This window comes from Gopherus evgoodei, chromosome 5 (genome assembly GCF_007399415.2).
Source record: "Gopherus evgoodei ecotype Sinaloan lineage chromosome 5, rGopEvg1_v1.p, whole genome shotgun sequence".
In the NCBI taxonomy this organism is placed as follows: Eukaryota; Metazoa; Chordata; order Testudines; family Testudinidae; genus Gopherus; species Gopherus evgoodei.
In genome coordinates, this window is record NC_044326.1 from 2,585,048 (window position 1) to 2,689,484 (window position 104,437).

Consider the following 104,437-nt stretch of genomic DNA (forward strand, 5'->3'; position numbering starts at 1 on the left):
AAGAAAGGCAGCCTGGTACCAGCTCAGGAATCACAGAGGACCAGGACCATGAGGGATCCACCCCCACACACAGTGTCTGATCCCATCTGGGGGGGCGACCGACCCGAACCCTACAGTCTTTTCCTGACTGTTTGGCAACCTGCGTCAGGCTTGTCCTGCTGAGAGTCTCCTTGAATTGAATTGGAAAGGCAGGAAAGGGCAAAATGTATCCCTCCATCTATCCCCACCCTCCCACCCCCGTCTGTTTCTCCCTTTGGACGGGGTGACCCGTTTCCCTGCACCCCCCATATGCTGGGTGCTGGCACTAGCTGCAGCATTTTGGTCAGGGTGGAGCGACCATGTTTGGCCTCATTCTGACCCCCCTGGCTGGGGACTCTTTGACATTTTCACATCTTTTTTCAGACAGTTTTTGAATCACAGAATCAGTGGAACTCAGGGAAAGTGTCGCTCTCGAAGGATCCGTATTTTTTTGATAAACAAAAAAAGTTTTGCTGAAAATTCCCCAGCCAGCTCCAGTGAAGAGGAATTACCCAGTCCTTGAACCATGAAGCCAGGCTCGGTAAGTGCTGCGATCATGCCTGTGTATTATCGATCCTCAGGCTTCTCCAGCCAAGCATAAAATCTGCTCCTGGCAGAGCCCCTCGCTCCTCCTGCCAGCCAGCACATGAAGCAGCTACCTGACTGCTCCAAAGGAACATGCCTACATTCGACACCCTGTGTTAGAGATCCCTGGCAAAAACGCAGCCCAAAGCGGAGAGACCCCAGGCCTGCTCATCAAGGATGGTAGGAATGGGAGAGACTCAGCTGCTCCTATCTTCCCCACCACTGGCTAATCGCTCTCGCTGAGACTTTACATTCCCCCGGCTACTCCCACAATTGGTCTCTGGTGCTGGCTGCAAACTGATCTCATCACACCAGTGATTTATTAACTTATCTGCACGTGAGGGGGAAGCCAGCCCTGTGCCCCACGTCCTCCCTGCTCTGCCAGGCAGAGAATTGTTCTCTGCCTTCCTCTGTCTATTTCTGCCACGCATTGTGCCATCCTTTGCTAAATAAAGGCTGCCCCTGGCTTCACCCCAGCCCACAGCCCCAGGTCACAACACGTGGAGCCACGGGACATCTTCCCATGTGGAGGGAGGGGAAATCAGCGCCCCAAGGTGGGAGGGGGCTGCAGTGTGCAAAGCGATGAGGCAGTACAGATTTGTCTTTTCACGGGAGGAGGGAGGGAGTGCTTTGTGTGTGTGTGTATATAAGTGCACTGATGTCTTGGCAACCCAGTGCTAATGCACGTTGGCACTTCCCTCTCTGACTCAAAAGTCACTGGGCTGACCCCGGCACCGGTGCTCAGTGATCATACGCTGAACCCCGGCGCCAATGCCCCTGTGCTCCATCCGGGGGCCAGTGTGAGCCTCATGCCCGTGGGGCCGCTTGTGGGCATTAGCAAGTGCAACAAAAAGAAAAGCGAACAGGGCTGTGCTCTGTGTGTGTGTGTGTGTGTGTGTGTGTGTGTGTGTGTGTGTGTGTGTGAGAGAGAGTAAACTCCAGAGGTCACTTTGGGGCTGCATTGCACACACTCGCACAAACGTGTGCCTATTCACACACGTGTAATCGCATTCTCACACAAGTATGCATTCACCTGTGCATGCCCCCCCACACACATATGCATGCTCACAAAATCTACTCACGCACACGCATTCACAAAAGATGCATATCCACACCTGTTCACATGCTTACTGGCCCAAACACATGTGATCATGTGCACACAAGCACATACAAATATACACACTCACGTGTGCCATCTAAGACACACACAAATATACACACACACTCAGACACATGCTGGGTGAGACACACATACAGTACACACATATATAGCTGGTATCTCTCACACACACTCCTGTATGTGTTATTAACAGAGGTCTCCTGTCTTGCCAGGGCTGGGTCCTTTTCTCCCAACGGTCACACAAAACTCAACCCTGCCAGGGCACCCCTGAGAGCAGATCTTTCATCTCAGTATTGAGCCAATGAAATTCGCTCCTTTTCTCTGCAGTAAGGCTGGTACTAGCAGCACAGACCCCACCCCCCGTGTTAGTTGTCACTCTCACAACATTTCCTACAGTCCTGTTGGCCTCAGGATCAGGCCTTTTGGAGGAAGTTGTGGGGTGTATTTAATCACTCTCTGCTTTTGACTATCATTTTGCCGTTAACTCCTCCCTCTTCTTCTCTCAGTGTGGGAACTAAGCAAACGTACTCACAGGTGTGTGAAACGGATCCCATGGCCCAGCGGGGAGGAATGGCGAAATCTGTGGATTGTTGTGAGCGATTGCAAAGTCTAGGAGGTCCCCCACAACAAGGCATCCACAATTCACAGCGCGCATTGACCCTAATTATTTACACAAGTGCTGGCGAGGAGCCAGCTTCAGCTCCCCCAAGGGCAATTGTGTGCTTCCCAGCTAACACACACTCACAGAAAAAAAAGTGTGTATCTAACACAGCGCCCAGCAAACACGTCTCCTCTCTCTCTCTCACACACACACACACACACAGAACTCACATCAACATATCCAACACGCACCGACCAACCAACATGTGCAGCCGACCTGACATGCACACACACCAACAGCAAACATGCGCATCATATCTAACATACATGCATCGTAACACCCACCCCCACAAATCTGTGCTCTGGATCTCACACAACATACGCCAGGGGCAGGGAAATTTTTTGGCCTGAGGGCTGCATCAGGTTTAATGAATTGTATGGAGGGACAATTAGGGGAGGGGGTCATGGCCCAGCCCCCACTTTCTATCTCCCCCCCTCCCCCTGCCCCATCCAACCCCCCTATTCCCTGATGGCCTCTCTGTAACCCCTGCCCACCCCCTTCCTAACTGCCCCCCACACCCCTGCCTCCATTCAACCTCCTGTTTCCTGCCCCCCCCCCGCCAACCACCATCCATACCCTTGTCCACCACCCTGAACTCCCCCCGCTCCCTTAAGCACCAGGGGCTGGTGGTGCTACAGCCAGGCCATACTGCCACCACCACACAGCACAGAGCACCAGGTCAGGCCAGGCTCTGCAGCCCCACAGCATCGTACCTGCAACAGAGCAAGCGAGCTTAGGCCGCAAGGGAGGGGCTGGCCTCCCAGGCCAGGCAGGATGGTGTCCGCAGTTTGCCCATCTCTGCCATACACACATACCAAGAGCAAGGGAGGCTGTGATTGTGGGCAAAGCTCTGGGCTAGGACTCACAGAGCTACAATTCATAGAATATCAGGGCTGGAAGGGACCTCAGGAGGGGTCTAGTCCCACCCCCTGCTCAAAGCAGGGCCAATCCCCAGACAGATTTTACCCCAGTTCCCTAAATGGCCCCCTCAAGGATTGAACTCACAACCCTGGATTTAGCAGGCCAGTGCTCAAACCACTGAGCTATCCTGACTCCCTTTCCTTCTGCTGACTCCCTGGCTGACCGTGGCTGGCCCGTCTCCCTGTGCTCAGCTCCCGGTCAGCAGGGGCAGGATGATAATAATTCATCCCAGGGGACATGGTGGATTCTCTATCATTGGGGTCTCTAACCCCAGGCTGGCATCTCTTTCTGAAAAACCCACGCTGATTAAAGCCCCGGTTCTGGGCTTGAGGCAGGAAACCCGGGGCAAAGGTCTCTGGGCGCCATCCAGGAGCTCAGAGTGGCTGATTTAACTGCTAGAAGAGGAGTTAAACTGACTGAACTAACCTCGTTATCTCCTGCCTGCATATTTACACCTGCCTCTGGAAATTTCCACGCTATGCATCCGATGAAGTGGGTATTCACCCACGAAAGCTCATATTCCAGTACGTCTGTTAGTCTATACGGTGCCACAGGCCTCCTCACACTGAGTATATCTTACTCCTCGAGGAATCAATCAGTGGGACTCTGAGGAGCCAGGAGAGGGTGGCATGACAGGACCCTTCATCAGTAATTGTCCTTACACAAAACACAGAGGCAGCTTTGGCCCCTGCCCCAACGAGCTTAAATAAGGCCTCCCCCCCCCCCAAAAGCTAACCAGCTCACCCCAGGCCAGGCCCCTCACTCACTAGGGCACTGGAGCAGACATCGGTTAGCCAGTGAGAGGCTCTGGGAATCGCCCCAATCCAGACAGGCCCCCAGAATGATGCTAGCATCTCGGGTTTCCCAGGGCCACATCGCCTCGTGTCACTGACAGCTGGGACACGCTTGGCCACGGGGCCGATACGAAGTGCAGCCACAGCACCACACAACCAGATTGCTTAAGAAAGTCTGGGTGTTGGAGGCTAACGAGGGACACTCCACAGCCAAGGTTTCCTTCTGCCTCACCCACTCCTTCCGACAGCACTGAGGGGTCCAGCCAGGGCCCCCCTGGAGATCTGCAATATGCAGGACCCCCACACGCAGCGCTTCCTCTGGATCTGATGCCTCTACAGCCCTCAGGCTGGATTCACTGGTGGGCTGCACCACCTGGTAGGCTCAAGGCAGCAAGGGCCAGTTTGCAGAGCAGCAGGTATCTGGCCCTCACGCCCGTCATTGTAGCAAGCTAGATTATCCCCAGTTCAGCACCTGCAGCCACAGCCTCCCTTACGTCATCACTGAAAACAGGCCTGGGTTACAATAAACAGCCCTAGATCGGGGCTTTGCTACAAACCTGGGTGCGAGTGGGCCTGGCCAGGAAACAGACGTCCCAGCCCAGGAAAAAATCCGCATTTTGGTAAAAGAAATTTCACCTTGACAGGACGAACTATCCAACATGCCACATTTTGCACCAGAAACTTTCCACTCGGGACAAACCGAAAAGCAACTTCATAGCTCCCTGCCCACGGCCCTTGTCAATTTCACGTGCTGCCAGTTCCTGCTGCCAGACAGGCAGAAAGCCAAGGACAAACCTTCTGCAGCGCTGGAGCTGGGGGAGAATCGGAGTGGAGTATCTCCAGCTCCAGATATGGGGGTGGACTGGGAGGCAGAGAGGCAAGGCACTGGGTCTCAGCAGCCCCCAGGGAAAGGTGTGTCCGGTGAAACTGACAAGATCCTGCCAGGCAGGCAGCTGGGGAGCTATCCTTTCGGTTTTCCTTTCCAGAAAAATCCAGAATTTGGGGCAAAACTGTCATTTTCTCCAGGGAAATGTCCATTTTGCAAAAGGCGTTTTTCACTGGAAAATCACTGCGCTGAAAAATTCCCAAGCAGTTCTGGAGAGGAGGCTGCACATCGATGCACCAGCACAAGGGCAGTGCAGAGGAATAGTCTCCTTGGGTTCCTCCCTCTGGTCCAGGGGAGATGTAGTTTGTGGTTGCTTCACAGCAGCAAACAAATGACTTCGCCAAGGCCCTGTCAATTCCCTACCCCTTTTCACTCACTCACCTGCTCCAAGGAGGGGAGTCACAAACAAGCAGTAACCGCTTAGCAATCTGTGCCCAGAACCCAGGTCAAAGTAGCCCAAACAGGAGCATTTGGAAGCAGGGGAGGGGAGTTTCTTCACCTCCTTATGCCCCACTGCAGGGGTGCAGTTGAAGGAACAGTCAAACCCTTAAAGGGAAAGAGCTAAAAATAATTTTAAAACCAGGAAATACATGCAAGACTTAGATGTGTTCAGACACATGGATGTGGCAAAGTTAAAATCTGAAAATCTGCAGCTAGCAAGGGCTAAATACTAGAACTGGTTGGCATGTTGACAGAAAGCTTTGTGCTACAAAATGGCCTTCCCTCCACCCCATGCCCAATATGATTTTTTCTGCAAAAAATATTCTCAATGTTAGGAACATTTTCCATTCTTTGCAAAACAATTTAATCAACCTTTTAATCAAAACCATTATTGAAATTTCTACTTTGCTGAAAAGTGAAAAGGAAAAAGTTCCACATAGGGTTTGGAAGGTTGATAAAATAGTTCAATGAAAAAGTTGCAAAACATTTTTGCAAATTACGAATGAAACAAACAGTTTGACGTTTTGTAGCGGCACATTTTTTGACCACTGCGGCTAAGTACGAAGAAGAAGCAAGACCGTTAAAAATTATTTTTAAAGACTCCACAGAGGCTGAAGGGCTAAATATGTAAGAAGAAGATGGCGAGGTTAAACATATTTGAAATGCGATTCGGATAAATAGAATAGTAAACAAGAAAAATGAAAGAGGCTAAAATTAAAAGTGTCGTCAGAAAATGGAAATGTTAATTAGAAACAAAAACAGGAAGAAGTCAAATATTTTTTAAAATAGAGAAATAAAGGCAAGGTTTACATTTGGGTTCCAAAGGGGGGTTCCAAAGAGGATGGATCTAGACTGTTCTCAGTGGTGGCAGATGACAGAATAAGGAGTAATGGTCTCACATTGCAGTGGGGGAGGTCTAGGTTGGATATTAGGAAACACTGTTTCACTAGGAGGATGGTGAAGCAATGGAATGGGTTCCCTAGGGAGGTGGTGGAATCTCCATCCTTACAAGTTTTTAAGGTCAGGCTTGACAAAGCCCTGGCGGGGATGATTTAGTTGGGGTTGATCCTGCTTTGAGCAGGGGGTTAGGCTAGATACCTCCTGACGTCTCTTCCAACACCAATCTTCTATGATTTTATGATAATTATCTGGCCAACAAATAGGGTAGAGTTACACATAAAAAGTAATAATAATGGAGTCCTGGTCTTGCACACATGCATATGAGTAAGGGACTTACATCTCCAAACATTCATGACCATGCAAAACTTTAAGCATGTGACTAGCCCTGTTGACTTGCAGGAAGAGTGAGCCAGGAGATGTATTTTGACCCTGTAAAAAAAAAAGTTGATGAGGAAAATAAAACCTTGTTTTAGTTGAAATTCTTCTTCTAAAGTGTTCAGGTTTTCATCAAAAATCCCCACACTTTTTCAGGGGAGAGCTGGTCATTGGTTTTAGGGGAGTTGTTTTCTCAACAGAGCCCTGACAAATTTAATCGAAGTCAGGCATTTCCTGTAGGAATGTCTGTTTTGACAAAAGTGTAAAGGTTCATCAAGCAGTTCTATATGCCAACATGTGTGCGTCTGTAGGGGCAGGGCTGAGTTCACACACCTGGTGTGTCTATTCCGCAATCACGGGGTGTGATTCCAGCTTGCACAGACATCCCAGAGCTCCTCATGTACATCAGCCACGAAGCTGCGTCAGTACTTATTTCCGCACGGCCTGTCCGAGCCCACCTGGAGCCTTGGGTAATTAATCAGGTGGCTAGCCTGCCCTGAAGCCCAAAGTGTCCTAGCTTCACTGCGGCGACTGGTCCCTGAGCTAGCTCGGGATGTCTGCAGGAGCTTCACTCACAGGCCGTGATCGCAGCATAGACGAATCCATGGTGAGTAGCCCCGTTGCAGTCAATGGGACCAATGCATGAGCAGGAGGCTTAGCGCGATCCAGTTTTAGCCTGCATGCTGTATCCTGTTTCCCCCTCCCGGCGTCTATTCTGGACTTTCCGGGCCCCAGCCCTGCAATCAGATGCCTGTGCAGAGCCCGTCTCTCGTTAGAACTCACCTCTGCCGTGTTGTCGACAAAACACTAGGCGGTGGGTCAGCCACTGGTGCGCCTGTCTCACTGCTACCTTCTGTTGTCCCGACAACGCGTTCCATCCATCCATTATCTTTTGTCTCCTGGTTAGACTGTGAGCTCTCTGGGGCAGGGACTGGTTTTGGTTGCCTGTGGGTGCAAGCTTAGTACAATGGAGCCCCAATCCCCGGTGGATTGGGGGGTTTGGGAGCTATTGCTGTGCAAACAGCATGACTCCAGCTCTGCCTGTAGGCAAGAGATGTGCTGAGCAGACAGGGCATCAGTGTGCCCATGTCTAAAATAGGGATAATGGGGCTGATGTACCTTTGGACGGTGCTTTGAGATCCTCCAGAAAACGCAATAGGATAGTGGCAAGGTGGGTTTTTATCCTGATGACGCCCCATGATTATGCATGGCTGATATGGAATCTGAATCCCTGGGATAGGCAGTTTTCCCATCCTCATCAGGTCGTTTGCAGGAGTGAATATTTTGCGAGGGGGCTGCTAATTGGCTCTGTCTTTGGGTATGCAGTGTAGTTACAGCTGTGTCAGTCCCAGGATATAAGAGAGACAAGGTGGGGGAGGAAATATTTTTTATTGGACCAACTTCTGGTGGTGAGAGAGATGAGCTTTGGAGCCACACAGAGCTCCTCCTCGGGTCTGGGACAGGTCCCAACGTCCCGGTTAAATGCAAGGTGGGACAGATGGTTGGGTATAAGTGGTTAGTACATGTTGTAAGGAACAACAATTTGTAACTCACTAACTCCCTCTTCTTGTCCTCTGACTGCCGAGGTGTTAACAGGCCTCTCTCCCTTGAACAGTCCCTTAAAATATGTGCTCACCACATATGCTAACCCATCTGTCCCGCCTTGCATTTTGCTGTGACACGCTGAGTACCAGCCCCAGAGCGGAAGAAGAGCTGTGTGCGGCTCGAAAGCTCGCCTCTCTCACCAGTAGATGTTGGTCCAGTAAAAGATATTCCCTCGCCCCGCCCCCCTTGCCTCTCTTTCGTTGGGTGACAGTTTCCAACCAAAGGCAGTAAATCCCACGGAAGGTCGGCCCACACCCACCCAGGCATCCCTCTGGCTCCAGGGAATGTCACCCGTGATGTTTCCTAGGCTTCCCTTTGGGGTGATGACAGGCATCTCCCCGACATTTCCTAGGACACAGCCCTTCTGGAGACTGGTCCTAGGACTCGGGGTGCAACTGGCCAGCTGCACCTCTTAGAAAGTCTGCACTTTTCCATGGGGACAAAGGAGTCCCCGTAAAGGAACAAAATACTCCACTGGGGGCCAGGCTCCCTGCAGCTTCTTGCACAGATGGAGGAAACAATTCACCAGGCTCCTGCTGTGATGCTGAAGCCCAAAATTTAGTCTCTGAGCCCACAGCAGCTCTTTAACTCCTTCCTGCCTGGTGGTGGGCTCTGCCCCACCACACGGCACTTTTCCACTCAGCATGCTGCACTCAGTCCCATGGGAGACACTGGATTTTTCATGGTGGTTCTGTTCTCTCTCTCTCTGTGAAGGGGATCGATTTTGTGCTGGTGTCAGGCGCCATCTTGACAGCTCTGAGGCGGCCGGCCTTGATTTTCCACAGCATGGGGCAGCACCAGCGCAAGCCCAATGGCCTGAGCCCTGGCCTAGAGGGACTAACACTAGCTACCAAATAGAAGTTCAGCCTTGGTGGCCCATTCACGCCTTGGCCTCTCTGCTGCCCCTGCCAGTGAAAGGGCCAATCAATGCCAGTTGTGAAGGTGGTTTCCGGTGATGTGGACACACGTGCTGATGTCCTGGCTCCACTGCAGTCAATGGTAAAACCCCCATGGCCCGGAGGAATTGGACTGGTAGCCACGTAACTCAGAAGAACATAAGAGCAGCCAGACTGGGTCAGACCCATGGTCCATTAGCCCAATATCCTGTCTGCCAACAGTGGCTGGTGCGAGATTCTTCAGAGGGAATGAACAGAACAGGACAATCATCGAGTGATCCATCCCCTTGTCATCCAGTTCCAGTTTCTGGCATTAGGAGGTTTAGGGACACCCAGAGCATGGCGTTGCATCCCTGACCACCTTGGCTAATAGCCATTGATGGATCGATCCTCTATGAGCTTATCTAGGTTGTTTTTTTTTATCCCAGTTATTCTTTTGGCCTTCACAACCTCCCCTGGCAATGAATTCCACAGGTTGACTGTGCACTGTGTGAAGAAATATTTTTTTTTAATAAACTTTCTGCCTATTAATGTCATTGGGTGACCTCTGGTTCTTGTGTTATGGAAGGGGTAAATAACACTTCCTTGTTCTCCACACCAGTCATGATTTTATACACCCCTAGCATATCCCCCTTAGTCATCTCTTCTCTAAGCTGAACAGTCCCAGTCTTTGTATGGAAGCTGGGCCAGATCCTGCATCATTTTTGTTGCCCTTCTCTGAACCTTTTCCAACTCTAATACATCTTTTTGAGACAAGGTGACCAGATCTGCACACAGTATTCAAGATGTGGACGTAGTGTCGATTTATACAGTGGCATTATGGTATTTTCGGTCTCATTATGTATTCTCTCCTAATGTCTCCTATCATTCTGTTTGCTTTTTTGACTGCCATTGCACACTGAGCAGATGTTTTCAGAGAACTATCCACGAAGATGCCAAGCTCTCTCTCGAGTGCTAACAACTAAATTAGACCCCGTCATTTTGTATGTGTAGTTGGGATTATGTTTTCATTTCACATATAAGGAAATTCTCAACTCCTTGTAAATATATTGCTCTAGCTGAATCAGCGTCTTTCCATCCACTGGGCCAAACACTGTTCTCACGTACACCAGGAGTAAATCTAGAGTCACTCCAGTGGAATTAATGGAATTATCAGCAGTTGAGGCTGGAAAGTGGCCCCCAGATGATTCACCTCACTCATACCAAGCAAATTCTTCAGGAATGCACCAAACACATGGTCTGAAATCCTGGCCCTGCTGAAGCCAGTAGTAGCAAAACTCCCCTTGGCTTCTGTGGCACCAGACTTCACCCTATAGGTGTGAAGAATAGTTTGATCATAAGTGTTCGACTCTAGTAATCCACTTTTCTTCATCCCCAAATAAGGTGTTGGCAGGGCAGTTCAGTGGGTTGGGCACTAGCCTGAGCGTTTAGAGATCTGGGTTCTAATCCTGTCTCTACTACTTATCTACTGCCTAAGTCACTTGGCCTCTACTTCTCCATTCATGACCTAGGGAGAATAACAAAAGCACCTTTGTAAGTGAGATTGTCTGCTCCTGCATTCAGACAGGCAGGGTCCCAATCTAGACAGATGGAAAGGATGATGTGTGACTGTCATTACTGAAGCTGAGTGAAGGATTCCCAATGAATTATTCATTCAAACACAGCACAGATTTTATGCTACCACCACAGATATACTCAAAAGCAGTTGAATGTGCAGACAAATTTTGCCTGATGAATTGAACACATGCTGGTCTCTGAGAGTGTCCATTGACTGGTCACCTAGTCAATGGTGCTGGTTCTCTGCCTGACTGAAGGACATCAGATCTTCATGGCTATTCTTATGTATCCTGTTAATCTATTATTGCACCAAGAAAGTCAGTGGGAGTTTTGCATTTGGGGCCAGGGGTATGTGCATGACCGAAAGAGCGTTTCAGAAAGGACAGGTGAGTGCTCCCGATAAAGATCTCATTCATTCCTGTGTCTTCAAGGAGATTTTGCTTTCTGTCAGTCTTCTTGAGAAGAAACCTTTGCTCACTCAAATATTTACCAATAAAAGAGGGTTCAAATACTGAAGAAGAAAATCAGCAGGATTTAGACACAAAAACCTGACCAAAACTTCCATCTTGGCTGTACTGGCCCAAGTCAATCCATCCATCCATCCAGCTATCCATCATTTTCTATCCATCTATCCAATCAATCAATCAACCTTCCATCCAACCATCCATCATTTTCTATCCATCCATCCAATCAACCAACCATGCATTGTTTCATATCAAGCCAGTCAGCCAACCTTCCATCCATTTCTATTGCTTTGTATCCACCCATCCATTGATTTCTGTCCATACTTGCATCTATCCAACCAACCAACCGACCTCCCATCCATCCAGGCACTTACCACCAAGAACAGGCTTAGGGTTTGTTTACGTTTTTCTAACTGATTCTGTGAGAATGAGGATGCTATTGTGGAAAAGCCTTGAGTCGAGAGGTGGGATGGCTCTGATCCTTAGACTTGATCTTCCTCCTGAAAAGCCTGAGCTGCAAAGAACTGTCTCACTGACCTCTGAGCTGAGATGGCTGCTCAGGGCTGCCGGCTGTTGCCCTGAAGTCACTGAAGTAGCTAGAATGAGATTGTAAGCACCCACCCCGTCCTATGGCAGGGAGTCTCCTAGAAGAGAGAGGCATTTCTCTGGGGGCCCTCCCAGTGAGTGGCAGTTTAAATAAACAAATCCACCAGTAACCTCCTCTCTCATTGCACCAAATGATTGCCTGACAGGAGGGCTAAATCCAGCGAGGATGCAACGGCATGGACGTCAGGGGTGAATTTGATCAATCACATGAGTGAGGCACCTTCTGTGCAACTTCACAAAATGGGAAAGGTTCTGTCTAAGCAGCACCCTGTCTGTCTTGTGTTACAACACAGGCTCGCTGTCTCAGGAAGCCAGTGAAGGAGGCAGAGAATGGTTGCACTCAATTTTGCAGTGACAGAGCAGTCTGGCGGCAGCGCTCTGGATGCTCAGTATGGTAGATCTGAGACAATGGTAGAAAAGGGAATTGAAACTGTGCTGAGAAGTGAATAAGGATTTCAGCAGGGGCAGGGTGATGGGGAATTTCATGGGGGAGGTGGTGGGGGAGGTGTGGATGAGGTAGCAGGAAACTGAAAGTTCAGAAGCCAAGAATGGCTCCAAGATTGCTGTCTTTGCAAATCAAATCAGAGAGGCAGGGAGGCTGGAAAACAGGGGATCAGAGAGCAAGTAAAGTGAGCTTCAGTGGGTCAGAGTAGATGGAAAGAGGCCAGAGGGAGAGTCAAAGGAGTCACTGAGCTGGCTGTCACCCACGTGACTACAGGAAGGAAGATACATGGAGAAGAAGAGAAGGCCAGGGTTGGAGCTCTGAGGCATTCATACCAGGAAAGACAAGGGGAAGATAAAAACTTTCCATCAAGAACAGACCTAGGAGTATATTTCACTATTTCAAGCTATGAGAATGTTCTCTGCAGCTCCTGCCACTTGGAACAGACTGTAAAAAGCAACGGAGAGTCCCTGTGGCACCTTTAAGACTAGCAGATGTATTGGAGCATGAGTTTTCGTGGGTGACGAAGTGGGTATTCGTCTGATGAAGTGGGTATTCACCCACAAAAGCTCATGCTCCAATACATCTGTTAGTCTTAAAGGTGCCACAGGACTCTCTTGCTTTTTGCAGATCCAGACTAACACGGCTCCCCCTCTGATACTTGGAACAGACTGACTCTCTTGTTCATTTCAAATCTCCGCTGAAAGCACATTTTCCCTGCTCTTGATTTCTCTTCCCCTCTGCTGGTATTTCGGTCCACAAAGGGAGCTGAGATACAGTGAATGAAGCTATAAAAAGAAAGCGGTACTGGGTTGTAGCCCTTGTTAAGCTCTTTTCATGTGGGCCCAGCCCCTCCAGGCTCTGGACAGCTGTTCTTCTTTCCCATTGGAAACACAGGTAGGAGGATGCCTGCCGATGAAAGGGAAGCTTGAGAGAGGATTTAAACAAACATTTCATGCACCATGAGTTTCCCATGTCTTTGGAATAAAGCTGCAGCCTTTCATTCCTTGCCCAGAGGCAGTGGCACATTCTAGGACATTGCTTCTCCATCGCAGGAGTCTCTCTGCCCACATGAATTGCCTCTGTTATCCCAAATTACCTTTTATGCCTGTTTAGCTTTGCTGATTCATGGAGCACCTAGTGGTTAGAGCAGGGCACTGAAAGTCAGGAATCCTGGGTTCCAGTTCCAGCCCTGCCATTTACCTAGTCTGGATCTCTGTGCAGAGGTCTATGCCCCGTGCACCATGTATGCCAAGTATGGTTTAAAGACTGTGTGCTGGCCCTCTGTGAACTCAGGCACGTCTGTAACCTTGTGGGATGTCAGTTTACCCCTCCTGCCAATGAGGTTATAAGTGTCTTGGACTTCACTGCTCCTTTCAGCAGCACACCAGGGTACTAGAGTGATAGTAGGAAGTTCCTTCTTCAAAAGACAGGTCCCCTATTACTTGAGCTTGTGGAGAACCACCCCTGGCAGTACAGCACCTATGACACACAGTTAAGACATTCTCGGCCATCCAGCATTGGGCAGTGTTAACATGCAGCCCAGCCAGTTCATTACAATATTTACCTACCTCGCTGGGATGTTATTATACACGAGCTTAGGCCCTGATTTAGAAGAGCATTTAAGCATGTGCTTAAGTCTCAGTGAGTCCACGTGCCGTGAGCACAGGTTTAAGTGCTGTCCTAAATAGGGATGCTGGTTGCTGTCATGAATCAGGGACTCTGTTTGCCAAGTGCTTGGAGAGCCTCAGCTGGCAGCTACTGCAGCAACACAAAATCTCTTGACGCCTGGATTTTCATGGGCAGTGGGGGAGATGGATCAGGAAGTCCCAAGCACAGCTTTGCATTTTCGGATTTTCTAAGCACCAAAGAGAACAAAGCAAAATACCAAGACTAGAAAGGGGGTTGCTGCGGGGGGCAGGGGGGATATCAACAGAGAAATCAGCACCATAGAGTGAGTTTAATTGGTTTGGTGGGTGAAAACAAAACCCCTGTTTGCTCAGGAGGTTCAAGGCAAGGCACTTTACCTCGCAGGGCACCAAATCGGTAACGAAGTGATGGGGAAATCAAAGGCAAGTGTGAACTTCTCCAGAACAACAGCACATTTCCATCGAAAGGTCTCCCCCGCCAATAACTCCCCCCTCCCTGATTCAGCCCAACGAGGCCGAAAAGTTTTTCTCTGCATCTCATTGGGGACTTGGCTTCTAGCATTCGCACTTCTGGAGAACCCAAGTGTGAATAATGTGGCAATTCCATCAGAGAAAGGCAAACATGGCCATGCTTTCCCTTTCCCTCTCTCTCTTGCTCGCTCTCTCTCTCCCCTCCCCTCCCCTCCCCTCCCCCCCTTTCCATTCAAGATCTTTATGTATTTGACGGATTTTTTTCCTCTTCTTCTTCTTGCTGAATTCCCTCCCCGCTCTCAAGTGAAGCCCAGTGCTGGGATTTCAGGAAATGTTAAATGCTGCAAGTCAGAGGTAGCAGGTTGTGCTCTGGCCCAGGGGCAGTTCATAGGGTTACTACAATAGGAAGAGAGAATAGCAGAATGAGGGGTAGCGCAGGATTTTGCCTTATGCAAACATGTGTGTGTACACATGTGTGTACACGTGCGTGTATACGTGGGTGTACGTGTGTGTATTTGCGCATCCGTGCGTCCTCTACCGGCTGGAATCAGAACTTCACAACTGTGCATCAGGGGGTCTGCACAGTCACCCGAGAGGGGACCGGATTGATTTTGGAGCAGGAGGGTCTAACTCCTACCCGAGCTGTTTCTGTAAAGTTCCTAGTGGCTTTGGAGAACAACATTGCAACAACCGTGATGTGCTAAAAGACCACGGATTTGTTACGTTACTTAGGAGCCCAAAATGGCCCAAGCTTTGAATCCAGAGTCAAACTTCCCCACCATTTGGGGTCCTTTGTGTCTGGGGTTCTGGCTTGGGTCCGGTTCTAAAAGCAAATCAAATTAACCATCAAATGTGTCTCTGAAGCCTGCTATGGTCCTTAACATGCAAAGATAACAATCCCCAAAGCCAATAAAACACCCCGTGTACCACACAGCACATCTGTCACACATACCAGCACACACACCATATACCACACAGCACATCCATTACACGTACCAGCACACACAGCATACACACACACACACCATGTACCACACAACACATCCAACATGCGCATGCATGCACGCATACCTACCAGCACACACACACCCCATGTACCACATAGCACATCCATTACAAGTACCACCACACACAGCATACACACACACACACCATGTACCACACAACACATCCAACATGCGCACGCATGCACGCATATCTACCAGCACACACGCACCACACACCACATCCAATACACACACACACACACACACCACATCCAACACACATCCACACATACCACACATACCACCACACACACACATCCAGCACACACACACCACACGTACCCCCGCACACACACCACAGCCAGCACACACACACCACACATACCACCACACACCCACTACATCCAGCACATACACACCACACGAACCACCACAAACCACAGCCAGCACACACACACAGGTATGAGATACCACATACCAAATCCCCCATGTATCACACACCAAATCCAGTGTGTGTTCACACACCCCATGTACCACCCCATCCAGCACACACACAAACTCAAAAAGAACTAGATAAATTCATGGAGGACAGGTCCATCAATGGCTATTAGCCAGGATGGACAGGAATGGTGTTCCTAGCCTCTGTTTGCCAGAAGCTGGGAATGGGCGAAAGGGGATGGATCACTTGGTGATTCCCTGTTTTGTTCACTCCCTCTGGGGCACCTGGCACTGGCCACTGCTGGCAGACAGGACACTGGGCTAGATGGACCTTTGGTCTGACCCAGTCTGGCTGTTCTAATGTCCTTATGTTCTTAAACACATGCAGTTTCTCTCGTACACATCCCGTACCCCACCCTCCTTATGTACCACGCACACACACACATACTGTGAGTGCGCTCACCAACAAACCCAGCCCCCATGGTCACATCAACCCACACGTGCACCCAAACACAGGGGCACCTGCTGCTCATACACCCTCCACGTATGTTCACATGTGGGCACCCCCCATGCACACAAGCAACTCACCATCAACTTGGCCGAGGCCAAGAGCAAACTTTTGTGGACGTCCCAGGAAATGTGCAGAGCGCGGCCGGGGCTGCAATTCCTTATGCATCCCTGCTCTAACATGGCCTGACAGGCCAGTTCATTTGGTACCTCACACATAAGTGATCTGAACTGCCTGCTATTTTAGTTGATGATAATTTGCTCTGTGTTTGGCTACGGTTCACAGTCCGGTCAGCCTTGCCTGATACTATATTCCCGTTTGTTCCAGTAAAGGTTTTCCTGTCAGCTCCTCTTAAGCTCGATGTGCTTTCTGAACTGTGAATGCACCGCAGTCTGGGACCGGCACAAGTGAGCTTGCTGCCTTTTGCCAGGTCTGCACTTGCCAGCACTAGGATGTGGAAGGGAGGACCAGAAGGGAAGGGGGAATACTCCATCTCTGAGCGGGGGAAGGGAAAGCATCCGTGGAAAGGAAGCAATGCAATGGAGAGATTCTGTCCTAGCCGGGTGATCCTGATCTCAGTGCACTGGTGTAAATCCAGAGTCACACACCGCCACGCAGATCCATACGTGCCCAGTAAAATCAACACCAGCACCATGGTTTCCCGTCCCAGCGTACCTCTGTTCACCCCAAACTGGTCGTGAAATGAGACTTCTTTGGCAGGCCCATCGCATTCGAAGGAGCAAGGATCTCCCAAGACATGAAGCTCTAAATAACATCCCAAGCTTTTCACTCAAAGCCAGAAACCCTTGCGGGCTCGTGGAAGATGAGTGGTGAGCCTGGCAGAAGGACGATAGCATCCCGAACAAACGCCACCCCTAGGACCCAGCGGAAGAGGCCAGTGGTTTTCACTCCCATGGGAAATGTAGCCCCACTTTGAACCACAGCCACACGCCACACAGCAGATACCAGTGGGGACCAAGGCCCAGTCCTAGACATGGAGGAGGAAATGGACTTCGCGCTTGGGAACACCTCGCCAACCAGCGTCCCAAATGATCCCGTCCTGATGGTATCTCTGCCGTCTTCTCCGCTCTACTGGAAGCAGCCAAATGGATCATCAGCCTAGACTTGGGTAACTAAGGTTGTTTGTAAGCCACATGAAAGAAGAAGACCACTGCAGTTACTCCAGATTGACACCAGTTCCCCATCTGACCCTAAATCTTTCTAGGTCTGGGTTACAGGAAATCTCCATGTTTGATTGTTTCAATGAACTGACTACCCAAAGGGCAGAGTGGAGTAACATTATTGAGCAGGCAGAGTACATTTTAGAGAGGAAGCGACTAGACCAAGGTTACACCGAGTTAGTGGCAAAGATGAGGAGAGAACTGGAGGAAGCCTGGCTGTCAGTTCTCTGCCCTAACCCACTAGACCCCTGCTTCCCTTCCACAGCCAGGAATAAACCCAGCCACGCAGTCTCCTCTGCGCTAATCACTATCCCCCAAGCTTTACTTTAGAGCTGGGACCAGAACCCAGGCAGGAGTCCTAAGTCCCAGTTTTCTGCTTTGACCACTAGGTATTACTCCCCTTCCAGAGCCAGGAACAGAACCCATGAGTGCTAACCGAGAGTTCCCACTTCCAGTCCACCGCATCATACTCCTGCTGCATCATTTACTTTAAAAATACCCTTTCCTTGTTCCACTGTAGCCTTCTCCATCCTCAGGCTGCCACACCTGCATAGTGCCCCAGAATGCATACTCTGGTGGTGTCACTACCCAGAACCCCTGCTGGAGTGTAGCGCTGGGCCAGGCAAACTTCCCTCCCTGGGGCAGGGCTTTGCTGTGTGGAGTTCATCCCCTCCGATTCCAAGGAGGAGAGAATAATTGCTTTAGAAAATCAGGCACAGCCCAGCCAGGTAGCCCCCAAACACCCTGCCTCAGCTGGCTCCACCAGGCTGGCTTGGGGATGCAATAGGGGGTGGCATCCAGAGAGCGAGGCTGCGCTGTGTGCCTGCGGGAGAAGGAACCTGATTACAGCGGAAGTCAGTGACCCTGCAAAACCACCCTCACCCCTGCTGCTTGGGGCTTCTCCCCCCGCGGTTAGCCCCTGAAGCCACCTCGGAAAGGAGAGCGTTCAGACGCTGCACAGATTGAGCCATGCAGGTGGATCACAAGTTCCGTTCCCACCCAGCCCCGCACCCCACTGCAGCATGGTGCGCTGGGCGCAGCTAATGCAGGGCGGGTGAGATGCAGCCCCCGCTGTCTCCCTGGCTCCTCTGGAAGGACACAATTCCCAGAATCCCAGTGCCATTAAGAAGCCGAGCCATGGTGCTAAGGCCTCTGGGATCTTTTAGCACAGCTTGAATGAGAGGGGCAGGCCACTGCAAGGCCGGGACCCTGGTGGCTCCAACGCTGGCCTTGAGCTGGGGCAGCAGGGATTTCGAGGGGAGAGGTGCCTGGCTGAACAGATCACATCTCGCTGCGCTTAGCCTTTAGTCTTCTCCTGGTGTTAAAAATAGAAATCAGCTTTTAGAACATTACTTAGCAGCCTGGACTTGCTAGATTCCCAGCATGCTCCTGGTGAGACTATAGAGCGATAACCCCAAACTTGAGAGCAACAGCCCAGATAGAGCTCGATCCTCCATACTCACCCACAACCTGGGCTAAATGGCACTCTCCATTAGCTGCTGACAGTATAGGGTCCATGACACACAGGAAAGCAGTTTGGCTTCCATCCTGCAGAGGTCATTACAGTTGTCTAGCAGGTATATTTAAAATGACATCAGGCTCCATGGGGCTGTTAGTATCATGCTCGCCTGAGCCTGTAGGTTGTCCTGATGCAAGCCCACTCTGCCCCTCTGCTTGGCTTTGAAAACATTCAGCTGCCATCTGGAGTAGGTGCATGTTAAAGGCCCCATGGCACTTCCTGTAAAGAGCAGGGGCTAACTCTGCCCTCTAGGTGCTACACTGTGGGGCTGAGAATTAAGATCTTGTCTACACACAGAGAGTCGAACTGTTCCTACAAATGGTGTGAAGATAAACTGGTGCTGGCCCCTGTGCGGATGCTCTATGTTCGGCCTGAGTGTGGATTCTTTCCGTTTAGCTGAATTAGGATCCAGGGCTGACTAAGCAGAAATCAGAGCATCCACCCAGGCAAGTCCACTGGTTTAACTAAGCCGGGTGGGTCAGGCATGTATGTAGACAAGGCCTGGGAGTTTGGGGCTCAACACCCAACTCTGCCACTGGCTCACTGCATAACCTCGGGCAAGTCACTGAACCGGGATGTGCCTCAGTTTCCCTGTCTGGGAAACTGAAATTAATCTGCCCAAGGCTTGGCTAATTAAGGGCTTGCTTGTTACTGGAGCGTCCACACTGCGTGAGGGGCAGCATGCAGCACACCAGGGAGGCATGCTGGCCCTGAAGCCGGTTAGGGAGGGGAGAGTGGCTCTGAAGTATCCCCACAAGTTCAGAATCTGCTATTGGTCCCTTCTGCAGTAGCCGAGCGCCGCTGACCTATGCATTGGGATGGGGAGGGGGGAGAGTCACGGCTCTGCCCACTTCCAGCTGCTGCACATACACCCCCTCCCTCCACCGCCAGCATTCAGACCCGCTCCATTGCTGGCTTCCTCTCAGCTCAGTGCCTCCTGGGCATGTCCCTGATTAGCTCTGCGCCACTGTGAGCTTTAGTACACCCCCGCTCCGCCTCTCCTTTATCGTCACTGATATTATCACCCTTTTTCTTGTTGGGTTCGTTTTTCCCTACCCCTGGGTCATTAGCTTCCATTTCGCCAACACCGGGCTGCACAAACCACTTATCTGCCCATGTTCCCTGTTCATTCGGTTGTCGCTGTCAGCCCTGCTGCCGTCTCCTGTGCGTCGACTGCCCCCTAGTTTTCCACATGATGTCGAGAATGATTGTTTTGGGCCAAGCCGGCTGCATCGTGCCCAGGGCCCGCCCCCACCCCATGCACGCACAGCAGAGTGCTGGCTGGGTCAGAGGCCCACAGGGAGATCTCGGAGGTGGGTCGTGTGGGCTGCTGCTGGGGGAGACCAGCCAGTGGATCTAAACAGCCTCACCACCCAAACACGCACGCCATAAATTCCATTGCTGGGCAACGACAGACCTAGCACGCCACCGATTCAGAGTCGCTGACCTCAAAGCCAGAAGGGACCATCAGGATTGTCCATTCTGACCTCCTGCATTGCGCAAGTCAAAGGAGCCAACCAGTGATTCCTGTCTCAAGTCCATACCTGGTGGGTGAGCCAGAGCTGGTAGATGATACTTTTCTAAGGAAATCCAATGTTGATTTGATGATGGAGGAGACTCCACCACAGACCACGGTAAATTGTTGTACTGGTGAATTATCCTCACTGTTAAAAATGAACTTTTTTCCTAGCCTGACTGTGTCTCGTTTCAGCATCCAGCCATTGGATCTTCTTCTGCCTTTTGCTAAATTAAAGAGTCTTCTTCAGCTAAATATCGTCTTCCCATGCAGGTATTTATAGACAGCAAGCAAGTCACCCCTTAACCTTCTCTTGGGTAAGCTAAAGAGATTGGCTCTGTAGTCTCTCACTGTAAAGCAGGTTTTCCAGGTCTCAGATCATTCCTGGAGCCCTTTGCTGAATCCCTTCCAATTTTTCAACACCTCTCCACCCCCATGTGCTCTGCAAATTCCTCCAATCTCTTGTCATTGCAGCAACACTCCTGAGACCAAGCAGAAGTTTCACAGCAGCAGGGCAAGAACTCAGATCCTCCTGTTTTAAAAGTCACTTGCATCAAAGTAGAATCACCATGGTTAATTAGCTGTATAAGGCTCATGATACACAGCTGAGCCTTTTCTGAGTCCATCCATTAGAGGGCAGTGGTATAGGGTTACAGAATGAGGCATTCTCTTCTGTGAATGATGTGTTCAAAGATCATCGCCACATAGATTTCGGATCAGGGAGGGAGTCATTCCGCCTTCTAGACAGCTGTCAGGAGAAGGACAATAAAATCAGGCATCTCAGCACCAAAAAGACGTATAGGGCTTGGAGAGAAGGTGGGCAGATGCCGGAGGGATGGAGGGTGAAATGACCCTCTTTTCACTCCCTTTGCAGAGGTGTAGATGAGAAGACGAGGCTGAAGACAGCAAGTGAGTCCCATGGGTCAAACACTGGATCCAAGCCTCCCTGAACTAAGAGTCAGTTGGGATGCTGGGAAGGCGGGAGCCTGTCTCTAAGGGTACATCCACCCTGCAGCTGGGAGGTGTAATCTCCAGCTAGGGTAGATGCACACACACAAGCTCTGCTTGAGCAGGTGCACTGAAAATAACAAGTGTGTGGTTGCAGCGGCAGTGGTACAGGTGGCTCGGGCTAGCTATCCAAGTCCAACCCCATCCGAGATCCTAGCTACGTACTTAGGGGGCTGCTGCTATTTTTAGCACACCAGCTTGAGCAGAGCTAGCGTGTGTCTGTCATGTGAGCTGGGAATGACCCCTTCCGGGTGCAGTGTAGATGTCCCCTCAATGGAGCTGGGCAAAGGAAAATGCAGGAGGAAGATCAGAACGTGTTGGTATATAGAATATGTAAGGGAAGCCATTGGGACATTTCACACTGGATTGGACAGAGCCCTGGACAATGCGCTGTGGGGAAAACCCTGGCCCCTCAAGAGCAAACTAGGTCTGTGGTATGAAGATCTGTTCTAGTTCTCATGTCTGCGAAAGGCCCTAGGGAGCAGGAATCTTTCCCAACCCACTCAGACACGCTCCACTCCCTGCGTTGAGTCCAGACTCATCTCCTTGCCTGGGCTTTCATTAATACAGAAATTAACAATGAGACAATATAAAGGCCAGTTCAGGTCTGATCTCCAAACAGGGCTGCTCCTAAGGGCTCCTCCTTCAAGGCTGCTCAGCCCACACCCTAGATCCTGTTTCCCTAGACAGCCCCTTCTATCTCCCTTATATTCAGGAGAGGTAACAAGTCACCTGCTTCAATGAGAGTAGAACTCCTTAGCTCTTTCTCCACAGGATCAGCACCTGCTAAGGTAACCCACTGGTCAGCGTGTGTTACACGTCCCCCTCTGTGCCTGATCTCAAGGAGATGCAAGTCTGTTACAGAGCCCAGCTACAACATCTGGCTCTTTAGCTCAACTCATAGAGATTGATGCTTTTAGATCTGGGGATCCTTGGTGTCAGCCCTCACACAACCCAACTCTGCCAACCTGGTACCTCCCTGTACCTAGAGACTCTCCTATCTACAAAGACAGGGAGCTGCTCCTGTCGGAGGGGCTGGCAGAGTGGTCATGGCCAGAGCTCTTGATCCCCACAGGTTTCCCAGAGCTGAGTCCCTTAGATTCCCTCCAGATTCCTCAGGGAGATCTGACCCGCTGGACCACGTCAAGATTAGCACTGGGTGTCTCCGTCACCGTTCAGCTCAGCCCCGCGCTGTGAGGTCAGCACCCAACAGACTGAGCTGGACGCCAGATTAGTTCTGCTTGACCCCAGATTAGGTTTGGGTTTGTTTTTTGGAAACTGGAAAGCAAAGGATTGTGAGCAGCTTAAAAACACTCACGCTCTGTGGGCCAAATTCTATCTTCAGCTGCACCTGATTTACACCCACGTCACGCCATCGTTTTGGTTGGGAATGACTCTACATCTGCATCGGAGTGACTGAGAGTGAAATCTGGCCCCATGTGTGCACAGTGCAACCCACCTGCCTGCAGGGAGCTCTCTCTTTAAGGGATCTCTTTGGAGGGGGTTGGAATGGGGTGTGTCTGGGTCACTGGTTTTGTTTGTTTGTTTGTTTTTTAAATAGTGGGGGTTTTTTATTACAATGGATGGTACAAAATTCAGTTTAGTCAGAGACCAAATCCCAGATTCCTCAGGTTCATCTTTCTTCTCCTCAGCAGGGGCAGCACCCCCAGAAGGCGCAGCACCCCCAGAAGGCGCAGCAGCGGCTGGAGCACCACCAGCTCCTACATTACAGATCAGGCTTCCAGTGTCAGTGTCAGCCAGAGCCTTTGCGAACAGGCCCGGCCAGAAAGGTTCAACATTTACTCCAGCTGCTTTAATAAGTGCATTAATTTTGTCCTCCATGACGGTGATTTCGTCGTCGTGCAGGATGAGCTAGGCAGATGCACTATTAGCACTCCACACCCAGACGTCTCCGGATTTTGGAATAGGGTGTGAAGAATTTGGGCCTGGAGGGTACATAGTCAGGGCAGCCGCTTTACAAAAGGCCGGGAGAAGCTGAGCCCGGGAGCGGAAAGCTGCCTGCTTTGTCTTGACTCTGGAGCATGTTGTGGCAGGGTTGCGTTTTTTTTGTTTTAAATCTATTTACTTAACTGAGCGTAAGCTGTCCAGAAGAGTATCCCTGATGAGGCCACGGCACGCCTGGAGCTTTGTGACTTTGTCCTCACTCACAACCATTTCAGATTTGGGGACAACTTATATCTTCAAGTCAGCAGCACTGCTATGGGTCCCCGTGTGGCCCCACAGTAGGCCAACATTTTTATGGCTGACTTAGCACAACGCTTCCTCAGCTCTCATCCCCTAATGCCCTTCCTCTACTTGCGCTACATTGATGACATCATGATCATGGGAAGGAGGCCACTGAAGAATTCCACCTGGATTTCAAATATTTCCACCCCACTAACAATCTCAGCCTGGACCAGTCCACACAAGAGATCAACTTCCTGGATGCTACAGTGCTAGTAAGCGATGGTCACATAAATACCACCCTACACTGGAAACCTACTGACCGATACTTACTTACATGCCTCCAGCTTCCATCCAGGACACACCACACGATCCATTGTCTACAGCCAAGCCTTAAGATACAACTGCATTTGCTCCAACCCCTCAAACAGAGACAAACACCTACAAGGTGGGGGAGGGATAGCTCAGTGGTTTGAGCATTGGCCTGCTAAACCCAGGGTTATGAGCTCAATCCTTGAGGGGGCCATTTAGGGATTGGGAGCAATAATCTGTCTGGGGATTGGTCCTGCTTTGAGCAGGGGGTTGGACTAGATACCTCCTAAGGTCCCTTCCAACCCTGATAGTCTATGATTAAGATCTTTATCAAATATTCTTAAAACTACAATACCCACCTGGAGAAGTAAGGAAACAGAGCAAGACAAGTACCCAGAAGTTACCTACTACAGGACAGGCCCAACAAGGAAAATAACAGAACACCACTGGCCATTACATACAGCCCCCAGCTAAAACCTCTCCAGCACATCATCAACGATCTACAAACAGTCCTGGAAAATGATCCCACACTCTCACATACCTTGGGAGGCAGGCCAGTCCTTGCTTACAGACAGTACCTCAACCTGAAGCAGCTACACACCACAGAAACACCAACCCAGGAACCAATCCCTGTAATAAACCTCGTTGCCTACTCTGTCCCCATATCTACTCTAGCAACACCATCAGAGGACCCAGCCACACCAGCAAGGGCTCATCTACTAATGCGATATGTGCCAGCAATGCCCTTCTGCCATGTACATTGGACAAACTGGATAGTCTCTACGTAAAAGAATAAATGGACACAAATTGGACATCAGAACTGGTAACATACAAAAGCCAGTAGGAGAACACTTCAATCTCCCTGGACATTCTATAACAGATTTAAAAGTAGCCATTCTTGAACCAAAAAAAACCCTTCAGAAACAGACTTCAAAGAGAAACTGCAGAACTAAAATTCATTAGCAATTTAACACCATTAATTTGGGCTTGAATAGGGACTGGGAGTGGCTGGCTCATTACAAAAGCAGCTTTGCCTCTCCTGGAATTGACACCTCCTCATCTGTTATTGGGAGTGGACCACATCCACCCTGATCGAATTGGCCCTGTCAATACTGGTTCTCCACTGGTGAGATAACTCCCTTCTCTTCATGTGTTAGTATAATAATGCCTGTATCTGTAATTTTCACTCCATGCATCTGAAGAAGTGGGGTTTTCACCCATGAAAGTTTATGCCCAAATAAATCTGAGAGTCTTTAAGGTACCACCGGACTCCTCGTTGTTTTTGTGGATACAGACTAACACGGCTACCCTCTGATACTTAACTGAGTGGCTGGTTAATTGGTTAGCTGACTGGCCAGCAGAGTGATGTCAGCAGAGAATTCCAGCTGAAAATTTCTACAAGTGGAGAGAAGATGTTGCTTTTGACCATATCAATTTGGTGATCAAAGACTCTGAGATTCAGGTGAACTCAACCTAAGTTCTTGGGAACTCCTGAGTTTCTTCTCACTGCCCTTCTGTGGGGACTGGCCTGATAAGATTTAATCTGTCTTCTTTCTTTATGTTTAACTGTGAAGATAATGTTTACTTTATAAGCCACAGACTCGTTATGTTGTAAAAATTAAGTTGTGGTTATTAGTACTATTATTTCTTGTGTTTTTCTCATAAGATTTTATAAAGTTGGTATTTAAGAATTCAGTTCATTCCTTTTGGTTTTTGGAACCTGAACATGGGGAAGTTGCCCCTGCGCGATCCTTGCTGCAAATCCTCAGTGACTGAATCCTGGGTGTCCGGTCTAGGGGAGTTGGGTTTTTAGGCACAGAAGACGGGCAATGATGTAAACTCTAGCCCACCACAGGTTACAGTAGTACTGAGCCATTCAACTCTCAGATAATGCTCATTCTAACTACTTGTTCCTATCGTTTCCACCCCCACCTGCCCTCAAAGGAAGAATACAGGTAAAGCTACAGGACTGTTGACAGAGATGGTGTCCCTAGCCTCTGTTTGCCAGAAGCTGGGAATGGGCGACAGGGGGTGGATCACTTGATGATTCCCTGCTCTGTTCATTCCCTCTAGGGCACCTGGCATTGGCCACTGTCGGCAGACAGGACACTGGGCTGGATGGGCCTTTGGTCTGACTGAGTGTGGCCGTTCTTCTGTTGACAGACTTTTGTCCTCGTATAAGTAAGCACAATTCCTACTCAAATCAGTGGTGGGTTTGTGCATGAAGCTAAGGCACCATAACATTTCCAGCCCTGGTCCCTGGGAATATTTAGTCCCCTCTGTGGTTCAGTACAACCTGACACACAGCACACCGCGGTCTGAATTCTAGCAGAAGGAAAATGTGCATGTAGTCTCAGTGAGTGAAGCCCCAGAGTGATAAGCTGGATTGGTGGCTAAAATGAAGGGTTAGACAACAGGACTCCTGGGTTCTATTTCTGGCCCTGCCTCAGTTTCCCCTCTCTAAAACGAGGACAATAATACTTACTCATCTCCCAAGGGTGAGCATTGAGGTTTGATTCACTATAGTCTGCAAAGTGCCTTGCATGGAAGGTGCTAGGGCTGGATAACTAGTGTGAGCCCCTAGAGGTTGCCTTTAACAAACGTGAAAGCAGACAATTCTGGGGCGGAGACAAGCAACCTGTGGTTGCTGGTGGTACCATAAAGCGGAGATTATTTACAGCATCTCCAAAGAGCCCTCAGCATGTAACCATCTGACCTAAATGGATTCCCACGTGTGGTTTTTAGGATCATTCAGTACATTAATAACGCATAAATCCCTGGCTGCAATAGCATTTAACATGCATCTTTTCAGAAACTTTACTCTCAGACAGAAGGAGAAAATCACACACACACACACACACAGCTAAACACCCACACACAGCGCACAAAGAATGCCAAAGCAAATCTCCTGTCTGCATGAGCAATTGCGTTGCACAAAACAAAGCAACATGTAAGAGCAGGTTAGACAAACACCTGTCAGGGATGGTCTAGTTAATCCTTAGTCCTGCCAGGAGGGCAGGGGCGGGACTAGGTGACCTCTCGAGGTCCCTTCCAGCCCTGTGATTCTGTGATCTCTCTCTTCAGTGGGCTACTCCACTCTCAGGGGGCTGGTAAATTAAACACACCACACTGAACTATTGGTATCTACTCCTGACATCCCAGAGTGAAAGAAAGAATCATAGAAGTGTAGGACTGGAAGGGACCTCAAGGGGTCATCTAGTCCAGTCCCCTGCACTCAAGGCAGGACTAAGGATTATCTAGACCAGTGGTTCTCAACCTATTTCCCATTGTGGGCCGCATATGCAGCTCTCTGTGTGTTATGTGGGCTGAATCCACACAATATATATTTACTACTGTATGGCCCTGAGGATGTCACATGGCCTGCAGCTGTGTGCTGATTGGGCTGCAAGTGGCTTGCAGGCCGTGGCTTGAGAACCACTGACCTAAACCAATCCTAAAAGGTGTTTGTCCAACCTGCTCTTAAAAATCCCCAGTGATGGAGATTCCACAACCTCCCTGGGCAATTTATTCCAGTGCTTAACCACTCTGACAGTTAGGAAGTTTTTCCTAATGTCCAACCTAAACCTTCCTTGCTGCAATTTAAGCCCATTGCTTCTTGTCCTGTCCTCAGAGGTTAAGGAGAACAATTTATCACCCTCCTCCTTGTAACAACCTTTTATTTACTTGAAAACAGTTATCATGTCCCCTCTCAGTCTTCTCTTCTCCAGACTAATCAAACCCAATTTTTTCAATCTTCCCTCATAGCTCATGTTTTCTAGACCTTTCACCATTTTTGTTGCTCTTCTCTGGACTTTCTCCAATTTGTCCACATCCTTCCTGAAATGTGGCGCCCAGAACTGGACACAATACTCCAGTTGAGGCCTTATCAGTGAGGGCTTGTCTACATCAGAAAGTTGCAGCGCTGGTGAGGGAGTTACAGCGCTGCAACTTTGAAGGTGTACACATCTGCAGGGCATCACCAGCGCTGCAACTCCCTGTTTGCAGCGCTGGCCGTACTCCCGTTTTGTCTCGGGTGTAGAGGATCCAGCGCTGGTGATCCAGCGCTGGTAATCCAATGTAAACACTTACCAGCGCTTTTCTTGACCTCCGTGGAAGGAGGAAGCCTCTGGTAATCAAGCTGGTCTCCTTCCCCAGCTTGCTCTCGCGTTCCCGGAACCCCGAGCAAGCAGGTCTCCTTCCCTGCGGTTTGCAGGGGGGTTCGGGAACGCGAGAGCAAACCGGGAAAGGAGACCAGCTTCGCCGCGGTTTGCTCTCCCGTTCCCCGAGCAAGCAGGTCTCCTTCCCTGCGGTTTGCAGGGTGGCTCCGGGAACGCGAGAGCAAACCGCGGCGAAGGGGGTCTCCTTTTCCGGTTTGCTCTCTAGTTCCCGGAGCCCCGAGCAAGCAGGTCTCCTTCCCTGCGGTTTGCTGGGTGGCTCCGGGAACGCGAGAGCAAACCGGGAAAGGAGACCAGCTGCGCGCGGTTTGCTCTCCCGTTCCCCGAGCAAGCAGGTCTCCTTCCCTGCGGTTTGCAGGGTGGTTCGGGGAACGCGAGAGCACACCGCGGCGAAGCGGGTCTCCTTTCCCGGTTTGCTCTCTCGTTCCCGGAACCCCGAGCAAGCAGGTCTACTTCCCTGCGGTTTGCAGGGGCTCCGGGAATGCGAGAGCAAACCGCAGCGAAGCTGGTCTCCTTCCCCGGTTTGCTCTCTAGTTCCCGGAGCCCCGAGCAAGCAGGTCTCCTTCCCTGCGGTTTGCAGGGGGTTCGGGAACGCGAGAGCAAACCGCGGCGAAGCTGGTCTCCTTTCCCGGTTTGCTCTCGCGTTCCCGGAACCCCCCTTGAAGCCGCCCAACAGCGCTGCAGCGTGGCCACATCTAACACCACTTGCAGCGCTGGTTGCTGTAAGTGTGGCCACTCTGCAGCGCTGGCCCTATACAGCTGTACTAATACAGCTGTAACAACCAGCGCTGCAAAATTTTAGATGTAGACATGGCCTGATGAACAGAGTGGAATAGTTACTACTCATGTCTTGCTTACAACACTCCTGCTAATACAGCCCAGAATGATGTTCACTTTTTCTGCAACACGGTTACACTGTTGACTCACATTTAGCTTGTGATCCACTATGACCCCCCAGATCCCGTTCTGCAGTGCCCCTTCCTAGGCAGTCATTTCCATTTGTATGTGTGCAACTGATTGTTCCTGCATAAGTGGAGGACTTTGCATTTGTCCTGCGGGTGTGAAGGGAGGTCAGACGCAGGGCTCTGAGTGCACGTTGTCAAATCCAGCTCAGACACTCAGAGCCCTGTGGCAAAACAGTCCTGTCCCTTTAAAGATGACCAGCTAATGGAGGGAAGGGAATTGGGCTTGCGCTCTTCTTTTGCTTCTTTCTGGTGGATAAAGAGTGGCTGAGTGGGTTGTCGGTCTCTTTAAGAAGCTGTTTCAAAGCAGGGTAGATCAGGGCATAGGCAGCGAGTTATATTACCACGTGGTGCCTGGGCACCAGCAATATTCAGAGCCCAGGAGCCTAGCTCACCCCTACTCTCACCCTGAGCCCCTCCCACACCCCAAACCCCTCATCTGCAGTCACACCTCACAGCCCTCACCCCACACCCCCTCCCTCCGCACCCCTCCCATCCCCAAACTCCTTCCCAGAGCCTGCACCCTGCACCCTAATCCTCTACCCCAGCCTAGGGCCTGCACCCCAGACCTTCTCCCCCATCCAAACTCCCTCCCAGAGCCTTGGGCAGATGAGGGATGGAGTTTGGGGGGGGGGGGAGTTTGGGCAGGGGCGGGTTCTGGGCACCACCAAAATTTCTAAAACCTGCCACCCCGGATCAGAGTGCACAAGGGAACAGGTAGCGCGTAGTAGCAGGGCCCATACAGACACTTATGCATAGCGGGCTAGCTAGTGCAGGGTAGATTTAAACCCCAGCCCGTCGCAAACTAAATATTTGCATAGACAAGCCCTTGGAAATATTGGGGATATCAAGTCAGGGCTTCCCTGGTTTTGCTGGAAGTCTCACGTGTGGACTGGCTGATCTCTCACATGTGAGTTGGAGGGGCCAGGGGGTTCTGATCTTTCACACAGACAGTTTTTCTCCCAGCTGTTTATTCAGCATTTGAATTAAATAGCTGCTAACAAGGAAACTGGCAGTGTAAGTCACAAACCTTTCTCCTTTTGCTTTTGCCAGGTTTCCCTCTGTCCACGGACAGCAGGACAGGACAAACAAGGCAATGCTGAATTTCAAATGTAAAACCCAAGGAGAAAAGCAGCCTTACGGGCCCCATCTTTGTGCATCAGGAAGAAGCAAAGAAAGGGACAGACACATTTTCCTCCCTTTGCAGGTCACCTTAAAGGTCCACGCAGAAAGATACAAGGCTTGCTTCAGCCATCATCCAAAGGAACAGAAACCCAGAAGCTCCTTGGCCAACCCAGCCATCTGCTCCAGATCCATTCTTAAAGGATCACGTCCCTCGGCCCTCCAGGAAACAACTGCCTGAGGCTTATGAGTCTCCCCTCCCTCAGCATGCCTGGGGGGGGTCACCTCAGTGACTAATCCCTCTTAACTCCTAGTTTAGCTATCCAAGAGAGGGGCTTTAATTCCACTCCTGCCATCACGTGGTCCCCTGCCCCATAAAAGAATGTAACTAGGCACGTTTAAACCCTGCTCATACTGCTGGATAGTTTAACCTGACCCACTGTACTAGATGGGAGTGAAGTCTGGGGCCCGCGGGCCGTGACGAATGGGACACACCTCTAGGAAGACCCCTGCCCTGTGGATGTGCAGAGCTGGGACCTGTCTCTCTGCTGATTCGCTGTAGCAAAGGGAAGGATCCATGTCCAGTACCAACTCAGTCAGAGTGAAACTCGCTCTCCCTACACCACAAAGCACCGACGGATCTGATCAATACACACTCCGCTGCTACGCAGCATCGTTGCCAGTTCCCAACGACCTCAGCAGGCCAAGCCCTGATAGAAACCATGCAGCACTCAAGGCGCTAGTAGGTGCCATATGCAACCCGCTAGGAAGAGCAGGCCCAGTGGTAAAGCTTGCAAAACCCGGAATCTCACCAGAATGAAGCAGAATCTCTTACTTGGAACCAGGGGCCTGGTAAACTGCAACTAGCGACTGTGGGCAGCAAGTCGAGCCAGAAATGGCTGTGTGATCAACATGACTTAGAAGATGAGAGAGATTTTTTACTCTCGTGTTACAAAATGCCAAGAAGTTTACCCAGGATCTTAGCATCGCCACCCAGAAATACTGAACAAAAAGGGAACAGGGCCCTTCTTGTTCCATGTTTGTACAGCACCGAGCACAGTGGGGTGCGGGCCCCAGGAGCGGCCCCAGGATTTTTGCAATCCTAGGCGGCAGCGCTCCTCCTCTGAACATTTGGCAGCGGGGGGTCCTTCTGCTCCGCGTCTTGGGGCACTTCGGCGGTGCGTCCCGGAGCAAGTGAAGGACCAACCGCCAAATTTCCGCCGAAGATCCGGAGCGGAAGGATCCCCCTCTGCTGAATTTCCACCAAGGGCGGGGAATGCCATCCCGCAAATCCTGCCGCCTTGGGTGACTGCCTAGGGTCACCTAGTGGAAGCGCTGGCCCTGGTGGGCCAATGACCAGGGTGCCAAGGTGCTATCACAATACAAATACACTGGACCCTCGCTAGAAAGCAGGATTTGGGATCCATGCGCGGTACCACGTTAATGCAGGGATCGCGTTAAAATAAATTGCAATTAAAGTAATTACATTTGGGAGCCACCACCACGTTATGTGCGAATTTGCGCTATATAGACGTGCGTTCTAGCGAGGGCCCGTTGTATATAATAATAAAAGAAGAAAAACTGGGCTTGTGTCTTTAAGAAAAAAGAGCCGCCACTAACAGCCTTCCTCAATGGCTCTGGGCAATAGAAACTTGCTGCATTAGCCTGCAGACAAAGGATATAAATGCCGTTTGAACAGGCTGGGACAGCAAACGATGTGACTGGTCCGCATGGAGGATAACAGCCTACTACTGCTCACGTGATAGACGTTGGGACTATGGCGATGATGGTCCTGGGTTTTACTCTGCTGACAGCGCAGGGTTGGGGTGGTAACAACACGCTGCTGTAAAACCTGTCCTTAGACACACAGTTAACTTGGGCACCAGCAGGACAGCCCTGGTTATGCTGCTAATCATCTGCACTTTTATACCGTGCTTCTCATTGGTAGATCTCAAAGGACGGTTGTATCATGATCCCTGTTTCACAGAAGGGGAAACTGAGGCACAAAGTGACTAAGTGCCTTGCCCAAGGCCCCCCAGCAAACCAAGTGGGTGGATGTCGAACAAGAGAGGAGGGAATGGCCCATCTATCCAGACAGCTCTCTTTGAAATCCCCTTCTTCTTCTCTCCCCTACAAAGAAGAGGATGGGGAAGGCCAGTAATACCCTGCGATATCAGCTCCTTTGCAGCTCTGGCCATTCAGGGCAGCCTGACCCAATCCCTCTGCTGTCACAGCTCCAGCTGCTTATACATCTCAGCTGACCACTTCCCTTACCCATGATCCTGCGCTCTCCAGCCCGAAGCCCCCCGCCTCGCAGTTGTTATTTAACCCTTGGAGGGCCATGGAGGGATAACATCTCTCTGGAGACATAACGGCATTTCCATCCAGATACAGGCCTTATACTCTGCTCTGCTCAAACCCCACTGGGTCCTGCTTTGTGCTTCGCTGGGAGAAAAGCAGGCTAGGTTTATTAACTCATTTTCAAGTTTGGCCTCGGGCAGACTGGCAAACAGTCAAGTTAAATAGGCCGGGCTGGCTCCTCCGCCTGTGAGTTAATGGAATGAAGCGCTAATTACCATCCTGCTAGGCTGGGAGCCAGGCCTTGGGCCAGCCTCTGCCACCTGGCCCACTTTGCTTAGCGATTGTTTCCTGTCTTTGTGCCGCAAGAGGAAAAGGATCCACTCGAGCCTGGACGGAGTGGCGCTGAGGCCCAGCCCAGAGCAGGGCTCTGGTCACACTCAGGCTCCCAACATAGGGCCGGTGTTTTGAAGGACTCACCTTCCGTACTGCCCTCAGATTGTCACAGCAGCCCAGGGAGGGCGGCGGGGGTGTGTGCATTGCTCCAGGGCAGCAAAAAGCACTTGCTCCCTCCCGCGCCCAGCTGGAGTGTTGTGCCCCCTCCTGCGGGGCACTGGCTGGCCATGGGGACCTCCAGGGTACGTCCACACGGTGTTGTAAACCCAGGTCTGTGGGATCCAGGCTTGTGGCCTGGGCATTTGCGAGCGTCCACGCTGCACTGTAAGGGTGGGTTTGCTCTCGTTGGACCCAGGTCTCACAGCCACGCTGCCCAGTGCATACCTGACTCGGGTCTGCAGCTTGAACTGTGCCCACAGTGCAGAACGGCAGGGCCTGGACCCCACCTGCAGCAGGCTCTGACATCCCTCCACCCCTCCTGGGGAAGGGGAGCTTGGGCTCAAACCTGAGTCGGAGCCCAGGTTTAGTGTGCAGTGTGCACATACCCCAGGCCTGAGGAATGGAGCCCCATGCTATGGGAAAGCACCAGAACCCAGCAGCTTGCAGCCCAGCACAAGCCATGGCTCTGCACCAGCTTCCCAGGCAATACAGAGTCTGGATCAAGGTCTCTTTTTGTCCACAGTGCCTATACAGCCCTCTGACTATAACATCTGAGCACTTGCAGTCTTTAATGCTCACACCCCCCTGGGAGGCAGGGCAGGGCTACCGTACCCATTGTACAGATGGGGAAGAGAGGCACAGAGAGACTAAGTATCAGGGGGTAGCCATGTTAGTCTGGATCCACAAAAACAACAAGGAGCCCGGTGGCACCTTAAATAAATTTGTTAGTCTTTAAGGTGCCACCAGACTCCTTGTTACAGAGAGACTAAGTGATTTGCCCAAGGTCACCCAGGGAGTCTGTGGCAGAGCAGGGAATTCAACCTGCACCTTCAGGGCCCCAGGCTAGCACTCTAACCCCTGGGACCTCCTTCTCCTCACAGAGGTGGAAGGCTCTGTCTCCCATTGCCAATCCCCTGCACCACCTGACCTGCAGGGAAAACTGGTTTTGAACATGGCAGTACCACGCAGGTTACTGGGAAGGGGTCTTGCAGGTGAGACTGATACATTCATAGGTTCCAAGGCCAGGCGGGACCATTGTGATCAAACAGTCTGACCTCCTGTATAACTCAGGCCAGAGACCTGCCCCACAATAATCCCTAGAGCTGAGCTTTTCGGAAAACATCCCATCTTGATTTGACAATTGCTGGTGATGGCGAAGCCACCATGACCCTGGGTAAATTGTTCCAGTGATTAATTACCCTCATTGTTAAAAATGTATGTCTTATTCCCAGTCTGAATTTGTCTAGCCTCAACATCCAGCCTTTGGATCGTGTTCAACCTTTGTCTGTTAGGCTGAAGAGCCTATTATTGTTCCCAGTTTAGGTCCCTACAGACTGTAATCGAGACTCTCCATAACCTTCTCTTTGTTTAGTTAAACAGATGGAGCTCCTTGAGGCTGTCACTGTAAGGCAGTTTTCTGATCCTTCAGTCATTCTTGTGGCTCTTCTCTGAACTCTCTCCAATTTATCCACATTCTTCTTGAGTTATGGCCACCAGAACTGGACGCAGCATTCCAGCAGCGATCGCACCAGTGCCAAATACAGAAATAAAACAACCTCTCTACTCCTACCTGAGACTCCCCTATTTATGCATCCAAGGATCGCATTAGCCCTTTTGGCCCCAGCGTCTCAAGGGGAGCTCATGTTCAGCTGATTATCCAATAGGATGCCAAAATCTTTTTCAGAGTCCCAGGATAGAGTCCCCCATGCCGTAAGCATGGCCTACGTGCTTTGTTCCCAGATGTAGACAATTAGACAAACATGTATCCTTTGCTTGTGTGCAGTTTACCAAGCAATCCAGATCGTTCTGTCAGTGACCTGTCGTCTTTGTTATTTCCCCCTCCCTCAATTTTTGTGCCATCCACAAACTGCATTTGTGATGATTTTAGGGTTTTCTCCAGGGCGTTGATAAAAAAGTTCAAAAGCATAAGGCCAAGTATCAATCCCGGCAGGACCCAACTAGAAACATCTTTTTACAATAACATTTTGTGGCCTATGTCACCAGCTTTTAATCCATTTAATGTGTGCCATGTTCATTTTATATCATTCTAGTTTTTTAATAACTTTTTTAAGTTGGGATCAAATGAAATGCCTTACAGAGGTCTAAGTATATTATGTCAACACTGTTACCTTTATCAGCCAAACCTGCAATTTCATCTAAAAAGGATTAGTTTGACGGGATTTTCCATAAGCCCACGTTGATTGGCATTAATTATATTACCCTCTTTTAATTCTTTATAATCCAGTCCTCTATCAGCTGCTCCATTATCCTGCGCAGGATCAATGTCAGACTGGCAAGCCTATAATTCTCTGGGTCATCCCATTTCCCCTTTTTAAATACTGGCACAAGCAGAGGCGGCTCTAGACATTTTGCCGCCCCAAGCACGGTGGCATGCAACGGGGGGGTGCTCTGCTGGTCACCGGTCCTGCGGCTCCAGTGGATCTCCTGCAGGCGTGCCTGCGGAGGGTCCACTGGTCCAGCGGCTCCACGGAAGCTGCGCGACCAGCAGACCTTCTGCAGGCACGCCTGCGGGAGGTCCACCAGAGCCGCAGGACCAGTGGACCCTCCGCAGGCATGCCGCTGAAGGCTGCCTGTCTGCCGCCCTCCCGGTGACCGGTAGAGTGCCCCCTGCGGCATGCCACCCCAAGCACGCGCTTGGCATGCTGGGGCCTGGAGCCGCCCCTCGGCACAAGGGTAGCTTTCATCCAGCCTTCTGGAACTTTCCCAGTGCTCCAAGATGTATTGAAAATCAACATTACCGGTCCAGCAAGGTCCTCAGCCAGCTCTATTGAAACTCTTGGATCCAAGTTATTTGGACATGGTGATTTTAAAATGTGTAATTTTAGTAGCTGCTATTTAACATCCTTCTGAGATACTACTGGCATGGAAAGAGTGTTATCACATTATATGACAACATCATCTGGTTTCTTTGCAAATACAGAACAGAAATATTTATTGAACACTTCTGCATTATTATTGGTAACTCTTACTATTTCCACCTAGTATGGTCCTGTCAGGTCCCAAGGACCAGTCTGCATTGAACAGCCATTAGAGATCCCAGGGCACTTTCTGCAGGTTTAAGGTTTTGTTCCCATATGCCCTTCTCCCCACACTGTCACACATTCCACGCAGTGCTAATTGCCTTCTGCCCTTCCCCTCCCCAGAGGTGACTGCATCTCACTGGGGCTGCAGCTGTCTAATTTGTGGAGAATATGTGTAAATCCTGGTGTGTGACCCTGGGCATATCACAGCCCCGCTCTGTGCCTCTGTTTCCACAGCTGTAGAAGGGGGACAGTAACCTTGCTCTCCTTTGAAAAGCTCTTTGAGATTGACCAATGAAGAGGTAGGTGGTGTTATTAATTATTATCATTAAAAGACCCTTCATTAACTCTTTCTATTAATGATTAATACAATGCGGCCATGTGCAGTATTCAAGATAGCCTGAATTCCATGGACCAAGCCCTGCTCTGAACAGAAAAAAAAAAACAACAACCACTGAACCGCCCTACAATAATTTCAATTACACATGCACAGATCACTTTTTAATGAACCGCATCCTGGGAAGTTTAGTCACAGCAAGGAATCCATTTCCCCCTGCCAGCACGGATTTGTTAATTGCCTCCCTCCTGCAAAGTGACTCCATGGTGCTAATCCCCCCTGTCGCTGCTCCAAGCCTTCCAGTCTCCCTTTCTAACCACCCTTTCCCCCTCCCTCGGAGCAAAAAGCTCCCTATCTGAGTTCCTTGGGAAAGAAAGAGGAGCTGTTCCTGCAGCACGCCGCGGTTAAGTGTGAGCGCCCGGCGTTGCTACGAATGAAATGCAACCAGGGCTTGGGCGCTGCATGAGGCATTGGAGGAAGCTCAGAGAAGAGCAACAGGAACGTTCCAGGGACTGACTTCCAAGGAAAAACGAGGTGGCAGCCCCACTCTAATACAAGAACTAGGGGTCACCAAATGAAATTAATGGGCAGCAGGTTTAAAACAAATAAAAGGAAGTTCTTCTTCACCCAGCGCACAGTCAGCTTGTGGAACTCCTTGCCTAAGGAGGTTGTGAAGGCCAGGACTGTAACAGGGTTTAAAAGAGAACTGGATAAATTCATGGTGGTTAAGTCCATTAATGGCTATTAGCCAGGATGGGTAAGGAATGGTGTCCTTAGCCTCTGTTTGTCAGAGGATGGAGACAGATGGCAGAAGAGAGATCACTTGATCATTGCCTGTTAGGTTCACTCCCTCTGGGGCACCTGGTATTGGTCACTATTGGTAGACGGAACCCTGGACTAGATGGACCTTTGGTCTGACCCAGTACGGCCATTCTTATGTTCTTATGTTATATTCTCCTTCAATGAGCTCCTCCATGGGCCGAGCCCTGCCCCCTTCAGTGGGGTCTGCCTGAGCACAGGGCTCCATCCACCCGCAGCTCATTACAGACACAAGGTCTAGCTTAGGGAATGACCACTCTAGGGGAGACCTGTGACACAGCAGGCCACATGGAACTGATGGGGGTAAGCACCAAGGAGAGGGAGAAATTCTCTAGCCTCATAAGAGGGGGAAAGCCAGAATCGATGGGATGGGCAGGGTTAGGCACCTGCAGTCCATTGGACAAATACCGCTACCAGGAAAGAGGAAGACCTAGGCTCAGTGTCTGTGGGAAGAATCACTGATGGGGAGATGTAATATGATTGCAATACTTCCAGGGACCTGAAGAGCCCATGCCCCAAAAAGCATTACTGATGCATGACACTGCACAACCTGGGGGTGTAATAAATCAGGCACTGCTCGCCCTGGCGTTGGGAGGGGGTAGAACCAGTTACAATTTTTCAATTTTTTTCCCCGTTAACACCTGCAATTCCATCTGCCTTGAAATCTTTCGGCAAAACTTTCAATGTCTTGAGGCGAAAGCTGATCTTTCTGGCTGGGCTTGGAAACTTTCCATTGGACAGGAACATTTAGCATAATTCTCGTGTTTGTTGGAAAATTGAATTTTCCCCTCCGAACATTGCAAAGGAAATGATGGTTAATTTCAAACTCTGTTGCAACAATAAAATGCAGCTTCCAACCAGCCTAGACTGCAAGCCGTAATTCTCTATGGCCTCCAAAGTGAGCTGGGGTGATTCCAGTTTCGGGGGCCCCACCTAAGACACTATGAAAGGCCTGGTGGTTCAGACGATGCTGAGAAACTGTCCTCTGAAAGTCAAGCAATTCGGAGGTATCTCAAGTGAGTCTCCTATGAACTGAGGTACCCAAAATCACTATCGCTTTGGAAAATGTCACCCTACGTGCTTTGAGATCACTAGGCAGAAGGGACTTTTATTTATTTGTGCCACTTAACCTCTTTGTCCATGGGGCAGAGAGACCTTGTCATCAATGCAGCATGACCTTACCGTGATATTTGCAAAGGGACAGGCATCGCCTCTGGCACAGTCTGTCACCGCTCTGCATAATTCCCCCCCCACCCTGTTACTTAGCTTCCTTGACACCCCAGCTAACCATTCAGGGATCTGCACCCACGCTGTCAGCCAGAGGACAGAGCCTGGCTTGACTGATGGAAGCATCCCATCTAGTGCACAGATGCTCCCCCCTCCATTCCCCAACGAGCCGCACAAGTCATGTTTTGTATCTATTCTTCTCATCCAAGCAGACAAGAGACCACAAAGCAAAGGTCAATGGCTTGTGCCTCCAGGCACTAAACGAGACGGGGAGACAAGCAGACGATTCTGATGCACAGTTAACCTTTCAGCTCAGTCCCTACCTGCCCCTTCCCCCGCCCCCTGGCCACTGTCCACTCTGTGCTCCCCACACCATGCATCGAACACCGCTCCCGAATAGGGTTGCCAATTTCGGTTGGACATACTCCTGGAGGGTTCATCACGTGACAGACTCCAGGACAATTCTGGAGGTTGGCAACCCTATGCCCAGCAGGGAATGAGGATTTGTGACCTCCCCAGTGATACAGAGATAGAAATTTGGGGTTTGAAGAACATTTTTCTGCCCTGTTTTCCAGGGAGATTCAGTTTGTAGGTGTGTGCTGTGTTTTAAGGGCAGGGAAACCCAGGGACAGGGCTGGCAGGATCCTCAGATGTCCACACCTGGCTGGGATTTTCCGTGGGTGGGAAATGTTGACACTTCACTGTACCTTTCTGTTCCGAGTCGTCACGCAATACTGGAATATCGAGATTTTACAGAGAGTCAAAATACAATGCGGTTCTTTTGCCAAATGAAAAACTCCATGCAGTGGAAAGGCTTTAATAGAAAAAGTTGACATGTTTCATCAAAATGACATGACCTGACACCTCACAACATTCTTCCTTCCAATTACCCGAACAGGAAAATTTTAACAAATTTAATTGGCAGTTTTCAATGCTGGCAAAACCATGTTTTCCAAGACAACTTCTCATGCAAAACATTTCAGTTAACACTGATTAAATAAATAAAATACCACCAAAGGCACAAAAATACCCGCTTACATTTAAGCCTGGTCTACTCTTAAAAGATAAAAAGAATGAGGAGTCCTTGTGGCACCTTAGAGACTAACAAATTTATTTGGGCATAAGCTTCTGTGGGCTACAGCCCACTTCATTGGATGCATGCAGTGGAAAATACAGTAGAAAGATATACATACACGGAGAACATGAAAAAATGGGTGTTGCCATACCCACTCTAACGAGACTAATCAATTAAGGTGGGCTATTATCAGCAGGAGAAAAAAAAACTTCTGTAGTGATAATCAGGATGACCCATTTCCAACAATTGACAAGAAGGCGTGAGTAACAGTAGGGGAAAAATTAGTATGGGCAAATAGTTTTTACTTTGTGTAATGACCCATCCACTCCCAGTCTTTATTCAAGCCTAATTTAACGGTGTCCAGTTTGCAAATTAATTCCAATTCGGCAGTTTCTCATAACTTTGCTGACCTAACTCCCAGTGTAGATGCAGCTACGTCGACAGAAGAATGCTTTCATTGACCTAGCTCCCGCTGCTCGGGGAGGTGGATTACATTAAGACAGTGGAAAAGCCCCTTCTGCCGCTGTAGAAAGCATCTACCCTATGATGATCCAGAGCATAACTACAGTGCCATAGTGTAGACAAGCCCTATCCGAACTTAATTCCTCTAACTAGCCCACAACTCCCTTCTCTCCCTTTTATGCCGTGCAGGGTTTCCCCATCATGCCTTGCTCTTAAAGAGGTACTGACGCCTCAGAGTTCACCCAGCTTTCATCTTTGCAGAATCTCTGAAAAGGGAAAAGATAGGAAAATAAAGAACAAAATTACCGTCATATTGGCCAATGTTTTGATAGATAAAAGAGGGGGAAACAGTGATTACTTTAGAGTGTAGTCAGGAGGAAAACTCATGCTCAAAGGAAACCCTGTATGAGCCTTTATTTTCTATTCTACTCTGTTCAGTTCTATTATTTTAGGCATCTGCCACCACAGTAGCTGAGCACCTGGTTCTTGAAACCTCATCAGGGAAATGCTTCCCTATCCAAACGTCAGTGCATTGACATAACTAGAACTAAGATAAGAACCCTCATCTCCTAGTTTCCAGTTGTACATCTAGTCCAGTGGGTCACCGCACATCGCCAGAGAAGTTCCTCAAACTCTCCAAACCTCCGTTTTCCTCCCTGCCAAAAGGAACATAATGACAGGTTTCTGCGTCATGGGTTGGGGGAGCCCCTAACTGGATGATATTTGCAAAGTGCCATGGCCAAGATTTTAAAGATCAGGTGTCTAAAATTAGGCTCATAAACCAATATTTAGGCACCTAAATAAGTAGCTGGGTTTTCAAAGGTGCTAAGCACAGCAACTCCCATTGACTTCACTGGGGTCAGCAGGTGTCCAGGACTTTTCAAAACTAGACCATTAATGAATGTGCCTAAATATGGGTTTAAGAGTAGAGCTGTGCGACTAACCCATTCGTCCATTTGCTGGCTGCACCGAAAAACAACAGTAAAAAAAAAAAAAGAAAAAAGAATCACTGCAGGTCAACCCGAAACGAACATTTTTCAATTTTTTTGGCAAACCGAAAAATTGGGGTGAAATTGTTTTGGGCTAAATGTAACATTTCATTTCATGTTGGAGGGTTTTCTAAACCCTTTTTTGAAACTAAAAGTCATTTTGATTAAAAAAAAAATCAAAATATTTTGGGAGTTTTCTGAAGGTTTTTCTTCTTTTCCTGACCGAAACAATCCAGCGAATTTGATTCATGAAATGTTTCAGTCAACCCAAATCTGCATTTTCAGATGGAAAAGTTTTGGCTGAAAAAAAATCTATTTGGGAGGCGAATTGTAGCCCTCCCAAAGTAGGAGGCATTTGAAACCCAACTTCCCATCCCAATCTAGATCCAAATTTTCCATATTACAAACCCCAAGAATTAAAAAGGCCTGAGTCAGGCTTCCCAAAAATCAAAAGATTGCCTTAAAAATCACGGGATTTTAAAAAGCATAAAGGGTGAGGTTCTTTTTATTTACCTTCTGGGGTTTTGAGTCTCCAGGCATCCCATTTCTCAGCTTTTTTCTGCAACCAAGAGGGCTAGAAACTTTTTAAAATGAAAGCTGAGATTTTTACATAACTTGACTCCAGGAGCTGGAGCTTTAAAAGAAAGATCAACTATCTTGAGCTTGTGATAAAATCAGCTGGCAACAATGAATTCTGAAATTGACTCCATAGGTATAATAATGGGCCATACCAATCCGCTCCTGCCCCCTGGTGTTCTGAACATCCTGAGCTTGTTTGGATCCTGGGGCTAACTTTTTGGCTTGGGTCCATCCAACAGAAAACTTCCAGTCTTCCAAAACGTCCCACTTCATTAACACTTTGGCAACAAGCTGTGTGGCTTAGCATGTCCTGCTGAATCTGGAGCTGAGTTTGTAAAAGTGAGTGCATCTGTGTGTGTGTGTGTGTGATTGTATTTCAATGTGTGTACCTGGGTGACTGACTCCCTGTACATGTCTGTATCTGGTGTATCTGTGATTGCTCATGTGATTGTGTCTCTATCACACACACGTAAGCACAGTGTGCCAAGCGCATTTGAATGAGCGTATCTAGAAGGGATAAGTGTGAGTGGATCTGTGTGTGTGAGTGAACCCCTGGGGGTGTATGCACGATGGCAGCCCTGATGCACTAACAACAATAAATTGTTATTAGTTGTCCTTAGTGGTATGCCAGAAGGATTCGAGCAGCCCAAAGCAGATGAGGTTGGTTGGAAAACTTCCCAGAGAGTAGTTATCAATGGTTCTTAGGATGACCAGATTTGGGGGTGTTTTTCTTATATAGGCTGCTTTTACCCCTCATCCCCTGTCCCGATTTTTCACACTCGCTGTCTGGTCACCCTATTCATAGTGAGGTCCCACAAGGATCAGCCCTGGGACCAGTTCTGTTCAATACGTTCATCAGTGATTTAGATAATGGCATAGAATACACACTTCTAAAGTTTGTGGACGATACTAAGCTGGGAGGGGTTGCAAGTACTTTGGAGGATAGGATTAAAATTCAAAATGATCTGGAGAAATGGTCTGAAGTAAATAGGATGAAATTCAATAAGGACAAAGATGTGAACAAATTGGAGAAAGTCCAGAGAAGAGCAACAAAAATGATTAAAGGTCTAGAAAACCTAGGAGGGAAGATTGAAAAAACTGGGTTTGTTTAGTGTGGAGAAGAGAAGACTGAGAGGGGTCATGATAACAGTTTTCAAGTACATAAAAGGTTGTTACAAGGAGGAGGGAGAAAACTTGTCCTCCTTAACCTCTGAGGTAGCACAAGAAGCAATGGGCTTAAATTGCAGCCATGGAGGTTTAGGTTGGACATTGGGAAACACTTCTTGTCAGGGTGGTTAAGCAGTGGAATAAATTGCCTAGGGAGGTTGTGGAATCTCCCTCACTGGAGATGTTAAAGAGTGGGATAGACAAACACCTGTTAGAGATGGTCTAGATAATACTTAGTTCTGCCATGAGTACAGGGGATGGCACTAGATGACCTCTCGAGGTTCCTTCCAGTCCTACGATTCTATGAAGACCACCAAGTGACCTGAAACCCTTTATGAACATTAACTGCACTGAGTGACTTCCTGCTGCCCAGGGTTACATGGAACAGCTGCTTCCTCCTCAGACCACCACTGCCCCCCAGGGCCCTCCAAACTGACAGTGCCCCAAAGCCATTGAAATAATCAGGGAGAATGAGACTGGCTAAGCAGCATGGGATGGGGGAGGGGATCCTAGCACCCATACACAGCTCCAAAGCCCATTGAAGCTGGTAGAAGGGCTCCCATTGACTCCCATAGTCTCCAGCCAAGGCTCTAGCAGGACCCAATGAGAGATTATTAATTTATTTTTGTGAATAAGGGACATTTCCTCTTTGTTATTCAATCTCAGACAAATAACAAACAGATCCAGGGCCCCACCCTGCCTCTATGGGTGTTCGGCTGCCAGGGTCAATTGGAACAGGTCCGAGTCCCTGCAAATAGCAACTGATGAACCCCCGGGGTCTGTTCCCTGCTCCAACACAAGTGCCCCCCGTGTGACCTTGGGCAAGTCATTTAGCTGCTCTGTGCCTCAGTTTCCCCACCTGTAACGTGGGGATGATGGACCCCCCTCTCAGGGAGGCTAGGTGAGGATAAATGTATCAAAGAGCATGAAAGGTTCAGATCCTACAGTGATGGGGGCCAGACAATATCACAGATCGGTAAAAGGGTCTCTTACATTCCAACCTGTCGCCGCATGAGATCCCAATGCTGGCATCCCTCAAACTCTTCATGCACAGCTTGCCCCATCTACACCTTTGCTCTGCCCAAGGCAGGTGCCCAAACCATCCCTTTCAGTTCCATTCTGCACCCCCTTTCCTTGCTGCCCAGGTGCCCAGAAACCCCACACTTCCAGCCTCTCTGCCTTCAAACATGCTTCTCACATGAACGCCTTGCCACTAAGAAATGCTTCATACATCTCCTTGACCCTGGACCCCAGTCCATGCATATGCTTTTATGTCTCTGCTTCACACCAGATTCTGCAAGGTGCTGATTGTCTCCAGCAGCTGCCGTGGGTAGAGCTCAGCGCAGAACAGATTTTGCTCTCTGCTGGCCATTCCAAACGTTCAGAAAAAAAATATTTTGGAGTCACACCAAAACAAGCTTTTTGCAAATCAAACAGTTTTTTTAAAAAAGCATTTTGGGTCAAACAAAACATTTCATTCAACCCCAAATTCAGAGATTCTAGGCTAGAAGGGTAATCAATCATCTATCTGACCTGCATACCACAGGCCAGACGACGCCTCCCCCTGCAGCCAATAAAACCTTTCCAGTTTGATTTTGAACCCTTTTTTAAACTCTTTTTTTTTTTTAAATTAAAGGCAACTTCAAAACAAAACATTATTTCTATTAAAAAAATTAAAATATTTTTAGTTTTTCAGATATTTTTAGGGTTTTTTTCTAACCAAAAAAAATTTGACAAATATAACAACCAGACTGAGTCAGACCAAAGGTCCATCTAGCCCAGTATCCTGTCTTCCAACAGTGGCCAATGCCAGGTGCCCCAGAGGGAATGAACAGAACAGGGAATCATCAAGTGATCCATCCCCTGTTGACCATTCCGAGCATCTGGCAAACAGAGGCTAGGGACACCATCCCTGCCCATCCTCGCTAGCAGCCATGAACCTATTGGCCATGAATTTTTTGACCCCTGTTATAGTCTTGGCCTTCACAACATCCTCTGGCAAGGAGTTCCACAGGTTGACAGTACATTGTGTGAAAAAATACTTCCTATTTATTTGTTTTGCTGCCTATTAATTTCATCTAGTGACCTCTAGTTCTTGCGTTATGTGAAGGAGTAAATAACACTTCCTTATCTACCTTCTCCACCCCACTCATGATTTTATAGACCTCTATCATAGCTCCCCTTAGTCGCCTCTTTTCCAAGCTGAAGTCCCAATCTTATTAATCTCTCATATAGCAGCTGTTTCATACCCCTAATCATTTTTGTTGCCCTTTTCTGAACCTTTTCCTATTCCAATATAAGTTTTTTGAGATGGGGTGACCAGATCTGCATGTGGTATTCCAGATGTGGGGGTACCATGGATTTATATAGGGGCAATATGACATTTTCTGTCTTATTATCTGTCCCTTTCTTAATGATTCCCAACATTCTCTTAGTTCTCTCGATTGAGAGGATGTTTTCAGAGAACTATCCACAATGACTCCAAGAAAACAACACAAATTTGCGGAATGTTTTGGCTTTGCCAAATCTGTATTTATTTATTTTTGAAAAAAAAATATGAAGAAGAAGGTTTCAGTTGAAAAATTTGTCCCAGCTCCAGCTGTGGGACCTCAACTCTCATTGGCTTCGGCCTTCAGCAGTATCCTGCCCTACAGTCCTGGCCCCTCCTTTTTCTCTACAGCCCTGAGCATTGGCTGAATCATCAAACACCATGCTCCTGTAGCATCGCGGAAGGATCTAAAAGTGCTTTATAACCTGGAGGGGAGGCCCAGCTAACCACTGCAGAGAGGCAGCCACTTCTGGGGATGCCATTCAGCAAATGACAAAGAAAGAGACCACAGTCCTTTGGGTGAATTCTGGACTGTCCGTGCAATAGCGCAAAGCTGCCCTAGCCAGGATCACAGCCTGCACTGTTTGACACCCTGCAGCTGTTCAGGGCTTTTCACACCACCTCGCTGCCCACTGGGATCAGTAGAGAGATCGAGAGTTCATAATTCACTAGGAGCAGATTGAGCTGCACCTCCACATTCCTGGAAGCTCACCTAGCCCAGTGCTTTTCCTGTGCTGGCAGGCACAAGGCTTTTACCCAAGCTGAAGAGTGAGGAGATGGGCTGCAGCCGCACGTGAGCAGGGGTGAAAGCCTGTTGGATTGCTGCCTACTGGGGCACGTCTGCTCAGCGTTCAGGGACAGTCTTAGGTCCAGGCCTGACAATGGCAGGATTAGACCCCATAGAGCCCTTCCTAACTAAGCCATGGAGAAGCCCTGGTCCCTGATCCACGAGACCCTGAGCAGCGGTAGCATGGACCAGTTCAGGTCAGAGATAAGCAGTTCAGGTCTGCTCAGAGCTGGGATTCCAGGCACGATCCACTCTGAACTCTTCTGCACGTATTCCACCACTCCAATGCAAAGTCTGTTCCCCTCAGGCACCTGCTCTGGAAACCTCCCCATATATTATCCCAGAATCACAGTGACGGAGACCTGCTCACTCCCAAGACAGCCTGATCCAGATCCAAGCCCAGTCACAACCACCCCAGAGTCTGGCGCTGGTTAAAATCCAGGATCTGGTGCCTGCTAGTCATAAGAACGTAAGAACCGCCGTATGGGGTCAGACCAAAGGTCCATCTAGCCCAGTATCCTGTCTACCAACAGTGGCCAATGCCAGGAGCCCCAGAAGGAGTGAACCTAACAGACAATGATCAAGTGATCTCTCTCCTGCCATCCATCTCCACCCTCTGACAAACAGAGGCTAGGGACACCATTCCTTACCCATCCTGGCTAATAGCCATTTGTGGACTTAACCACCATGAATTTATCCAGTTCCCTTTTAAACACTGTTATAGTCCTGGCCTTCACAACCTCCTCAGGCAAGGAGTTCCACAAGCTGACTGTGCGCTGCGTGAAGAAGAACTTCCTTTTATTTGTTTTAAACCTGCTGCCCATTAATTTCATTTGGTGACCCCTAGTTCTTGTATTATGGGAATAAGTAAATAACTTTTCCTTATCCACTTTCTCCACATCACTCATGATTTTATAGACCTCTATTATATCCCCCCTTAGTCTCCTCTTTTCCAAGCTGAAGAGTCCTAGCCTCTTTAATCTTGCCTCATATGGGACCCTCTAAAAACCCCTAATCATTTTAGTTGCCCTTTTCTGAACGTTTTCTAGTGCCAGTATATCTTTTTTGAGATGAGGAGACCACATCTGTGCACAGTATTCGAGATGTGGGTGTACCATCAATTTATATAAGGGCAATAATATAGTCTCCGTCTTATTCTCTATCCCCTTTTTAATGATTCCTAACATCACGTTTGCTTTTTTGACTGCCTCTGCGCACTGCGTGGACATCTTCAGAGAGCTATTCACGATGACTCCAAGATCTTTTTCCTGACTCGTTGTTGCTAAATTAGCCCCCATCATACTGTATGTATAGTTGAGGTTATTTTTTTCCAGTGTGCTTACTTTACATTTATCCACATTAAATTTCATTTGCCATTTTGTTGCCCAATCACTTAAGTTTTGTGAGATCTTTTTGAAGTTCTTCACAGTCTGCTTTGGTCTTAACTATCTTGAGCAGTTTAGCACCATTCCCACCACAGGTCCAGACAAGGCAGGATTGTCCCCCTCAGTCTGGTACATTCTCCTTTCCTCGCCCTGTTCAAACCTGCAGCCCTTTAGCCAAAAAGCAGGCCACCACCCTTCCATTGCCAGCTGACACCATCCTTAATGGGCCCTGCGCCTTGCTGGGAACCTCTTGATTCCCCTAGTGGGGAGTCAATTCCGTCTCTGTGTCCACCTTCAAAGCCCAACCTGACCCTCCACCTCCAAACAGACCAATATCTCAGGACAGCAGATTCCCCTGCAGGTTGGTCTGATCCAGATGCCCAGAAATTTCCGTCCTCCCAAGACGAACTTTTTACATTTGCATTAGAATTTATTGTACAGTAAAATCAAATCAAATCCCACGGTTGGGCCTATACACCCCATTCCATTCCTGATTTATTTTATCATCAACACATGCCATAAGCAGGGCCTGCCTTCCATGCTGATCCAATCAGTCTGCCCCGAGTCCTTGCTATCCCACCAGCCAGCAGGATCCAGGTCGCCATCTCTCCGGGCTGGGTAGTGCCAATCGCAACGTCCCAGCAACAAAGCGTCCGGTGAATCCCCTTGGAATTATCCGAGAAAGTCTTTCCCTCTTCTTCAGTATTTTGGCTTCCTCTTTGTTAATGAAATGGTGACTTTCTCGAGCAGTGGAATTACTCAAGAACAATGGCCTATGACGATCGAAATTGATCAATTTAAGGGGTGTGAGTCAAGCTGTGTTATTTCTGAATGTAAATTATTTGCTTCCTGAGGTTTGGCTCCGACAGATGTAGGATCCATTTACCAATCTCTATGTCTATATTATCTGCATCTGTCTCTCGATCTACCTTCAGCATCTTAGCCCGGCTACAATTCTTTACATCATCATCTCTGGTACAACAGGCTCTTTGGGGATGGAAGGCGCGAACCTTAATTACAAATCCCCAGCAACACACTGCCACTATTTTAACAAAGGGGCTCCCCCGTTTGATCCCTAACTAGTGGGCAGTGAACCCCATGTCTCGGGGCGCTGCAGAGAGAGAACAGGAAGGGAGTGGGGAATCTATTTTCCCACAGAACCACATTGATTTCTTCTCTCCACAGCTAGGAGAAGAGGCAGTCCTACAGCATGCAAACTTCTACCATAGGCAATTGCTGGATTTGATTCCGGAAAAAATACGCCATAGCGTAAGGATAGCAGCCTGTGTGATCTGAAATTGGGATAGGAAGCCCATTTGGGGGAGTGAATGGGATGGGGGCTTGAAGATCTTTCTCCAAGGAAAGCCGTTTGAAAATACCCCACACCTTGCACGAATCAATCCGTCCCAAAGGTTTGTTATTCGGGAGTATCCTCTGAGCCCTAGAATGAAGACAGCTTTGGCAGAGATGGGGGTAGGAAAATCCAGAGATGGGGTGATTCCCCCGAATGCGCCCTCCATTACAACCTGTCTGGTAAATGCCATGTTCCAGAAAACCCCATTCTCACCGTGCTGGGAGTGATACAGAGTCTGTAATGGAAATAGCATCCTCCTGCCCTGCCCAGTCTATGAGATGATATTGGGGCTCCAGGACTGTTCCCCACTCCAGCTTCCCACAAGAACCAATAGACAGACAAGCACTCACCCTGAGCAGCTCCCAGCCCCTCTCAGCGATGCCCTGCGAGCTCCTCTGAAACTTTCCCACAACTTCAGACAAAGGCAGAAGTTCCTTCTAGTCATCCCCACACACACACTCCGCCCCATCCAACTGCTCAGGCTAAACCGGACAGACATGCTGGTGCCAGATTGCTCAGCGAGTTAATGAGGTGATGCGCTCTGGCGACTGTACTCCCCACCACACACACACCCTTCCTCCCTCAAAGAGGTTGCGGACTTAACCCTTCACACGCTGTTTCTTTCCTGTGCAGCAGTGGGCTAACATACTTAGAATGGCAGAAGTGAAAAATAACCTGGCAATGGGGATGAATAGATGGATCTGACAGATGACTGTTGCCTAGGGTAGTGGCTCTCAACCTTTCCAGACGACCGTATCCCCTTTCAGGAGTCTGATTTGTCTTGCACGGCCCCAAATTTCACCTCACTTAAAAACTACTTGCTTGCAAAATCAGATATAAAAACTAGTGTTCCCAGCCACACTAGTACTGAAAAATTGCTTTTACTTTCTCATTTTTACCATCTAATTCTAAAATAAATCAGTATAAACAAGTCATTGTATGAAATTTTAGTTTGTATGACTTCACTAGTGCTGTTTACGTAGCCTGATGTAAAACTAGGCAAATCTCCAGATGAGCTGATGTACCCCCTGGAAGAGCTCTGCTCTGCGTACCCCCAGGGGACACATACCCTTGGTTAAGAACCACTGGCCCATGGGATATTCAAGTCTCTGCTTGTACCCTCAGTTGGGGAAGCTCATTCTAGTGCAGTGATGCACCACGGGGTGTTATTAACAATCAAATCCACTAACACCCGTTCCCCTTCTGCGATCAGCTGATCACTGTGATTGGAATCCTTGTCTTTTTCAACCAGAAGTCCAGAAGGAAGGTTTCCACCTATCCCAGGGTTCCCCCTCCTCCCTGCACACCACATTTTCTTAAATTTTCTAGATGAAAAAAATCTACTGAAGAGGTAAGGAAATTCCATCCTGAAGAGGGTAAAATCTGAGACCAAATCCAGTGGTGGCCTCTGTAAACTACATCAAGCAAATAGCCTAAATGTCTGAGCAGTGGACTAGAAATCAGGAACTTCTGGGTTCAAGCCCTGTTTCCCTCACCGAATCGACTCGCTGTGTGACCTTTGTCAAGGTGCTTCCCTGCTCTGTGCCTCAGTTTCCCCACCTGCTAAATGGGGATAACAAGATTTCCCAGCCTCACCGGCTGAACCATCCAAGCCTTGTAAAGGACCTTAAAGCTGGAGGGCGATTCCCACGCCAGTGGTGCTGGAGCGGTTACATGGAAATCGGTAGAGTTATTGCAAGTCTACAAGCTCTAACCAAGAGCGGATCCCAGCTGGGACGGGGCTAAGCAATGACACGAACCTATTTAGGAAACCCAGCTGTCTCGCAAATAGTTATCTGCAGCTTCCGTGACCACAGCGCAGCCCAGTCATTGAAGTATTTATCCTCACCACATTCCTGGGGGGCAGAGCCCTGCTATTATCCCCATTGTACTGAGGGGAAACTGAGGCACAGACACATTAAGGGACTTGCTCACGGTCACCCAGGGACTAGACGCCAGGGCTCCCATGTCCTAATCACCAAACCATCCTCCTCTTGCAACAAGGATGACGGTGTCCACCCACTAGGTCTGTGCAGCTCTTCCTTTACTCTGGAAAGCTGAGTGCCACTGACCCTCCTGTCAGACCCTCCTCACCTCTCGAGCTCCTTGGTCCTCTGAACAGCTCCCCTCCACCCCAGCCCCATGACTCCCTGCCCATCTCCCTCCTCACTGCTGTCTGCCCCAGAACCCCATGTCCTCCACTCACCTGCCTCCTTCCGGCTTTTCCGGGTGTGTGTCACACTCAGAGCCAGGGCAGGAAATGGGCACATGGAAGGGAGTGGGAGCTGCTCCACCTCACTGCGACCAGGCCTCCCACAGCTGCACCCCATTCTCCCCATTCTTTATCTCATTCCAGCTTCTCCTCTTGTGCTCTACCCACTGGGACTGCGCCGTTCCTTTCACCCCAGTGATCCCACCTGTGCTCCTCGCCTCCCTTCCTGCCACCCCTTCACAAAGGGTTGACCACCCAGGGGTGAAATCCACCCACTCGCACCAAGCTGACACACCCCCAACGCCCGCTTTGGATGGCTGATGTGAGTCTCAGGTTAGGCGATGGTCTAGCGCTGGCCTCAGGTGGAGCGGTGAATGCCAGCGCCAGCTTGGGCCACGTTAAGCAGATATGGACCCGAGCGCGTCATCCATCTGCACCCAAAGCCCAGGAGCACTCTAACCCAATGCGACGGTTCTGGCCCCGAATACGGATCCAGATCCAGACTTGCCTGACTTTGGGGGGTATTTGGATTTGGCCTCCATCTCTCAGTCTGTCACCCTCCCCCCATGCCCCATGCTCGCTCAGACACCATCTCCTCCTAATTCTCTCCCATCTTGTATCCCACCTCCTTGGCCCGCCCTTCATGGTCTCGGAACGGAGGGTTAGGCCCCAGAATCCTGCCAGCTGAGCAAGCGCAGGACCATGGTTGTTAGTGCTGGAAGCGGGTGGAGGTAAAAGAGACAGAAGGATTTGGGCTCAGAAGGGAAGGCCCATCTCTAAACTGATAGCAGCTGTGGCAGCATATTGACAGCCCTCCCTGCATCAGGGACTCTGTCCTGCGTACCCCTGAAAACTGGCCCTGGGTCCATTCTGCAGCCAGTAAAGAAAGGAAAGTCTCCTGCATGTTCTGGAGATCACTGGGGAACCACTCAGGGTCATTGTCACGGGCAAAGCTCAGGGTGATGGCAAGGTCCCCACCTTCATTTTATCACAATGCTTAACTCACTCTGCTGCTGAGCATGCCAGGCCGAACACTTGCTGTTAGCTGAGCTGCTGCTACAACACGCTGGCAGAGGATCTGTCGGATCCCCCTGTAGCAGCTTGTAGATCACAGGACAACAGCCTACTACTGGTACAGGTTAATGGAGTTGCTCCTTTCACTTATGCTGTGGCAGTCAGGACTGCAGGTCTCCAGTTCAAACCCCACTGATGACTCGGGTTGGGGCAGGCTGGTCATTATACTGGGATGCCCCATGGGCCAGACAGGTCCATAGTGAACAAAAATCATTTCTCCTTTGTGGGCCTCTCTATTCCCAGCGACACTCAGCCACACCAGCATGGAGCTTTGAGCTCTCAGGAGGAAGCGGGATGCAGGTGCAAAGTATTTATATCATTAATTCGCATTGGTATTATGGACGAGCTGCAGACAGGACTCTCCTGCCCAGAAGCCACCCCTTCACTCTTCAGTTGGAGCACCCCCAAGGTTTCTCTATGCCCAAAAAAATCTTCCCATGGGGCCTGTGGTGGGGGATGACTCACCGGCACGGCACCTCCGGCTGGTCATCCTGGGAATTAGCTTTTTTCCTACTCGGAGCGCCTGCCACTGGCCCCATGTCTCTCCCAGATCCCGGTGCCCTTTGCCAGGGGTTCTGCCCACTGCAGTACCCCCTTACTCTGGGTCTCCCCAAGATGGGGAACCCCCAACACTCTATCCCCACCTTGCCTCAGTAGCTACTGCCAGTCACCAGCTAGCCCCCACTCCCTGGGGCAGATGGCAGCCTGTAAACTACTCACCATTGGTGTAGGGGGGGGAGGTTGGACCAGCTGCTTCTGCCTATTCTTGGGCTGCCTCTCTGCAGCCCCAGTACCCTTTGTGGGCTATTAACTTGGCTTTGCTAGGCCGGAGCTCCCCAGCTCCCGCTACCCTTCCCCAGCACCACTCCACTTCAGGCACCTTCCTCAGCTTCCCAGGCAGCCAAGTCCTTCTCTCTCATGGAGCTAGAGAGAGACTCTCTTTGCCTCTAGCCCTCAGCCCTCTTATAGGGCCAGCTGTGGCCTGACTGGGGCGTGGTCTCACCTGTGGCTGCTTCCCCCAATCAGCCTGGCTTTTCCCAGCCGCAGCCCTCTCCGGGGCTGATTTAACCCCTCCGTGCAGGAGCAGAGTGGCCACCCTGCTACAGGGCCCTAGACAGCTCTCCTAACCCCCAGGCCCAACTACCACTCCCGTCAACAGGAGCTGCAGCCCACACATCCCAGGGGAGGAGCTGGCTCCAGCTGAATGGGCCCTTGTTCAGAGAGCCCGAAGAGGAGATGGGCCCTTTTGCGGAGTGGGGTTCTACTGGCCCCTCGGTCCCCTCTCTGCACCCACCATCACCCTCCGTCCTGTTCCCCATCACATACCTTCAGCCCAGCAACCTCTCTCCTGCTCTTTCCAAGGACGACGCAGGAGCCAGACACAGCCTGGCTTCCAAATGGTCCCAAAGGAGGGTCCCCAACCTGGAAGGAAAAGTCCCTGTAAGGCAAATCCAGACTCCCCAATCTACATCTCAGCAGCAAACTCCAGCTCAGGACTCCACCTCTGGCTGCTGCAAGGGGGGACCTCGCTGATGCTTCTCCAGCCAGATCCCATAAATCATCTGCACCCCCATCCTCCCACCCACCCCCTCATAGCCAGGTCTCTCCTCAGCCCAGATCCCTTCGACCCCGGCCAGGCAGTGCATCCCGCCCATTTGAGCATGCCCTCTCCGCATCATGGTTCATTCTCTTGCAGAGCGCATAACAGACCTAAGTTGCAGAGTGGGTCTCAGAGGGGCCCTGGGAGATCGCTCTGAGAGGGGAGGAAAGAGTTATTTACAGACACATCCAAAGCTCGCTGCATTTTCTCTGCTTCGGTGAAGATCACCCCTAAAATGTCTCAATAAAAACCCTTTAGAGCTCACCCTATGTATCTCTCCCCGTCTGCTCAGACCACCTCTCCCCTTGTGATTTTCTATGGTCCTGAAAAATAATGGAAACCCGGGAGCTAACACGGTCATTGATGATGTCAGCAGCAGCGAACGGTGTGGGATAGTGCATACAGCACAGGCCAGGGCAATGGAAATGCCAAGGTTCTAATCCCTGACCAGTCTCCCTGTGCCTCAGTTTCCCCATATGCAAAATGGTGGCATGACAGTATGCCTATCACATCTGTTGCTGTCTAGGATTTTATGATTCCATCGCTCTCCATGGACATGGGGAACTTAGCTGCTCCAGCAGAGATGGAACGTGGAACCTCCTGCTGCCAAAACAACAGGACTCCGCCACGGAGGTTATGACCAGCATTATACAAATCAAAGTAAATGATGGCTTGAGCTGAAGGAGGACTGCAGTTAGCAGTATGGGGCCTATGACACACAGCTGACCCTTTCTGATTCCATCCACTAGAGGACAGCAGTGTCACATTCACATTAGCCAGTTCATTGCAATGCCTCCCCATTGCACAGCAGGCTTGTAAGGTGTCATCTGTGTTTGTAACACACTTTGGGTTTCAGTCTAACATTCTGTACAGGGTTTGACTGTGCTCACGATTAAAATCTCACCGGATTTCACAGTCTACCCCACCTCTCGATTGTTGAAATTATGGCAGCACCTAGAGGCCCCAAACCAAGGTTGGAGCCCCATGGTATTGGGTATTGTACACACCCATAGGGAGGGTGTCACCGTGGGTCACAGCTCAGAGTACCAAATTGAGGATAGACTGCTGGGAAATAGGGCAGTGGTTATTCTATCATTAGCTATACCAAGCCAGTAACAAAAATCAACGTCGGTCTCATCACACTGGTTAACAAGAAGTCAGAGATGCAGTCTCCTTCGGCATTCCAGTCCTGGTCTCACCATTTGGTCACTGGACTCTGAGAAGTTGTTACTGAAAACCAATTTCATCACATATAGAGGCCTCTAATCCCAAAAGATCAGCCACATAGCCAGGTCAATATACAGAATAACAGAATATCAGGGTTGGAAGGAACCTCAGGAGGTATCTAGTCCAACCCCCTGCTCAAAGCAGGATCAATCCCCAACTAAATCATCCCAGCCAGGGCTTTGTCAAGCCGGGCCTTAAATACCTCTAAGGAAGGAGATTCCATCACCTCCCTAGGTAACACATTCCAGTGCTTCGCCACCCTCCTAGTGAAATAGTGTTTCCTAATATCCAACCTAAACCTCCCCCACTGCAACTTGAGACCATGACCCAGTTCTTACCCAATAATCTCACTAATGCCCATCCTTTAGTGATTCTAACTAAAGGTTTATTAATAAAAGAAGAGAAGAAGAGAGTTAATGGTTATTAGATCACACACATACAACAGTTGTTAAGTCCTTATATCAGGTTTGTAGCAGTGATAGAACAGGCAGTTGCCTTGTAAAGTCTCTCTGGGAACTTCCAAAACATTGAAAGGTCCTCAGTCCATAGTTCAATATGCTCCTTTCAGTTGTAAATCCACAGTCCAGAGAAGGAGGCTAGAAGGAGGCAAAATGGAGTTCTCTCAGGGGTCTTTTAGACCCTTTGCCATGTGCCTAGAAATGGACTGGCTCAAACCAAGCTCACAGAGCCCAGGTGCGTGGAAAGTTACTGGCCCAAGACGGAGTCCAGGGTCATATGAGCACATCACATATCCTTACATGGCTTAGTGACTCATGGGGTAGCCATGGCCCATATTCTGGTTGAGGCGTCCACAGGGAGAGCTATCTGGAGAGTTGATTCTTCTTAATGGCCCATCAAGCTTGAATAGACCATTTACAATAGTCTGGATGTGAGTGTTACCCCAGGAACAAACACATTTGAGATACAGATACATATTCAATATTCATAACTTCAGATACAGATCTGACACCTGGATTGAACCAGGATAATCAATCATAGAATCCTAAGACTGGAAGGGACCTCGAGAGGTCATCTAGTCCAGTCCCCTGCACTATGGCAGGACTAAGGATTATCTAGACCCTCCCTGACACGGGTTCGTCCAACCTGCTCTTAAAAACCTTCAATGATGGAGATTCCACCACCTCCGTAGGCAATTTATTCCAGTGCTTAACCACCCTGACAGTTAGGAAATGTTTCCTAATGTCCAACCTAGACCGCCCTTGCTGCAATTTAAACCCATTGCTTCTTGCCCTGTCTTCAGAGGTTAAGGAGAACAATTTATCACCCTTCTCCTTGTAACAACCTTTTATTTACTTGAAAACTGTTATCATGTCCCCTCTCAGTCTTCTCTTCTCCAGACTAAACAAACCCGATTTTTTCAATCTTCCCTCCTAGTCACGTTTTCTAGACCTTTCATCATTTGTGTTAATCGTACTTCAGAGACTGTAACTTTTCCATTGACACCTTACATGATACGCTTTGTATACGGCTGGCTGTAATTCAAGCACAGTGGTAGTAACAATGATACAAATGGTCATTTTCAATCATAGAGCATTGCGCACAGGGTCAGCCCCTGCCCCAAAGGCCTTAGGAGAAGCCAGAGCTGAGGCCTGGTGATTAAGGGATGTGCCCAAGGTTGCACAGAATTTGTGGCAGAGCCAGAAGTTGACCCAAGATCTCCTGAGCGCTTTCAGTGGCACCCTCTTTCTGTGCAGCAGCACCCCTCCAGCCAGCACTGGCTCCCGCTAGAGAGGAGGCTGAAGGTGTGTGATGGGAGATGAGTCTACACCGGGAGGCCATCTCAGGAGAACCAAGCTGTGACATGGGCCCAGCTGGTGCTCTGGGAGAGAAGCCACCTACTTCTGATTCCCCTGGAGATGGGAGCTCTGTGCTTCTCCCTGAGGGAACTGATGCCCTTCTCCATGTATGTGATAGCGCCTAGATATCATGGGGATGGGCACCTTAGAAGCATATATAATGATGATGGGATCAATTCTCTAGTCCTTATCAGGCAAAATCACCAGGTGCTGTGAGCAGGAGCAGCTCACGCAGGGGCCTTGGGGATCCTGGGGCAGCAGCAGGGAGCTGGGCTAAAACCAGAGGCCACGCACCTGCCCTGGATGACACTGGAGTAACTCCAGTGATGTCAGAGGACTCACTCTGGATTCAGCTTCTGGCCCCGAGCGCCCATCAAGGTAGAGAAGGTAAAAGAATCCACTGGGTGCGGAGGCTGAGGGTCTGTCTCGTGGTTGTGCATGTGCACACAGATCTGTGGGTGGGTTTGTGTCTGTATTTGTAGGTGTTTTTGCCCATGCAACTAAGCAGAGGTGTGTGTTTCTGAGAGTGGGTGTGTATTTGTGGACCTAAGAACGTGCATGTGTTTGAGAGTCTCTGCGTTTTGGGGACCCCGTGTCTCTCAGTGGCTCTGTGTGTGTTTATGCACCTCGTTTGTGACAGTGGGTGGGCCTGGGATTGTGTGTTTGTGGGTGTGGCCATGTCGGCGTGTGTGTGAATACTGATATGTCTGTGCAGCTGTGTGTACACACAGTGCTGACCAACTTACCCTGACCCTCTGTCCAACTCCCTTCCCGTTCACCAGCAGGAAGTACACCAAGCGCCTTGATGAGTTCAGACTCCTACGTCTGTCTGCAGCCCTTCAAACAAGACCCTAATGCCGATGGCCCACACCGTCTGCCTGGGATGGAACAGCTCCCTAGCTCTATGGCTACCCACCCCATACATCTCCATCTCTCTCTCCAGCCATCTTCATCCATACTCTCCAATCCATCCCCATCTCTCACCAGCCAGCCAGCCAGCCTCATCTCTCTTTCTCTCCCTAGAGCAACCCATCTAGCTATAAACTCCATCCGCACCCCCTGCTGTAAGCTCTCGGGGACTGTCTTTTTTGTTCTGCATTTGTACAGCGCCTAGCGCCCTGGGGGGCTGGACACGACAATACTGCAAATAATAACAGTAATTATCTGTCCATCCATCCAGCATCTCCAGATGTACCCCTCCTTCCTCCTCTCTTTTTCAAGCAATGACCAAAATGCCATTGCAGCGCCTGGAGCGAAGGGGACCACTCTGGTGCCGATCTCACCTCGCCCCCTTCCCCACCCGAGCAGCGAGCTCGGCGTTACTGCTGTCGACCAGGTGGTTTCATGCTGAAACCCCTCAGCAGGCTGAGCCATTAAGTTGTCACAGGCATTTACAGGGCTGATTGAAGTGTTAGTCCTGCAGGAGAGACACAGCTGTAACCGCAAATCGCCGTCTGTTACTCCGGGGACAAAGCAGTGGATGGGAGCTGACAAGAAGCTAATAATGTTTAAAGCCCACACTGTATTTTCATTTACGTTCATTAGCAATGCTCTAATGGAAGGAAAATTGATACTCATTTAGCCAGGGGTGGGAATTAAAACCATTCGAGAAATCCCACTTTGCAGTGCAGGGAGGCGGGTTTGGGAAGGCAGAGCTCAGGCCAGGAACGTGTCTGGTGAGGAAGAAAGCCATGTGCTTTTTCTCAGTCTCAGATCTTGGGACCTAGATGCCATGGTAATGGGCTCCAGCACAGACTAGGCTTGGTCTAAATCCCAGGTTGGATTTTCTCTTCTTTGGGGGGTGGTTCCAACGTCCTGATCAGGAGCTGAGAGGGGAGAAAGTTATCTCCTCACATGCCCATCATTGTGGTATCTCTTCCTCCCCTAAGCTACTTCAGAGTCTCAGGTTGGTGAGCGCTTGTACGTGAGAGGAACGCAGAGGGGGGAAGATCAGGCAAAGGGATGAGGGTAGTGTTGCGTTCTGAGTGCTGTGAGGTCCGTGGTCTTGTAGTTCTTGTGGCAGAGAGTTCCACTGTCTAGGCGCAGCGCCCCTGCAAGTGTTCACCCTGCACTCATAAGTCTCAAACTCTTTGTATTGGTGTCACTGTCTTGGTGGAAGGCAGCTGTCGTGAGAGGCTGCGGCAGCAGAAGGAAAGCTGGTCTCTCCAATACCTGAGGCCAGAGATGCACATAGCAAGACAGAGACATCCAGCTCAGCATCTGGGGTCTGACCAGAGGGAGTAAAACCTTTTGGGCCATTCCAGCGGGCAGTTGGGGTTTGTCCGGCGCAGCCCGTACAGCAGCCCAGCCATGGAGGAAGGACGTGGCACGTTTTTCAGCAGAGAGGCCTTCTTGGTCTGGGTGAGACCAGCAGAAACACCAGGCACAGGGTCCCGGGGAGAGAGAGCGCGGTGGGCGTGACTGGTGCTGTAACAGCTGCCCTCCTGAACATGACTCACAGAGAGCGCCCCCTGCGGACAGGCTGAAGGAGAGCGCTGGTATTATTCTTAAAGGAGCAGTACACAGAAAACCCCCTTCTGGTGACACCACAGAGGATCTAAGCTGGAGAATCAGAAAACCCTGCCCGGCTCTGCCTCTGACTTGCTGACCTCCGACTCATCACTGCCCTCCCCTGGGAAACTGGCGTGGTGAGAGACTCACCTGTCTCATTGGGGATAAACCCGCCACGCTTGCAAAGAGGGTTGGGTCTGCACCTGCAGGAGGCCAGGGGATTGCTAAGACAGAAACACAGCGTCTGCTGAGCACCCCAACAGGGGAGCAGCTGTGAGGCAAGCACCCCAGCATTCACCACCAGGGCCCCAGTTCAAATCCAGCACCCTGAGCCAGGTAGAACAGGGATTCTCCCTCTGAGTCTCCAACCCCGCAGCTGGATGCTTGCGGTTGGCAGTGGGTGCAGCACCTGCTGGGGGCGCTATAGGGCGCTTGGGGAAGGGGGCAGGAGAGGATGAGTGGGGTGGAGCTGTTGGCTCCAACAGGGAATCCAGCTGGACCCGTCTAGCTCCTCTCTGTCCCCATCACCCTCTTCTTTCCCCTGTTCTTTATCAACAACCAAACCCCATGGCCTGACTAACACTACCACATCATTGCAGGCCTCCTTGCTGCTGCAGCTGAACTCTACTTCCCCAGCCGCTCAGCTCCGAGCTCTCGGCTATCCTGCCCAAGGACTCCACATGATTCAAGCTTCTCATCCCCCTGAGCATGGCTCCTGTCCATGATCACGTCCCTCTCCAGTGGCTGCAATAGCCTGCTACAGCTGCCCAGCTCAGGGAGTAGCTCCTGCAGCAGGGTCAGCATTGTAGCCACACAGAGCAGAACCCAAGTCCAAAGCTCAGAAAGTGTCTAGCTCCGGGGTTCTGGTTCCACTTGTTACAGCAGCAGGGCCAGCCATGCAGTTCAGACGCATTATCTGTTTTACATATGGGGAAACTGAGGCACAGAGGAGGGAAGTGACTTGCCCCAGGTCAGCCAGCAGAACAGCAGCAGAGCCGGGATCAGAACTCAGATACCCTGAATCTTAGCCCAGCCTGCTGTCCACCAGGCCACAGCTAAAGCAGCCTGCTGCCTGATGGTAGCATACATCCAGTAATGATCCATGTGTGTCCCTGACCCTGATTCAGGAGAGCACTGACACACGTGCTCAAATCCTGTGGTACCCGTGCTCTCCGGAATCCAGGCCTAGACACTGTCATCCTCAAACCAGGGCTTAAATGGGACACCAGTGGGGCCTTTCCTTCAGCTGCCGCCTTGCCCAAGGCCAGTCCCAGCCTTAGCACCCACAGCCGCTTCTTTCTGTGTTGGTGTCCAGGGGCCTGCCACTTTCTGGCCCCCACAGCCCCAGCACGTAAGTCCACGCCCTTGGGCAAGTTCACCTCTGCTCCTGAGGCTGCACCTCTTCCCCACGCTGCGTGGAGTCCTGAGCTAGCCGGATTGCCACCAAAGCACATGCCCCTTTGTTGGCTGTGTGTGAAGTGAGTGTGCAGGGCCTCAGCCTCGTCCCTAGCCAGGCGGCTTCCCGCGTCGCAGAAACCACCAGTACAAGGGGTCCAGCAAGGCCGGGAAGAACCGACTGGTGGTGCTCATGCCCCCTCTGTGCTCTCGTGAAGCTCAGGGCAGAGCCGGGCAGCCCAGCACTCCGATCTCCAGCACGGCCTATCCGGCCTGGCGTGGATTCACCTGCGCCGGCAGCATGCGAGGGGTTTGCGGTGGGTATCGTCCTCGCTCTGTTTAGATAAAAACAAACCCCTGGGCGCGCCTCCCGCCATTCATCAGCCCTCGCTGAACGCCGGCCTGCGGGGAGCTCTGGCACAGCCTGACAGATTAAGTGCTGCCTGTCACTGCACACAATCAGCTGCTTCCCGCCTGCTCTGCCGGGTAATTAAGATGCACTATGCTACGGCAGCTCAACAGCTGATCACCGGGGCCTGCCTTGCCCCCTGCTGCCCCGGCCCCTGTCCCTTGCCGAGCAGAAAGGGGGGCCAGCAGGGACACGGGAGGTGCCATTTTAAGAGGAGAAGGAAATAGCAACACAGCTGAGCCGATCTGCTCCCGTCTCTATCAGCCGGTCTGGAGGGTCCCTGTGGAGCTGAGATGGGTCCCTTCGCTGGGAGTGGGTGTGGGTGTATGTGTCAGTTGTCACTCACCAGCACCGCTAGCGCGCCGGTGCCCGTCGGAGAGCCAGTGGGGGTCATTATTAACTATTCTGATTTAATATCGATCTCACAGGCCAGAGACCTGCCCCACAACAATAGCTAGAAAACATCCCATCTTGATATAAAATTGTCAGTGACGGAGAATCCACCACGACCCTTGGCAAGAATCACTCTCACTGTTAAAAATGTACACCTTCCTTCCTTCCTGTCAGAATTTGTTCAGCTTCAACTTCCCACCATTGGATCGTGTCAGACCTTCCTCCGCTAGACTGACGAGCCCGTTATCAAATATTTGTTCCCTGGGTAACTTCTTATAGACTGCGAGTCACCCCTCACCCTTCCCTTTGTGAAGCTAAACCCCGATGGAGCTCTTTGAGTCTATCGCTACCAGGCAGGTTTTCTAACTCTCTGATCGTTCTCCTGGCTCTTCTCGGAACTCTCTGCAATTTATCAACATCCTTCTTGACCGGTGGGCACCAGAACTGGGCCCAGGATTCCAGCCATGGTTACACAAGTGCCAAATACAGAGGTCAAATATCCTCTCTGCTCCGATTGGAGAGTCCCCTGGTTAAGTGTCATAGGATCACATTCGTTCTTTTGGCCACAGCGGCACCCTGAGAGCAGTAGTTTCAAAAGGCTATGATCAGGCTGGGCCCCATTGTGCTGGGTGCAGTAAATGACAGGCCCTGCCCCAAAGAGCGTATGCATCCACGCTCCCCAAAGGACCCTCTGGTAGTGCACTAGAGCTCAGGGCAGACCCTATGACGGTGCGCCAGCACTCAGGACAGACCCTTGCAAGCAGCTGTGTAGTAGCATGGCGATGCACCCGAGACTGCCCGTGATAACACCCCAATGCACCCAAGTCCCTACGACCACACAGAGATGCTCGCCAGGGACCCTACAATCACCTGTTGGCCACCGTACAATAACACATGATTTAGGCTGTAAGATCCTCATGCAGGAGCCTGGTCTTTAAAACCCCATGTAGGCCCCCGGTGCTGCACACATTCTAACAGTTCCCCCGCATTTAGGGGCAACCCTCCAGCCGCCGACCAGAACTCAGGAGCATTTCTGCCTGGCCCCTCTGGTTCTTCAGCAGCGAGGCCTGGAAATGCTCCCCCGGATCCTACTGCAGTGCTGCCCGGGGCATGCTGGGTTATTGGGAAATCCCGTCACTCATGGAGACTGATCCCAATCAAAAGCCAGATTCTGGTGCTCCCAAACTACAGAGCCACTGAGAGCCAGATCCAAGCAGGAAGTTCTGGTCTTTCTCCAACCTCTAGCTCATTGGAGCCCATTTCCATCTTCAGCGCCTGTGCCTGTGATCTCCCATCACCCTCCCAGCACACAGCCCATCGGCTGACAGACAACGACCCAGGTCAGTTCCTTCAGCTCTCGTCACATTTCACGCGCTCCCCCAGGATATGCTGCTGTCGTCCAGTCAATTATGCATTGTCATACCAGTGCCACGGGGATGGTAAGACGTTTGCTCTCATTCTAGATCCATTAAACCTGGAGCTGCTCAAGGAAGACAGATGTGGTCCCAGCCCACATCTAGGCGGCTGCGACGGGGCTCAGAGCTCTGAACGTGTAACTGGAAGAGACGTTTCCCCCGCCGCTCGCAGTCTCACCGAGGCCTGGGCTTTGCTCTCTATCCTAGCGCTGGCTCTGGCTCGCTTACCTCGCCGTCTCTGCATGCTGCCAGCAAGCTGGCTCCTGTCCTGCTTTTGCTGCCAGCCCGACTCCCAGATTGAGAACCGGGGCAGGGCATGGGGGATGGGGCAGGGCATAGGGGACATGCCAGAGGCACACACACAATCCAAGGGGGTGGATGGACAGATGAGACAGGTGAATATGGGCGTAAGACAGGCAGATAGACAGATGATGGCTTCCCCAGCTGGACTGGGGACCTGATCCATTTGTTGCTCCCTGTCCCTGGCCATCCTGATAAAAGTGGATACTCAGACCTCACCTGCCCATCTTCAGCCCTGCTGCGTGATAGGAGCTACTTTGTCTCTGGCAGGACTGCGTGGCCAGGAGAAGCTCAGGATCGCAGGATTTCTTTGCACGTAGGCAGTGAAGTGATGGGCCCACTCGAAACACAGCAGCTGGGTCCCCAGCTAGGCATGGGGACGGATGGAGCTGAAGAAAGATTCCAGTTTCTCCAGGCTTCCCCTGCAGCGCAGCTGGGATTCCCAGAGATCCACCTGTCCTTTGCGGTGCCCTGCCCACACTCCGATGGAGGATGGGGGGTTGGGGAGGCTGGAAGGGAGACAGCGACGTGTGCTGAAGTGAAACGCCAGGTGCTGCAGGTCTCTCCCTCCTCCCACTGCCCCATGGAGCTGTGTATGGAACAGGTACTGGCATGAGGCAGCAGCTGCTGCGCCATTTGTTCAGCCAGTCGCCCCGGCCTGGAGTGGGCCAAACCCAACAGCTGCTGGGGCGGGTGAGCAGGTCGGGGAAGGGATGCACTGGGGCTGGGCTTTGCTCGCAGTCCTCCCGGGAGTGGGAGGAAGGGGAACGGCGACTTTTCCTTCATCTCTGCACCCTGCCAGCTCCTCGGTTCAACACCTGACAAGTGCCATCACGGAGCCATCGACCTGGAAAGGACCTCGGGAGCTCATCACATCCAGCACCTGCATGGACGCAGGACCAAGTAAACCTAGACTGTCCCCGACGGGTTCGTCCAACCTGTTCTTAAAAACTTCCAAGGGTGGGGATTCCACAACCTCCCTTGGATGCCTGTTCCAGAGTTTAACTCCCCTTAGAGTTAGAAAGCTTTTCCTGAGATATAGCCTACATCCCTCCTCTTCGCTGCGGGGGCAGCCGCACTAACAGCACGGGGGAAACAGCCTTCTTGCTCTTGGTTCTGGTGCCTGGAGCCTCAGTGTCCTCCCCAACCCTGCAAGCAGCAGTGGCAACTGCAGGGGAAGTCCTGCTCAGCCCCCGCAGTCCTGGGAAGGAGCATGCTCCATCGCTCCGTGTGGCTGGACCATGCACAGACCCAGGGCCAGCGCTTCCATTTAGACAACCTAGGCGGTCACCTAGGGCGCCAGGATTTGGAAGGGCGGCAGATAGCTCCGGTGGACCTCCCGCAGGCGTGCCTGCGGAGGGTCCGCTGGTCCCGCGGCTCTGGTGGAGCATCTGCTGGCACACCTGTGGCAGGTCCACTGGAGCCGCGGGACCGGTGAGCCGGCCCTGCGCCTAGGGCGCCAAAAACCCTGGCGCCACTCCTGCACAGACGGGTCTCAAGCAGGAGCACGTTCAGTGCACATGGAATCTTCAGAGAATTTAGCTGTGACATAACCTTATTCCCAGATTCTGGACCTTAGCGTCCAAAATTTGGGGGTTAGCATGAAAACCTCCAAGCTTAGTTACCAGCTTGGACCTGGTACTGCTGCCACCACCCAAAAAATTAGAGTGTTTTGGGGCACTCTGGTCCCCCTGAAAAACCTTCCCTGGGAACCCCAAGACCCAAATCCCTTGAGTCTCACAACAAAGGGAAATAATCCTTTTCCCCTTCCCCCCTCCAGGTGCTCCTGGAGAGATACACAGACACAAGCTCTGTGAAACTACGCAGAGTGATTCCCCCTCTCCGTTCCCAATCCTGGAACAAAAGCACTTTCCTCTTCACCCAGAGGAAATGCCAAATCAGGCTAGCAATCCAACACACAGCTCTCCCCTTGATTTCTTCCTCCCACCAATTCCCTGGTGAGTACAGACTCAATTTCCCTGAAGTAAAGAAAAACTTCAACAGGTCTTAAAAGAAAACTTTATATAAAAAGAAAGAAAAAATACAAATGTTCTCTCTGTATTAAGATGATACAACACAGGGTCAATTGCTTAAAAGAATTTTGAATAAACAGCCTTATTCAAAAAGAATACAAATCAAAGCACTTCAGCACTTATATTCATGCAAATACCAAAGAAAAGAAACCATAGAACTTACTATCTGATCTCTTTGTCCTTACACTTAGAAACAGAAGACTAGAAAATAGAACTACTTCTCCAAAGCTCAGAGGAAACAGGCAGACAGACAAAAGACTCAGACACCCACTTCCCTCCACCCAAAGTTGAAAAAATCCAGTTTCCTGATTGGTTCTCTGGTCAGGTGTTTCAGGTGAAAGAGACATTAACCCTTAGCTATCTGTTTATGACACGCCCCCCAAATTGCAGACAGTGGGGAAGCTCACTGGCGGCAATTTCCTTCTAGAACTTGAAAATAAACAGATTAATACAACACATGCACCTTTACATATACTACTAAGTATATAACTAACAGACTTTTACATTTTAAGAACACTTTTTAACTACTGGATTCTGGGAAACTCTCACGGGAGAGTGCATCAGCAACTTTGTTAGAAGCTCCTGTGATGTGTTGAATTTCAAAATCAAAATCTTGGAGAGCTAAACTCCAACGAAGAAGTTTCTTGTTGTTCCCCTTGGCAGTATGAAGCCACTTTAGTGCAGCATGGTCAGTTTGTAGTTGGAACCGCCGTCCCCAAACATATGGGCGTAGCTTTTCCAGGGCGTACACAATGGCATAGCATTCCTTTTCACTGACTGACCAGTGACTTTCCCTCTCAGACAGTTTTTTGCTGAGAAACACGACAGGATGGAAGTTGTGATCTGTTGCTTCCTGCATGAATACTGCTCCTATACCACGCTCAGATGCATCTGTGGTTACTAGGAATGGTTTGTCAAAATCCGGGGCCCTGAGTACAGGGTCAGACATGAGCGTTGCCTTAAGCTGGGTAAAGGCTTTTTGACACTCATTAGTCCACTTAACGGCATTTGGCTGGGTCTTTTTGGTTAGGTCGGTCAATGGGGCAGCGATTTGGCTGTAGTGTGGTACAAATCGCCTGTAGTATCCGGCCAAGCCTAAGAAGGATTGGACCTGTTTCTTTGACCTTGGGACAGGCCACTTTTGGATAGCATCCACCTTGGCCTGTAGGGGGTTTATGGTTCCTCGACCCACCTGGTGCCCCAGGTAAGTCACTCTGTTTTGGCCTATTTGACACTTTTTGGCCTTAACAGTTAGTCCTGCCTGCCTGATGCGTTCAAAGACCTTTTCCAGGTGGAGTAGGTGTTCGGGCCAGGAGTCTGAAAAAATGGCCACATCATCGAGGTAGGCAACTGCAAATTCTCCCAGTCCAGCTAGTAGACCATCTACCAGCCTCTGGAAGGTGGCGGGTGCATTTCGAAGGCCGAAAGGAAGGACATTGAATTCATACACCCCCGCATGGGTGACGAATGCTGACCTCTCCTTGGCAGGTTCATCTAGCGGTACTTGCCAGTACCCCTTGGTTAAGTCTATTGTAGAGATGAACTGGGCACGTCCCAACTTTTCCAATAGCTCATCAGTACGTGGCATTGGATAGTTGTCCGGACGAGTTACAGCATTTAGCTTACGGTAGTCCACGCAGAAGCGTATTTCCCCATCTGGTTTGGGTACCAGAACCACTGGAGATGCCCATGCACTGGTAGATGGGCGGATTATACCCATCTGTAGCATGTTCTGGATCTCCCGTTCTATAGCAGCTTGGGCATGAGGAGACACCCGGTAGGGTGGGGTTCTGATTGGGTGAGCATTACCTGTATCAATGGAGTGGTATGCCCGTTCAGTCCGTCCTGGGGTGGCTGAGAACAATGGGGCGAAGCTAGTGCACAGCTCCTTGATTTGTTGCCGCTGCAGACGTTCCAGGGTGGTTGAGAGGTTCACCTCTTCCACGCCACCGTCTTTTTTTCCGTCGTAGTAGACACCGTCAGGCCACTCAGCATCATCTCCCTGGACTGTAAACTGACAAACCTGTAAGTCTCTGGAATAGAAAGGCTTGAGAGAATTAACATGGTACACTTTAGGCTTTAGTGAGGAATTGGGAAATGCTATGAGGTAGTTTACAGCTCCCAGGCGCTCTTGGACCGTGAATGGCCCTTCCCATGATGCTTCCATCTTATGGGCCTGTTGCGCCTTCAAGACCATAACCTGGTCTCCTACCTTGAAGGAACGTTCTCTGGCATGTCTGTCATACCAGGCCTTTTGCTCTTCTTGAGCATCCTTTAGGTGTTCTTTAGCAAGGGCTAAAGAGTGTCGGAGGGTGCTTTGTAGGTTGCTTACAAAGTCCAGAATGTTAGTTCCTGGAGAAGGCGTAAACCCCTCCCATTGCTGCTTCACCAACTGTAATGGCCCCTTAACCTCGTGACCATACACAAGTTCAAATGGTGAAAACCCTAAACTGGGATGTGGTACAGCCCTGTAGGCAAACAGCAACTGCTGCAACACTAGGTCCCAATTATTGGAGAATTCGTTGATGAATTTTCGTATCATGGCCCCCAAAGTTCCATTGAACCTTTCCACCAGGCCATTGGTTTGATGGTGGTACGGGGTGGCAACCAAGTGATTCACCCCATGAGTTTCCCACAGTTTTTCCATGGTCCCTGCCAGGAAATTAGACCCTGAATCTGTAAGGATGTCGGAGGGCCAACCTACCCTGGCAAAGATGTCTGTTAGGGCCAGGCACACAGTGTTAGCCCTGGTGTTGCCTAGAGCTACTGCTTCTGGCCATCGGGTAGCAAAGTCCACTAAAGTCAGTACGTACTGCTTTCCTCTGGGCGTCTTTTTTGGGAAAGGGCCCAGAATATCCACAGCTACTCGCTGAAATGGGACCTCAATTATGGGGAGTGGCTGGAGAGGGGCCGTGACCTGATCTTGAGGCTTACCCACTCTTTGGCATACCTCACAAGACCGGACATACCTGGCAACATCCTTGCCCATCCCCTCCCAGTGGAAGGACTTCCCCAACCGGTCCTTGGTTCGGTTCACCCCAGCATGGCCACTGGGATGATCATGGGCTAAGCTTAAGAGCTTCCCCCGGTACTTAGTTGGAACCACCAACTGTTTTTGCGGCTGCCATTCTTCCCGGTGTCCACCAGAAAGAATTTCCTTGTATAAAAGTCCTTGGTCTATAACAAACCGGGATCGATTAGAAGAGCTGAGAGGCGGTGGGGTGCTCCGTGCCGCCGCCCACGCTTTCTGAAGGCTGTCATCTGCTTCCTGCTCAGCCTGGAACTGTTCCCTTGAGGCTGGGGTCACCAGTTCTTCCTCAGACTGTGGACTTGGGCTTGGTCCCTCTGGAAGCGATGTAGGTGATGGGGTTGTTTCCGTTGCTGGTGAACCGCTCTCCGCTGGTGCACCTGAGGGTATTTCAGGCTCTGGCTGAGCCTTTTGGGTATGGCTGTCTTTTGCTTCTGCCAGTTCTGGCTCGCTGGCACCCTCTGGCGTTGAGTTTGAAGATGTGGTTGCAATCGCTGGTGCTGGTTGCTGTTCCAGTTCCGGGCCTGGGACTGGAGGTGCTGTGGCTGTTTCAGTGGTAGGCATGGAATCCGGGTCCACTACCTCTGTCTGGGTTTCTGGTAACACAGACGGGGCTTCTGTGGACGGCTCAGGAACAGGAATGGGTCTGGAAGCTTGCCTGGTTTGGCTACGGGTAACCATTCCCACTCTCTTGGCCCGCCTCACCTGGTTGGCCAAGTCTTCCCCCAGTAGCATGGGGATAGGATAATTGTCATAGACTGCAAAAGTCCACATTCCTGACCAGCCTTTGTACTGGACAGGCAGTTCAGCTGTAGGCAAGTCTACAGCTTGTGACATGAAGGGGTAAATTGTAACTTTGGCCTTTGGGTTGATGAATTTGGGGTCAACGAAGGATTGGTGGATAGCTGACACTTGTGCCCCCGTGTCTCTCCACGCAGTAACCTTCTTTCCGCCCACTCTCAAATTTTCCCTTCGCTCCAAGGGTATTTGAGAGGCATCCGGGCCTGGGAATCTTTGGTGTGATGGTGGTGTAATGAATTGCACTCGCATGGTGTTCTTGGGACAGTTGGCCTTGATATGTCCCGGTTCATTACACTTAAAGCATCTTCCATCTGATGGGTCACTGGGCCGAGGTGAGTTACTGGAGACTGGTGAGGTTGAAGAGTAGGGTATCTGTGGCTTTACTTGGGTGGTATGGAGGGTCTTTGGCTGTCCTCGGTTGTAGGGTTTATGGTCTGCGTGCCCCCTGGGGTAATCGTTCCCCTTGACAGTAGCTTTTTTGCTTTCTGCCAGTTCCATCCATTTGGCTCCAATCTCCCCCGCCTCAGCGATAGTTTTGGGATTTCTGTCTTGTATGTACCGTGTGATGTCTTCAGGAACACCATCCAAGAACTGCTCCATTTGTATGAGGAGGTTCACTTCTTCCAAGGTTTGAATGTTGTTTCCTGTTAACCAGGCCTCATAGTTTTTTGCAATGTAGTAGGCGTGTTTGGGAAATGACACCTCTGGTTTCCATTTTTGGGTTCTGAAGCGCCGACGGGCATGATCTGGGGTTATCCCCATCCTGTATCTGGCCTTGGTTTGAAAAAGTTTATAGTCATTCATTTGCGGCTTGGGCATTTCAGCTGCCACCTCTGCTAAAGGTCCACTGAGGTGTGGCCTTAATTCTACCATGTACTGGTCTTCGGGGATGCTGTACCCAAGACAGGCTCTTTCAAAATTTTCCAAGAAGGCCTCGGTGTTATCACCGGCCTTGTAGGTGGGAAATTTTCTGTGCTGTGGAGCAATAATTGGCGCCGGGTTGTTAGGGTTGGCTGGCACATGCAGCCCAGCTTTTGCCAACTCCAGTTCATGTTTTCTCTGTTTTTCCTTCTCTTCATTCTCTTTTTCCATTTGTTGTTGTTGTTTTTCCATGTCTCGGCGGTGGGCCGCCTCATCTTCTGCTTGTTTCCTTCGGTAGGCCACCTCTTCTTCTTCTAGTTTTCTTTTGTGTGCTGCCTCTTGGGCTGCCTGTTCTCTTTGGAAGGCTGCCAGTTTCATGTTTTCTTCCTTTTCTTTTATCTCCATCTGTCGCCTGTGTTCAGCTTCTTTGAATTGGTCTTCGGCCTCCATTTTTGTCCTGGTAGACATGGTTCCTGTTTTCTTGTGTTGGGGTGCCCTCCGGTGTTTATCTTCTGAACTGCAGGCTCTCTGTTGCCTCCTGAAGTCTGCCCAGCAACAGTGCTTTTTTCCTTTTCTCTCTCTAGCTAATGTTCAATTAAGGGAAACCAGAAAAACCACTTTATTTGCATGCATATAAGTGCTGGTACTCTCAATGGGAGTGCTATTGCATGACAAAAGACCCTTAACAGTCTTCTCGCTTAACATGCAAACCACAAACTGCTAGAGAGAGCAGAAAAAAAAATTTCTCTCTGGTTCCCTTTTAAAACCAAACTGTTTCTCTCTGCTAAAAAGCCCTTAGCAGAGAAAAGAAAAATATAATATTCCTACTGGCTTCTGGATTCTGTCTATCTCCCGCCACTGCCACCATGACATAACCTTATTCCCAGATTCTGGACCTTAGCGTCCAAAATTTGGGGGTTAGCATGAAAACCTCCAAGCTTAGTTACCAGCTTGGACCTGGTACTGCTGCCACCACCCAAAAAATTAGAGTGTTTTGGGGCACTCTGGTCCCCCTGAAAAACCTTCCCTGGGAACCCCAAGACCCAAATCCCTTGAGTCTCACAACAAAGGGAAATAATCCTTTTCCCCTTCCCCCCTCCAGGTGCTCCTGGAGAGATACACAGACACAAGCTCTGTGAAACTACGCAGAGTGATTCCCCCTCTCCGTTCCCAATCCTGGAACAAAAGCACTTTCCTCTTCACCCAGAGGAAATGCCAAATCAGGCTAGCAATCCAACACACAGCTCTCCCCTTGATTTCTTCCTCCCACCAATTCCCTGGTGAGTACAGACTCAATTTCCCTGAAGTAAAGAAAAACTTCAACAGGTCTTAAAAGAAAACTTTATATAAAAAGAAAGAAAAAATACAAATGTTCTCTCTGTATTAAGATGATACAACACAGGGTCAATTGCTTAAAAGAATTTTGAATAAACAGCCTTATTCAAAAAGAATACAAATCAAAGCACTTCAGCACTTATATTCATGCAAATACCAAAGAAAAGAAACCATAGAACTTACTATCTGATCTCTTTGTCCTTACACTTAGAAACAGAAGACTAGAAAATAGAACTACTTCTCCAAAGCTCAGAGGAAACAGGCAGACAGACAAAAGACTCAGACACCCACTTCCCTCCACCCAAAGTTGAAAAAATCCAGTTTCCTGATTGGTTCTCTGGTCAGGTGTTTCAGGTGAAAGAGACATTAACCCTTAGCTATCTGTTTATGACAAGCTGCCAAACTCAAACACGTGTCTACTGAGCATGTGCAAAATGAGATTTTTTCCAAGGCTTGTAACTTGGCCAAATTGGAGGGTTTTCTCATGGGAACAGCAAAAGGCACCTCCCTGACTCCAGGGTGACCCCCTCCTTCTGAAATTTCAGATCCTTTCTCCAACGCATGAGGGCGCAAGAGCATCTTAAAGAACCAACAGTAAGATTTTTTTTTAACATGGGCAAAACAATGGATTTTCCCCTAATGTCATTTTAAGAAATGGCTGAACTGTTTTTGCCGAAACTTCCCAAAATCGTCAGCCTGAGACAGACACCTGGCTTGGAAAATGGATGTCCAAATAGGGAGCATTTGCAACATTATAAGCAATTGAAAACAGGGTCTTATAATAGGAAGTGTCAGGCACAATCTCCCCTTTAATTACAGATGTGCCCAGAGGCCTTCGTCAGAATCGGGGCCCTGTCGTGCTAGCTTTTGAACAGCAATACAGGAAACTGTGGACGCTGCCCCAAAGAGCTGGCAATCTACGAAGGCAAGAGATGGATGGTTGCTGAAGGGAGGAGGGTGTGAGCAAACGTGCCTGCAGACAGGTTCATCCGCGATTACTGAATTACTATGAACAGACAAAGCAAGTGTCAGCGACCAGCCCCCGCTGCCCCTCAACCTGGGCATCAGCAATCAGCTGATTGTGAGATTGCCCAACCCCACCTCCCCTCCTACTGCCCCCTCATCCTGCCCCCACTTCCCCTCTGCCTGTTGTCCAGCCCTGTCTCCCCTCCCATTCCTCCTTCACCTGGCCCCACCTCATTCACCCCATTGTCCACCTCCTGTCCCCCCCGTCCTGCTTCCCTTCCCCTCCTGTTCACCCTGTCTGAGTCCTACAGTTTGCAGTGTGAAAAGCTGCAGGCAGAGGGGTAGTGCTCTGCAGTGGCCCTAGTGAGGGCCCCCTCCCCCTCCAGGGACCGCCATTGACTCCCGGCAGTGCTGTGACTCCATCAGCAGGCGCATCTGCATTTCTGGGGCATACGGTGCTATGAGGTCACATATCACCTGCCAGCTGCTGCTGGAGTCACCACCGAGAGCCCCCACTGCGGGAATCTGCAGCCCCCTCAGTACGTCTCCGAAACGATCTCCTAATGCCAGGCAAACAGCAAAGCTCCCGAGGGAGCCGGCTCCATGGTTAGCGAGGCAGCAGCGAGATAACCGCGAGACGCACCCTGCACGCCAAGAACGGGGCTTGGGGGAGGATGTCAAACGCTGCTGGAGCCTGTCACTCCATTAAATATTTGCAGGACAGGTTTCTGCAGCGGGTATGGGGCATCCGGCTGGGCCAGAAACACATGGGAGGACCGAACAGCCACAGATCCAGGAGCATGTAGGTGGCTGGGTGGAGCTGGCTTGCCCCCTCGATCTGTCACCTATCTCCAAATCCACTGCTCCAGCCCGGGCCCCATCCTGCCACTGCAGAGGGGCTAACGCTAGGCTCCTACATGACCCTTATTAAGGCACCTCAGTGTAAGCTGGGCTAATTCTGCAGAGGTGCTCAGCCCTCACAAACCTCAGGGAAGTCAATGGGAGCTGCAGGGGCTCAGCACCTTTGAACAGGGGAACGGAGAAGCGGAACATCGGGCAGGCAGGTTCAGAAATCCTGGCCCAGTGGCCTGGCCCTGCCTTTCTCTTGCACCGTTAGAGACGCAAGATGCCTTTCTGATTCGTGCTACACCCCCCAAAAGCAAAAAATGTAGAGGGCACCACAGGATCGGGGCCCTGTTCCAGTGGCACTGAGCCGGCAAAGTGCTTCCCCGGAGCTTGCTTGAGGGGCAAAACACCCAGACAAAGCCTCCGATCCGATTAAGTCAGAAGGGCTCCGATCGCTCCCAGACGTTGGGGCAGGCTGAGAAGCTCGTGCTGGGGGAGGGACGGGGAAGGCTTGGATTCTGCTCTGGTTCTTATCCCACGCCCATCACCGTGGTATCCGAGCTCCTAAAGCCCTGTTGTTTGCAGGGGGTTGCATGGAGTGTGAGGCTCCCCCTGCCCCCAACATACACAACTGGCACAGGAGACTCAGTTAACGCCAGCCGGCTGCCATCACTTGCTTTCAGGCTGCGTTCCCGTCTGGCTGAGCCCACGCTCAGATCTGGGTTTGAACGGCGCTGAGATCGGATCTGGTGGAATTCCAGCCACCTTGGGCTGAAAATTCGGCTGCTCTCATGAGACCACAGTGACATCTGAAAAACAGATCCTCTCCCCCCAGGTTTGGGTCCACGCTGGAACCCACAGCCTGCCCAGGATCTAGCCCCTCCAACAGCGCAGAGTGCACTGAATGCACAGCCCGTGTGCTCACACCCAGAGACAGTCACAGGCTTTCGGTCCCGCTCCAATCTACAAAGCCCTCAGAATAGAACCTGCCTCCCTGAGAGAGCCCCTGGAGCGGCACCACAGCCAACAGGAGCCAAGATGTTGGGGTCCTTGGAGAGGACATACCCCACAATGAACTGAACCCCCCTTCACAACCCCAGGCTGATGCTGGGTGTCCTCACACCTAAAGGGACAGGAACAAACTGCACATGCTTGAGGAGGCAGGTATCTGGCTCTGCCTTAGGGGGCTTTGCGAGTAGGGGCTGCTGGGGGCCAGCTTTGCTCCCCACCTTTGGTGAAAGCAACATCGGTGCTAGTTCCTTATCTTCCCCCATGCCCGGACCCATCTGCTCAGCCAGAGTGGTGAGGTTCCCCCTCCCATTCAGAGCCCTGCCCCACGTGGAGTCAACCTCTCACACAGGCCCTCCCCCACCACCTCAAAAAGCCCCACCCAAGGGAGGCCCTGTGAGATGGGGGGTTCGCCGGTTAGCTGCATTGGCCTGCCCTCTCTCTTCAGTCCCCATGTCCCACAGAAAACACAGCAAAGCCTGGGTGCTCCCCCTGCTCTGGCCCACCAGCTTCCTTGTGAGTGGTGAATTTGGGTCTAGACAGGGATTGCTCCATGAGGCCACCCTGCCTGCTCCTTGCCATAGCCAGCTGAGGGCACACGGCCTGCCTAGGCTGACCGCTTCTCCCCGGCCACTCACCGAGGTTAAGGCCAGAAGGAACCACCAGCCCAGCCCATCTGCCCTGCTGTACAACCCAGGCCACTGACCCCACCCAGCACCCACGCCCTAACCCTGCACCCGGAATTAGACCGAAGTATTACAGGCCACAGGGGACCGGATTAGTATGTGCCCCAGAGAGAGAATCAGAGGGGCTGAGCAGCACCAGTGCCCGAGGCCCCCACAGTGATGAGACATGCCCAGATAATCCTGGGAAGCGACCTGCACCCACACACTGCAGAGGAAGGTGACCGCCCCCCCTCAGCATCACTGTCCCTCTGACCTGAGGGGAAATTCCTTCTAGCCCCCACACACCCCTTCCTGATGCCCGCACGCTGGCTGACAGCCTGAAGCATGAGCTTTAGGAACTTCTGGATGCTCCAGAGGAAGGCGAGAACTCCCTGAAGAGTTGTCCGGGTGTGCATGCCGAACCTTCCTTCTCCTGTTTGCATTTGTGCCTTCCCACAGTGCCTCAGTCAGCACCCAATGCCTCAGGGCAGCTGGCCGTGGCCAACACCTGCTCTGGGGACACTGCATCCCAGTGGATTCCTTCTGCATGACGAGAGACCCAACCTCAACCAGCTCTGGGCTCTGCAGCCCCATCTTCTCAGCTCCCTGCTCTCTCTAGAAGGACCAGAACCAAAATGCCCCGATTCAGACTTTGGACATGTTCAGATTTAATTCCAAAAACTGTCATATGAGCCCATCGTGGGCCTTGATCCCAATTCTCTGGCTGACATGCTGGGAGCTGGCAGCGGCACCATCCCAGAACGCACCTAACAAAACGATCCTGGGATGAGGGTTAACTTTGAAGAACCACAACCACATCTGTTGACCCAAGGCCTGACACCTTCTCACTCTTCTGGGGTGGAAGGCAGCAGCTATTTAACAGTGCCCAGAGTCAGTGACAGAACAATGCCGAGCATTTCCCAGATCAGGATCTCAAAGCACGTTCGAAAGGTGAATAAACAGGAAACATCCAAGTGAGGCCAGGAGGGAAGTGAATTGACTTGCTCAGGGTTATGTAGCAACTAAGAAGTGGGGCTGGGCTCAGAGAAACGTCACCTCGCTCCTAATTCCACGCTCACAGCACTGGGCCCCTCTACACAACAGGTAGGAGTTCAGCACAGGGTGAGGAGAAGAATGTTGTATCGGACTGACATGACAGCTGGGATGGAAGGCCGGAGGATGCGGTTAATACAACAGAAACAGGCAACACCCCTCTGCCTGGGAAAACGCCGTGGGATCTGTAGTAACATAATGACTTCAGCTCTGCCTTATTACCGGCAGCACCTCAAGGCCCCTCTGTGCTAGGTGCTGCACAGACAGCCTCCCTCCCCTGCAGTCTTAAAGAGGCAAGACACCCAAAGGAAAGGAGCGGAAGTCACTTGCCACAGTGATACAGCAGGTAGGTGGTAGAACCAGGGCTAACACCCAGCTCACCTGTCTTCCCAAGCCAAACCCCTACCCACTAGACCACACTGCCTCTTGTTCTCACTCAGGCATTTCTAGCTACACCACTGCCCTGGCCACACCACTCTAGAGCCCTGAGGTCAGCAGCACTGACTCTGAGAGAACAGCGCCTCCTACTGAGTCACAACCGCATTGTCTGTAGGACCTTGTTGCTTTTTTTCCCCAGACACAACCCTCCTCTCCCCCCCACCCCCACCCCCCCAAGAAACCCCATCTTAGCTTGGGAGCCCTGACAAGCCCACAGCCCATGCTCGTGCTACAGTCATAGTGCAAGTGATTTTCGATGCACTGTACAAACAGCTAATTCATTGAACCTCGTGCTCCGCGAGCTGGGTAAATATTATGATTCCTATTTTAAAATGGGGAAAATGAGGTGCCAATCATTAAGTCACTTGCCTAAGCCTGTGACATTATAGGGACTAGAATCCAGGTGGCCTGGCTCTGCTCTCAATAAACTAGACCACCTGTAGCACCCCAAGCTCTTTCTTAACCCTGTAAGCCTGCGAACCTAGCCTGAAGCAGAAGCTTTCCCTGTGATTACCAAGGAGGTTCGGTAATTCTTCTCATCCCAAAGTGCTGGGTGAGGCCACATGAACAAAGTGCAGGTTGGGGGAACTAGGAGATAAGGAGCATCCATCCTTCGGTGTCCTGGAGCACGTCAACAGGGTAGTAAGAAGTTACAGGGCGAGAGGACATGTAAGCCTCACCCCTCCCAGTGGTGCAACAGAAATGTAGCCACCTCTGGGGCAGAACACAGCAACTGCCAACAGCACAACATAAGAGTCTTGGTAACGTCTTGGCAGGCATGCAGAGGGCTCTGCAGGGCATTGCCAGCCCCAGCAGTCACCAGGCTGGGTTTGGGATGACAGGGGAATCCCTGCCCCCTTGCTCTCAATGGTGTGAGGTATAGACCAGGGAGCACCCGGAAAGGAATCAGATTGGAGTTCACAGCCACAGAGCTGGGATAAGGGTCCCAGCTTTCCTGGGGCTGTGGCACCCTCTCGGGTGATCCCGTATACCCCTGCGAGGGGCAGCAGCAGGCAGAGTTGGAAGCAACACGGATTTATTATGAAGCCCAAAGGAAACCTCAGTCCTGCAGCCTCACCACCAGCATTCCCTCCGCAAGCAGCCTCCCAACCTGGCAAAGCGCTGACTTACTGATCTCCGGGGTCCTCTGGTGGCAGCACTGCCGAACTGCTTGGCATTCCCAGGGAAAGGCGAAATAAACAGAACGGGGGTCCCGTCCAGCACAGTGCTGCTGGGGCGGCTTGAGGGCTGGGAATGCAATGTGCCCCCCTGTGGGCACAGTCACCCTATTGATCCTGGAGGAGCAAGGGTCATCCATTCCCAAGCCCCTGTCCAGACCCTGCTGGGATGGGTGTATCACACACTTTCGATAAGTGGGTGGATGGATACTTTCTCCTCTTTCACCAGGGTCTCTCTTTGTCCACCTCCTGGTCTTCCCGTACCCCCATTCCTCTCCCGTCCCAACTTTCCCTGCCTCCCAGCCCTCCCCACGTTCCTCTGCCAGAGGCCTCTTCTTTCCCAGGTTATCTCCCTCCCTGTGGGCCTCTGGTCTTCTCCCCTACGGCTTGTCCAACTCTTACCTGTCTGTCCTGCCCCCCTCCCAACACACCTGAATCTCACTGTCCCGCCTCCGCCCACAGGCCTTGAGTGCCATCAACACATCCTGCTGGGCAGGAATGACAGAGAATATTGAGGAGTCCAAGAGAACAAGGAGGAGTAACAGCTTACAAGGGCTCCAAAGGAAGGTTGGTCTTATGGCCAAAGCGTTGGACGGAGTCTCAGGAGACCGGGGTTATATTCCTGGCTCTGTCACTGGTGTTCTGGGTGATCGAGGGCAAGTCTCTGCTCTGTGTCTCAGTTTCCCCATCTGTAAAATGGGGACAACACCACTGATTGCTTTGAGATCTACTGCTGAAAAGCGCTATGAAGAGCCAGGGCTTATCATGTGGGGGAGGGATCAATGTCGGCCTCTCTGTTCGTAAAACGCTCAGCACACTAGGGCTGTTGCCACCACATCAATATGAAATAATGAGGCTACTGCCTTATAACCATGCCTATTTGGGGGCTATATCAAATCAGGAACCAGCCAACCAACTGACTTCAGCCTCATTCCCACCATCCTGGGTTTGGTGCATAATGCCAGCAGCCTGCTCAGGGCCAGCTTTATTAACTGTGGGGCCCGATTCGAATACCAAGTGGTGGTCCGGGGCTTCAGCAGCACTTTGGCAGCAGGGGTCTGCTCCGGGTTTTCCGCAGCACTGAAGGACCCCCCTGCCACCAAAATGCCACCTAAGACCCCTGGAGCAGACCTCCCGCCGCTGAAATGCCGCCGAAGACCCCAGAGTGGACCCCCCACCAGGTGAGTAAAAAAAAAAATTAAAAAGGCCCCTAAGGTGAGGGGCCCTGGTGCAGGGCCCAACTCCAGGGAATCGGGCGAATCAGCCTAAAGCCTGAGCCTGCTCGTGGACTCCTGACCTACCCTCATCCATGAGCATGGAGGGATAAGCATTCCTGGAGACGCGAGGCTGAGCTAACCAGCAGACAATCTTGGCTTGGCTTTGGGACACACGCTGCTCCTGCGTTCTATTCCTTGCTCTGTGCCACTTCACTGCTCTGTGCCTCAGTTTCCCCATCTGTAAAAAGGGGCTTCATCTCTCTTTCCTATTTCATACAGTTGTGGGAAGGGTTAATTTATAGATTCCCAAGAGCAGAAGAGACTACGGCAACGATCTAATCTGACCTCCTGCATATCGCAGCCAGAGAACTTCCCCCAATAGTCTTTGTTTGAACTAGTGCAGATCTTTGAGAAAAACACCCCATCTTGATTAAAAGGAATGTTTGTACAATGCCAGGAGATCCCTGGATGAGAGGTGCTAGGAAAGTGCTATTAAGAAATAATCATAACACTATCCAGTTCTCACATATTGGCTTCGCAGAACTTGAATTTTTCAAATATAATTTCTACTGAGAAAACCAATGCTTATTTTAAAGCATTTTTTTTTCAATTTTTATTCATTTCTATTTTCACAGTTGTGCAAAATCAGAAGGGGAAGCTGCGATCACATGGTGTAGCAAAGATCCCCTACCCCCTGCTCCAGCAGCATCCTCACCCCCACTGCCTCCCCATTCCTAAAATTAACATGGTAAAGCATGGGTGGAGGGGATGGAGGCAACTGCCCCCCCACACACTTAAATCGCACCCCTGCTCCAATTCCACCTGCATGTTTTATACACATCAAGGTGGGACTCCTAGCTCTCAAAAGCACCATTTCATAGAATCATAGAATATCGGGGGTGGAAGGGACCTCAGGAGTCCAATCCCCTGCTCAAAGCAGGACCAAGCCCAACTAAATCATCCCAGCCAGGGCTTTGGCAAGCCTGACCTTAAAAACTTGTAAGGATGGAGATTCCACCACCTCCCTAGGGAACCCATTCCAGTGCTTCACCACCCTCCTAGTGAAATAGTGTTTCCTAATATCCAACCTAGACCTCCCCTCCCCATTTGTCTTACGTTGCCGAGGTGTCACTTTCAATTAGTATGGATGGAAATAATTTTGTCTTGGACTGGGCGTTTGTACGCTGAAATTGATGTTTACCGACATTTACCGATAAAAAGCTAATCCTTCCAAGCCTAGTTATCTAGCAGTTCCCACCAGTAGATCTCAATGTGCTTTACAAGGGAGGCCAGTATCTTTATCCTCATTTCTCAGATGGGGAAACTGAGTCACAGAGTTGGGAAGTGACTAAACTGAGATCACACTCAAAGGCCAGCTCCTATATAGCTGATGAGCCAGAGTCTGAGCTCTGCAGGAACAAATCCCACATTCTCAGGCGCGGTACAACTCATTACAATGGTTGCCCTGTCGTTCAGACAGTGTGTTGAGAAACATGATAGTAAACTGAATCTGAAATGGTTCTAAATTCTCATGAGCTCCAACCAAAGCTGGCCAGTGCTCCGCCTAGCCCGCTCCCCGCAGTCTCTCACTCGGGTGCCCCGGTACCCCACTCTCCATGCCCAGGATAGTGCACCCACCTGCCATTATAATACAAATAATAACCAACTATGGAGACTTCCTCATCTACTCTTGCTTCCTCCTGCTGCCGGATACCGGCCTGTCTTTTGCAGGCCAAGCTTTGAACTGAACTAAACTAAAATGCTGCTTGTACTTGCAGGGAGTAAGAAGGAGAGGTGGCTGTCAGAGCTCGGCTAGCACTGCAGAGCTCTGCCTGTGGCTCTAGACACACATCTCTGTGCACAGATTCACTGATTCCAAGCCCAGAAGGGACCATTGTGATCACCTCGTCTGACCTCCTGCATAGGTCAGGCCAGAGACCTGCCCCATAATAATCCCTAGAGCAGAGCTTTTAGAAAACCAGCCCATCTGGATTTAAAACTTGCCAGCGATGGAGAATCATCACACCCTTGGGTAGGCTGTTCCAATGGTTATTCACTCTCACCGTTAAAAACGTACACCTTATTGATGTCTGCATTCGTCTACCTTCAAGTTCCAGCCACTGGATTGTGGTAGACCTTCTGCTGCTAGACCGAAGAGTCCATAATCAATATTTGTTTCCCAGGTGAGTATTTATAGACTGGGACCAAGTCCCTGCACCTTAAACCTTCTCTGTGTTAAACTAAACAGACTCAGCTCCTGGAGTCTCTCACTGTGTGGCAGGTTTTCTAATCCGCTGTTCCTACTGAAGCAATAAGCAATAATCATTCACGCTGCTACGTCTGTGCCCACGCAGAGCCCCATTCACCCCTATGGCTATGTGGAGCCACCTGGGCCAAACTCCCCTCCTGCTCCAGAGGCCCAGATTCCTTCCCTTTGTGCAAACAGGAGACTCACCTTCAGCAGTGTGAGGCATATGACACGTAACTGAAGAATCCTGAATCCACATCACCCACTGCTGTGGGGGGCCAGGGGAGGAAGCTGCATGCTGTCTGCATGGGCACAGGGGGTGCAGGGTGCTCCCAGCTGGTGCAGAGTGAAGGGGCTCTGGGCTGGGGGGGAACACCGTTTTCTTGCTGGGGGTCAAGGTACTGGGTGTGCTCCCAGCTCGGGGGTTGGGGGAAGAGGACTATGCTGGGGAGAGGGTGCCAGGGGTTGCATGCTGGGGGAGGGGGTGCTGGGAAATCCAGGTCGCAGGGAGAGATGAAGGTGCTGGTAGCTGAGGGGCAGGGGGTAGGGACAGGGGTTTTGGGGTGCTCCCAGCTGGCGTGGGGGGAAGAGAAAGCTGCATGTCGCTTTGCTGGGGGGAGGAAGGTGCTTGCAGCTGGTGGGGGGCAGGATCCTGCCGGGGGGGACTGAGGGTTCCCTGCTGGGGGAAGGGGCGGGGGTCTAGGCTCCTTCCAGCGGGGGGAAGGGTCCAGGCCCCTCCCGGGGGCGGGTTCCTGCTGGGGGGGGGGCAGGCTCCTCCTAGGGGGCGGGGCTGGTTAGCGCTAGACTCTTCCTGGGGAGGGAGAGGGGAGCCTACGCTCCTCCCTGGGGGCGGGGCGCTCCCTGCCGGGGGCGGAGCTAGAGGCTCCTTCCGGGGGGGGTGTCCCTGCTTGGGGGCGGGGCTGGTTAGCGCTAGGCTCCTCGTGGGAAAGACCGAGGGGCGCTCTGCCAGGGCGGGGCTAGGTCCCTCCGGGGGGCGGGGCGAGGTCCCTCTGGGGGGCGGGGCTAGGTCACTCCGGGGGGCGGGGCGCTCCCTGTCTGGGGGCGGGGCTAGGTCACTCCGGGGGGCGAGGCGGGGCGCTCTCTGCCGGGGCGGGGCTAGGTCACTCCGGGGGCGGGGCGCTCCCTGCCGGGGCGGGGCGGGCGCTGGATCAGCTGATGCGGGCGGGCCGGCCGGGTCTGCGGAGCTCTCATGGCGGCGCTGTTCGGCGGCGTGGAGGGGTGAGTGCCAGCCGGGGCTCGCGGAGGGGGGTGGAGCCCTTGGCCTCCCGGCTCCCTCCCTAGGCACCAGCCCGGGAATGGTGGGGCCCGAGGGCAGCCCCCTCCGCACGTGCTGGGGGCAGCCGCTCTTCTCGCTCCAGTCCCCTCCCCCCCGTAAGTGTGCGGTGCCCCGTCTCCATCTCGGTCCAAGATCATCCCCTCCCCTGCGTGCGAGCCCCCCCGCCCCGCGTGCAACGCCTCGCGCACTTCTCGGGCTGCGCGCACCCCCCCCGCGTGCAACGCCTCGCGCACTTCTCGGGCTGCGCGCACCCCCCCCGCCCCGCGTGCAACGCCTCGCGCACTTCTCGGGCTGCGCGCACCCCCCCCGCCCCGCGTGCAACGCCTCGCGCACTTCTCGGGCTGCGCGCCCCCCCCCCCGCCCCGCGTGCAACGCCTCGCGCACTTCTCGGGCTGCGCGCACCCCCCCCCGCCCCGCGTGCAACGCCTCGCGCACTTCTCGGGCTGCGCGCACCCCCCCCCGCCCCGCGTGCAACGCCTCGCGCACTTCTCGGGCTGCGCGCACCCCCCCCCCCCCCGCGTGCAACGCCTCGCGCACTTCTCGGGCTGCGCGCACCCCCCCCCGCCCCGCGTGCAACGCCTCGCGCACTTCTCGGGCTGCGCGCACCCCCCCCGCGTGCAACGCCTCGCGCACTTCTCGGGCTGCGCGCACCCCCCCCGCGTGCAACGCCTCGCGCACTTCTCGGGCTGCGCGCACCCCCCCCGCGTGCAACGCCTCGCGCACTTCTCGGGCTGCGCGCACCCCCCCCCCCCCGCGTGCAACGCCTCGCGCACTTCTCGGGCTGCGCGCACCCCCCCCCCCCGCCCCGCGTGCAGTGCCTCGCGCACTTCTCGGGCTGCGAGCCCCCCCCCGCCCCGCGTGCAACGCCTCGCACACTTCTCGGGCTGCGCGCAGCCCCCCCCACCCCCAGCGTGCAACGCCTCGCGCACTTCTCGGGCTGCGCGCAGCCCCCCCCCCCCCCCGGCGTGCAACGCCTCGCGCACTTCTCGGGCTGCGCGCAGCCCCCCCCACCCCCGGCGTGCAACGCCTCGCGCACTTCTCGGGCTGAGAGGATGGCTGGTACTGGTGTCTGATGCCCCCAGCATGTGGTGCTGTATCTGGGATACCATGTTGCCCCGCAGGCTGCCCCAGCCTTGTGGAGACCCAACAGGTGGCTGAGAGATTTCTCTGTGTGATGCTCGGGCCACAGGCTTGTTACCAACCTGGCCCTTTTTAGGGCAGGTGCCTGTGCTCCTCAGCTCACTCTCTGGGTGGAAGAAGGTTCCTCTGGGCCTGGCCCCCTGGATTTTGGGGTAACTGAACTCCTGGTGTCTGACTCTGTGGTTCTGGCCCACATGCACTAGACAGCGCACATCAGCTTCACAGCTGGGGTGGAATGTGCTGTGTTGAGCCCAGCCTGTGGGGCAGTCACCTTTTTTAAAGGCCCTGGGGATCAGCTGTACCAGGGAAACCGGCTCTGGATCCCTAGGGGTGTTGCAGGTGCCTGGTTGAGTGCAGTTGGTGTGCCCAGCCTGGCACAAGTCCCACTACATGGTGTGGCCTCTACCCTGTGTGAGTCTATAATCCAGCAACAGGTGTGTGGAAGGGAAGACAGAACCATATTTACATGGGTGCAACCTTGTAAAATCAGCCCGTGTGCAATAATGACCCACTTGAGGGGTGGGAAAAACCCAGGGTGATATCTGGTTTCACGAGAACGCTGCACCCATCTAACCCATGGGCCTTGGCTACACGACAAATGCTTTGCTGGAACCGTAGATACAGTGGAAGAAGGGTTGCCAGCTTCCTAATCGCACAAAATCGAACACCCTAGCCCTGCCCCTTCCCCTTCTCTGAGGCCCTGCCCCTGCTCCCTCGGTCACTCTTCCCCACCCTCACTCACTTTCACTGGGCTGGGGTAAGGGTTGGGCTGCAGGAGTGGGATGAGGGCTCTGGCTGGGAGTGTGGGCTCTGGGGTGAGGCTGGGGATGAGGGGGTTTGGAGTGCAGGAGGGAGCTGGGGCAGGGTGTTGGGGGTGGGGGTGCAGACTCTGGGAAGGAGTTTGGGTGCAGGAGGGGACTCCAGGCTGGGGCCAAGAGGTTTGGAGTGCAGGAGGAGGTGTGGGCTCTGGGGTGAGGCCAGGGATGAGGGGTTTGGAGTGCAGGAGGGAGCTGGGGCAGGGTGTTGGGGGTGGGGGTGCAGACTCTGGGAAGGAGTTTGGGTGCAGGAGGGGACTCCAGGCTGGGGCCAAGAGGTTTGGAGTGCAGGAGGAGGTGTGGGCTCTGGGGTGAGGCCAGGGATGAGGGGTTTGGAGTGCAGGAGGGAGCTGGGGCAGGGTGTTGGGGGTGGGGGTGCAGACTCTGGGAAGGAGTTTGGGTGCAGGAGGGGACTCCAGGCTGGGGCCAAGAGGTTTGGAGTGCAGGAGGAGGTGTGGGCTCTGGGGTGAGGCCAGGGATGAGGGGTTTGGAGTGCAGAAGGGAGCTGGGGCAGGGTGTTGGAGGTGAGGGTGCAGTCTCTGGGAAGGTGCAGGAGGGGACTCCAGGCAGGGGCAGGGGGTTGGAGTACGGGGTTCCAGCAGCACTTACTGCAGCTCCCAGGAAGTGGCCACCAAGTCCCTGCAGCCGCTAGGTGCGTGAGCAGCCAGTAAGCTCTGCGCGCTCAACTGCCCTCATGTCTGCAGGTGCCACCTCTGCAGCTTCCATTGGTTCCCAGCCAATGGGAGCTGTGGAGCTGGCACTCAGGGCGTGGGCAATGTGCGGATCTTTCCTGACTGCCCATATGTCCAGGGGCTGCAGGGACCCAGCAGCTGCTTCCAGGAGCTGTGCGGAGGCAGGGAGTCTGCCTTAGCCCCGCTGCACTGCCGACCAGACTTTTAATGGCCCAGTCTGGGCTGCTGAACGGAGCCGCCAGGATCCCTTTTCAACTGGCCTTCCGGTCAAAAAACAGATGCCTGGCAACCCTAGCTGGAGAGCCCTAGCACAGATGCAGCATGTGCTGGCAGAAGGAGTTTTTCTGTTGCTTTCTGTCCACATAGCTGCGTCTATACTAGCATTTGCAGTTTTGATGATAGAGCTGTGCTGCTAGGGCAGGTGTTTTTTGCACACTCCCTGACCGACATAGCCATGCGGAAAAATTTTGCAGCGTAGACTGGGCTAAGGTGTGACCTGGAACAGATTTAGTTAAACCAATGGCACCTCAGTGTGGACATGCTCGTGTTGGATTAAGAGTGCCTTTTTTTTCAGGTTAGCTCAAGTCAGCTCAGAACTGATTTGCTTTAAATGAAACTGAAATAAAAAATGATTTAAGCTAGACTGGGGTTGCTTTCCCATGTAGGCGGGCTTCCTTTGTCCCTCTGGAAGAGGAAAACTGCTTACCCTGGGTGATTAGAATTAGACACGGCTGTGTTTTTGGAAGTATGCTTTCCTTCCCAAACCATGTCTTGGAGCTAGCTGCTTGTGTTATCTTTGATGTGTGTGCATAACCTTTTGGGAAGGCTTAGATGTGAGTGTGATATCTGATTTGAAAACTGCAAGGTGCAACTATGGCCAAAGGTTTCTGCACAGTTCAGCTTCTGAAGCAGCTGACTTTCTCCAGCTCGGTGTGGAGCTACCTTTCAAATTTAGGACTTAAAGTCCATGTGAAATGACAGATCTGTTGTTGGGAGACTTGGTGATGGCTGAATTCAGGGGCACTGCTAAGCCTGCTGTCTGTTGTAACTGGGTTCCTGACGTATTTAGCTTTGTGGTTCACAACTCAGGTTAAAAATCATAGTTTGAAAAAGTCGTCTTCATTACTTCTGATTGGAGAAAGCAGGTTTTCTTTTCGCCAGGATAGCCTCTGAAGCATCACTCTCGATAACCCAGGGGAACAGACAGAGTGGCAAATTTCACTTTGAAATTCAATCTCCAGAGGAGTCAAGTATCAGAGGGTAGCCGTGTTAGTCTGGATCTGTAAAAGCAGCAAAGAATCCTGTGGCACCTTATAGACTAACAGACGTTTTGGAGCATGAGCTTTCGTGGGTGAATACCCACTTCCTCAGATGCATGTAATGGAAATATCCAGGGGCAGGTATATATATGTGTGCTAGCAGAGGAGTACCCCAAGGAAATCCAGTGCAAGATGACCTGCTGAAAACTTCTAAAGGCACAAACATTTTCAACATCAAAGTTTTGTTACATTAGTGTTTAACTCTGAATTTTCAGGTCTAAACTGACGGTTCCCCCTTTTACAAGCTTGTTTAAAAAGAACCCCTTAAAAATTTGAAACTGAGAACTGCCTCTTCCAAAGTCTCTCTCTCCTCCCGCATCTGTGTGCAAGCTGTCTCATTAGTTGTTCATGAGCTCTGGCAGCAACTGAACATGGCAGATGCAAAGTGTTAGAAGAGTCTCTATCACTGGAGACAGGATGGATCACTCGATTTACCTGCTCTGTTCATTCCCTCTGGGGCACCTGACACTGGCCACTGTTGGAAGACAGGATACTGGGCTAGATGGACCTTTGGTCTGACCCAGTCTGGCCGTTCTTATGAAGACTTCTTAATACTTTCATTTCTAAAATGTGTGTGGTACACGTGCAGATCTTACTGTGTTGAAAGGTGGATTGCACTTCTAACACCTGGTCTTCCCCCATAAATTGTCTTGTACGCACTAAAAAATATATTGAGCCAGATTCATGCAGGGCGGGTGCAACCCTATTAAAATCTATTTAATGACTATTGTACTGTAATTTCCAAAGAGCTGCTAAAGCATCCAGTGCGTCCAATAAATAATACAGTCCTTGCCCAGAGGAGCTTGAAATCTTAGCAGGAACTACTGTAACTTAAAAGGAAATCCTTACTTTACCCAGGGCCCAATTAGCCCATGGGACCCATTGCCACAATCAACTGATGGAGGCCAAGAGCAGGTTTCAGAAAGGATTTCTTTGCCATTCAGAAAATCCACAGTTAAAATAAGATAAACTAGAGGCTATAAATCATCCCCTAACTAATTACTGGGTTAGGATGCAGCTGCCCCTGTGAATGGGTTATTCCGCAGTTGTCCATTACAAAGACTTTGCATCTTCCCCTGAAGACACTGCCCAGTAAGACGGGCAGGAGAGTGGACTAGATGGACCATTGATGGTGTTAATACCGGAGATGCTTGGTGGCAATTGGGATGAGCGTCGTTGTGCCAGTGGTCATGCAAACATAGAAGGCAGCTGCAATGCCAAGAAACCCCAATCTGTGTTGACCAGACACCGGGTGGGAACAGAAGCAGAGGTGAAGTGGTAACGTGTCCAAGGCCGCCCAGCAAGTCAGTTCTAGATCTGGCACTAGAACGCAGCCGTGCCGACTCGCAGTCCAGTGCTCTCCCCATTAGACCACGCTGCCTTGCTCTGTGGCCTGGCGATTCCTGTTCTGCTGGGAAGATGAAGGGGGGATCTTGCAGAAGACAGCATCTCCCTGCCCCTGGGAAGGGGGAAGCTGAGCCCGCTTACCCCAGCCCTGGGCCAGTTAGTGGTGAGATTTAAGGTAACTTGAGACAAGCTGGCCTGGCTGAGACCCCATCTGAGCAGAAGCGAGAGACTTCCTGGTTCTCTGAGCGATCCCTGCCCCATTCGCACCACCCAAGGAAGGTGAATGCAGTTAACAAGCTCAGCTGTGTACCTGCCCGGCCTTCCGCCTGAGGCTCAGCACAGGGGAGCTGGGGAGAGGATCTCTGGATCTGCCAAGTTGTATAGTAATTGCACTTGTTGCCATGGCTGCATGTGTGAAAGGGGAAGATACCAAGATGAATCCGAGGAAGGCAGCTCCAAAGACAAAACATGTTCTGGTGCTGCCGTTCGCTGGACCTCGTCCTCGCCCAGGGTCTGGTTACCTCCCCTCTCTGCCTGCCGATGGTTTGCTTGTAATCTGTTTGAAGAGAGACTTGACAGGGAGGAAGGGACCCCTTCACATTCCCAGTGCATGGGAGCAAAGTAAACACTCATTGTGGAAGAGGAAGTCTGCCTGGTCCGTGTCTTATGCAACAGTGTAGCCATGCAGAGAGCACATCACGCTCCAATAAATCTAGATTACAAACCAAAAGCCTCCTGGACCTAGATCCAAGGTATTCAGGCTCCTCGCTTCCATCCTGATCCACAAAGATCCATTGATTTCTGTGGAAGTGAGGAGCCTAAATACTTCCCGGATCTGGCCTTCAGCCCCCCTGCTGATGCAGAGTCAGAGACCAAGTGAGATTTTTCAGAAGTGCCGAAGGGAATTGAGCACCTGACTCTTGCTGGCTTTCAATGAGTGCCTAATTACCTTAGGCACTGAAAGGACCACAATGATCATCCGCTCTGAGATCCTGCATGAGACGCGGGAGAATTGTACCATTCCTAACCCCCTTTCAGGCTGCTCTGGTGTCTGTAGCATGTAGCAGAGGCTTTGCACCTGACCTTTAGGAATAGCCAAGCCATGGGGATGCTTGTTGGACGGTGCAGGTCTGTGGGGCACTGGGGGTTTGCACACTTAGCCCCTGATCCTCTGCATGGAGCCCTACAGGGCTGGAGATCTGCCAGCTCTGAGCTTGTCATCACAGGATCGGGGCCATGTTCAGCGAGGTTAACACAGCGCTGCCTCTTAAACAATAGACTGCATCCCTAGCATTTGCATACAGGTCAAATGTATCCTGAAAGTGGGGGGCATCACACCAGCCTTGTTGTGCTCTGCAGGATGCCTGGGTTCATGGATGGTGGGGGTGTTTCTTCTTTCCGTAGGCTGGGAAGGGACGCTGGCTGCATGCAAGCGAAAACAGAAAAGGTTAATTGAGCCTCATGCGTCAGGACTTGAGTTGGTAACCTGCGAGCCCAGCAGAAATCTCTCCCTTCCTCCACTTCCCCCCAAGAGACCTCACCCGCAGTATTGCACAACTCTGGAGGACCTGGGGATTACAGTGGACGAGAAGCTGGATATGAGTCAGCAGTGTGCCCTTGTTGCCAAGAAGGCCAACGACATATTGGGCTGCATTAGTAGGAGCATTGGCAGCAGATCAAGGGAAGTGATTATTCCCCTCTATTTGGCACTGGTGAAGCCACATCTGGAGTATTGTGTGCATTTTTGGGCCCCCCACTACAGAAAGGATGTGGACAAATTGGAGAGAGTCCAGCGGAGGGCAACGAAAATGATATGGGGGCTGGGGCACATGACTTACGAGGAGAGGCTGAGGGAACTGGGATTGTTTAGTCTGCAGAAGAGAAGAGTGAGGGGGGATTTGATAGCAGCCTTCAACTACCTGAAGAGGGGTTCCAAAGATGATGGAGCTCAGCTGTTCTCAGTGGTGACAGATGACAGAACAAGGAGCAATGGTCTCAAGTTGCAGTGGGAGAGTTCTAGGTTGGATATTAGGAAACACTATTTCACTAGGAGGATGGTGACGCACTGGAATGGGTTCCCTAGGGAGATGGTGGAATCTCCTTCCTTGGAAGTTTTTAAGGCCCGGCTTGACAAAGCCCTGGCTGGGATGATTTATTGGGGATTGATCCTGCTTTGAGCAGGGGGTTGGACTAGATACCTCCTGAGGTCTCCTTCAACTCTAATATTCTATGAACTTGCTGGATGCATTTATAGGGGAAAGACTGCCTTCCACTGGGGCCGGAGCAAGACGATGGAGTCTATGACTCGTCCATAGAAGGTGTCGGCTGGGGGTGTTACACTGAAGCATGCCCCTAGTGGAGGGGTGTCCTGTAGGGCTTGCATTGGTCTGCACTGGAAAGAGGGGACGGTGCTCTGCAGAATATGATTGTGGTGCGGGATGACTGGAGTCTCCTGCCTGTGGGGCAGGTACGGTATGGATGGGGGTGCATCTCTCCTGGGCCTTGGCTACACAATTCATGCCTGACTTGGAGGGACCAACTCTAGGGCTTAGAGTTCAGTCTGCATAGCCTGTTTGGTCTGAGGTCTCTCTGGGTTGTGGCCATCAGTCTGCTGGGAACTGCACTGAGACCTTCCAAACTCATTTCATGTGCACCGGGGATGGTTACTATGGACCTGAGCTCAAGTCACACCCACAACCTAGAGGTGCAGGGTTCTCTCTGCCTTTAGCCAGCACCAGCCAGGCCGTCCCCTGCGCACGCCCTTCTAAGGGGACCATCTTCCATGTCTGACTTCCAAAATAAACAGACCCCCCCAGCCTGAAAGCGTCTCATCTGAATCGGTGTTTGGGCTGCATGGTGGAGCACAGAGCAAGGCAGACAGCTGGCTAAGGCTGGGCCAAACAGACACCTACTTTCTTCTGGCCCTGTAATGTCTCTGCGGGTGAGAGCAATGGGAGGGAGACAGCTGGTAATATTGTGGGGAATGGGGAGAAAGAGAGAAACTTCAGCCTGTATCATGAATGTCGGTGTTTGCCAGAAGTGTTAGTTACCAGAACTAGCTGGGTGCTTCAAGCTAAGTGGAGGTTTGGTGCTAACGGTCTCACAAGCCATTCCAATGTCGCTTGGGAGAAATAATTCACATCTAATTCACATTCGGAGAGCATTTTCCATCCCAGCGATGCCCTTTGTATTACCAACCTGGAGCAAGCAAAAGACGCATGAAGGAAGAGCCAGTGTAGACAGGACCATGTCGTCTAGGCATAAGCAGAGCTGCCTTCAAACTCGGTGGCTGAAGTACCTGAGTGCTAGTTCTGCTCCGGCATCCATGGGGAATCATGGCTCTGAATTTCCTCAACCTAGAGGCACCCTGCAGAGATTTCTGAGTGGCTGAGGTGGTATTTCTCCCGGCACCTTCCTAGAGCTTTAAACAATCTTGTTAGCGGCGAGGCCTGGCTCTTCCATGGGGGCGCAGCTCCACTGGGAAACGTTACAGCAAAACACCCTTCCCGTGCCCGCTGCACAGTTGTGCATGGGACGGATCCATGCAGGAATCGTGGGTTGCGTGGGAAACCGCCGCAGCTAGCGGGCCTGTCGCAAGCCTTTCTCGAGTGTGGCTGCCTCTGCAGTTTTCAGCCCAGCAGCAGCTGCAAAGATTGAAAACTCTCCTGGCACTTGGAAGTGAGGGTAGATTTCAGGAGTCCGGATGGGGGCTTTCCTCTAACTCTGACTCTGGAGCGGCTGTCCACCTCGCTTTGCCGGAGGGGGGTGGCATGAGCCCATTGTGCACTGAACTGGCATGTGTGTGCCCTTGATTCCTTAGGGGGGGGACCCACTCCAAGGTGGTGCTGATATCTGAAGATGGCAAGATCCTGGCAGAGACCGACGGGCCCTGCACTAACCATTGGGTAAGGATCACACAGGATGTGGCAGGCGCAGCTGGGGCTAGAGGAATCTGGGATGTTGTTACTGGGCGGGGGGGTGTGTGCTAGCATAGCGGTCAAGCCTGGGGGTGATTAGTGATAGCCAGGGGGTTTAATTTGCATGCCATTACCCAGAGTGCACTTCTTGTGGTCACTTTGTTACCTCTAATTTCCAAGCTCTGGGTAGAAACCAGTTGGCCCCCACTAGGCCAGCAGGGAGCCCGTGCGTTTAATCCCTGCTGCGCTGGTTGAGTTACAGCCGGAAGGAGAGCGCAGACTCGTAGAACCAGTTAGGCGGACTGACATCACGCCCTTGGTCCTCGGCCTGGCGCCCCACCGAGACAAGGGAGGCTAAAACCCAAGCCTCCGGGCTGCTTGGAGGTGTCTGTTCTGATGCTGGGTTCCCGTCTTCAGAATGGGCCCAGCCCCAAGAAATCAACACGTTGAGATGTTTGAGCTCTGGATTCAGACTCAGCGGCTGCCCTTGGACCAGGGCTACGCTACAGCCTCTGCTGGCACAGGGGTGTGGAGAGGTGGGACCCTGACTGACAGAGCTGGGCTGGCAAAAGCCCCTAGTGTAGATGGAGCTACGCCAGCCCATCCATGCTTTTGCCAGTATAATGGGGGGACGTTGGGGTCAGCCTGGAATAAGCTATCCCAGCGCAAGCACGGTTTGGCTGCTATAAGCTGCATCCACACTAGGCTCCTAGTGTGGACTGCTATGGTGATGGGTGTGGAACAAGATCGCTGAGCCAAGCACTTCTGGGCGGGAAGGGGGGATGCCTGGCGTTAGTCTGCATGTTAGTCCCAGTCCGGGGGGTGGGGTTAGCATGGGAGCAGCTTGCTCTCAGGAAGCGGAAGGGTTTAATGAGAACTGTTTGTTGTCCTCCCCCTCCCCGGCTAGCTGGTCGGCTCAGACAAATGCCTGGAAAGGATCAACGAGATGGTCAGCGAGGCCAAAGGGAAGGCAGGTGCCAACCCGCAGGTTCCCCTCCGCTCGCTGGTGAGTTACTCTGCCACATGGGCTGCTCAGGGGTGCAGTCAGATCAGAGGGGAGGGAAGGCGGGGCAGGGGAGGGAGGCTGGTCCTATGGCTAAAGCACAGGCCAGGAGATTGGGGCCCTGTCTCAGACTGAGCCCTTGGGGTGTCATTTCTCCCCAGTGCTGCCGAGTAAGAGAGCAGAGGGCAGCAGGGGAGAACCTCTGCCCAGTGCTCAGCAAGGGTCAGAAAAGCGAATGGCAGGCGGGTCTGAGGAACAAGATGCAGAACATGGGAAACGCTGTATGATCAACAGGAGGCCCAGCAGGCTAGGAACTGCAGGATCCACGGCTTGGGCTGGGCTGGGGCAGAGGGGGCCCGGGCTGGCTGGGGCGAAGGAGCACCCAGCTCTGGTTTGTCGGACTCACGTGGCGTGTCTGGGCGCAGGGGCTGTCTCTGAGCGGGGGGGAGCAGAAAGAAGCCATCAAGAAGCTCATCGAGCAGCTGCAGACCCGCTTCCCGCAGCTGAGCGAGAACTACTACATCACCACGGATGCCATCGGGGCGATGGCCACAGCTACCGACCACGGCAAGGACCACGCTCGCCGGGCAGGGGGCAGGAGGGTTCGGAGTGCTGGGTCCTGTTGGGGTTGGTGACTGGGGGAAGCCACGTGGAAATGGACACTATTATCCACCTCCCGTTTGGAGCTGCTTTGTTTCCAAGGCTTGGTTGTGGCATGGGAAGCTGCCCTGGGGGGAGTCTGAGCCCCGGCCTTCTGCCCCGAGGGGCTATGACAGGGATTCTCATTGGGAAACCCTAGAGGAGTGAGGCACCGCTGATGTGTGATGGGAAGTGTGGCCCTGTAAACTGGGTGGTCTGCCCTGCTAAGGGCCTGGGGCCAGCCAGCCTGTCCTGGGGCAGAGCCCCATAAAGCCGTAGCTTACCAGTGTCAGGTCACACTGCCTGATGAGCGCCTGATTCCTACAAAGAGCCCCCCGGGGGTGCAGAGCTGCCAGGGGAAGGGCCACGGGAGCGGTTTGCTGCAGATTGTCAGTGCAGCCGACGTCACCTTGTAGGAAGGGTCTGAGCAGGCCCTGGGCGCAGCGTTAACCCTTCTAGGGCTGGGGAGACCGGCCAGCAGCCTACCAGTCTGGCAAGTAACCAGCGAGAGCTCTGGCAGTACCACCACTGGGGGAGCCCTTGTGGTCTCGCCGGTACTTGTAGGAGCCTGGGGTAGAACCAGTCCAGCCGCGAGGGAAGCCCAGTGATCGGGCCTGCGTGCTCATTGCTGGGGTCGCTGTGTGCAGAACAGCATCGAAAGAGGGAACGACTGGCTCACGAGGCACTGGCCAGGCTCCGGGGGGGGGACACCTCCCTGCACACTGACTGGGGAAACCTCGGAAGCAGGGGTTCGTGGGCATGGAGCGTGGGAGGGTGGGGCTGCGGGGAGAGCGACCCAGCTGGGATTAGTGGGCTCGGCTGGGGCTGGGCCCAGCCTCGTGGGTGCTGTGGTCAAGAGGCAAGAGCGGAGCAGGCCGGGGATGCGAGCCTGCAGAAGGGAGCTTGGGGCAAAGAAGGGGAGGGAGAGGCAGCAGGGCCTGGGAGTGATCGGGGGTTGGGGAGCCCGGAGAGGCAGCGGGGCCCATGGGAGGTAGGGGGAGATCAGGGGGGCAAAATACAAGTTCGTCCCTCGTGCCATTTTTCCTAAGGCCGGCCCCAGTCACCTGTTGGCCCTTCCCTCTCCCCCGTAGGTGGCGTGGTGCTGATCTCGGGAACTGGTTCCAACTGCAAACTCATCAACCCTGACGGGTCGGAGGTTAGCTGTGGAGGGTGGGGTCACATGATGGGAGACGAGGGGTCAGGTAAGACCCGGGGCACGTCTCCTCGCCGAGGAGTTCTGGGGACGATGGGGCTGGGCGGAGGGGGGCCTGGGCCAGTGGCTAGCTCTGTTCCTGAGCCTGCGGGTGTCTCTCACCCCACCCTCCTCACTGCCTGGCTGAGCCAGAGCAAATCTGAGTCCTCAGCCAAAGGGCCTCTCGAGGGCTAATGGCCCTGCCACAGCCCTGGGGAGGCTGTTCCTTGCCCAGCGGGGAAGGGCAGCTGACACAGGCTGGAAATCTCTCAGCGAGTGGCTAGCAGGGCCAGGAGTCTCTGGCTGTCAGATGAGAGCTGGCCTGGGGTGATGTATTGGCCTGCAGGGTTGTCCTTTGGGGGAGCAGTGGCAGATCAGGATTGAAGGGTAAAAGCTCTTACGGGAACATTGCGGTTATAATATATAACACAGGAAAGCCAGAGTTATGGTTAAAAGGCACTTGGATGTAGGGAAACTAGCAGGTATGGGATCTGAACAACCTTCATTCTGCCCCCCATGGAGATGCCCAGAGAGAACCAGAAACTCAGACTCCCTTGTCCATCTGTAACAGTTTCCTCTTGTCGGTGATCTCACAAATGACTGTTCTCCGTGTAGCCGTTCCATGGTTGTGCTGGCCCCAGCCTCCTTTGTGCTCCTGCGTGCGCCATGGAAACAAACCCGATCAGACAAACGGCCAGCGGATGGCCACGCCGGATTCTGTGGGGTTCTGTCACTGGCAGTTCTTTGCATCTTGCAGAATCGGGCCCTATAATTTCACAGGATCTAAGTCGTGAGACATGGAGCTTGTCTCTCTGCCGTGGAGACATAAAACCAGTTATAGAGCATGGGGCATGTTTTCAATTCTACGCCTGCAAAGCTGTCCAAGTGGGCTGCTGTGGATTTCCTAAAACTCTTGATCTGAAAATAACACTTCTTAGGGCTTGTCTGCATGGGGAATCTATTCTGGAATAAGGTAGCTGTGAATTTAAAGGGCTGCTGCTATCCTGGTCAGTTTCCCCATGTAGATAAGCCCTTAGAGTAGTTATGAAAAGAGCGAAGATGGGAGGCTGGTGGTGTGAAGGAGGCAGAGTTAAGGTTACCTGGGTACTTTCCCTACTTTGTAATGGTTGGGTTTCTTGTCTATGTTGCCTGTTAATGCTCAATTTCCTGGCTCTGTACTGGGTGGCTTCTGGGTACCACCAGCATCCTTGCAAGGGTATTTTACTGACCTGTCCTCTCCACCGTAACCAAGGCCATTATTGGCACTGCTGGATCCAGGTCTGGCAGCAGTTGAGCTCTGGGTCGGTGAAGCCAAGCCTAACCACCTGCCTCTTGCGGCCTCTTGTTCTGCAGCTTTCTGGATCGCGCACCAGGCCGTGAAGATTGTGTTCGACTGCCTGGACAACCTGGAAGTGCCGCCCCACGACATTGGCTACATCAAGCAGGCCATGTTCGATTACTTTCAGGTACCTGGCCCAGCTGCGTGGGCACTGCCGGAAGAGGGCGCAGCTCGAGGCGGGGAGAGGAGGCCAGGCTGGGTCTGGCATCTCAGAGGGGCGGAGAGCCTGACACTTCAGTGGATGTTCAGCACCTCATGTGATCAGGGCCCTGGGTAACAGCTGTTGGTCTCCTGCTTCTCCAGAGCCCTCTGAAGGGCACTGCTGTGCGGCATGGAGCGTGGCACACACCAGCTTCTCTCCTGGGCACGCTCGCCCATGGGAACGTAGGCAGCCTAGTCCCCTGGAGTGACCAAGCCTGGGTTAAAGAACACAGGGGCCCTGTGCCCCCCCCGGCCCCCCACACCTTCCATAACTAGACAGCAAAGCACCTCTACCCCATAAATCCCTCACCCCCACAGAGAGCCCCATATGCCCCTCTGCCTCACCCCACCCACAGACCCCTGAATGCCCCCTCTCCATCAGCCCCCACTTGTCCTGACAGACCCCCCCATATCCCAGCAGCCTATGCCCCACTCACCACAGCCCTGAATACCTTGGTCCTATCTCCCATGCCCCCCCACTCACCCCCAACATTCTCCACTCGCCCCACTCACCCCATAGCCCCTAACAACTTGTCCCAGCCCCTCACCCACTACCCTGGGACCTTCCTGGCCACTCTATGGTGCCTCTCACCCCACTAGCTTAGCACTTCATTCCCGTCCGGGATTAGCGTGGCTCCTCCCGATCCTGGCCACGCAGCCCCGCGCCATTGGAGTTTGGTACGGCCATCCCTCTATGCTGGGGGGTGGGGAAGGGTGGTAACCCCCTAGCACAAGGGATTGGGGGCAGCCCCCAGGCTTGGCAGCCACTAGTACAGGAGGGAGAGGGGCCTGGCTTGGGGAGCTGGGTCTAGGTCACCCTTTCAGGCTTGCACTCGCCCGTCATTGCCTGGTGTCTCCGTCCCCCACTGTAAAACTGCCACCGATCCCACGAGCTGTGTTGCCAGGGTACCTGGAGCTGTGCGTACTGGCAGCCTGGGGGTGGCTGGCATAGGCAGGGGGAGGGGGATGCTGGTTTCTAGATGGCAGCCCCCACAGTCTGAGTAAGGGACCCCGAGCAGAGGGTCAGGCTCCAGACTCCACCCCGGCGATAGGCACATGCATCACCCCCGCGTATCTTGTCCCCGCAGATCTCTGACAGGATGGGCCTCCTGACGCATCTCTACCGGACGTTCGAGAAATCCAAGTTCGCGGGATTCTGCCAAAAACTAGCTGAGGGTATTGGAGGGAGTTTGTCCTGGGTGGTTTTAGTTAATCCTCCATTCTGGGTGTCTGAGCATGTGGTAGGGCAGAGACAGCCTGACAGGAGGCCTGGGCGGGACCTTGTTCAATAGGCTGGACTAGCTCAGGAGCGGTTGCTGCTGCTGGCTCCCAGCACAGAGAGGAGGCAACGGGTGGGAGCAGAGGACCCAAACCTTGGGTAGGATCTGCAGAGCATTCATCCCCAGGAAGGGGTGGCAATGAGAGGGGGGAAACTCAGGCTGAATATCAGAAGAATCAGACTCAGAGCTTGCCTAAGGGAAGCGTTGGGGGCTTCATTGCGTGGGACTCAACTCCCAATGGGGAGGCTCGGCTAACACAGTCTCTGCATCCCGCGGGGCCGTGATATGACTCTAGCTCTGTGCTCGGCCGTCATGGGAGCCGACTGTGTCTCCATGAGCGGGGCTCCCGGAGGTGTGCTCAGCGCACGTGTGATGCTGTGCCCCGCCCCTTTTGTCAATCTCCAGGGAGTCACCTTCCCCCAGGTTATACCATGAGCTTCACCCACTCCCCTGGACGTGCAGAGGGGGGCAGCTCCTTTCTGTGTGTGGGGCCAGGGGGCTGGCCCTTTCCTGCTGTGGTTCCACTAACGCTTGCTAATTCCTGATGGGGGTTTTTTGCATGCCCCTGGTAGGATGAGCACTGGATACTTGGTTAAACCAGACAGAACTGGTTAGCTGCAGCCCATCCCTCCGAAAGCAAAGTGTCCCCCCATGTCCCCGAGAGATGGCCCTGCAACCACACCCTGGAGTGCCAGAGACTCCATGAAGTCATTCTATAGAGGTTTATAAGGCCCAGCTTGACAAAGCCTTGGCTGGGATGGTTTAGTTGGGGATTGGTCCTGCTTTGAGCAGGGGGTTGGACTAGATGATCTCCTGAGGTCCCTTCCAACCCTGATAGTCTATGATTCTAAGTCACTAGGGACTTGGCCACTGCTCTTACGAGGCTGCCGCTCAGATGCTCTGGGGGTGGGTGGTGGGATAGAACCCTGAGACAGTGCAATAACTAATTCAGTATGGAAAGGGAGGGGGAGGAGGGGCTAGGCTGGATCTGCGAGCGGGAGCCCCACTTCATCCTGCTCTTCTGTTTGAGATGCAAGAGCCTCTTCCCTGTTATGACTCCAGGTTGTTAAGTGTGCAGAGCACACTCCTGGCCGGTTAAAGGGACCCTCATTAAACTCTTGGGACATTATCAGGCTGCCCAGGCCCATATGCTGGGTACAGCAAAGGGCATCTGATCAGAAAAGCTGATGGGGAGTGACAGGTGCCCGTACAGCTCCATGGTGCAAATACCTAGTGTCATTTTCATGGCTTCTTCCATGCTGCTGATTGCGTGGGGGGAGTGAGGGCTCAGCATGGAGTTAGAACAGAGCAGCTGGGACACCAGCCACAGGCTCTCTGGGTCTCCGTTTGCCCCTGATTAGTGATAAAGTCCCTACCTTGCTGTGGGGTTTGAGATCATCAGCTGGAAGGTGCTAAAGCAAATGCAGAATATCTGCCATTGGAGGACCCTGCTTCCACCTCAATAAGAAATTGGTGAGGGAGCTAGAATTCTTCTGATTCCAAGCTCTTAGCTTCTAGCACGCGATCCAGCCCTGCTGTGATCCAGCTCCCTCTTCCCCTGATGCTTAAGACCTGCCTCGGGCAGCTGCAGACAATTCTCTAGAAAGGGCTCTGTTTCTGTGTCACTAGTCTGTGTCCGAAAGCAGGTTATTTGTAGCATCGTAACGTCAGTCGGATCAGGGCCCCATTGCACCAGGGGCTGCAGCGAAGACAGTAGCCCTGCTGCCTCAGAGAGTTTACACAGCCCATGTATTGCTGTGATCCGATCACCTGCTTCACAATTCTGCATACTGGGTTGAGGGAAATCTGTAAACCTACCATGCAATTTACAGTAACGCTGCCTGGGGCAGCTCTGACATGGCTGAATAGGCTGCCTTGCAAACTGACACCCCCCGAGCAACCATTATGTGACCCAACCCCGATCTAGGCAGCGATTTGGTGGGAGAGCTCCTGGTGACATGGGCAGTGCCTTTCGCGGGCGGAAGCAGCTCTCCTGGCCGGGTACTGATATCTTCTCTAAAACCCTACAGCGGAGGTGGACGTGCCCTGGGTCTCTACAGCGCAGGCTGTAAATACGCTGTCTCTAATCCCGTTTTGGTCTAGGTCACTCAGCTTTGAGATTTCCCTAGGGGCTGAAGTTGCCCAGGCACATGCTCTGCCCCCTTTGTTAGAGAGTTGGAGCCAAATCCCTTTGGCCGCTTTTAAATTATCCGGGTGAAAACGGTCCTCGTAAATCTGCTGCTGCCTCTCCTTGTGGATGAGAGCAAGACCAGCAGGATTCGAACCAGCATCACTCCCCCTTGTGGCAGGTAAAGCCCATCTGTAGCCACCACGGACCCTGTTGTACTTCTCTCCTGCTCAGGTGCCCAGGCGGGGGACCCTCTGTGCTGTCACATTTTCAACAAGGCTGGGGAAGTCCTGGCTCGACACATTGTAGCTGTGCTGCCAAAAATGGACAAGGTAACCGCCAGGCAGCTGACACTGCTGGGCCTGCAACACGCCTGGGCCTCCTGCTCCGTCTGTGCTGTGCAGCGTTTTGCACTGATTCTCAGCGGCGCGGGCTTGGGTTGCACTTGCTAATTCTGCTTTCCCCCTAGAGCCTCTTCGGAGGCGAGCTGGGGCTGCCGATCCTGTGCGTGGGCTCCGTGTGGAACAGCTGGGAAATGATGAAAGAAGGTGAGCCAGAAAACCGGGCAGAGGGGGAGGGCGCAGGAGTGGAAGGCGTCCGGGTCCTATTCCCAGTTGTGCCCTTGGGCAAGTCACTGAGCTGCCGTGCCCCGGTCCCTGCAAATGCCAAGTCTGCTGCCATATCCTGGCTCCCAGCTCTTGGTCCCCACCCTTTTGTGCAGCAGCCCACCCCCTGCCTTTGAACAGCAACAGCTGTATTGTCTCAATTGGAACGTGGCCGCTTGACTCTCCTTTCTCCCCCCACAGGGTTCCTCAAAGTCCTGAACCAGGCCCGGCCTCAGGAGCTGCACAGCATCTTCTCCAAGTTCACCCTCTTGAAGCTAAAGCACTCGTCAGCGCTGGGCGGAGCCAGCCTGGGGGCCAAGCATATAGGGCAGGTGCTGCCTCTGGACTACACTGCCAATGTGGATGTCTTCTACACACACTCCTTCTAGGGCCCCATGGGAGGACTCAGCTCTGCTCCCTCCTTCCCTGCCCTGGCCCGTGCTCTCTGCCTGGGCAGCATCTGGCCAGGCAGCCCTACTTTTTAAATTGTTTCTTGGTTTGTGTCTCTGGTGCAGCCTGTGGGGGTGGGGTGGGGAAATTATTTACATAGACAGGAATGGCACCTGGCTTTTTGTGTCAACGTGTTTTGTAATTCGTCAATAAAAGGTCACAGCCACAGCTGACTCCATCTGTCCCCCAGGAGCAGAATCTGTTTGTTGTAGGGCCTACAGGCCAGAAGCTGGGCCCTGCTCTGAGCTCACAGGAACAATTACAGGCCACCTGTAGCCAGCTCAGCTCTGTGCATTAGAGTGGGGAGCAGCTCCTCTTAGAGGATGGGGTGGAGGGGTGCAGGGAGGTGACTGAAATCCTCCCACTGAAACGGCTGTGATGGCAAACAGCTTTGACTGACCTGGAACTTCTGTGGGAAGCGTTGCCGTTTTCTCAAACTTCTGCGCTTCTTTTGGCCAGCTGAGAAGGTTTTACTTGCTGAAAACTAAACCCCCTTCCTCGTAATGTATTTCAGCCAACTTGAATTTTTGCTGAAGCTTATGGGGAATCACTTGCTGATCAGCCCAGGCCAGTGGAGTACAGGGAGCAGGAGGTCAGTTAAATGGTTGGAACAAGGGCTGGTTAGGCCATAGGACACCTGGGTTCTCTCTCCAGTTCTGGCCCCAGCTAGGAATGAAATCTAGCCCTTGAGCAGCCCAGAGCAATGCTTCACTCTGACAATAGCTTCTCAGGCATTTAGAGTCCTTTTTATTGCAAGGTTTTCTACCCCAGGTCAATGGCCAAGAACTGCAGCCTGGAGCCAGTGTGGAAGGGGCTAGCCTAACCTTTGCAAATATGGTATCAACTGACTTAATTGGGAGTTAATTCAGGAAAAAAAGTTTTAGCAACTGCCCCAACCTACTACAGCCTGGGTAACAAACAGGAAGTGGACTTGTTCATTTATTAGCATAAAGTTGGCATCACTGAAACCTGGTGGGATGATTCCCATGATTGGAATGGTAAAATCAATAGTTCAAACCAGTACAGGATTGAGTGAGCAAAAGGGCAGGGAGAGGGGTGCTCTATGTCCAAACTGGGATTACCTCTTTCCAAGTCCCTGATAACTTGGAAGAAAATGATCTTGAATGCTTAGGGTCAATGCCATAACAGGAAAAGCACAAGATGGGGGATTAGATGGTACCTGCTAGAGACATCAAATGGGAACAGGCTGACTGTCTCCTTACACACCTATCTGCAAGGTGTAGGGGGAAAAGCTGTGTGATCACGAGGGACTTCAGTTTGAGTGAAATAGGCTGGTCCTAAAACATCCTTGAGATTTCTAAACAATTTCCTAACACAACAAGTGTTGCATCCAACACAGAGGAGTTCTATATTCAATCTCATCTTGAGGAATAAAGATGAACTGAGCCCAGAGGTAGAAGAAATAATGGTAATTTAGGTACAAGAGTTCATGACTTCATCACATTTATAATTTGAAAGCAGAATAAAGTCCAGATCAGTACTATATACTCAATGCTTGAAAGGGGCCAATTTCACAAAGCTGAAAACAATTTGAGCTAAAATACCTTAGAAAAAAAGTGGGTGTGATAATAGAGAATGTTTAAGAACACTTTACTAAAAAGTCACAAAATTGAGAGACATGGCCTTTTTGGTTAAAAAAATGATCTAGTTTAGAGGGAAAGTGAAGGCAACTATAAAAAAATAATAAATACAAAATGTAACAAATGGAAGTTGGTAGTAATGAATATAAATCAGAAGCTAGGAACTGCAGAAAATTGATAGGGGAAGCAAAGGGACAAGGAAAAATCTGCAGCCAGCAGAGTTAAGGACAATAAGGAGTTTTTTAAATATTTTAGGAGGAAAATGAATCCTTACATGGGTGTTGGTCTACTACAAGATGGAAATGGTAGAATTATCAATAATAATGCCCAAAAGGCAGAAGTGTTAAATACCTATTCTGTATTTGCAAAAACAGATGTATCATACAGTAACTCTTTCCATTCCATGAGCATCTCACAGGAGAATATTAAATAGCAGCTGCTAATGTTGGTTTTTAAATCAGCAGGTCCAGATAACTTGCATCCAAGCATTTTAAAAGAGTTGGCTGAGGAGTTCAGTGGACTTTTAATGCTGATTTTCAGTAAGTTTTAAAGAAGTTCCAGAAGACTGACAGAAAGCTAATGTAAACATTGGCACAGCAAAGGGTAAACGGGATGATATGGGTAATAAAAGACCTGTGTGTCTGACACTGATCCTGGCCAAGATAATGGAGCTGTTGATATGGGACTCTGTTGATAAACAATTAAAGGAGGGTGATCTAATTAATGCCAATCAACAGGAGTTTATGGAAAACAGATCCTGTCAAACTACCTTGATATCTTTCCGTAATGAGATTACAAGTTTGGTTGATAAAGGTAACAGTGTTAAGGAATATAGAATTCTGCAAGGCATCTGACTTGGTACTACCCAACACTTTCATTTAAAAACTAGAATATAAAATGAACACGGCACACATGAAATGGATTAAAAACTGGCTAATTAATAGGTCTCAAAATGTAATTGTAACAGAGAATTATCATTGAATGGGTGTATTTCTAATGGGGTCCCACAGGGATTGCTTCTTGGCCCTACTCTATTAAACATTATCAATGATCTGGAAGGAAACAAAATCATCACTGAAAGATTGCAGATGACAAAAAGCAGGGGAGTGGTGATTAATGAAGAGGACAGGCCACTGATTCAGAACGATCTGGAACGCTTGGGAAGCTGGGCACAAGCAAACAATATGTTTTAATACAGCTAAATGCAGATGTATTCATCTACGACCAAGGAATGCAGGCCACTGTCACATGATGGGGGACTCTCTCCTGGGAAGCAGTGACTCCGAAAAAGATTTGGGGTCATGGTGACTAATGAGCAAGTTCCCAGTGTGATGCTCAAAGGGCTAATCCAATCCTTGGATATACAAACTTGAATCTTGGGTAGTAGAGAGGTTATTTTACCTCTGTATTTGGCACTGGTGTAACCACGGCTGGAACACTGTGTCTGGTTCTGGTGTCCACAATTAAAGAAGGAGGTTGATAAATTGGGAGAGCTCAGAGAAGAGCTACAAGAATGACTAAAAGATTAGAAAACCTGCCTCAAGGAGCTCAATCAGTTTAGCTCAACAAAGAGAACGTTAAGGGGTGGTGCTTACAATCTATAAGTACCTACACAGGGAACAAATATTTGACAATTGGCTCTTCAATCTAGCAGAGGAAGGTTTAATGTGATCCAATAGCTGGATGTTGAAGCTAGACAGACTGGAAATAAGGCATAAAATTTTAAAGGCAAGAGTAATTAATCATTGCAACAATCAAAAGGGTTGCAGTAGATTCTATATCACTGGTGATTTTTAAATCAAAATAAAAGTTTTTTCTAAAGTTCGGCTCTAGGGATTATTGTGGGGCAGTTCTATGGCCTGTGCGATGCAGGAGGCCAGCTTGGATGCTCACAACTGATCCTTCTGGCACTGGAATCTATGAATCTTCCCTTTCCTTCCCCAATTCCCCATCCGATGACAGCAGAAACCGCCCCCCCTCCCCCCCGCCGTACACACACACCCAGCCCTGAAATAGGTCACTGCCTCTTTGTCAACACTACCAGAGCTGCCATTTGGTTCAAAAGCAAAGCGCAGAAAAAGGTGCTTATGCCTCTTTCCAATTTTAGGAAAACATTTCCCGCTGTATTTCCTCCTTCCAACAGAATAAGACAGTGGAGCAACCGTCTCTAACACCACAGCCTGAAGACAACTGCTTATTTAAACACCATTTTGATCTGGCGTCACAGCTATAGGCACTGGCCATAGGACGGACAATGCTTCCTTTGGGAGCCCGGCTTGGCGCTGCTGTTTATTCAGCAGTTACCTCTGCCCCCTCACCCCCCTTTTGCAAATGGAAGAAAACAGGGCAAGGGGGTCTTTTTGTTTGAACTTTAGAAGCATCAGGTAAACCAAGTCTCATTCATCTTCCTTGGATGGTGAACTGTCAGCAGAGCTGAAGCTTTTCCAGTTCTTATATGAAAGGAGAGGTGCAACCGCTTTCTTCTCTCAATTGGCTGTACTGTATTTGAGCTAAATGTGTCCCCAACAACCCCAAGACCTAAGAAAAGATCACTTCCCCTTACAGTAGATCAGGACTCACGTGGTAATGAGGACATCAGCTGGCTGCCTAAAGACACAAAAACAGTTTCCAGATGTGGTTTTTGCCCTTTTATATAAACTTCGCTGCATGGCAAAGCAAACCCATTTTCTTCCCTTTGCAGATCACCTTTAAAATCTAGACCTGCCCAGGGTCCGT

At 51.5% G+C, this 104,437-nt stretch overlaps 1 protein-coding gene and 1 long non-coding RNA gene across 4 annotated transcripts; one reads left to right on the plus strand and one right to left on the minus strand.

Moving 5' to 3' along the window:
• Positions 1-39,979: 39,979 nt before the first annotated feature.
• Positions 39,980-81,388, minus strand: LOC115652873. The gene is made up of 3 exons (XR_004000762.1): positions 80,944-81,388; positions 53,319-53,414; positions 39,980-40,382 (listed from the first exon to the last, which is right to left on the minus strand). It is a non-coding gene; the product is annotated as an uncharacterized LOC115652873 (long non-coding RNA).
• A 512-nt stretch (positions 81,389-81,900) lies between these two features.
• NAGK (N-acetylglucosamine kinase) lies at positions 81,901-100,276 on the plus strand. Of its 3 annotated transcripts, XM_030563317.1 has the most exons (10): positions 81,901-81,975; positions 91,167-91,251; positions 92,171-92,269; positions 92,692-92,833; positions 93,997-94,107; positions 95,451-95,563; positions 96,726-96,813; positions 99,280-99,377; positions 99,515-99,593; positions 99,852-100,145. In XM_030563317.1, exons 1-10 carry the CDS (start codon positions 81,947-81,949, stop codon positions 100,037-100,039), a joined length of 1,032 nt encoding a protein of 343 aa, XP_030419177.1. In that variant the 5' UTR covers positions 81,901-81,946; the 3' UTR covers positions 100,040-100,145. The 3 variants fall into 3 exon arrangements, with proteins under 3 accessions (XP_030419177.1, XP_030419176.1, XP_030419178.1); XM_030563316.1 differs by lacking the exon at positions 99,280-99,377 and having other exon boundaries at positions 99,852-100,276; XM_030563318.1 differs by lacking the exons at positions 81,901-81,975; positions 99,280-99,377 and adding an exon at positions 82,001-82,128 and having other exon boundaries at positions 99,852-100,276.
• Positions 100,277-104,437: the final 4,161 nt, after the last annotated feature.

What these genes read in the sequence shown, in the direction of transcription:
- NAGK (XM_030563316.1), top strand. Translation starts at nt 81,947, where the DNA reads ATGGCGGCGCTGTTCGGCGGCGTGGAGGG. An exon ending in GGCCACAGCTACCGACCACG is followed by an intron (nt 92,834 to 93,996) that starts GCAAGGACCACG and finishes TCTCCCCCGTAG; the next exon opens with GTGGCGTGGTGCTGATCTCG. An exon ending in GATGGGAGACGAGGGGTCAG is followed by an intron (nt 94,108 to 95,450) that starts GTAAGACCCGGG and finishes CTTGTTCTGCAG; the next exon opens with CTTTCTGGATCGCGCACCAG.